The 103,747-nt window shown below is 41.6% G+C and overlaps 5 protein-coding genes across 9 annotated transcripts; 2 read left to right on the top strand and 3 right to left on the bottom strand.

Annotated features, from left to right (window-relative positions):
• The first annotated feature begins 377 nt into the window (after window positions 1–377).
• Window positions 378–40,187, top strand: ccnd2a (cyclin D2, a). 3 transcript variants are annotated; one of them, XM_029523818.1, is made up of 5 exons: window positions 378–433; window positions 19,730–19,945; window positions 22,947–23,106; window positions 30,117–30,265; window positions 35,769–40,187. In XM_029523818.1, the coding sequence occupies exons 1-5, from the start codon at window positions 410–412 to the stop codon at window positions 35,940–35,942; spliced, it is 723 nt and encodes a 240-aa protein (XP_029379678.1). In that variant the 5' UTR covers window positions 378–409; the 3' UTR covers window positions 35,943–40,187. The 3 variants fall into 3 exon arrangements, with proteins under 3 accessions (XP_029379678.1, XP_029379677.1, XP_029379676.1); XM_029523817.1 differs by lacking the exon at window positions 378–433 and adding an exon at window positions 17,494–18,292; XM_029523816.1 differs by lacking the exon at window positions 378–433 and adding an exon at window positions 17,495–18,313.
• Window positions 40,188–40,895: 708 nt separating this feature from the next.
• tigara (TP53 induced glycolysis regulatory phosphatase a) lies at window positions 40,896–47,289 on the top strand. The gene is made up of 7 exons (XM_029523351.1): window positions 40,896–41,432; window positions 43,477–43,514; window positions 43,607–43,728; window positions 43,958–44,035; window positions 44,229–44,339; window positions 45,362–45,757; window positions 45,793–47,289. The coding sequence occupies exons 1-6, from the start codon at window positions 41,218–41,220 to the stop codon at window positions 45,749–45,751; spliced, it is 954 nt and encodes a 317-aa protein (XP_029379211.1). The 5' UTR covers window positions 40,896–41,217; the 3' UTR covers window positions 45,752–45,757; window positions 45,793–47,289.
• A 6,060-nt stretch (window positions 47,290–53,349) lies between these two features.
• On the bottom strand, window positions 53,350–57,962 carry LOC115056753 (fibroblast growth factor 6). Its single transcript, XM_029523446.1, has 3 exons — window positions 57,345–57,962; window positions 56,623–56,726; window positions 53,350–54,518 (listed from the first exon to the last, which is right to left on the bottom strand). The coding sequence occupies exons 1-3, from the start codon at window positions 57,688–57,690 to the stop codon at window positions 54,342–54,344; spliced, it is 627 nt and encodes a 208-aa protein (XP_029379306.1). The 5' UTR covers window positions 57,691–57,962; the 3' UTR covers window positions 53,350–54,341.
• A 784-nt stretch (window positions 57,963–58,746) lies between these two features.
• On the bottom strand, window positions 58,747–87,163 carry LOC115056990 (solute carrier family 45 member 3). Its single transcript, XM_029523830.1, has 6 exons — window positions 87,125–87,163; window positions 69,331–69,693; window positions 66,015–66,205; window positions 65,258–65,921; window positions 61,997–62,262; window positions 58,747–61,906 (listed from the first exon to the last, which is right to left on the bottom strand). The coding sequence occupies exons 2-6, from the start codon at window positions 69,476–69,478 to the stop codon at window positions 61,466–61,468; spliced, it is 1,710 nt and encodes a 569-aa protein (XP_029379690.1). The 5' UTR covers window positions 69,479–69,693; window positions 87,125–87,163; the 3' UTR covers window positions 58,747–61,465.
• A 2,134-nt stretch (window positions 87,164–89,297) lies between these two features.
• On the bottom strand, window positions 89,298–102,572 carry ferry3 (FERRY endosomal RAB5 effector complex subunit 3). Of its 3 annotated transcripts, none has more exons than XM_029523861.1 (14): window positions 102,513–102,572; window positions 101,800–101,988; window positions 101,025–101,170; window positions 99,012–99,193; window positions 98,368–98,467; window positions 98,098–98,222; window positions 96,832–96,938; window positions 96,505–96,702; window positions 96,098–96,226; window positions 95,256–95,324; window positions 94,902–95,104; window positions 92,141–92,198; window positions 91,698–91,765; window positions 89,298–90,694 (listed from the first exon to the last, which is right to left on the bottom strand). In XM_029523861.1, the coding sequence occupies exons 2-14, from the start codon at window positions 101,978–101,980 to the stop codon at window positions 90,602–90,604; spliced, it is 1,659 nt and encodes a 552-aa protein (XP_029379721.1). In that variant the 5' UTR covers window positions 101,981–101,988; window positions 102,513–102,572; the 3' UTR covers window positions 89,298–90,601. The 3 variants fall into 3 exon arrangements, with proteins under 3 accessions (XP_029379721.1, XP_029379723.1, XP_029379722.1); XM_029523863.1 differs by having other exon boundaries at window positions 95,256–95,321; XM_029523862.1 differs by lacking the exon at window positions 102,513–102,572 and adding an exon at window positions 102,433–102,454.
• Between the last annotated feature and the right edge of the window lie 1,175 nt (window positions 102,573–103,747).

The raw sequence follows: 103,747 nt of genomic DNA, 5'->3' as shown, positions 1-103,747 counted from the left end.
TTCCTTTTGTACCTGTGCGATATTTTGCTGCAAAAACTCTGGAGACTCAGATTCCTGGTATCAGTTGTACTAGCACTGTTGACCACACAACGTGCCCTCATCGGCTGAGGAATGTCTCTCACAATCAACCTTATCAGGTGTTTTGTCTGTTTTGTCTGAGGGGCATCCGAAGAGGGCTTGGCGTTACTACTGATAGGCTTTTTGGAATACACACCTCTCTCCTCTTCCCTCACACATTTCGCCTTCGTTCTCTACCGCCCCCCTCCTTCAGTCTAGCACCCTCTCCTCCTTTTTCTCACATCCCTCATGTCCACATTTTCCTCAGCTTCACCCATTTAAAACTCTCTTCTTTTCCCTTTCTTAGAGTTAATTGGAGGAGTAATACCCACAGTGCCTCACAGGTCTTTTAATGCTGTGCCTGTCAAGAGTTCAGGTATGGCTGTAAAACTTTTTTTTTTGATACTCTGATTGGTAAAAGGCCTTCTTTTTCTTTTAAAAGCACTCCAAAGCTGAGCCCTCCTCCATGCAGGAAAGATGCTGTTACCTTGTTCCCAGGCCTACCTCCTGCAGCACCCGTACCCCTGACCCATAACATCCAATTGATTTATCCCTGATTGTTAGGAGGCCTCTGGAGCTGCTCCTCGATTGGCTCCATATGAGAACAGTGCCAAGAGGTCATCTATAACAATCATTTTCAGTGGCTCATTATTCCCAGGCCAAACAACCCAAAGACCCAATTTCCTACGGCACTGTTCATAAAAGTGACAGATGGCCAAAACCTGGAAAAGCTTTCCTATAATCGTTAGCCTGCTGAAGTGCTACATACAATGCTCTTTAGTATAGTGGAGTTTTGGACTCCCCCACCTCTCTCTCTCACTTTCTCTCTCTCTCTCTCTTTCACCCACTCCTTCCACCTTCTCTGTCCTGTTCATTTTTTCCAAGGTGAAGAATGCGAAGGAGGAGAACGCAGAGTGTTTAACAGCTTTAGGCCATATTCCGCCTAGTTCAGCTTCCCCCTTCTTCATATGGCCCACAATGTGAATCCAGAATACAAATATTTGCCAGGTAGTTTGTGTCTCTCCCAGGACTCACTCTACCTTAACTTGGGACAGCACTTAGCATCACACAGACAGACAGGGGCCAAGACAAGGTCTCCTTTCATCCTACAGACCTGCCACTCTCTGGTATTTGGGGGTCATCTAGTCACTTGAGCGAGGCTGCACCCCTCCATGGCTGCCCGTGAGGGTCTTTTCTTGCTGGGGAAGTGCCTGTGTGATAAATGTGTGGCTTGGAACAACAGCTGAGACTAAGACTTGGCTCGGCCTTCCTACTGCCTGTTTCAGACAAGTGTGGTTTCCTCATATGTTGGCTCTTTGTCATGAATGACCTCTTTCATTTTTCCCCACCTCCAATAATAACCAAACTCCTCTACTCAGCATTTAAGAAAAAAAATCCTTCCATTTTTCTCTGTGGACTTTTTTTTTTCTCATGTTTGTTTCCACTCCTGTCTTTTTGGCACAGTGAAATGCTAGGTCATTGCAGTAACTGTATCCACTGCCTGGTGGCTTGTAGGATTGTGTGGGGCGGTGGGTGGGCAGATGGCAGATTTAAAAGATGTTCAAAACATACATTCTCTTGCCAAAGAGGTTCTTCAGTCATTCAAAAAACATTGTCTTACTCCCACTCTCTCTTTTTTGGCTGGTGCATGTGGGTTTGTTTTCTGTCCTGCTTTTTTTTTTTTTTTTTCCACAGCGACAGCGTGGCTACCGTGCTCAAAAATGTCACAAAACTGTGATATGATACCTGTTACAAAATCACCTCCTACATAAGCTTGGTCTGCCAATGGCTTTTGCAATTTCCACATCTTTTATGTTAAATAAATCACCCACCCTGCTCACTTGAGCCACTTGCAGATTTTACCTTCAATCAGTTCATTCATCGTGGTGTCACTTCAACCACTGATTCATCTTATGAAAATAGGGGGCCAAACCCCCATCTCGCTCAACCATCTTTCATTCTGGTTTTGTGGCCCTCCCATATGTGCCTCTAATCTCTCCCTTGTGTCTCTGAAATGTCAGTGCAGAGGAGCAAGCATGTACTTGCTCGCTATGGATTTCCCATGGAATGCACCATTTTCTTGGTTCGCCCTGCGTACGTTGCCTGTTTTGATAGGTGGTGATTATGTGATATTTATTTTCCTATTGGGTGTGGGAGCCCAACCTGTTGGTACACTACTATTGTGAGGTGGGTTGCTGTTACCTCTGAAACTGTGAAACGCATGTTGGCGCACGCAAACAAAAACACACTTTGTCAATTAGATTGGATAAGATTAGATCTGACATGTAAATAACATTCAGGTCTGTGCTAACAGCCACCTTAAGGTGTTCTCTTAACAATGGAAGTTTTTTGTTTTTTTTTAAATTCCTATGAACCAAAGGAAACTAGAGTTACAAAACCTGTAAATGAAATGGGATGAGCATCAAAGTGGATGCATGACAAAGTACTTAGAAATGTTGTTCGTTTGCCAGGAACTTAAAAAGGACTTAGATGGAATTTTGGTCACGGTCCCTTTTGGGGAGGGAGGAAGGATTCTGGCTTTCATGGATATTAATATGTCTGATTTATCATGTTCAAGTTCAGTTTGTATGCACAACACGCAAAAGTCCCAAAGTGCTCATGTATGTACGTTAGAGTGTTGGGTGTGCATGTCTTTTTTGTTTGTTTGTGTTCAAGAAAAGACAGTCCCGGCCTGTCACAGAGGCTAAGCTCCAGCTATCTGGCTCACTGGCAAATGGTGGAGGTCTGGGATCGGGACTTAGTGGAGGAGGGGGTCGGAAAGACGAAAAGAGTGAATGATAGAGGGAGGGAGAGAGGGAGGCCCCTGCAAGACAATTCCCCTGACGTTGGGTCATTCACTGACACAGGAAATGCTTGACCTCACACCCTGAGAAATGTCCACAGCAGCCCACTTGTGTTAAAGGTGTAATTGGGCATAATTAGGAGCTGGCAGAGAGAGAAATGGAGACGGACTTGCATGCCCTACATGCCTTCCTTCCCCATGCCTGCCTCTGTCTGGCAGCCTGCGACACACCGGAGCCAAGCTTTCACTGCACAGATTTACAGCAAATACCATCTCTAAACAAGCAAGGGAAACTTCACAACAACAAGGATCCATTCAGCTCAGCTGCTTATTTTCAGGTTGTTGCAGGAAAGGTCTGAACTCGCAGACTTTATGAAATCTTTGCTCTGTGTTGTGAAATGAAGAGAATCGAGTGCACACAGCTAAATTTGTGCGCCATGCTCTAAACGGGATACGAAATTGCCCAAGAGATGACTTTCACACAGATATTTGAAGCATATTTGAGATGAAGAAGTCTAAAATCATCACAGCAGCTCTGCTTTCTGACCCTTCACCTCAACGCCAGCTTCAATTCCTTGTTTGTTCCAGGCCCACAGGTATCTGCACATCATCGCCCTGCTCCGCATTTCTTGTCGTTGATGCTTTTCTTGTTTCTGTTTTCCTTCCTCACTTTCAATTACATATGTCATTTTGGAACATGGGTGTAAAATGCCAGTCACCCATTACTTCCTCTCAGAGCTAAGACAGGAATGCACTTTCATTTGGGACCTCCATTCATAAGAAAAAGCCATCAGCCCGCATGCAGGAGCTTTAGTGAGAGTAAGTGCTGTCAGCCATTGATGTGATTGGGGGGGTTGGGTTGTGGAGGATTGGTCAGTAGGTGGGATAAAGCTTGGGAAAGGGACCACAGTGTATGGAGCATGGTGCAGATCTGTCTGCAGACACATGAGACAAATGAAACAAGTTACAACCGAGAAAATTTGGCCTTTTAGCTCCTCTGAATGTGCAAACACTGTCTTTGTTTTTTAAAAAAGTAAAATGACAGCAGGGGTGAGAAAAAAGGAAGTGAGGCAATGCTGAAATCTGAAAGGGAAAGACACTTAATGTTAGACAAGGATTGCTCATTTTTAGGCATCGTTGAAAAGGGAAAAAGGAAATCCAAGAGAAATATATGGTAATGGTGAGTGCAGGAATAGAAGGAGGGGTAGCAGCAGGAGAGCATAGATGTCGGTGGGGGGGGGGGGGAGTCAGAGCAGTGATCACTCAGGAGGTCTGGAACTCTGACCTCCGACCCCATAGCAGAGCGGATGCCACCATGGTGAAAATGTGAGAGGTGAAGTATGTGAGCCCCCGTGCCTCGGCGGAAACCACCCCCCACCCCCCCCACCCCATGATGAATGGGATGTTAGCTTTGACACAAATTGGCCCATAATAATGACACAAGGCCACTGAGCGCACAGACACAGTGACAGAGTGGGAATCACAGAGTGAAAAACCAGGCAGAAAGGGAAGACGCAGACGAAGGTGAAGGAGAGAAAGACGGAGAAGAGATGAAAAAGTTGAAAAAGAATTACCTTACCCAGTGGGAGTGGTGGCGGGGGGGTAGATTTATGGCTGAGGGTGTCTTTGGTGTTTTCTCTCCACTCTCCTGAATGGTGGGATTGCAGAAAAGCCTGGAGTTCAGAGGCCCCTGACACACACACACACACACACACACAAGCGTGCCGAGAGGCTGATGGAGACGTACACTCTGAGGGATTGTTAGATTTACATTCTTCCTCTCTCGTATCCTCTTTTCTTTTGCTAACTTTTTTCTTCCCCTCTTCTTTCCTTTTCCAATCTGACGGCGTATTTATCCCGTCCATGCCCGTCTTTCAGTATATATACTGTGCTGCTAAAAATAGCTGCTGACGTCCCGAGTCTGAATCAGAAGAAAACTGTGGAATCCCTTTTTATAGCTTTGGCATGACACTGCATGTTGATGCATGTTTCTTTTTTTTTTTTTCTGACATCCTACCAAAACAAGGCACCCCTCTGTCTTTTCGGAAACACATGTATTAGATTAGGTAGGTTGGGAGGTAAGGGTCACACTCCTGTCAGTAATTGAAATGCGATTATGTATGAGCTAACATGATTACAGGGGTGAGGGCAATTGAGGAAGGGGGAGGTGATTGAAAGGTGAATGCCAGCCTGTGATGTGCGGCTGCTCCCTTATTTCACAGTAGACATTCCAGAGGTAATGGAACATGAATTAGCCCGCCGCCCTCATGCTATTGGAGAGAGACCAAAAGCTGGGTTTTCCCACTGACCCTTTGTGTGCGTGATACCTGGATGGATTCAAGTGGACATTTTTCACATGTGGTACGGAATAAAAACACATTGCAAAGTTTGAGTTATGGCCTTCGTGCAGTTATACACAAGTGTTTGTCACTTTTACTGTCTTTGGTCTGTTGACTGTATCCACCAAATTATGAATCAGTAAACATTGTGCGTTGTGTACAACTGCTGCTCGTATACGTCATCTTTTTTTCTTATTTCAGTATCACTATGGTTAAGTATTGCTTAGGATAACATAAACACAACGTGATAAAGGGTTGTATCGCATGTTGCCATGGTTAACAGAAACCAATGATAGATATCAGGAGGAAACCGGAAGCAAACAACATGAACAGGAATTTTTTTTGATCAGGTCTCTTTACCCTGTGATGTTCCTGGATCAGATCTCACTGTCCTGAGCTCTGAGTGCATTTTCAGGTCTGCTACAGTTTGTTTAAAGAGTTCGGAAAAGAAGAACTTTTTTTTTTTTTTTTTTAAATTGGTGTAACAATCCAGGAAATGTAGTTGTTCAGACGATGATGTCCAAAGAAGCGTGGACATGGTGAGGTGAGACCGCTGAGTGAAAAACAAAAAGCAATGATGTAATCACGGTTAAGGTTAAATGAAATATCCTTCAGTGAGGCTTGTTGTTGTTGACAGGAAAGACCAGGAACCATTGGAAAACAGGATAAAAAGTATTCAATTATAATTGTTTTCTTTTCTTGAACTTACACTTAAACTGAACCACATTTTGTGGTGTGGCCCTCAGAGCAAAATATTCACTGCTATGGGTGCAATCGAGCAGATATTGTGATTTAATTAGCTCTTGAGGTAAAGAGGAGAAAAAGATGGCACAAGTTTTAAACTGTGCAGATTTCAAAACAAACAAACATTGGCTCCGCAAATGTCTTGTCATGTTGAATGTATTTCCTACATTCAACATGTTTCGTAGCCCCGAAGGAGCACACAATGTGTTTTGATGAGAAACGTTGAATGTAAACAAACCTGTGTTTGTTTACAATGAAAACAACCGCTGCATAGCATTAACTGCAGTCGCAGAGAAAGGAAAGGAAAAGGAGAAAACATGTTAAGCATGAAGGTGCCAGTGAGCCCATTTAAATCAGTGGCTGATTACTGGTAATCACTTAGCCGTGTTGCTCTGTGTGTGCAGGAAACTGGAGAAGATTTGGGGAGAGATGACAGAAAGAGGGACTTCACCTCACTGACGCATCTTCGTCAAAGGGGGAATTTAAATTTGAGAAGTGTTATGAAGTGTTCCAGCTAATTCAATAGCTCTGGAATACAAACTTTTTTTTTTTTTTTTTCTTTGTTTGTCTAGTGACATCCATGTTCAGACTGAAGACGAAGGTTGTTTCAATTTCGAAGGTGTCAGAACAGAGTTATTTTTGTCAATTTGTCTGTGTGTGTGTGTGAGAGGGGTTGAGGTGGGAGGTAGACGGGAAGTTTGTATATTGGCATGTTAATGGTTATACACTTGAAACAATGTGACTTGACGATGCCTTCCAGTTCTGCAGCATAAGAGTTGTGTGTGATGGCGCACTCCCCGTCAGCGCTCAGGTTACTTTGCTCTAGATGTGGCTCAAAGTGCATCTTTGCTTATATCCGGCGCTGTCAGAATCACCACAGTTTTAGCAGGTCTTTTTAATTGGCTATGAACAAATGTCACGCTTTCAAACCTCGGATAGAGAGAGAGGGAGAGAGAGAGAGAGAGCATATCTGCAGATGCCTCTGCAGATATTCTGATAAGAATAAACTCATCAGAAGCCGACACAAACAAACAGGTGCATTGAACAAACACAGGAACTGGCTGTTTCTGACTTCACCTGAAACAGGTTCAAGTCCTCCGGCCGTCATCGGCGTTTTGATTCGTCTGTGTCACTGCCAAGATTTGATCGTCTTCATCTTGTTTCTTGGGGATGATGTGTCATTGGCAGCAGTGGAAGCCCCTCAGGGCTAATGGCACAAGAAAAAAAATCTTATTTTAATAGATGCATCATTTTATTTAAAACACATTTTTATTTAAAGATTTAGAATATTCTAATTCCTATGAAAATATTTCCTGAAAGATATTACCAAGAACCAAAGGCAGAAGGAAGCGTTCTTTAATTTATTTTTGTATTTAGTTATATTTTCTTTAAGATTGACCTAAAAATTGTTACATTTCAGGAACCTTAATGTGAATGATATAGAAAATTCCAAATCGTGGTTCACCTTTAGAACTGGGATTTTCCTCAACAGTGACTAGACATTTGTTTTGTTTTCAAAAACCAAAAATAATTTAACAGAGAACTTTAGCCTCTTGTCCAATAGGTTATGCTGGTATTTGACTGCCGTATCAGGAAGCATGACATTGACTGCATCTAAAAACAGTGAAAGAGGAACAGTGCAAGAAAGCAGGAGTGTTTTTGTGTGTCCTCTACCAACACAAACTTTATCCCTTCATTGTTGAGTCTGAGACCGAGGCAACAGTCTTTAACCTCCATCTGCCACGATTCATATGACTATATTTAGATGTAAGATTGTCTTTATTTCATCAAAGAAACCCACTAAACAGAATAAATGTTTTTATTCTTTTGCTTTGCTGCTTGCTAATCATTGGTACTTGATTTCACACAAAAGCTAGAAAAGACCAATCGCTTTAATAAAATGTTAATCTAAAAGTTGTATGAAAAAAAAAAAATCTTAAAATGTTTAATGAAGCAATATGGAGGTGTGTTCATTTAAATGATCAAATTTGGACTACAGTTATCAGAAGCACATAAAGAGTTTCGACATTTCGACTAACCCTCAGCTCGCCCGTCCGTCTGTGGGCAAAATAATAATAATAATGACAATTTTTTTTTTTTTCTTAGTGAATGAAGTTTGTTGCTGAATTCACAGCATTACTTCAAAGTGAGCAGCTGGTCATGTCAACGCTGATTATGTAGAAACAGAAAACGCGAACGCTGAGCACCTTTAAGAAAATGGAGATTCATTCATAACATAAATACCGCCACATTTGTAAAACAGCGACAATGCATCCAATAGTCACCTCTATATATATATATATATATGTAGAGAGAGAGAGAGACATATTTGAGTTATATTTAATAACCCAAATGTAAGTAATCAAAAATACGAAAAAGCAGACATGCAGGATAAGTAGTAAAAGAAGTAGAAGAATAAGAGTCGTTCTTTGCACAACAAGGCTTTTGTTTGTGCATTGAACCCGATTCAAAGCCTCTTTTAACTTTAGATGCTTTAGCGTCACATTTTTGCCCTACATGCTTCTTACCAGGCCATCAAAGCATGGCTCTCGGGCCAAGGCAAGTAGGTCAACAAGCATCTGAATCCATCTAAATAAACTCTTTGAAATGCTTTCCCATCACAGAGCCCTCCCTTGTTTATTTTACAGTAACATTTATGTGTCTTGAATCTTTTTATTTTAGATAAGTCAGCGGAAGTCTAGCAGATTACAATTTCAATTTTCAATTTCTTCCTCGGCTGCATACAAAAAAAAAAAAAAAAAAAAGAAAAGAAAAAGCATAAATACAACTAAAGTTCTTCATGAAAGTGACACATCTGAAATCCACATTTTACAGCTCTACAGCTGCTCCTTCTAGATTTCCCCGAAAGAGCCTCTCTGTGTGAAATCTGACTAAACCGTAGTGAGTGGTGCCCCACCTACCAGTTGTCCAGCGTTATCATAGGATGTACATTAGATAGTCACACTGACCCCTACCACTGTAAGACGACTAGAGATTACTAGAGGTGGGCCTCTCTCCTGCTACCATTTATCTTTCTTTCACCTCCCTATGTGCCCCCCCCACCACCGCCACCACCCCCCACTCCTCCCCCTCCCCCCTCCCTCCCCCTCTGTAATGTCTCAGCTGTTCCCTGCAGGCAAAGCTCTCTGACTGAGTGCCTGCTCTGTTATGGGTTCATTGGGCTGGTATGCGGCAGGAATCTTTGGATCAAGGTAATTTCACACTGTTCAACTTTTTCCCAGGCTGTTAAGCTTCCCTTTACCTTTGTGCCACTCAGAGAGCGAGATAGGGAGCGACACATGTATCCATTAAACACATACAGTGGCTCAGGGGCTGACGCCACCAGCAGAGCCCGGGGAAAGACTTGAAAGATACGGCCTATAAATTACAGTCCAACACCTCAGTTTCCCAAAAGGATCAGATTATTGCAGCCTGATCCACAGTGGAGGATGGTGCACATTCATGTGGGGTGCTGTAATAAAGCTGCACGCCTGCCAGGGGAGCCGCAGGAGTGACCCCCCCCCGATTTGTCTCTATTATTGATCATAAAGAAGATCAGATACACTGTGGGTGTCTTCTTTTGTTATTGTTGCTGCATTTCTGATTAAGTGCTTCTGTTTTGTGCACCTGCATCTTCTCTTTAGCTCCGACACACACGTGATTTCTCCATTAAGCCCCTCTTCCCAAAGCAGAGCGCTGTTATTATTAGCGACAGGAAATAGGTGAGCACCTGATGCAGGAGGGAAACCCTCTGCAATTGGAAACGTAATCTTGTGCTCATCTCCGCGCTGTTCTTTTGTTTTTTGTTTTTTGTTTTTTACGTCTCACTGTCTGTACCACCTGTTACCATCTGCAGCAGAGATATGGAAATAAGAGCAACAGAAGCGTGACTAGATGCTGTGTGAGTCTGAATATGCTCAGGTGTTCACTATGTTTGGTTTTTGGTTTTGGGTTTTATTGGCTTGGGTTATTTTGGGAACTATATGGTTAACTTTTTTTACGTCTGCGTGTGGCTGGCTGTTCTACATGCTTAATTTTCTTATTCTTTGGTTTATTACAGGGAGCAGCATACAAATTATAGATTACAGTGGATTTAATTGTTGTGTTAATCAATGAAAACTTCCTTGTTCTGTCACTCTTCCCTTTGTGTACTGTGCAGCTACGTTTCTCACATCATCTACTATGCTGTACCGTTTTCATGGCTGTAATAACGACACAGTCCGTCATATCTTGCGTGTGTGTACATTAGTCATTTCTGTGATTCTCTGATTTCAATGTCAAATGAGCTGAAGTGATAAGATGTGAGCTCTATTTGGTCTTAATTCCCTCTTTTTTTTTTTTCTTTTTTTTTTAGTCTGAGCTTGTCGTGATCCCATCTGGACATGCTCAGGATGTTGACCCTCCCTCATTCACCAACAGACACAATTTTAAAACAATCTGAAGTTTCTCTCTCTTTTTTTTTTTGTTTTCGTTGGGCTTTTAGAAAAAAAAATGTAGTTACTGTCTTGACTCCCTGGTAGCCCTTGTAGACTGCACCAAGGACTCAGCTGGATTTCCATTGCCTTTGTTCTCGTTGTATGTAGTGAAAGAAGGGAGTGCAATAGGCTCGAACTGTGATGTGGTATCAGCAAGCAGCTGTTGCATGAGTGACAAAGTCAAGGGCTAGTGATATGAACATGGGAAAATCCTGGAGGAGCTGGAGGGGAAGAGTCAGCAGCAGCAGCAGCTGAGCCGCTCGGCCCTGTTCCTTGTGGAGCGAGGCAACCTTCACTGTTGCTTTTATGCAGAGACCGAAAAAAAAAAAAAAAGTGTGAGAAACAGAAAAGAAAGCGGTTGATTCACCGTTCTGCTGAGGAAATACTGATATTATTTAGCAGGACCAACATTTCTATCTGGCTCATTTGGCCCCAGATTTGATGACCGCATGAAAGGTTGTTGGAGTTCAAAAGACGGGGTCAAGCATGTGAAAGAGGGTCGGGATGGAAGGAGGGAGGAAGGCAGGGATGAAGGAATGAGGCGGGGGGTAGAAAAAAGGTAAATGAATACCAGACGGTGTGTTTCTTGAGTTAACTGAAGGTTTGGCCGGAGCTACCAGACACTATTGTTTCAGTGGCACACCTTCCCCGACCAACACACAATCTGTGTAGAACCTAATCTGTCTCTCAACGAGCCGTCGCTAACATCTGTGATGGATTGAGATCTAATCCAAAAGCTGCTTTTAGCTATTAATGATGCTTTCACTTTGCATTATCGACTCTCCTGAAGGGCTGATTATGTGTGAAAAGATGAACATTTACTTTGTCAAGAGCATGAACGGAAAAGAAAATTCTTCCACAGTTAAAGGTTTGGTCCTTTTTGTTGTGACAACAAAGTGGAAAGTGTGCAAATGACTGGAGTCCATGTTCTGAACAGTCACCTGCAGCGTGGTGAAAACCAAAGTTGAGGGACATTTAGGCAGGAGGAGGGAACGGAAAGCCGACATCCTAACTGCTGCACTTATTCATCAGCTGTAAAGGCATTTATGGTCAACGTGTAGTTTTCGACAGCAACACAGACAAAATATGACGTGAAGCAGCGAGAAGTCAAGTCAACTGAGGAATCAGTGAATTATTCACTTTCTGGATGATAACTATATAAGCCTGACTCAGAGGGTCACTCCCTCTGAAATACAGTCAATAGGTAGTGACTGTTGCAATATGAGGTTTTTGGTGTGTAGCTAGTGCTGATATGTTCAGCCCGTTCTTAGTACGGCAAAGACACGCAGGCTCCTGCATGTTGTTCGGACATTTTTCTTTTTCTATTAAAATGAAGTCAAGACAAGTTAAGTTCCCTCAGTCAATTAAACATTTACGCAATGCGTCACATTTGGGATAGTTTTTCTCTGACTCAGACGCGCTGGGTGTAACTTTATCAGCTCACCAACCTTGTCCGCAGAAAATGTAATCATTAATGTGTCATCCAAAAAAAAAAAAAAATCGATCTGTGGAGGTGTTATGAATGATTGAACAGTTAATAAAGTAAATGAAAATGTTTTGAGGGGTGGATCACACACACGCATTCTTCCGGTCTACGATCCTGATCAGTTGCATGCCTGTTAACATCATTGTACTCTCAGCGGATGCATTTTGACCCGACTCTCTGAAAGGTGTCTAACCTGAGTTGGATGGCTGTTTTTCAACAGGCGAGGGGGGGTTAACCCTAACCCTCCCCACCCCCCAGCATCTTGCAGTCAACATCTCATACCGACGATGTCAAAGGACGACAGTCAAGACTTTGTTCGTAGCCTCTTCTCTTTTTTCCCCTCCACCTTGTTTCTTGTTTCAGTTAATGAGATAAGGGCATGTCTCAAAGAATTCGGGAGGACATGTTTGCATAAAGAATTTCTGAGGGAGTCTGAGAGAAGTCTGCAAGGCAAAGTGCTCCGTGCCAAAGCCGCATTGTTGTAACATCAGTCATGGAGGGGGAGAAATCCCACAGGTGGTTAGTGGAGATGTCAGTGACAAGCTTCGCTAAACTGCTGGAAACACTCACATTAAAATCCGAAGAACGGCTCCCAAAATAAGGCAACGATCACCTCATGGTGCTCCGGAGAAAGCTGGTTTCTGGTCCGATATCGAGAATCAGGTGGGAGCTCTGCTGATGCTCAGGCAGTGGCGGACAGTGTCCATCCTGTGATGACAGAGCGTTTGACCCATCTGTTTGATGCTGAAAGCTCTTCTGCGCGTCATCTGGTTAATTCGTCTGGGATGCCTTGTGATACATGTAGAGTCAGATAAAATCATTTAAAACGATGCGTTTTGGAAAAGTGTCACACTGAAGCACTTTGTGGATCATCTGGAGTTTTGAGCCATTACACACAATACAAGACACAATATACACTTTTTTTCTTTTTTTTTAAACAAATATTTATACATTTTTACTGGTAAACTGTTTGTGACGGCTCAAACAGTTCGGTTGGAAAAGTTTTGCGTGGCGTCTGGTGTTTTTTTGATCATGGATGAGCAGGTTTTTCTCTGTATTGTTGTTTTCTGGCACACACATCTGCAGTTATTCAACCACGGCTGAAATGGGGAAATGTGAGCTTGATAAACAAATGATACAAACATTTGAATGATGTTTTTATGGAGATCAAATCGTGACTCATCAGCCGGGATCATGCGGAGCTTCTCAGGATCGAAGTGGAAGTGTGTGCAACATCTGAAAATGACTGTGAATTTTAGATTTTTCGTTAAATTTGAGTTTGTTATAGAGTTGCTCATAAGCCACGAAGAGGGTGTGTTTGTGCTGCTGGATGTTGTCGTCTTCTCCTTGTCTTCATTCACCAGGCAGGAAGTGTGTTTAGGGTTGTAGTTAGCTGCAGCAGGGAGGAGACTGCTGGATGCTCATGTTGGGGCTGGCTCACCTGCTGCTTGACTGTTGGGATAAACTGCTTCCATGTTAATGTGAATTTTTTTTTCTTCTCCCACTGTAAACACCTCTATTATGATCGTGCACACGAGGACATATTTTTTAAATTAAATTTCCAATGATTAATGCATTAAATCTGTTCTTCTCCGATGATTTTCCACCTTTGCAAGCATTAATTCAATTTTTAATTTAATAGTATTACATGTTATATGTTCATAGAATCTAAATGAAGACTATATCCCACAAATTTGTTGTCTAGAAAATTAAGAAATGAGCGCATTTGAATTTTAAGAATGAAATATTTTGTTTTATTTATGTCATTTTCTTAAAAATAATTAAATATCTGAATTAGTTTCAATAAATCAGTCAGTTCTTCAGCCATTCAACAGTAATGTTTAATAGTTGGTCTGTTAATACCTTTATCAAAAATCTTTAAAAAATTATTCTTAATATCAGTTATGATAAAAAAATAATGATAATGTACAGCAGTCTCAACAAGTGTATATAAACACATGTATAAAGCTTGGAATTTCACATTTAAAAAAAATCCACCAAGGTTTTCTTGTTGCATCAACTCTCTTTCATATTTATGTTTCTTTGAAACATTGTAATGAGTTAGGAAGCCTTTATAATAACACCAGAGCAGTCTTTTAATTAATAGTGTTAAATTTAGATTAATTTCATGGTAAAATTAGGCGTAGTTTCTCTTCAGCAGCTGCTGACCTGGTGCTGCAGGTGTGCTGTCTTTAGCATGTGTTTGAGGTATTTACTGTTCACATAGCTGAAGAGATGTTATCTATTTAAACTAGTTTAGCAACAGTAAAAAAAAAAGAAAGAAAGAAAGAAAAAGGAAACCTTTGTTTTTTGTTTTTTGTTTTTTTAAAGAGTCTGCATTGTCTATTCTGGTTCAATTCAGCCTGATTTGTAGGTCGATGAATGGGAAGCCCATTGAAAAAAATAACAATAATAATCTACATAAATGTGCTTTGCACTACTGCTGTTATCTTTTATCAAATTAAAGATTTTGTATTTCTTGAATTCTGACTTAAAAATGATCTTTCAGCTAATTTTGGGGATGAAAGGATGAATGTTTCTCCTTTCCTGGACGCTTGGATATCGACAAGATGCCCTGACAGAGTCACAGAAAGTAAACTTTGAAGGGCAGTTTATCTGCAGCAGAAAACTGAGACCTGAGCTGCTCTCATTTCTCTACTGCTTCTGCAGCTCAGCAGGACTCTTGACAATTTCCCCCTCCGACACTGCTCGTGTGTCATGTGGGACATTTTTTTCCCAGCATCGTGACTCCCGTGTCGGTGTCGGTAAGAGCAGAAAGTGCTGCTCTGCTGTCCGAGATGTGATCCGCCTCTGGGTGCTGCTTCTGACGGCGCTAGAAACTGTGAAAGGTGCGATGATGAGTCACAGGTCGGTCCGCACTGCAAAAAGTGACCAGCAGCGTTTATTAAGTCTCATTTAATATTATTACTGTTAGAAACAAAGCAGGTAAATAATCCGGCTTGTTTTCGCTGCTTTTATTTCGGAAATTTTCTTGAATAAATTTGTCAATAAAATAATGTATTTAAAGGCAATTAACTCCAATGATTTCCAAGAAATAGCACAATTTAATTAATATCAAATAAGAGGACTTCACCCATCTGTCTTTGGCTGGTTTTTCTCAAGTTTGGCTTCAAAAATAAAATAAAATAATATAAAACAAAAAGGGAAGATTTCAGAAGTTGAAATTGCATAAAAGCATCAGTCCAGGCTGATATTTCTTGCAGTGTGCGGAACGGGAATTTCGGCAAACTTCTCAAACTTGGGTATTGACCGCTCCCCTTTCGGAGGGCTACACCTTTTGACTGTGTCGGGTCAAATAGAAGTTATGAACGTTTCTAACCCGCGGGGTGTGTTCCGTTTTTATTCTGATATGGTAATTGGACGCTTCCGGGAACAAATGCGCTGCTGCTGGCTCTGATCTCACTCAGAGGAGCCGCTGGTGTCACTGTTCCGCTGCAGCAAAACAACTGTGTGTTCATGCAGCACTGATTCTTCACTAATTATTTTTTCCCAACATGATTGGCAAAAGGAGATGGAGATGCGTTTTGCTGCGTGATGATTTCTGAATTAGGTGTCCTGGCTGCAGCTGTCCTTAAAACCAGAGGATGGATTTTTATTTATTTTTTAATTCACTTTCAATTTACTAATCCTTCACCCACTTTTTTTTTTAAAAAAGACAATTTGATCTAAAGATTGTGCAATGCTTGCTACTGATGACATTGAACTGATGTATAAATAGATAACTTGTACCAAAGAGAAATGTGATCATACCTGTAAGGGCTGATGGTTACAAGTTGGGCTTTGTGATTCTGGGATGCGTAATTGCGCATCTTGGAGAGCTGGAGGCTCCTGATGCTGTTGGCTGTGTGGACTGGCTCAGCTTTGGTTGGAGCACCTGCCTCTGCTCCCGTTCAGCCTCATTATTCCTTTATTTAAGCTCCATCAGCCACAGGACAGCTCTGGGCTTTTCTTCCTCTCAGTTTGTATGTGTCAAAGTAGAAATGTGATCATTTAATTCTCCAAAGGAAGATTTTCTACCGGGTTTGCTTCCTTGGAGGATATCAGTTTAGAAACAATTTAAATCAACTGTGTAGAAATCTTTTTTTTTTTTACACACACACTCACACACACCCATACACACACACACACACACACATATATATATATATATAGATTTCGATCTTCCTTCCTCTGGCTTCATGTTTGGTTCATCTTATTGAGGAGACTTGAATGTCGATGATCAGTGGACTGATCTCATTTAAAGACACGGACATTTTTAGTTAATAATCCAAAGATTTTCAAAGTTTCTGAGCCGCTTCTTCATTTCTCGTTGTTATTCATGAAACTTTTGGTTGGTGATGCCACTGAAGACACTGATGTGGGAGTCGGATCGGCTGTTAAAGCAGCAGCGACACCCATTAAAGGCGAGAGACTGATAAATGACCAGATCAGTGGAGAGAGAGAGGGGGGGGGGGGCGTGGAGGGGGGTGGTGGTAGTAGGGGGGGTTATAGAAGAAGTCTGCCCAGTAACAATCGCAGGGGAACTATTGGCTATGCGAATAGAGACACAGGGAGGAGGAAACAACTTAGGCTGGGGGAAAAAAAAAAACTTTAAAGAGACATTTCCCCCACTTTTCTCACTAGCATAGCTATAACCAAGAAGCTTCAGATGGAAATTAACAGCTCTAAAGCTGTGAGGACTTTACAGTCCCCACTCTTCCCCTGATGCACTGCGGTCTTGTTTCTTTCAAAACTCCTTCTTTGAAGTTGACTAAGAATAGGAGAGGGATTAGCATATTTACCCATGCAGATTCTCTTTGTGACTGTATGTGAAGCTAAATCATTTGGCAGTCATTTTTTTTAATTATCCCTTCCATTGACTTAGACTCTCAGCTTCGTTTCCACCTGCGTGTTTTTCCATGTAAATTATTACAGAAGTCTAATTTGGGGTGGGAAAAAATAAAAAAAAAAAGAAAGAAAAAAAAGTGATTCTTGTAGGAGTGGGGCAATTGGTTTATTTTATTGGGCTGCACAAAGAAAGGCAATGGCGCATCTTTGTGTTATCTTGAAGAACAGATTATGCAAGAAAAAAGTTTAACACTGCTTCACATTTCCTAGAAAGCTATCTCTTTCACCACAAGAAGGCTGTGGCTGCTATAAAAAAAATAGATCGTAAGACCATGTGTGTGTCCGTGTGTGTGAGTGGGTGGTTCTGTCCCGTGCGCGTGCTCGTGAACTCGCACTTGCCTCTCTAAGTTAGTGTGTAGACTTTATGGCCACATATGTGCAGTCTACATGCGTCATCCTCTGCAGAGGTGTTCTGAGTTTGTTTGGGAAAAAAAACTGTCTGAGAAGTTGCTGTAGGGACAAATCAAGATGAATTTGTTTTTTCCCTTTTTTTTATTCTTTCTTGGTCCAAATTAATGTTGAAATGACTTTCACGAGGGGGCATTTGCTGCCTTTTACTCGGTAAAGTGTGGTTAAAGGCTCTCAGTGCTTTAGATATGTGTTAATTATAATGCAGCAATAAATAACATGGAAGATTTAGAAAAATGTTGAGTGATACTATCACTTCCTCACCATTTGAAGCAGCATCATTCAGAAATGCACAGAAACACAGGAAAGCCTTCCTTTTGTCCGACTACAGCTTGCTCTCCTGTGACATTTATCACTCGCATATTTTCCTAAATCCATAAATTCTATCCGTCTGTCCAACTGGTTTATTTCAACCCAAACTATCCGATAAATGCCTAAAACAAATAGTCAATTTCGACCTTTTCTGCCTCTTTGGTCACTGATGGAAGTGTCCTTTGGGGAAAGTGTCAGCGTATTAAATTCTGAAATGAAACAAGTTTGCAGAGAGTTGTCCAACACGTCAGAGTTGAAAGAAAGAAGAACGGGAGTGCAGCATGTTGCGTCTGGTCTGCAGCAGAGGTGGGCTAATGAAGTGAATTGCGTCAGTGGCGCACGGAGGGCAGGCTAAATGCACTGATCTGGCCAGGCGGATGAAGTAGAGGCGCACTGTGGGGAGAGAGGAAAAAGTTCTCACCAAGGAGAGGCAGGACTTACTCTTACGGAGCCCCTGCAGTCTCACTTTTTATGCCTCTAATAGACTTTCCCTGCCATCCTTTTGCCTTTTTGCCCCACAACACTGTTTTAACGCTTCCGAGAGAGAAATCCTACTTTTTGTGACTTAGGTGAAAGCACCAGCACCATGGAGCTGCTCTGCCTCGAAATGGACACCATCACACGAGCTCGTCCCGATCCGAACCTCCTGCGCGATGAAAGAGTCCTGCAGAGCTTGTTGACTATAGAGGAGAGATTTCTACCCCAATATTCCTATTTCAAAGGCGTCCAGAAAGATATCCAACCGTTTATGAGGAGGATGGTCGCTACATGGATGTTGGAGGTATATCGAAACATCGAGTGCTGACAAGTATTATTTCCGTGCTCGACTTTAAAAGCCTCCTGATTTGTTTCGTTGCTGCTTTGCCGAGCTTTGTTTGCAATTTACGGACAGCAGGTCAGACCCACGGCTCTCATTTCCGACTGTTTAGCCCTCATATTAACCAAATGCGTGATTTTCTGTCATTTCTTACCATTTAAAAAAAAAAAAAAAAAAAAAAAAAAAAAAAAAGAAAAAGTCCGCTCGTGAAGACTTGCGTTTCTGAAAACGCGAGCTGTGATATCTGTGACAGCGGATCATTTCTTTCCCGTGGTCGCTGCGGTGCCTGTACAAGCTGCCTGTTGATTCTTTAATGTTATTATTTTAGATAGCCTGAATATTTCCATGCACACGTATGCACTCCCCAAAGCAATGCTGCCCTGCGCTGTTCTATCGCCATGTTGGTTTTTTACAGGAGCGCTTGTGCTTTAAAGAGGACTTTACAGTGTCATAAACGCAATAACAGCGCTTAAAGCCCATCGGCTTTGACAGAAGAGGCTCTCTGGTGTCCATATAACGTAGAAATAATCAGAGAAAGCGTTGCGAATAGTTGCGGTATCTATTTTAAATGTCGGAAGGGGCGAGGGCCTTATCTGTCCTTTAGGGCTTCCCCCCGTCGCACCGTCTCTCTCTGGAATTATGTTCGATTTCCGCCCCTTCTTCCAATATTTCTGATCAACAACCGTCTGTAAACAAACTCGAGGCTTCCAGCTTTATTTTCATGTAAATATCGTCAGGCTCAGAGCGACCGGAGATTTTTAATTAATTTTTGAAATAAACATATCGGCTCGGCGGTGACGCAAATCATACCGACCTCTTGCTACTCTGCTTTTATTTTGACATTTTATTCATATTTACCGTGTGTGGATTTGGATCCGAATTGTCGGGTATGATGTGGAAGACGTCCCCGAACATTATGATGCGAAAAAAACGGGTCTAGATAATTTATTTGTATTTTTAATTATTTTATGAAAATATGACGAATGAAAAAAAGTGTGTTTCCGTGTGCTGCGCTGTCGGGGTGTTTTTTGGCTCGGCTGATTGTGACTTGAATTCATTTCTTAGTCAATGAACTGCAGGAATGTGACTCTATTGACAGTCTGTGTCTGAGACTTATTTCATTCTTTGTAAAATCATCTATTTCGAATTAATTTATGATGTCGCAACCGATTAGGGCTGGGCGCAAATTCTTGGCCGGGCCCCAACTATGTGTGTCATTGAATTTATATGTGCTCTTTATGTCATTAGACTTTTGTTTCGTTATAACATAAAACTTTTCTATACATTTGAAGTGCTGGAAGATCAGGCAGGTCACCGCGGGGCGGGTTACCGATTCCAAAAGCTGAACATTGCTGCATTGTCTGCTGTGTCTTTATTCAGGTTTGTGAGGAGCAGAAGTGCGAGGAAGAAGTTTTTCCCTTGGCCATGAACTACTTAGACAGATTTTTAGCCGTGGTACCCACCAAAAAGTGTAACCTGCAGCTGCTGGGAGCAGTCTGCATGTTTCTTGCATCCAAACTGAAAGAGACTCGTCCATTAACTGCAGAGAAGCTTTGCATCTACACAGATAACTCCATCAGACCACAGGAGCTGCTGGTAAGCAACGTTTGCTTCAGTGCATTTCATTAAAAGGCAAAGTCACATATCTGAGGATTCCTGCAGTCATCACCAGCAGGTTTAAGGCAAATCCAGTCTCATGACATTTCTGGCATTTTTATTTTTTTCATTTTTCTTAAAAAAAAAAAAAAATGTTTCCTTTCAAAGCTTTTATTGCAGCTGTTTCAATGCATTTAAATTGTGTCCATTTTAACCATACAAGTGAAAACATCACATTGTTCTCATTTGACCAAATCTGTTCAGTCTCCACTTTGGATTGTGCCGTCATCAAAGGTCCATGAAAAGCAAAAAGCTCCACAGTGAATTGTTCCACAAGGGCTCTCTTTACTGTACAAGCCCCTCTGGGCTTACAGTATTTATTCAGTCTGTGTAGTGGTCTCTACTGCCATCTTGTGGCAAATATTTGCACAGAGCAACGAGGTCAGCTTGAACTCCAGCCAAAGTTCTGACTGTTCCTGTCAGCTAGAGAGAGAGAGAGAGACAGAGAAATTCAAGTTTGCCTTTTACAGTTTAGGCTTCATCCAAAAATAACCATGGATGCACACATTTCTGATGTTATGTCATGCTGAACTATTTGTGACTCTCACGGGTTTTTAATGTGCAAAAATAGCTCACAGAACAAACGTTATATCTGTGTATTTTACGCATACAGAACTGATGATGGTGTAAAAGTTTTGTATGTTTTAGAGCAACAAAAATGTCAGTCGTCCGTCTCCTATTTATTTGATAAGACCTCTTTGGCCTGATAACACCAGCTGCTTTCACCAGCACAAAGCAATTAATTAACTCACTTTCACATCAGATAAGTATTTCCCCGACTGCTCTGTGGTGCTACATAAACATTCCTTAGTAAACAACAGCCTATCCCACCCATGTTGTGAAAGAGGCCACATATTATGATCCAGACGTGGTTGATGTTTGTAGGCCGGCCTCATTGCTTGACTGGCGGCTTTGCCCGGCAGGCTGATTGCTGCAGTTTATTCAGGTTCCTGACGGGCTGCCGTTGGTTTTTTGGCTTCTGATAATTTTTCTGGAATGTATTTCTGCTTGAGGACGTCGTGTCAGATTTAATTTCTTCCTCTCTCCTCGGTGAAGGCTTCAATGGTCAGTGTGGTATAGTCATAGGTTGGACAAGTAAACAGAATGTGCATTAACAAGAGTCTCAGGTGGAGTCGTGTAAAACATTATTGCTGCTGCGCTGTTAGAAGACTGAGGTCGTCCTACCTTTAGGGTCAGTTGGACGACAAAGCCCTCACTGCTTGAGCTGATTTGCTGAGGCCTCTTCTCAATGTTTCTGTATAAGGCTGTATTTTGGCTGACATGCAGATACAGGAAACAGAGATCAGCTGCTCAGGGCATGTGATCGTTTTTTTTGTCCTCATCTTTGGTAACAATTTCTTGTAAAGAGAACCGCAATGTTACACAGAAGGTGGGGCCAGAGGCAGTAGCAGAAGGAAGTGGGTGCCCTGTGTTAGCATAGGGCCTGTGTTGCAAGGTTTGTCGCAGCCCTTACTGCAGGCTTGAATCTTGCTTGTTGGCACTGATAGAAAAGGCTTTTGAGAGCAGGAGGCAGCCATGTCGATAAGAGGAGCCAGAAACCTCTGCTGGGCATTATCATTTGCATAATTGAATCTTTGTGTTATTGTTGACAGTATAACTCCAGTCCGCCTCAGAGGAGGACATCGTTCACCTTATAATGCGGAAGGGCTTTTATTTTGATGTTCACTCAAAAATGAGGGACGGTGGCCTTAAAGGACAAAATCTTTGTTTTAAAAAAAACAACCCTTTATTCGTCCCTGACTTTAAAGAGATCAGAAAACATTTCCAAGGCTTAGAAAGGTCACTTTGATTAGAAAATTGCAGACTGGTAAGCACGGTCAACGGCAGCCATGTTGAATTGTCTCATGACTGAGTCCATGCGGTCTCACTCTCACTCTCTCTTAAGGGGAAAATGAAGAGCATCCATAGTTCTAGTCACAAGGCTGCAGTCCGGAACCAAACCACGACATTTTTTCCCAAATTAGTCACCAACTCTTCCACTAATCACCTCCTCTAGGAAGTGAAAGTAACAATACCGTCTAAGAAAAGAGAACACCACACCTAGTGATCCACCCACGTTACACTCATCTAAGCTTTGCATGTATCATCACATTTTCCCAAAGCATCCACGTTGAAATTATTTGAGATGACAGCAGTCCACTCTGGCAAATTTGATACAGACCAATGTTTGAGTTAAAGGTTTTCACCTCAGAGATTGTGTTTTCCTGAGCCATAAATATGTCGCACATGATTGAAAGTCTTCATCTATATTTGTCATGTGACATTGTGTATGTAAAATTTAACATAGGAATAGCAACCCATTTTTTTTTAAATCCCAAAAAATGGGTTGCTATTCTAATCCTTTGTTAAATTTTACATACGCAGGATTGGAGGTCACATTTTTCACCTTAACTTCCACTGAAGGGGTTGGTCAGTTTAAATGAAAGATCACTTGAGATGGATGAAATATTGAACAACTTTTTAAGATAAAACACAATTATTGCTGATCCCGCTGAACAGGAACAGTTTTCCTATCCTTTTTCATGACACACACCCAGTAAAACCTGTGGTGTGCCTCTTTTGGAGAGTCCCCAGATGCCAGACAGACAGACTGGGAGGGAGACAGTGTTGTGAGGTCACCTGGGTTGGTGGCGCTGCTGATGTTTCTCTGTTCCAGGCCTGGCCAAGCATAGACTAATGTAATAACAATAATGCTTAACCTCCGCACATTCACCACTGTACAGGACCAGGGGGCCCACAGAGTCACACTTGCATGCTTTAGGCAGCAGTGCAACAGGATGAACAACTGCAGTAAAGTTGCAGTTTTGTGTTGGGTGTAAACTGTTGTTGTGGTTTTACTCTGTCACAAACACATCATCTGTCTTTCTCATTTTTGGTCATCTCTCCCTGGCCCTGCCTTTTGCCCCAACTCTCTATCCAGGAATGGGAACTGGTGGTGTTGGGGAAGTTGAAGTGGAACTTGGCAGCAGTGACACCAAACGACTTCATTGAGCACATTGTGAGGAGGCTGCCGTTGCCCGAGGATAAGCTGGCCCTTATACGCAAGCATGTCCAGACCTTCATCGCCCTTTGTGCCACAGGTAGGACCCAATGGGAGCTGATGCCGCGCACATTTCTGCCCCATATTATTATCAGATGTTTGTCCCAATAAATTGTGACGTTCAACTGGATGAATGATTCCAAAAGAGGAGCATACAGACTGCATCGTCGTGTCGATATCCACTCTCATCTTTTTCTTTTTTTCTTATTGGTGTTGCAAGTGACACTGATCATGGATAAGCAGCCAAGTCAAATCAAGTGATGATGGCTTGCATCAACATATTTTCTCATGTTGCAAAATATCTTCATCTGCTCGCTCAACAACATGCAGCAACAACTCTGTGCAGAGGTGTGCTGTGGGGCAGTCACGGCCCGCAGTAGCTCATGGGTGATGCATTACTCCAATGGGAAAATACTCCGCCATAGAAAAGCATGTGTCATGTGACAGTTCAGCCTTTAGACTCTTTGGTCTGATGTCTGTCATTTGTTATCTCCCAGGCTGATATGTGACCACGTTTTTAGAGACATAACAGCGGCTTCCAGAGCATCCAGTAACACTTCAAAGCAGATTTTGCCTGGTTGAGAGGTGCATTCCCATGTTGCACGGGGTTGAGAAGAGGAATGGACAGGAGGCTGGAGGCAGGCAGAGCATTGTCTTTCTGCTCTTGAGTTGAATTGCTCCCTCAAGATCAAACATCCATAGAGTTGTGGGAGGGACGGGGAGTCCTTAACATGATCTTAAGAGAAGGCTAGTTCGAAGACACAGGAGAGGACAGGGGAGTCAGGGAAAACCAGAGGAGTGTATTGTCTTTGCACTGCCAATTCGAAGGCATGTCATGTTTTAATATCTGCTCCCCCCCCCCTCCACCACCACCTCCTAAAATTCTCACGCCACCCCGCCCTACAGCTGGAGGACATGATAGCTTTCCCATGCTGAGATTCTCTATAGGGAGAGGGCAGGTTTCTCCTGTTTGTGTCAACTCCAACACCTCATTCTGAAGAAGGAGGAAGGTGGGGGTAGGAGGAAACTAGCACTTCAGCCGGTCCTTAGCACCTTCAAGTCTTTACGTTAACATGATAAGGAACATTACGCACCTCACCTACAATTAGGTTTGGGTTATCCTTTCTTCCTCAACTGTCGGTGTGACCCCACCACCACCATCACCACCGGCAGTAGCAGCTTCCTTTTCTGTAGGCCTGAGAGGAAACGCTACCCGCAGGCCCTCGTGGGAAGCAGCTCCTTGTGCCCATCTACAAGATTTCACAATTGATTTTGGGTGAGAAAACGGCGCAGCAAAAGTTTATCTTTGCATTATCTCTAAGAAGAGCCTCTGTTCTCCTCTTTGTCTCACTTTCCTTCAGTCGCTATCCTGCTCTCTTCCTCTCCTTGTCTCCCCCGCCATCTTTCACCCCTTATTTTGTGCCAGCAGATTAATGTGAGGAATGACAGTGTGTCGGTGATCTGATCTATTCCCAAAGCAACATTGTGAAAGACTCAGCCTGCACTTTGTCCTTAATTGCTTCAATGAGGCAGTGGAAATAAATTTACAAGCCTCCTGGAGTCGTCCTCCCGACATTGTGTTGTAGAAGAGAGACTTTCTGGAGATAGCTCTGGATTAGCAACAGGCCATTTATCAGCGTATGCTCTCCTCAGACATGTATCCAGGCAAACACAGAGCGAGGGCAAGTCAGAGAAAGAGGGAGCGTGAGTGAGTCAACAATTTGGTGCATCTGAAGATCTCTGGGAATTCGAAACCTCGTTTGTGGAACGTTCCCAGCCGTAAATCTTTGGGGTTATCTGGTGAGAATCCTCCTTGAGACATCCTCTGGGCGAAGCTGAGAAGGTAAAGACAGCAGAAGGAGGAGATCTCTCAGGAGGATTTACATTTACAAGACAGTTGACAACGGGTCACCTGTGGCCCTCCCATTTCATACAGTCCATTCAACCCAGCAGTCACCACGACTCCCACCACTGCTGCCCCATACTGAAAAAGAAAACATGCATAAAACCATGGCTCTCTGTTTTTAAAAGAACAAGAGAGAGAAGAGGAGAAGTGGAGAATAAGGCCTCTCATTCCTAATGGCTCCTCTCTTTTGATGAAACAGTTCCGTTCGAGCCACTCGGTGGGATTTTTGTCAGGTGGCGCAGGCTGGCTCTGTATTAATTAATAACATTGGCTGGTCCATTCACGACTATGCAAATGGCTCAGGGACTCAGCTAGAGGCTGAGTGAAAGGAGACAAAAGGCCTGGCCCTTACATTTCATATGCAGAGCCATGCGAGGGTCAGCGCTGCAGGGCCACTTGATAGGAAACACCAGCGCTTCCCTCAGGCAGGCCGCCGGATAATAGCCCAGAAACAAGCTCATTAAGGGAGATTATGAACCTCCATTCCAACACACAGACACCAAGCACTCTGAGCTTCCTCTTCTATTATTATTCAATTGAGGTAAAGTGGGAGAATGGACGGGGCGCATGGGGCAGACAGATGCACCCCAACCTGTCTGCAGCAGTTATTGAGCTCAGTCTTCTTGCCATATTGCCGGGGATTATGTTTTTTTTTTTTTTTTTTAAAGCAACTCCACTAGCCCTCTCTGTAATGGTATGCATGGAATGGTGACAATAGTCATAGAAGTTGATCAAAAGAAAATTCTGGGCTGGAGCCAACAGTGCTGTTTAAGAGACTCATTTGTCTTGGAAGACACAGTGACCATTTTGCTACAAGTTGGGATGTAAATAACAAGAGATTTAAGGAACTGAGTGTTTGTTCTTTTATCGATGAATAGATTCTGATTCTGTTTTGTTGCTGTTTTTTTCTGGCATGTTGTATTGTGCAAAGTTGCTTGATGCTAGTTAGTCGGTACAAACTAATGATTCACTTGCTAACAGACATGAGAGGCGTGTGGTTTTGCTGCATGGCTTCACTTTCCCACTTGTAACAGATTTGCAAGGGAAAGGCTTTCTGTGTAGTGTAGCTGAGCTTTGTTACATTTGTTATGAAGTACAAATATTTTAAGTATAAATCCTGCATTTCTGAACCTTTCCACAGATGTGCTGGATTCAGTGTACAGTATACTTCATTGTTTAGTTTGTTGCACAGCTTCTAGTTGGATCTCGTACTTTTGTTCCAAAGTAATGCGGAAACACACAGTTTCAGTCCAAAGCTGCCATCAGAGAGGGACAAATTTAGAGTTTGTCTCCCCTTTCCAAGTTGTGTTCCCCAAATACGGGAGGGAGAAAGATGCCCAGTTTTATGCAGCCGTGACCACTCAAACGTTCTGACATGACTCATGAGTCCTGTTTCATTCTGGCTGTTAAGTCTCACTGGTCCAGAGGCAGGAATGCTCCTTGTAGCTTCCTCTCCAAGTGCTTGCTGCATGGAGAATCCCCTCCAGGGCCAGCTTGACATTCTGGAGATGAATGATTCATCTCAGATGTGGTCAATGAAAAGGTCTTGACTGGTGTTTGTTTACATAAAACCCCCTTCATGTTTGATGAGTCAGAACCTCAACAAATTAGCCACTTGGCCCAACAGAGTATCATCCCTCCACACGCTCCACTGATGTGAGGAATCACATCCGGTCTGGCTGCAGTGTCAACAGATGAAGCAGGAAGAAGCTTCCTGACAGTATGCACCCAAAAATGTGACACGCAGAGTGAATCATCGACTGGCATGTCCTGAGCCCCCCCTCCTTCACCTCCTCTGGTAAAATCAACTCCACACTATATATACTGTGGCCAGCTGACTCACAGCAGAAACACAAGGAGGGAGGTTTTTCTTAGGATGCTGTAATTATCCCACAAAAAGCTCTACAAATCAAAACCTTTTGAAACTTAAAAGCTTACTTTGGAGGTAATGTGAACCGCAAAGACTAATATTTGTTATCTGAATGTTGGTGTCAGCTTGTTTTATTTAAAAACATTTGTCAAAATAGTGTCAGTTAGTTTTATTCCTTCTCTATGAATACAACCTTTCCAAGTGAGATGGTTTTAAAGACCTCTATCGGGCCATCTGCAATAGACAGACATATTGGAGATACACAAATACAGTGAGACAGTTTATGGTTCTCCACCATCCATCCTTCCTTGACCCTAATCCAAATCTGCTTCCTCCTCATCACTGATGGTACCAGCACCTCAGGGCTGTAGCTCTGACAGTGGATATGAAGGAGAGTTGTCACAGGATGCTACAATTAAGGAGGAATGTTGTTTTCTGAGAAATTAATTAAAAATCCCAGTTTGAGTAGGGTGCATGACTCAGACTCTCCCAAGTTCTGTTTTTCTGTTTGTCTCAGAGAGTGACAATCTGGAACAAGCGCTAATAGAGCATAACAGATAATATTAAGTTATTGGTGATTTGTCCCCATGTTACATCAAGCCAGACTGGGAAGTTGTTTGTGTACTACACTAGGTGGACCATCTGAGCCGCCTCACCACATAGTTGTTTTGACTACTGGGCTGTGTTGCATTAACGGCGAAGCACACTGTCATGCCAATCCCAAAATTATGTTTGTTTTTGGCCTTAAGCAGTCAACAAGCCCTGGGTCCTCGCAATGCTGCTCCTTTGATAAACAAGGTCAATAAGAGCTACATGTATAGAATACAAGACCCTGATTTATGGCTGTGGAAAGAGAGGAGAGGGTGAAAAAGAGAGCTTTTTTTTTTTCTTCTTATTTTGGCTGTTGTTCAACTTTCCAACTTTAATTAATTTACAAGTTTAATGTGCATACTGTGCATCGCAGCCACCCAGGAGGAGTGGGCCATATAGGGCAGCAGACTGTGTGACCAGAGGTCTGAGGATGAAGTTTCACGGGGTAGGAACACGGAGGAATGGAGACGAGGGGGCACAGGGAGGAGAAAGGGCCATTGAAGGGGGGGTGGGGGGGAGGCGTGCAGGCCAGGCCAGCCAGCCGCTGCTCACAGGGAGCTTTCCATCGCAGGCGTCCCCACTCAGCTACATACACTGTTTATCCTCAACATGAATATCAATGAGGGCCTCCTAAAATACAGCCATTCTTCCCCCCACATGCAGCAGCCACCAGGCCCGAGTGTCAGCCTGTATCGGCTGCACGCGCGCGTCCTTGTTCTGCTACAGACCTGTCTTGTCTTGAGTGCGAAAAATCAGCTTGCTGCCCACTGCCCGCCACTCAGCTCTCCCACAAACCTACATCTGTGCTGTGTGTGTGTGTGTGTGTGTGTGTGTTAGTGTCAGTCCCTGTCTGCATCTTAAAGCATGTAGGAATTGGCGCATTGTTGCTCGCCTGTGTCTTGGAGGTGTCTGCCTCCTTGCCTGTCAGTCTGCACTCTCTGCACACGTACAGTAAATCCACGTATGCCTTTGTCCTCTTACCCCTCTATAGAAAGTTGTGCTCTTACAGAAGTGATGTAATGCCGAGGGGCTTTGTGTGCTCTTTCCTCTTGGCTCAAGGTAGCCTTTAATAAATCGCCCCTTGGCAGAGGCCCAGCAGCTAACACAGGGGTGTATAATAAGTTCATTTATTTGTCAACACTGAGCCCACAAGATGAGAAAGCGCCTGGCTGTGCATGTTAAAAAGGCAGAGAGGGGCTGCCTTTACAGCTATCAAAGGACCTACCTCTTTGATTCCAGATAAAAAAAAAATCGAGGAAGAAAAATCTCCTTCAGAGCCATTGCACGCAGTTTGCTTTGCAATTGAATATGGCAATATGTTAATGTGCAGGCTGTTTCTATGCCCACTGCCCACTCCTCCAGCCCATAGGTGGCCCAGGAACAGAGGCATACTTGTGGGGGCGGGGGGAGGTGGTAGAGGATGGGAGGCAGGAGGTGAGGGTCACTGGAGGGCGACTCTTTTCTTCTTCCAAAACCTCACAAGAGTCTGGACACAGACTTGAGAGTGATGTGCAGCAGAGTTGTCTACACCCTCTCCTCTCTCACCACGCCCACCACCTTCCCCACTTTTCTCCTTGTTGCCTTGTCGCCATACCGTCCGTCCCTCCTTCTTCATCTTCCTCCCCCCATTGACCCCTTTGCCCTCCCTCCTCTGTTCAGCCACAGTCTTTGTCCAGCCTGTCTCGCTGAATTGGTATCAGCAGAGAGGAGATGGATGCTGTGTCTCTCAATTGGGTGAAATGAGGTGATGACTCTGGACAATGGAGTCACACTCTTCTGCCTTCCCTCTCGCAGGTCCGCGACTCTATTAATATGCTAAAAGATAGGAGGGCCGCCAATGCAAACCACTGCCTGTTGTAGCAACAAAGACTGGGGCATGTGTGCCATTCACTGCCCCCATCTAAGCAGGCCATGTGTTGTCCAAAAAGAAAGGTAGAAGTTGAGCAAGCTATAAAGAGAAAATACAGAAAAGAGTGTGTGTGTGTGTGTGTGTGTGCGCGCACGTGTGCGTGCGTGCATGTGTGTGTGAAGAGAAGAACTCTCTCTCTCTCTCTCCCTGTCTGTCTGTCTCTCTCGCTCTCACTCTCCCCCTGTATGCCAGTTGCCTTGCCTTTTCGGGCTTCTGGCCCGTTCACAAGCTGTCTCATTTGCATTATGAATGACAGTGAGGGGAGCTAACAAGGTTATTGGTCTTTGAGACGCACGCCTGTGACCACACGTGGAAAAAGGACCTACAGCAGTGAGCATTGGCAGAGGCACTGAGCCTCTTTATTCCTCCCTTTCCAAGCGCTATGGGGCTTTTTTCAGTGAGCACACGATTTACTCAGGAGATGGAAGAAAAGGGGCCGGGCTGGGGAAAGGGGGACTGGGGTGGGGAGCTGGTGAGGGTGGTTGCTTTTCAGCTCCTTTACAAGCCAAGTGAACCCTCATTATCCAGGCCTCTGGTCATTAGTGAGCGCTGCGTTCAGACCTGGTACAATAGAAGGATTATTTATTAGCTGACTGCTAGATTACCAAATAATATTGTCTCTGGGAGGGATGTATCTGTGCCCTTTTTTTTGTGGAGTGTATAAATCGAAAGAGTAATTTACAAACTGCACCAGGTGAATAACAACAATAAAAAAAAAAATAAATGTATCACTGAAAACAAATTTCACTCAACCTTGATTTCTTCCTCTGACAGATTTCCGATTCGCCATGTATCCTCCCTCCATGATTGCCACAGGAAGCGTGGGGGCAGCGATCTGCGGCCTACAGCTGGATTCAGCTGACCAGTCACAGTGGGGTGACAGTCTGACAGACCTGCTGGCCAAAATTACTAACACAGAAGTGGTGAGTTTATTTTATACTCCACAGTCATATCTAGAGTACCCGTTGCAGCTTGGTGAGGTTCGACATTTACTGAAACGCAGAATCCCAGTGTGGTCTTGTTAGTCAAGGTTTAGCTACAGCGAGAGCTTGATTCGTGTGTCTGGAACATCGGGGGGGGATGTTTCTGAGTAATACTTGGATGAGGAGGAGGAAATGTTTGTGTCTTTGCAAGCACAAGTTAGGTGTTCAGTGGTATTTATCCACTCGCAATTACATCGGTGACTCGATGATTCAAAGCTGAATCAGTTGATGTTGCCCGTTTGATGTTTTTCATTTCTTCCATCAGTTTATATCCTCTGTAAAATGCCTCAAGTAACTCATCTAATTACCCCACACACGGTTTTGAAATATGTTACAGTCAACAAGTAAATACAAAGACTCACTTGAAGGAAACTATCCCTGTTATTTATTTCAACAGTTAGGAAACCCCTTGTGCTTGTTGAGGTTGTGTGTTTGCAACAGACAGTAGCTTAGATGTTGAAATGTCACGCTCAGATTTAGTTTCCCACAAACCCATTTCTGGGATGGTGTCTGCCAATATATGTCATGAGAACAAAAGATTAAAAGAGAAGTTATATGCATGTAAGTATAACTGTGTATGTTTCTTTGTAGTCTCCTTTGTCGTACTCTTGGTAGCTCGGCGAGGTAAAGCATGACAGGTTTCTTTTCTCCTCCATCAGACAAGTCCAGCTTCTCCCTCATATAAAGAATCCTCTAAATCCAGCCAGGTTGAGCACATATACAGTATACTCTGTCACTGACAGGAATGCTGGCCAGGCCGTTGTGTGGCTGTCTGGGTACGGTGAATGTTACGGTGCTGGGTGAGTTGAGTCCAAACACAGGCAGGGCCTCTACTGGCTCTGTGATGCCTGGCTTTCATCACACGGATGGAAGAGGGCTCCATCTCGCTCTAGTTCACGACAAGGTTGAATAGGTGGGCAGCAATGCAAAGACTGAGGACAGTAGAGCTGCGAGGTGATAACTGAAGTTATTATGTCTCTGTGGAAAAATTTGTCTCCTACTTTTGGTCCATCCTAACTGTTCAGAAACAGAAGGAAGCCGCAGAGCAGCTCTGAGGGACCGGCACCAGTGTGAGGCCTCTGCCTTGGCAAGAGGACTCCTAACAGCAAACATGATAAAAAAGGCTTTTGGTTAGTAATGGCCAACTTAATATAAACATGAACATTTGAGCTCTGTGTACAAACTGCATAGGGAGCAGATCAAAGGCCGTGACACTGAGCCCCGGTGTGTTAAATTCTGCCCCAAAAGGAGGTGGAAGAAAGTTGTTAAAAGTGTGAAAAGGAGACTGAGGGGGTGTCATGCTTCCCTCACAACAACCAGCCCTCTCTCATCTTCTCCTATGGTCCATAATGCGTTACTGCTGGAGAGCATGGCTCCCTCTGGTGCGAGCTGTGTGAAGTCTCGCTCAACAGCTGAGGAAAAACAAATAGCTGGCCTCAGCAGTACAGGGACTCAGTGTTTTTAGGCTGCAAGGGTCTTAGACTTGAGGGAATTAAGTCACTCTGTGTCTGTATGATCAACTCCTCACATTCCTGGATTCAGACAAGCCGTGGCTGGCAGTAAACACAGGAGGCAGAGCAGAGGGCAGTCTTCCTAATTCAATATATATAAAACGCATTAGCACAAGCTGTTAAGAAGCCAGTGAAAACTATGCATGAGGCATCCTTTGATTCATAAAGTTACTCAAAAATGTATATCAGGCCTGTGTACCACTTCTGATATATATTTAAAAAAGTCTAGTCTCAAGATAGTTCACTATATTGACTGCGATTTGTGCCCTCATTAATAAGTGGCTTTGTTGCTGTTTTTCCAGTTTGACACTATCTGAACATTTAGACCTTCTCACACTAAAAAGAGGAAACCGTGATCGTTGACTGTGTCATTTTTAACACTTACCCTGCCTTCTTTTCCCCAAAACTGAACCACTATATACATAAGTTCAACATCCCAGGGCGGCCGCAACCTCATTTTTGACAGCCATCATCAGGTCGGTGGTACGAACCTGAGTCTAAATGTGTACACATAATATACTGTGTTTGGCTTTGACCAGCAGCGCAGAGGGTCGGCAAGATGGTAGAGTTGCGTCTCGTAGCGAGTCAGCCAAAGAGCCAGGCAAAATATGAAGGCAAAGCAAGTTTTGCCAACCTCTGCAGCTGCTGCTGCCAAAAGCATCATGGCCAACGCCACCCCCCTGGCACCCTGCTGGCATCTGTGGTATCCAGAAGCTGTGGTTTTCCAGTGGAAATGTGATAGGGCCAAGTCACCATCTTGGGCTGCTAGAAGAATGTGAGTAGCCTCACACACACCTGATGTGGCCAAGAGGGGCTCCCTGTTGGGGACAGCAAACGAGGCTGAAATATAAATCAGAATTTGCAGCGAGACAAGATGAAAGTTGTGTGAATGTGTTGCATTTGGAACGGGAGACCACTCAGCTTTGATTGCCCTTTTGTCACTCCCCTAATCAGGTCAACCTAAGTCACAGTAAAAAGCTGAAATAGATGCTGCAACACATCGCTTAGAGTGGTAAGAGTCGCTCTTTAATCTGAAATCATTTAAACTAAAGTGCACGGGTTTCACACCACCACTTCCTAGATGTGATCTTTTCACAGACTAATTTTCTGTCATTCATCTTTTTTCAGTGAGGGTCACTAAGACACCGGAAACACATTTTCCCCGTTTCTCCCTTTTCATTCCTCTTTTTGTGGTTTCATACAAATCGTGCGGCGAAGATTGCATGCAATATTTAAACGTGAATGTTAACAGTAATTGATTAGAGCCAACACGATTGCAGCAAAGATGTATTTATTATAAAGGATTATTTTATGAACACAGCCTGTGGCATCAGCGTTGTGGTATTTCAGCATTCAAGCTAAAGAAAGAGAAAGGTCACATTCTCAATTGTGACTTGTGGAAATTCAAGTCATGTGGTGATTCCTTATTTCCAGTGTCAGCCCCCAGATTTTTTTTCTTTTAAGATTCCCTGAAATCTGTTGTGTGTGTGTGGCATCAGTGTGTGTCTGTCTGTGTGTGTGTTTGTTTCAGTTGTCTGACCACCAAGTCCTCCCAGAGTAGCTAACACACTCTTGTGTGGTACAGTCAGCAGTTAAAACACATTCCATGGCTTCACACATTTCTTCCTTTTGGTTTTGTCTGTCTGCGCGACTTCCCCCTATCGTCCGTGTCGCAAAGACGGCCCAGGGATAATGTGCATGCCTCCATTTGTCAGTGTGATATACTGTATGTTTGAGACAGGATAGGAGGAGGCTCGTTGATGGTCTTGTGTTTTGTGGGTGGAGGTAGAGAAATAGGATGCCTCCGTGCAGCTCTACCTCCCATGGCCAAGTTATTCGGTACTGTTGGCCTCCTCAGTGAGCATGTACCTAGAGCTTCTCTGAAAACAGTGTCGGTGTTTCCAGTAGTCACACATTGAAGTCATTAAAGTTTCTCGAATAAAGCCCATGGGGCTTGGCATGGGAGCCGAACTGCCGCTCTAAGGAGCAGCAGAGAAGGAGGAGGACATGGGGGGGGGCATCTTTTAAGATGGGAAGATGTGCATTCTTGTGGTAAGACACAGGCAGTCCCTTTACATGTACTCACTTTACTTACTTTTCTCACAGGATTTGAGATTTTATGACCAATGGGGCACATGTTGATGGGAAGATGGTGAGTGGGAGAGAGAACGAGAGAGCTAGTGAGCACACGCCTATGTTAAGAGCCAACCTCTGGCGAAGATTAAGGGACAGACGCTTGTTCGGTTTCCTCCACGTCAGACCCGTTGCTGAGGGAAACGCTCTCCCAGAGGCGCCCGACGCAGATCAATCCAGTCTCCTCAACATCAAATCAACCCTCCTGGATTGTTGCCAAAGAAACTCTCTGGAGCCAATCATTATAAGATGATGTACATTTCCAACCAGTTACCAGCTGAGAAAGCTGGGTTTCCCACTGACAACTCAATGCATGTGTCATCCCATTTGACCTTTAACACTTTGACCTCTGATGAGTGAAGACCGAGAACTCATTTAACCAGGCCCGGCGGCAATCAGAGGCTCTAACTCAAACTGTGGCCCATCAGGTCCAAATTAGCTGCGAATGTTTCCCTGCTCCCAAAGTGTACACTTTCACCCATCCCTCCAGTGATGTGGAGCTCTCAGGTCTGTTATGTGTGTGTCTGTTGGGGTGCGTGTTGCACTCATGTCAAGCAGCTCGGCCTTAGCTGTGTTACTGTATTTCGCCACCAGAGAGCAGTGATAACTCACTACAGACCTGACAGGAACGTTCATATTAATCTGTTGTTAGTTAGTCACAGTCGACTCTATCTTTAATGCCCGTCAGTGCTGCTCTCCACCCAAGAACGGTCTGACCATTTTCTTAAGCTCTCACCAACAACCCATTCAGCGCTCCCCCCAACTCAGGCCCCCCTCTTCATTGAGTTGTTCTCTGTTCCTGCGCCGCCCGGTCCCCTCCATCAACCCTCCATCAGGGAAGGATATGAGGGTTCAGCACTGTTGAGAGGCTCCTCTCCCAGGTGGATTCTCAGATTGCTGCTGCGGCCTTTGATGGTGAAAGGCGAGCTGGCCAGGTCTCAGATGGATCCCCTGCAGGCAGGCAGGCACACAGACTGGCTCTCGTTAAAAAAGCACCACCTTTGTGTTCCCACAGGAGGTGGATGTAATTAACATAGCTTTAGTACTACCTGTGTTTTCAGCCGCTGTTGTCAAGGCTACTTCTGTTTGGCTTTTGTGTGTGTTTGGGAACGGCCAAGTTGGTGGGATAGGTGGGTGGTTGGAGGCTGTGGTGTGTATGCACATGTGTGTTTGTGTGTGTGTCTATACTTGCATATATGCACACATGCACATGAGTTCTATAGGGTTGGCGTTCAGTCAGTGCACAATCATGACGAACTGATGTAATGCTTGGGTCTGGTCCGTGTCTGTGCTCAGCCTTGGCAGTAGCTGTAGCTGCTAAAGATTCTTTGATCATTTAAAACCATGGCTTACACTGCCCAGGGGGGGCTCTGCTGCCACACCGGGGGCCCCTGTTTCTTAAGCACTCATTACAGTTTTCAGTTTTCTAATGTGATGATAGCTGTAGAAGCCATTTTCCTTCTCTGAGCAACCTTGGCTCTGCATTTTTCTGCTTGATGAAAGCCAAACTGAACAGTACTATAAGTAATACTAAGTTAATAACACTAACTGTTCACCTCACCTGCTAAGAAAGTAGGTGAGGTTGTTGTTTGCCACTCAGTGGCAAAAGACAAAAGAAGTCTCTAACACAAAACAGACATCAATAAATCCCGTTATGTCTAAAATGACACTTGCTGATTTAACGTTTGTTAACATTTGCTTCCTGATTAGACCTGCAATGAAAAGAAACTTTGTACCTCCCGATTTTCAGATTAAAATAGATTCTTATAGTTTGTCCCTCCTCTCTTGTTGCATTGCAGGATGTTCTCAAAGAGTGTCAGGAGCAGATTGAGCGTGTGCTGGAGAGCAGCCTGCGCGAGGGCCGCCAGCAGCAGCAGCAGCAGCAGCAGACACAGAGGGGCCCCAGTGGTAAAGGTCTGGATGAGCTGGATCAATCCTCCACCCCAACAGACGTCCGTGATGTCAACTTGTGAACCACCAGAGGGCATCATTGCACAGGATTACAATAAAAAAAAGCATAATGAAAAAAAAAAACTCAATTTTCTTAAAAGCAGAAAAAAAGAACAAAAGAACAAAAAATGTTAAAAACACAAGCCCTTTAAAAGAAAAAACAACAATGCTTGCTAGTTTTTTTTGTAGGTTTTCTGTTCTTCAAGTCAAAAATACCTGCCCACAAAATAGACTGTCTATGATGTTCTAGTCTAAAAGCAAGAAATTGAATTCAAAATCAACCTCTGCAGTGCCTTGGATATACAGAAGGGAAGCAAATCATATTTGCATTCTGCCTTTGATTGTATAGTATGATCTTTAAATTATATTTTAACCATAGCATGATAATGAGGCTGTTATGGTAGAGGTTGTGGAAACCATTCAGAAACTGCATTAATGGGATCACAGTGGGGCATAACATTTTTGAGTATTATCACAATTTCTTTTTTAATGTTAGGGAAGGACACGTGTGCGAGGTTCTCCTCCAAGCAGGTCAACGTGTGTGTCAAGGAGGAGACATACAGAGGAAGGCTTGAGAACATTATGCTAAAAGTCAGTGGATCCCAGTTGCAGGGATGAGATTGTTATAATTATTAGTAGTATTAGTAATTATTATTATTATTATTATTATTAATAATATTATTATTTGACATATTTTGGAACAGAGTCGTAGAAATCAATAAGCTCCTCTTTTTCAGGCTGCTTGTGTGTGTCATTTTGTAAGTGCAGTGTGCAAACGTGTGTGTGTGTGTGTGTGTGTGTGCGCGTTTTGTGCGTAAGTATGCCAGTTTGCATTCATGCCTGTGTGTGTGTATCGACGTGTCGGTGTGTGTGGTGCGAATGCTACATGTGATCCGGTATCTATATTAGCAGTGTGCATTCTATGGCGCGAGGCACTTAAGCCCAGTCAAGTTGTAGACAGTTCAATCTTATAAGACTATGGAGCAAGCGGAGGCTACATGTACCTAGTCCATCAGTATAACAGGGCATCTATGCTATATCACTGCCTTCATGCATTAACAGTGTGTCATGGTTTGTTGTTGGCCAACAATAAACTCGTGTGCATGGACTAAAAGTGGCAAAAAAAAAAAAAAGATTCAGTGAAGGAGGATATGGGCAAAGGGACTTTGACTTAAAGCCCCTTAAGTTTAGTTTTAGTTGTTTTTTTTTTTTTCTGAGGTGTCTCACCTCAGATTCAAAGGTCACGGGAGGTGTTTGTTTATTACTGCCATTCTGTCAACGACACATTACAGAGACTTCATTCTTTTCACTTTGTTACAAAATTGTGTTTCCTTAGGCTGCTTTGAGTCTGGCCCGAGAAGTAATGACCTCTTGCTTGTGCGGCATGTATGGCACATGCGAAGAAAAGAGGAGAGGACAAAGTCTTGAAGAAAGTCATGCTTTTTGAAGTCTGGCAGATGTTGGGCTCCTCTGTATTAATTAGCAGAGAGGAAACAGGGCGTGGCGTGGAAAGAAAGACAGAAAGACAGGGACAGTTTGCAACTAAGACGTCACTGTGGATGTTCTGCCGTCCCGTGCGGAACAGGGAGGACTTTAGTGGTGCAGGAGCGTGCTGCTGTGTAGGAGACGTGGATAATGTACAGCCAGTGGCTGGAAGATGATATTAAACAAAAGACACCCAATGGCCTCATGATAAAAGTTTGAAATCTGCATATTTGGGTGAAACCAACATACGGTTTTCTTCATTGATCTACAGTGAGACAGCTAAGTCGACAGATTTGCTCTAGGTTTCCAGTTACAGAGAAATGAAATGAGGAACAAAGACTTTACGCTGCCAGATCATGTTAGGATGAACTTTCTTGGGGGTGGGGGGGGGGGACGTAGGGGGGGGTATTGTAGAGGAGTACAGGATGATAATATACTGTCAGTGTATCTGACATCCCACATAGGGTTGATTTCAATGGCAAAGCACTTTGAGAACATGCTCCCCAGGAGATGAGTAAAATGAAATATGTTGAGTGGTGACTGGAGGTGAATGGATGATTTCTTTATTCTTTTTCTTTTTCTTGTTTTTTTTTTTTTTTTTTTTCCTTGTTTTCCTTTTCTTCGGTTGACTTTGTAGGGCTGGTTTCCCATTCGTCAGATATACCCTTTTGTCAAGCAAGAGTCAAATTAAAATGGCTTTCCACGTGTTACAGTGAGGACATTCCGATTGAAAAACAAAAACATTCCTAACTAAAGTCAAGTGAAAGTTGATGGAGAATCTGAATGTTGCAGAGAATTTGACACAAACATACCAGCACGAATTGGAAAACGCCTACATACGCAGAGTTCACTGACCCATGGGTTCTGTTTGACTTTCTTTTACTTTGTCAAGAAATGAAATATTTGTTTTTACTTGAATTTTTCTTTTTTTATTTATCTGCATCACAGCCACAGATAGTCACACAGGGCAGCGATGAGCTACAAAGGGTGGTTGTAACATCCAATATTTGCACATGTTCTTCAGAGGGCAACAAGGTTTGCATTTTTAAGACAGCACAGCCTTTGCTGTCTAACCCACCTTAACTAATGTGTTGCAGTGGTTGGTCAGTTTTTTTTTAATGGTGCTGGCTTTTGTAGTTCAGGCTGATTGTCTGTCATTGAACACATCAGCCCCCTTATGAGCTTTGCTGCTTCAAATCATTGGCAAGGGGGTTCATCAGCCCGACAGACATCAGCACAAAACAGGAGACAGATTTTTTTTTTTTTTTTAAGTTTTAATGGGACACATGGCTTTTCCACAGCAAGGTGTACTTGACTTAATGCTTGAGTTTTGTTTTGGTTTTTTTTGTTTTTTTCCTTATGACAGTATGTGATCTTGCTGAGTGTATGTTTGTCAGACTGAAGAAAAATGTGGGGATCTAATGTTTTAGTGATGTTTTTCAGTAAAACTGGGCAATTTAATGATATATTTGCCAAAACATCCCAGTAAGAATATTTGATATGACCCCTTCATTTTGCCTCTGTTTGCCTGATGTAAGCTCTCTCCCAAACTGATTGGTTGTGATTTTCTTACCTGCAATTTGTTGTTGCATGTTATGTATTGAAACCACCCTTACAATTTGTGTCTGAAATATGTTATGGGGTGACGAGACCCGCAAAAGGGGTTTTCTAAGACTTAGAGATACTGTATTCCAAAGTGAAGAGAGGACAGATGAGGAGGTGTGAAGACATCAAGAAAAAAGTGTCAATATTTTTATTGAATTATTGTTGTCTTTTTGCGCTGCTAAAAGCTATGAATTTGTTTCATTTATACAAAAAAAATAACATTACCTAGTTGTGATGTGTCACTTGAGTGTGCTGCTATTTTATAAACATTTGTATTATAATATAATTATTTTACCGCTTAAGAGATACCGTCAGAAAAAACGAAGTAGATGATGATAGAAGAACATGAAATGAGTACTCGACTGGAAATGTTCTTTGTACAGTTTGACAGTTTGCTTAGATAGCATGTCTCCTTTCCCCCCTTTTTTATGTATTTTGCTCTCCTTCTTCAGTCACATTCTGCATCAGTGGTATTTCCTATACCTCAGGATTACTGGACAAAATTAAATACACAAAACCATCACCTATACCTCTGCAGTTAGGGAGCCTGGAACGGTGGAGAAAGAGTACCATGGCGTTGAAAAAAAAGCAGCAACATTTTTCTGTCTGAGTCCCACTGTTTTAGTGGGTAAATAATTTGCTCAGTGTGATGGGAAACAGGAAATATGCAAGGCTTCCACTTGGACTTAACCTATATTGGAGGGGGGGGGGCATAACAATACTGCAACAATATCTTTGGGTTTTTAATGCCGTAGATAGTTCAAGCATGTTCATTTCTGTTCATGTTGGTGCTACATCTGATTTGTTGTGTTTGAGAGAGAGACAGAAAGAGAGAGGGGGAAAAAACAGCATTCCTGTGATGGCCAAAGTAAAGTTCTTGCTTTATACAACCACAATCATTCTGAATGTCCATACAAATGGGTTTTCGTACGTCAGAAAGATGTGTTTTGGTCTAAAATATCGTGTGTGCGCACCATTGTAACTGCCGCTGGAGTTGAGTTGCACCTGTCGGGTCCAACCATAAATATTCTGATATCTGGAAGTTTCAATGGTGCAGATTTCCCTTTGAGTTGCCTCCCCTCCACTATAACTCATATCATGTACCTCAAATGTCTGTTGCACAACCTCTGTTCAATAAACTTCTGCTTTAAAGGGTGTGACACCACATCAGCTCACTATTTCCCACGCCTGTGTTCCTTTTCAGCTCTGCACTTTCAATTGTTTAGTGATCAATAGATTAGTTTGTGTGTGTGTGTGTGTGGAGAGAGAGGAAGAGAAAGAGAGCGAGAGAGTTGGCTATGAACCTGAAGAACAAAGTTAAGCTGTACCACCTAATCACCGACAAAATGTAGTCATCCGGCCATAATTAAGCGGAGACTAGTTCTGAACACCTAAGAGGAAAAAAAGTACATCTCAGGTCATTCAAACATATCTGCCACCAAAAGCTAAGGAAATGCAGACATTACTCAGAGGACTCCCAGCCGCTGACCGCTCTTTAAAATCCCAGATGACAACTGCAAAAGACAAAAATAACAGTCGTTGTGGACTATTGTTTTTCTGATTCAATGGGAACAATAAACTTGTATTAATGGTCATGTACATGGTGTTTTTTTAGGTCAACATAAAAGACACAAACCCTGGATTTACCTCAGGGAAAGGTAAAAAACAACAACAACAACAACAAAAAGAGAAAAGCAAATAGTCCTGACACTGGGGAGTATCACCTGCTGCCATCTAGTGGATCCGTCCAAGAAGAACAATATCATCAATAATATTTAACTTACAACTTTCAGGTGCTTTATAATGATCATCTTTTTGCTTGGAAAAAAAAAAAAGTAAACCAGCTGCAAAATCAGCTTCATGATCATTTTGGAGGAGCGAGTTCTTTTGGCTATTTAACTGTTGTGCGGACCAGTTTAGTAAAAACACCAAAATCCAGTCAGTCCAGCCTAAAATAATCAAAACAAAAAAAAAAAATAAATAAAATAAATAATAATTATAAATTGAACTCTAATTGAATTCATTATTTAATTCAGCCAATCAGAAGAAGGGCTGAGCTCCGTGTGTGACGTCAGAGCTCTGTGTTTCTGTTGGCCGTTTTGTTTATTTATTCTTTGTTTGTTTGTTTGTTTGTCTGTCTGTCTGTCTGTCTGTCTGTCTACCTGCTCTGAATCTTAATGGCTTAATGGACATTGTGGGTGTAATTTGATGTGTTGCAGGCCTGTCGGTCCCACCGGTGATGAGTTCACGGTCCAAATGTCACGACCGTCGACGGCCGAGGCTGCTGAGTCTCTGCCGGGGACTCTCCGGAGCATGGAGGGGCCGACGGAGGGGCTGACGGAGGGGCCGACGGAGGGGCCGACCGAGGGGCTGACCGAGGGGCTGACCGAGGGGCTGACATTTGGGCTGACTCTGGTTCGACAGTGAGTTTATTTCACATTAAAAAGCTGTGTCCTATCTGATAAACTGCCTGTTTACCGCAGAACAACCGGTGGCTGCTGGTTTTTAGCCCCCCGCCGTCTGCTGCCGTCTTCGGGGCAGATATTTTGGATAAAGCCGTAAATCATCGATTTAACATGTGGGGCAAATATTTGGGAATTACCTGTTTGGGCAATTCATAAAAATCACGCTAAACTGGTTGGATTAAGCTTTTAATGCTTTAAAACGAGTTGCTTGGCTCAAGTTTGGTCTGTTTCTGTGCTATGCTAGCTGCTAGCAGGTGTCACCTCGGATCGGTTTATTTTACAGAGACGGCAGCTCCGAGAGGATTTACTTTAATCTGTACTTTAATCTGGACACAGTAAGGATTTACTTTAATCTGGACACAGTAAGGATTTACTTTAATCTGGACACAGTAAGGATTTACTTTAATCTGGACACAGTAAGGATTTATTTTAATCTGTACTTTAATCTGGACACAGTAAGGATTTACTTTAATCTGGACACAGTAAGGATTTACTTTAATCTGGACACAGTAAGGATTTATTTTAATCTGTACTTTAATCTGGGCACAGTAAGGATTTACTTTAATCTGGACACAGTAAGGATTTATTTTAATCTGGACACAGTAAGGATTTACTTTAATCTGTACTTTAATCTGGACACAGTAAGGATTTACTTTAATCTGGACACAGTAAGGATTTACTTTAATCTGGACACAGTAAGGATTTACTTTAATCTGGGCACAGTAAGGATTTATTTTAATCTGCACTTTAATCTGGACACAGTAAGGATTTACTTTAATCTGGACACAGTAAGGATTTACTTTAATCTGGACACAGTAAGGATTTACTTTAATCTGGACACAGTAAGGATTTATTTTAATCTGTACTTTAATCTGGACACAGTAAGGATTTACTTTAATCTGGACACAGTAAGGATTTATTTAATCTGTACTTTAATCTGGACACAGTAAGGATTTACTTTAATCTGGACACAGTAAGGATTTATTTTAATCTGGACACAGTAAGGATTTACTTTAATCTGGACACAGTAAGGATTTATTTTAATCTGGACACTGTAAGGATTTACTTTAATCTGGACACTGTAAGGATTTACTTTAATCTGGACACAGTAAGGATTTACTTTAATCTGGACACAGTAAGGATTTATTTTAATCTGGACACTGTAAGGATTTACTTTAATCTGGACACTGTAAGGATTTACTTTAATCTGGACACAGTAAGGATTTACTTTAATCTGTACTTTAATCTGGACACTGTAAGGATTTATTTGAATCTGGACACTGTAAGGATTTACTTTAATCTGGACACAGTAAGGATTTACTTTAATCTGGACACAGTAAGGATTTACTTTAATCTGGACACTGTAAGGATTTATTTGAATCTGGACACTGTAAGGATTTACTTTAATCTGGACACAGTAAGGATTAATTTTATTCTGAAACAGGATTGATTCATTTAATATTAAAACAGGATTGATTCATTTCATCTGAAACAGGAATGGTTCATTTAATCTAAAACAGGACTGATTCATTTAATGTAAAACAGGAATGGTTCATTTCATCTGAAACAGGATTGATTCATTTAATCTGAAACAGGATTGATTCATTTAATCTGAAACAGGATTGATTCATTTAATATAAAACAGGACTGATTCATTTAATCTGAAACAGGAATGGTTCATTTCATCTGAAACAGGAATGGTTCATTTCATCTAAAACAGGACTGATTCATTTAATCTGAAACAGGATTGATTCATTTAATCTGAAACTGGAATGGTTCATTTCATCTGAAACAGGAATGGTTCATTTCATCTAAAATAGGACTGATTCATTTAATCTGAAACAGGATTGATTCATTTAATCTGAAACTGGTTCATCTGCACCTGTAGGGGATTCATGCACTTTAGCAGGCTCCACCAGTTTACTTCACAGGGTCAAATCTTCAAATCTATGACGGTTTAATTGTTCACTCCTTCATTTATTCATTCATTTATTTCCTCCAGTGGGGAGACGCAGTACAATAAAGAAGGCCTTCTACAAGGTCAGAAATAAATGACTAAGAACATTTGATCAGTCTATTCTGTCTCGAGCTTTCTCTTTACTTCTTTGTTCCCTTCCTCTTCTTCCAACCAGGCCAAGCTATAGATTCCCCACTGTCTGAGACGGGGCTACAGCAGGCAGAGGCTGCAGGCCGCTACCTGACAGATGTCAAGTTCAGCAACGTGTTTGTCAGTGACATGCTGCGTGCCCGGCAGGTACCGTGTTTTGGTGTTTGCAGTGGCAGCAAGTGAGGAATCTTGAAGAAAAATCAATTAGAACTTTGCAGGATTTATTTACAGTATGATAACATGTAATGGAAATATACTAGGCCGCTTTTTTTTAATGGATTCTACAGAGTTTTATTCAATTCAAGTAACGATCACCTGGAGAAAATAAAAATGGATTCTTTCTTAGTTTCTTAGTTTGTTTGTGTTTTTCTTCCAGACAGCTGAAACAATGATGAAACACAACACCAGCTGTTCTGGTCTACAGATGTCATGTGACCCTCTGCTTAAAGAGATAGTGAGTGGATATTTATTCCCTATATATATATATATATATGTGTGTGTGTGTGTGTGTGTGTGTGTGTGTATATATATATATATATATATATTATTTTTTTATTATTATTTTATATATATATAAAAAATCAATTAAAAAAAAGTTTGCTGTCCCGTTAACAATAAGTTTGGGTCTCCCCCCCCCCCCCCCCCAGAGCTTTGGTGTAGCAGAGGGTGGACGGGTACAGGATGTGAAAGCGATGGCCAAGGCAGCTGGGCAGTCATTTCCAGGCTTCACACCTCCCAAGGGGGAGACTCAGGAGCAGGTGAGTCAAGACTGGGTCTTCAGAACATGTGTTTGGTTTTTTTTTTTTGTTTTGTTTTCCTCCTCACCACATCATTACTGCAGTATATTACAACACCCATGTGAAACGCAATCTTCATTTTAATCATAATACGCCTGACGCTAAAATTTATCTTCAAACATCTGCCAAGACACTCAAAACATTTTGCCATTATAGAGCAAACACAGAGACTCATATGGGAAAGACAACACCAGCTCCGCTGTCACGGCTGTTCATGATGATAATTCAAAATCAATTTTTCTGTCCTTCAGTCGTGGACAAAACTACCGCTTAATGCAATGTAGATGTTTTACCACTAGGTGGCAGCAAATGCTCATCTTTTCAGTCAACCTCCTTCCCTGGAGGGTGTAACGTGCTATGTCATGGCCTCTTTGCAGCCACATGATTGAGTTTCTAAAGTATCTGCCAGAGCACTTGGTGTAAATTAGGCGTTGGTCAAAGTACATGCTTTTCCACTGTCAAACAACTGCAGAGTGTTCGTCACTGCCCCAGATTAAGAAGTCACTGCTTAGCTCTGTGTTATTTGTGTTAGAGGCTATGTGGGAGGACGCTGGCGGGGTTCTATTTCAAAGATACTTCATCAGGCTTCAGGCGATTGGATCTTGGCTTGGAAGTTAACTCTGTTCCAACCCTGTACGTGACCAGCACATGATGATGATGATGATGATGATGATAATGCACATATACAAAGATAGATTTGACGTAAGCACAGCGTGCCCCAATCTGTATCAGCGACAAGCCTGCCTCCCTCCCACAAGTTACAGGTTGTTGTGTCAGGATGAAACTGGAGTAGACGTGTGTTTTCAGTGGCAGGGCTTCTCACTATGTTGTGCTGTTCTGAATACAAGACGCTTTAACTTTTGGGGGCCTCACAGCTGCATGCGATCACGTTTCCGTCATGTATAGTATGCTGTCGCTGTCAAGCAAAAAAAGAGCAAGAGAGATGCAACGAGCTGTTTCTGACAGGCTTTTGATCTGTTCAGGTAAAGGAGCGGGTCAAAGAGTTTATGGAGAAAATGCTCCAGCAAATTGGGCAGGAGCACTGGAGTCACAGAGGGGAGGATGAGCCGTCATTATCCGCTCCAACAGAACCGTCTCCTGTGGAGGGGAAGCCAGACGATGGGGTCAGAGGGGTCCCTGTCCATGCTTTGGTTGTCACCCATGGAGCCTACATGTGTGTCGTAGTGCGCTACTTTGTGGAGGAGTTAGGCTGCTCTTTGCCTCAGGGCTCTGACAAGGCACATATGTTCTCCTTAAGTCCGAACACAGGACTCTGTCGCTTTATACTAACCCTGAGAAAAGAAGATGACAAGTTCAAATTGTCAGGGATCCGCTGTGTGTTTGTCCACAGGGGGGACCACGTCAAACAGTAGGAGCACAGAGACAGACAGATGACAGGAAAGAACATTACAAAAGAGACACGGCTCTGAGGGATTTAATACCGAAAGGCTTTTTTACCATTTCACATTATTTAAAAATATTACTTTATTTATTTCACCTGACTTTCAGTTGCTCACATAGTTTTCAAATTTTAAAAGTGAAATTTTTACTTTTTTCTTCCAGTTGTTTATTGAAAGTTATGACAAAAGAATTATCAAGAAAAAACGTGCTAAGTATATTTAATTATTGCAATTCAGGACACAAGTATTAAAGTATTTCTGGCAATGGTAATGCACTTTAAGTTCAGTGTTTTGCAGGACGATGTCATCATCACTTTGTTACTGTCTGGTTGTTCATTACTGTAAAGTAGGCGGTTTTTGTGCGCTAAAGAGTTTCTATATTTATCCTCCCAGAGTTCATAGATGTAACGTAGGGACACAGAGCATGACTTCAACCACGTTGACTTTTTTGAAATAAGTGACTTTTTCCGTTGGTGTGAATTAACACATTTTCGTCACAAAGAGTTCATGTGTTGTACTTCAGTGTGTGCACGCTATTTCTGTGCTGCAGCTTTTCACACAAATGTATTTATCCATTGAGGAAAAGCATTATGACTCTGATACTATACTGTACGACCAGCAGAATGTACAATATTTCATCAATGTGAGCACGTAACAATGTAGGAAAGCTATCAGACCTCATCGAGCTAGAGTCGATTTCATGAATAACAAATTCTGACTGTTGTTTTTGTGGAGAATTTGCAACAAGAAGACCAAATAGTCTTTTCATGATAAAACACACTCTCAGTCAAATGGGTTTTTATTTATTCTTCCTTGCATGCATTTTGCATTTTCATAAGCCAGGAATGTTTTCAGTTCAGTAGATTGTTGTCTCCATTTATTATACACTATTCATTTGGGCATTACTTCTCAAGGCCACTTGCGTAACCAAAAGGTTGTGTGCATAAAGTTATGTGGTTTTCATGACCTTTCCTTGGAAAGCTAGTTGACAGTGCACAACTAATCGTGCAGCAATTTGTTTTCTGCAATTCATGTCATTATTCCTTCAGTATGAAATGATCTGCTAGAAAGGAAGCGACGATTATCTGCGACAAGTGACCCAGTGCCCAGAGGTGCTGCTCCTGAGAGGAGGAGTTAATGGCTGCGTTGTCAATTTGTTTGTGTCGTAGGTCTCAAGCAGAGATCTCAGGTCTGGTTAAAACAAAATTATGACCCCAGCTAAAGAAGTAGGAATAAACAAACAAGCTGTACAATCGTGACCATTTATTTTTCCACGTCAGCAATAAAACAACATGAAATATATAAATAATAATACAGTCAACTTGGAAGTAAGTCATTCAACACATTTCAATAAATAAATAGTGTTTCATTGCTGTGGCTATTGGTGTCCGGCACCCAATTTGATCCTGTTTATAAATGGCTGCAAATGGCAGATTTGTTTTCAGTAACTACAGCATGCCCTTGTTAATTTTTGTCTTGTTTTTTCAACAGATTTATGTTGTAAATATTTATGATTACTTACAGATTACACTTTTTTTTCTTTTCTTTTTTTTTTTTTACATATGCAAAACAAACATTGCCACATCTAGCCCAAGGTTTAAAATTTAACTGACAAAAGAGGGTTAAAGGACTGCAGGACGCTGGATCAAACTTGCCTCATCATTCTGTCGAATGTTGCCAAACTTATCCCTCATCTGTTATTCAAACAGAAGATCTGACAGGCGGCTGTGATGTAACAAGGTCCATGTGCATTACATAGTATAATAATTTCATATCGATTAAATCTAGAAAAAAAAATCTGATTTAGAGTTTTTAGAAAATGCTTTGTTGTTTTGTTTTTTTTTAAGTTGTGAAATATTTATTGCTTTCACTGGACATCACACCTCTAATGTCAGCCTGACCTTAGCAGCACTTTAAGTCATTGTGACTTCCTTTGATACTCTGCACCACAAAAGCACCATCTGCATGCACCTACATCAGTCACACAGTCAGACTTTAAGTGAGTTCTCCAAACAAAAGCTTGCACTCGCCTTTTTGGTTAATTCACCCAGATTCAGTATCTTAGCGTTGCTCTGCCCGGTCTGCAATATTAGTCTTCACAGGACTGACGGGCCCGTTGGACTGCAGGACCCTCAGGGGGTCGTCACAGGAGGTGATGGTCTCTTTGGACACAGCACCGGCCTGGTCCTGCTCAGGCTGCCCGAGAGACACGTCCTTGTGATCTTTGGGAGAATGAGACGGATCTGAGTGTGATCTTAATGGATCAGAGGGGTTCACCTCCTCACTCCTCCGCTGTCTCTTTACTAACGGATGCAAGAACCTCTCCAGCAGGGCCGGAGAGGGTTCAGGTGGCTCCCAGTGAGCAGCTCGCAGCTCAGCCCCCTTCAGTCTGAGCAGGCGGCCCCCAGTTTTAGAGTAAAGTGTGCTATGGTGGTTTTCCAGATCCAACCATAATCGCAAGAAGAGGCAGTTTCCTCTGTGTTTTTGCCTCTGTTTGGTGGAAAAGCAGATTAGATATTCATCTGTTTTGGCTGCAGCCATTTTTTGACTTCATATAATTAAAAAATAATAATAATGCTCACCGAGACGTACAGCGCTCCCGTAGAGTCCATGCAGAGGAAGAGTTTTCTTCTCAAATCAAATATTGACACAAAGTTGCTTTTATCTGTCCTTCCCTGCAAAACAACTGTAAGAAAATAGGTTCAAAGAAATGATTTCATGTTCACAGTTCAACAGGAATGGTCCCAGTTGCCAGAAATCTTGTTTGCTTGCACAGATGACATGCAGAATATTCTTTGGACTCCCAAATTGCAACACACACCATTCTCACTCCTCCCTTATGTAAGTTGTATTTTTTATATTTTGTATTTCATATTTTATATTCATATTGTGTTGTATGTATACATTATTTTATTATTTTATTCTATTCTTTCTCCTACATGCACAGTTTGCATCGGGTTGCTGTACGCATATACATGTCACTGTGGTTGCACCACATGTGACAAATAAAGATCTTGAATCTTGAATTTGCAACTCTGCAGAGCAATGTAACATTTAAATTTCTGTTTGTCTCCGCGAACAAATACACTTTCGACTTTTTGCACATAAAAGTAAAGCATGAAATTGAAATCAAACCAATTGGTTGTATTTAGTATAAAAAAAAAGTCGAAAAAATTGGGAGGGGGGGGGAGTGTGTGTATATATATGTATATGTGTATATATATATATATATATATATATATATATATATATATATATGCAATTGTTTGTATGGATACAGACATACCGAGAACTTTGTGAGCCCATTTATTCACTGATCCACTCAGCTCTGAGTATAAACGGCCCTTGGCGGCAGGCGGCTCTTCATGTGCTCCTGTGGCGACGCCGGTCTGCTGATGCTGTGGTCCTCGGTCCAGATCCCGGAGCCTCGGTCTGCAGTCCACCAGTACAGACACATGGACGGCAGTCAGGATGAGGGAGAGGACAGCTGGTCGCATGATCAATGGGGATGCAGTGCTGTCTTTACTCTAGCAGCGCGACTGCTCAGGATGGTGTGAGGGCAGCTAATGAAGGAGGAGAAAGTCCAACAGGTCTATTTAAACAGGGGGTCGATAAACCAGCTAACTCATTTACCAAAGTGGCTCAAAGCCTGCCTGTTTTTCCACAGTTAAGGGCTGAACAGCAGGGACTCTTATAGGCTGTATGCTCTAACTGTTCAGTCTTTTCAGTGCGTTTTTTTTATCTTAAAGTTCCTCCATCTAAAATATCTTTTTTTTTTTTTTTTTTTTTCTACGTTCATGGAAGCCTTTAGTCCACTCTGTGTCACAACCCCTGAAAAATGTGATTAAACATGTTTTGCCAGAGGCTGGAGAAAAGAAGGAGAGACAGGATGATGGAGATAGCGGCTCAACTTTGATGACGGAACGGAAGAAAAAGAAGCACGCTAAGAACACCAGGCTCAACCTTCATCCGGTTTGAATGACTCAGATCTTGCTTATTAATTAACTGCACACTTGGGCAGCCTCTCACCTCTCACTTCCTGTCACTGGTGTGGACGTCCAGTTCTGGCGTTCAAAAGTTTTGTTACTTATTCTTGCCTTTTTTTTTTTTTTTTTTTTTCTTTCTTACTCCCTCGTCACATTTCAACGGCAACCAGGTAAGGAATTTATGTTTATTTGTGTGTGTGTGTGTGCGCGCGCTGTGCTTCAGTACAGCACATATTGATGAATGAGGAGTGCAGAATGGGTCAAGGAGCTTCAAAGGCCTATAGCAATACTTATGAGGACAACAAGCACGGGGCTTCACTGAGCAACCACTTTATTCTGCAGGTCTTCTATTTTCAAATAATTTACTGAATGCCATTTAACACGAATCGGAGGCTCTGAGTAAGCTTTGATGTGTTGAGTTTAAAAAAGCAGAAAAGTATACTGCAGACTTTATTATTGTTGGAGCGACAGTTTCTTCTTCACCAAACTTCTAAATTGTGCTACTCAAGCATTAAATCAAAATGAACTAAATGCAGTTTGCTTTTAATTTAGTGTCAATTTACACAGTTATGTGTAACACTCGTATAATCCAAACAATCTGTAATATAAAGTGTTGGAATAATTTTTGCTCATGGTGTTTCAGTTTCAGTTTATTTTCAGCAACATGAACTTTCAGTCTGTCAAATGTCGCTCTTGTGTGTGTTATTGAGCTTCAGCAGAAGAGGGCGCCACATTCCAGCTCATGGTAAAGCCGAGGGTGAGTGTTTTCACAGGAACTGCTCTTTCCTCAGCTCTTCTGATACCAAATGTGTCATTCAGGGTCAAGGGGGAAGTATTTGTTCACAACAGCTTTTACAAAACGTCTTTTATTATCATTTCAGGAATACAGTTGACTGCTGTGCACAGCACATACGTACAAAAATAAAAGGAAAACCATTTGTAATATAGTATTTTACTTACTCATATTTTTCAGAAACAAATGATTGGAGAAGTCTGTTGTTCAAACTAATTTACAATCATTTCAATAATCGGAACTAAGGCAGAAGGTGAGGTATATGTTAAAAAAGAGGAGGGGGACTCAGAGGAAGCACTCTCCCCTCAGTGCAGGAATAGAAAACTGAGAGAGAAACACAAAGGCTGCCGGCACACAGGGACGCACACACAGACACACAAGTCTGATCCCGGATCCTCCCACGGACCTCCAGTTCCCTGTGAACCAACACATTTTAAAACCAGCTGAACAGGTATGAGAAGCACAATTGCAAAATCCAGACACTGGATCCTTAAATCGAAGGGGAACACATACGTAGTCCATTCAGAACTCGATATGCATAAAGTTCGGCTTAATGTTGAAAGACAATAATTTTCTTTGTCATTAACGACCTTCTCTCAGTCATCGCTTTATCATACAACCTTTTCTTTCCCAAAATGCCATCGTGCAAAAGTTGTAGAATTCATCACACCAAGTCGCTTCAGGAGTAAACTATATATCAAGTTCATTTCCCACGATAGCAACGTATCACGTCTCTCACAGCTTGAGGACCCATTGTAACTTTGCAATTCCTGTTATCCTGCCACTCAAAACATTGCTTGTGCTGACAGTGTCCTCTGAAACGTCCCATAATGAAAAAAACAAATAAAATAAACATACAGTAACTGATACAATGTTGTCATCGAAAACAAGTGATTCGGATCTTGCATTTCAGCTTGTTTTGACGAAAGCATAGAGAGGGAAAACAGCACCTTCCCCTGACTCAGTAAAATTGCACTCAAAAAAAAAAAAGAAACAAAGAAAAATTGCACCTTTTGTATATTTTGACAAATTGGCCAAAATACCTTTCCAACCAACTCCTCACTGCCATGAAGGCAGTGCAGAAAAAGCTACGAGGGACCATTTTCTGATCATAGTGATGTGATAAAGGCTGATCAGTCAAAATGAGTAACCAATGCAACAATCCCCCAAAAACAAATATCAATGATGTCAATATTCAAAAACACTAAACAGGACATCCTGATAGCATCAAGTTGCTGTCATAGATCACAGTATTCAGTCTGACAGAAAGCCCCTCTCTTTTTCTGGAAGCATTTGATTTGTTTTTTGTGGCCTGCTACATTCGTCCCCAGTTCAAAACCACAACTCTGCTTTCTCTCAGCTGCCTCTGTGTTACTTTTTCCCTCCGCTCTCGTCTCCGTTGCCTCCTGCGAGGAAGGTTCAGTACATCAGCTTGCACAGTCAGACAATGCCTGTTATTCCTGACTCAAGGTAAATCAATCTGATACCATCTCTACAGTCACTTTGGCAGAAACAGAATATGACAGGAGCATGCTCAGTCAGAAACAACCCACACACACAGTACATACAGTCATTCTGCACATTCGTCTCTGCTACTCGACAGACGCTGGAGCTTAAAGGGCAAGTAAACCATTGCTCACAGACATTTTGTCTGTGCATTACAGTAATGTTCGAGAGGGCGTGAGGTAAAACATGATAAAATATCTGTCAGAGCTTCGCTACTTTCTTTAAATCACTTCACTGAGCTTTGCTACTAACAGAATATTGCAGGTCAAGTACTGATAAAATAAAAAGACTTTGCTCTTCATTGTACATTATGAGTCAGCCATTCTAGTCCAGATACAGAAATGGCCTCACAGGTGCCGAGCTCTTTCAAATAATAAAAGTTAATGAGATGGACCAGACAGAAAGCTCAAATCGGTAACACACAGGACGGAAAGCCAACGTCTCCGACCTTGGTGCAAAAGTGGCACAGTTGAACAGGACAAGAATCCCAAGGCCGACTCTCCAGCATGACATGAGCAGACGGGGGGCCCACCCTCAGGTGTTCCGCCTCGCATTGTCCAAATCCTCACAAAGTTAAACAAACAACCAGAGATACATGCAGAATCCCAAGACTTCTATACATAACTGCTATCTTTGTCCTCTTTCCTTCCCCCTCATCTCTACAGTGGAAACAATTGTTGAATTCAAGTAAGGTATGCTGCATGTGCAAACCCTGAATGATCATCTCCATGCAACCCTTTGGTTCACTGTTTTCAGCTGCACCACTCAGAGAATCCACACTGCGAGTCAGTGACCAAACTTAACAATGCATAAATAGCTTAAAAATCTGGGATCATTAAGCACAAACCACATCATCTCAACGCCACGCAGTTCGACCTGAAGTTTGGTTCACAAATCTCAGGAGTGTGAACTCTGGTTTGTTTTAGAGAGAGCCGGAATGGCCTCAGAGTATTTACGCTATTCCAAGTGAACGCAGCAGACCAACATATTTGCAGTGAAAGACTCATCAGTAACATCCACTGTAACTTCCTTTGTTTCTGAATAAGCGCATTATTGTAAGTGCCAAAAATTAGATCATCAAACAAGTGTCAAGAAGTCAAGAAGCTTCTGTCACAACTTTTGCAACAAAGTCAACATTTTTAAAAACAAATTCAATAAATTAATTAAAGGGAGGACATTTTGCTTCATAGTGTCAGGTCTATGGCGTTCAGCTACACAGATCACCTGTGATCAAACATGACCAAAAAAAAAACAACAAAACAAAACAAAACTTGAATTTGGCTCAAATCGAGCAATTTCGCATACATGCTCAAAATGAATGCATGCCCACGCACTCCGTACACACTCACTCCAACCTGATGATCCATCTACAAAATTTTTTTAAAGTAACACCTGGGATTGTCAAAGCTCCCTTGGACAGTATTTGGGGGGAGGGGGAGTTGAGTGCTGACTCTAAATCTAGCTTTCCATATTAACAAGGCTCCACAGGGTCCTGTGCAGCACATAGAGTCTCAACTACTTAATTGATCTAATTATGGAAAGAAAATAAGGTGGAGAAACCTCTGGCCCTCTAGGAATTGGGCCGGTGGTGTCTGAGGGAGTGATGACTTGCGTATCATTCCTATTTCTGACTTCAGCACCACGTCTCTCGCATGCAAGGGTAAGGGGGCTGCAAGTGGGAATTCAAGGCACCGCCACCTCATGACAAAGCAAGAAAAAAACGCCGCCATATTTGCAAGTGCTGTTGTTGCCCTGACAGTGACAGACACAGTCGAACATAACGAACGGTGAACGTCCGAGTTCTTTGATGGATGACAAAACAAAAGCATTTTTCAAGGAAACGATAGAAAATTTCATGCATACATTTCTCTTTCTCGTCTTCCTCATCTTCTCAGGATATGGTGCTTTGAGGTAATAACATTTCCGTTTCATTTCCAAAAGGATGAACCGTCCTCCACTGACAGGGCAAAGACTCAGCCAACTCCAGCAAGCACCCATAGAAACTGAGGGGACAAACGAACACCTCTCCGTCCCCTTCATATCACAAAATGATGAAAATCATAAAAGCAGCAAAGAATGGCATTTTCATAATTTTCTAATACAAAGAAGCTACCCAAATATACATATAAAGTTTGAATAAATACTATCAGATATAGTTGTATTTCTTTCTTTTACAGTCCATTTCGTCTTTTGTGTTTGTACGTATGTATATGGTATTTATGTTACCTGGGAAATAATCCACATGTGCAAATAAGTTTGTTATTGCCAGTTTTGCTCATCATATTCGGGGAAGGAAGTGCGTTACAGTCATGGCAGTGGTGGCCTTGTTGCCCCTCTTCACGCGGCCATGCTTGCTCAGTGCGATGTAGGAGCCTCTGTAAACCAGAGACTCGTAGGCGTTGTAGTTGTTTGGGAGCAAGCTCTCCTTGAACTTGCACTCGTCATGGAAGACTGTCTGGAAAAGACAAAGACAGACAGCAAACAGTTTAATGGACGGCTCAGAAAAGAGAAGCTTTGATGACAAAACCTAAAAAGCTCATTAAAAGGCTCTGAGTCATGTACAAAAATATAAAGATAAATATAGATTAGACAGCAATGGAAACAACAAATGAACATTTTGACAACGTGGAGCTCTTTTTTCGATCTCCCAGCGGCACTGGCTGCTCTGAAACATTCAAATGCATAAACTACAAAAAAAAAAAAAAGTGATTCAATGACGAAAGTGCCTTGAATTTAAAGGCATAGTTTGTGAGATTCATACTAGAAGCCTGCAGATGAGTGAAAACAGACGGAACAGATAACCTGACTAAAACATATTCAGTCTGCAGTCCATTTAGCAGGCAGATATTAGGGTGCTATCAAACACCTGTGCATCACTCGAATAGAAAAGTTTGCCTTTGAATGAAGTGGTTATTGAGACGGAGCGTGTATCGAAGAATAAAGCCTAAATATCCAGCACTATAAAGAACAACTGTCTGCTGTGCTGAGCCGACAGCGTATGACTGGTACAGTTCATGGCAGCAAACACTGTCCATCCTAATTCGATCTCTTATCGGCTCATCGGCCTGCTCGCAGCCTAACGCTTCATCACCCATGAGCAGATAACCAACTCATACTTTGTCTGTCAGATATGTGCTGGGCCACAGCAAGCAGACCAGCAGCCGTGTGTCGGCAGGTCTCTACGTCCTGCAGCTGTTATTAACACATAAATTATCTTTGTAATCAGGACTAAAAATTCGAGTTGAATAAAACTGTTATTTCAGCCATAAAAACATTGTTTCCTTGTTGGTAAACAAACAAATAAAAACATCACAATCAAAAATGTCTATATATTGAAACATTGGATTGGAGCAAAGATTTTGAATTAATTTCATCTGAGTTGGGAAAAAATATAAAAAATATCTACAATCACCTGTACAATATCTGCAGCTAGATTTTTATTTAATCCGAATTAACTGGGGGGTGAAGTCTGAGGTGGAGAAATTGATTTTGGGTCTGTTTGCTCTTCTTGGTTTTATTTACTGCCACCTAAAAATCGAGTTTTCTCTTAAAAGCTGCCAGCAGCAGACCATTGCAACATCTGATACCTTCAGCAGCCAGATAAAAATCTGCTTAAATTCACACTACAATAAAAACCACTGCCAAAATCCACTGGGCGACTGTGGAGCACTAAATTTAAATTTTATAGGCCTTTATTGCTCCCCAGAGCAATCGCACGGCGTAAAGAGGATGACTGTATTTCAGGTGTGCTAAACTTAATAAAACGCCAAATAACTTGTGGAAAAAAGCCAGGTCTTCACCAATGGTGAGAAATGTTTGATCAATATGTTCAGTCTGTTTGGATGGTGCACTCAGGCCTTCTGGGAAATTATTTCTCTGAGCTCCACATTAGTTTTATTGAGCTCTATAAAAAGGACTGTTTTCCAGCCTGGGATCGACAGATTTAGTGCTACGCTGATGAAACTCTGTTGTTCTGCAGTATACGAAAGCTGCTCTGCCTTCAGGAACCCGAGTTGCATTTCCCCTGCAGGAGCCTGAACATCTGGCTGATGTGTGAGATGGAAATGAACCTGAAGCTGTCAGACGCTTGTGCAGGTTGTGTGGAGCAGTCTGCCTCCTCGGATGTGTGAGACTTTCCCTGCTCAGCAAAATGAGCGCTTTGCTATTTAAAATCGATTTCCAACCGTGCTGCCTGATTTCTGTGGGCCATGTGGGGGTTTCCCCTTCTCCCCACACACACATGGCCGCACTACAGGCGTGTGGACTGAGCCCTGCATCTGTTAACCTCATCATTATTTACCCATCACCCCCGCTCTCTTTAAATAGAGCTTCATGAAGTGCTGATGAAATTTAAATGTATGGGCTTTGCAACACAATATAATGACAGACAGCGATGGAGTGCAATCCCGAAATGTACTGTTACTGAAAGGTAGAGGGGGGTAAAGGTGGATGAAGCTGCAGCAGTGGCCTATTTTTATGAATATAATAATAATTTTTTTTTTTCAGGATCTCGTTAACTAATATTTCTGGACAGTAAATGAAATGCTGTGCATACCTACCGTTCCGTATAACCTCCCACGGCTGTTCATTGCGACAAACATCTCACTCTTCACCCCGTAGAGGCTCACCACTCCTCTCTCCACCGTGGAGATTTCTATTAGACCTGATAGGAACAATAACAAAGAGGCCCGTCACATTCAGACTCCCCGTTAATGACAGTAATAAGAATAAGCTCTCCGGCTGTGTGCCTGGAGCTTTGTGCTCTCTCTCTGCGGTCTATTTGGGTGTAACCTTGCAGATTGCTGCGCATCATGCCCTGCCTTTGTTCTGCATCTTTCACCCCCCCCCCCCCCCCCTCCCCCCTTCCATACACACACACATACATAAACACCCCCCTCCCCAAAACCTGTGCACGTTGCATGCCAATTAAAAGCGCATTGTGGTTATTGCAGTAATTGCATTGACGTGCACGGCCACGGGAGTCTGTGGACCGCCCTCACAGGCCTGCGTAAAAATAAGTTGTGTCTAAAAGCGTCCATACATTCATGTCATGGCCTGGGGAAGAGGGGGGAGAGGGGAGAGGTGAAGGGGGAGAGGGGGGGGGGGTGTTCAGTACTGATGGACTCTTGTTTTAATAGATTTGTCTTCGCCGTGGAGGAAATCCAATGCTCCCTACGAGCACTGATGACACATGACCATGCAGACGAACAGAGGGGCTCGGCCACGCTGTGGCTGCCCATCACAGATCCATGCGCATTACATCGGTGGAGGTTTAACTCACTGTACTGGTTCTCATTATGTGCACCGTTTATCCCGCCGTCGGGGAGGATCTGAAGGTGAAACCCGATGCCCACGTTGCAGTAGAGCCTCCGCACTCTTTTGATGCCCAGCAGGTAGTCACTCTCCCAGCTCAGCTCCGGTTTCTCCCCGGAGATCCCGAGCACGGAGCGGGAGAACAGGGTCTCCCATCGTTTCTCCAGCGAAGTGGCATTCGTCCTGCCGCCCGGTAAAGGGTAGGCTGACACGACCCCCAGCAGAAAGCCCAGCAGGACCAAGGCGGTCAGCGTCCAGTGCGGCGTGCCGGCCTCGCAGGACATACTGACGAGGAACCTTTGCGCAACGGCCATCCGGTTTACCTTCGGACCACGTGGTCGAAATTAATGACCCTAAAAATACCGCTCTTCTTGTTTTGCTTCCTTCGGCATGCTGGCTGAGGGTTATTTTGGGGAGTGCGGATCGGGGCTTTGGGCATGAAACGCAAGCCCCGGTGCGGAGGAGGAGAGGAGACGGGAGAGTGCGCGGCAGAGCTGGAGGTGATGGTGATGGTGCTGCTGGTGATTACCATGTTTCGCAGCTCCTCCGCGCCTCTCTCTCTCTCACTCCCTCTCTCTCTCTCTCTCTCTCTTCCTCTCTCTCTGCCCCCTCTCCGTCCGTCTGCCTCTCGTTAAGAGTTCAGATTAAATCCTCCACCGCTCACCAAACACCCTGATTCAACCTTGCCAGGAGATCACATCCCTGGATGACATCACGCTGACCTCACCGCGGGGAAAGAACCGGGTCTGTCAGGCTGTCGGGGGGGGGCGGGGGCCGTGGACGGACACATGGGGCTGCTCCCAAATTGGGTCGGTGGTCATATGTCTGTCAGGCCGCTTCCTTATTTAGAAGGAAGGTGTAAAAACAGGCCCACTTGTCACCGGAGACAAGTGGGCCGGCGTCCTGCTGCGCTGCTCGCTTCAAGAAGTTTCCCTCGCAAAAAAAACAAAAAAAACAACAGTTTTTCCCTTCATGAGATCTGCCATCAGCCCGGACTCAGTGCCGGCCAGCTTCCTTCCTGCCGACGTGTCCTTGAGCCAGACACAGACCCCCCCCCCCCTTCACACACACACACACACATTAAAAAAAGTCTCGTGTTTTTATGGGTTCACTGTAACTCCTGCAGGCCCGTCATGAGATGGCACACATTGTCAGCATGCCATTCCCTGCTGCAGGAAAGTCTCCGGGCTTCTCGGTGTCACAGATAATGCCACCTGCGTCACCGGCACACATCACTTCCCAGACATCTCCAAACGATGGCACCATTTCCATGTTATTTCTTCAACACTCACCCGCAGCCTTCCTTCCACAGACTCCGGAAACTAGTAAGATGCACACACAATTAATCAAGGACGACATCTCATTGACAATGCAGTTATTTTATTTTGTATAAAATCTATTTGGCAACTGCATATTTATACATAATCTAATGGATGTATACTGAAAATTAAATACAGCTTTTTGTTATGACTGAATGCATTAATGACTGACAAGCAACTGAAATCCTGTGAGAAAAAAAACGTGTTTTGTTTTTTTGTTTTTTTTGTTGTTTTTTGTTTTTTTATAATAAGAGGTTCACAACATAATGTCGTCTTCTGACCATTGGCACATTGATAGTTTTAAACTCTTGACAGAACATTTGGTTTGTAGCAACAGGGACTGAACACACCTCTACCTATCCAGTGAGAGTATCTGTAGAGTTTATCTGTTAACAGAAATAACAGGTCTCTGATAAAAGAACAAACAAGTGGTTATATAAAACCAAGATAAAGCAGTATTGACAGATGATGAGGTTTCTTGTTTGCACCGACTGCACCAGAAGGACAAATCTGAGCTGAGTGACAGGAGTAAAATGTTCTATCCTATATGAGTGATAACCACAGGTGGAAACTTTCACTATTCTCATCTGCAGCTGATTTGATACAAACTGACAGCAGACATCAGCAACAGGCTCTGGGACGAGACCACAGTGACAGGATAAAGAGGGTAAAGTTAAATTAAATTATAGCTTTGAGGATGCTTCTATAGCACATCTTTACAAATAATTTATCTTTTTCACAGAAACAGCCTTCACCCTTGCACCTATGAAAGATGCCAAAGAGGCTAATAGTTTAATACGTGCTATTTTGTAATAAAAGCATAATAAATAAATACATATGTACAAAAAATGAAAAATGTACAGGCACTTGTAAAACAACCATTTTCTGACACTTCAGGTGCTGCTTGGCAATATTTCCCTGTGCATTTCAGAGAGATTTTTTTTTCCCCCAGATTTCTACCTGGCAGTAGCATCAACATGACATGTTTTTTGGTCTTACTTCTCCCATGCTGAGTGCACCTCAGGCAAAAGCATCCGTGATGACTATTTGTAACCACTGAACATGTCCCCCCCCCCAAAAAAAAACAAACCATCAACCACCAGCTGCAACCCATGCATGGCATTTAAACCAACAGGCCAATTTGAAAAGTGAAAGTGAAGGCCACAGCACATCATAACATACAGCACTGTTGGGCTTAAGGTCAATACAGCTCATTCCAACTAATGTGAAAAACAGCACACAATCTAGTCGGGTCGCTTTTCATCAGCGTCAAACTTAGCCTCCTAAGACTCGGCATCCTCATATGAGGTTGCTACCTTTTGGGTTTTCTTCGCATGTATACTTAATTTTGACCTGTGAGCCTCATTTGGACACTTGTCTCTGTGAGCTTATGGTCACACAAGCACATCACAATGACAAGTGTGCAATCAAAAGGTCCCACCAACGTGCACACCAAATTAAAGCTCAGGTCTCAGGAGGTTAAATGTTACAATTATGTTTCTCATTGTCTGTCTTCATTGTTGTAATTACACTTACACACACACACTTTCAGGAACTAGGCTCCTATCGGATATTTACTGTTACACAGCATTACACAACAGCCCCATCTGGATGTCCTGGATTGTCATTTGAAAATACAGTAAAACAAGAGCATTAAGTCGGAAGGGAAAGCATTTTAAGTGGCATACGGACAGAATGAGAGACTAAAACAAGGTACTAACCTGAGACAACTGCCCTGATCAGTAGCATTGTTAGACAGGATAAGCAGTCTGAAGAAGACAATGCTTGATTATCTAGACAGAAGATCTTTGATGCAGTTTTCCAGTCCCAGTAAACAAATTAATTATTAAACCACCACAGTCAAGTGACATCACCTCAACAGGTTGCATGATTAAATTCCCATAGGGATGTCCAGTAACTCCGTATATAAAATGTTTGCAGTAAAACCGGTCATAAAGTAATAGATTACTCTTGATGCTGGGGGCTATTCCTCCAATGTAACTCACATCTGTTAGTTTACTTCTCAGCTAGTATAGCAGTTGCAAAATATCTTCAGACCTTTGTCAAGCCTAAGAGAGCAGTTCCAACAGTGTTGAACGGTTATCTTGACTTTGAATATTTCAAATAAAACCAAATTGGGTTTATGCACTGTGACATCTTCTTCCACTATTTTTCTTCATTGCAGATTTATGTCTTTATATCTCATTGTTTTCTTGTTGTGTGATTGATGTACGTGTGTGAGCAGCAGACTGTTGGATTTCCCTGGCCCATACTGTATTTGTTTTGAATACTAATTGGAGCGTATATTTAAAAATCATGGACAGGACCATAAAAAATAAAAACATAAAAAAGGTTAGTAGCTGTGAATCTGAAGTTGGTGAGGTCTACAGTAAATCTGTTAGATGGTACCTGAGGAAAAATATAACGGGCAGATAAGATGCCATGACAACACTTCAGACATATTTCCATAGAACTCAAAGGATTTCAGTCCTACGCAAACACTGGGTGTTAACAATTCAGGTGAGAGGTCACAATCCCTGTGATAACACAAACTGCACTGGCAGATATCGTCTTGGGATATTTTCTCATACGTGGCCACATACTGACAAGTACGCACACCTTGATGTGGAGCTTCCATAAACGCAAGCACAAGGTTGTAGAGCAAGGCATTCGAGGAACAGTAGTGCATTTCTGAGTTTAACCTATGGAACCTAAATGATTGACTGATCAATTAGGATTCCATCATTTCCACATATTTTCCATCTAAATCTCAGCTTTTGAGGTCCTTTTGGTCAAAGACAATTTGACTGGCCAGGTAGATGGCAACAGCACCAAAGATGGCAGAACAGGCAATGTAGGCAGTGACAGACTGTGCGAATTGAACGATCATGCCCATGAAGAGGGTGGGGAAAACCTGAGAGAGGAGGAAGGTGCTGTCTAAGATGGCAAAGTCCAAACCCACGCCACGTTTGTCATACCCAAAGTCTGCCTCCTCCTGTTCAGTGCCAGCGCTGTGAGATGAGCCGTTCTGACTGAGCGGGTTGGGGTAGTGCTCGTAACCGTCCTGGCCAAGGAAGGTATGCCCATAGGCAGCCCCCGTTTTGAGGTTTCGTCCACCTTCCTCTTCCACTGGAGTCAAATACACAGAGTCTCGCTTGGTAGTAATACCATTTTTAAGTTTGCTTTTGGTTGTCCTTTTTGGCATGTAAATCTGAAAGAGAAATCGAAAAGAATCAATTAATGAATTAAATGGTTAATGGTTTGTCAGCACACTGGTGTATGATATAAGGTCAGTACTTGCCTCTTTTTCCTTGTGATAATGGCAGGTAAGTGTGTAAGGCAGAGTCTGCAGCGTGGCGTACGCATAGCCAGTGAGAGCTGCCATTACAGTGACCAAGACCACACTTTTGGACAGGCAGATGACCAAAGTAGAGAGCGTGAAGCTCACAATACTGCTCAGGTAGACCCACCGTGAGCCAAAGTGGCAAACCAACCGGCTCATGACCAGGGAGAAGAAGGTAGAGGTAGCACACTGCAGGAACAGGCCCAGACTGCCCATTCGGATGCCTGAAAGAACAACGGCAGAGTAACAACCGGCTCTAAGGGTGATCGCTTCGCTTTCTTATCAACAAGAAAACTAACATTCTGCATTAACTAAAAATTTCCAACTGTGGTCACATCTAGTGAACTACAGCTGGCCATGATACAGTGTGAACTGTTTTTTTTTTTTTTTTTTTTTTTTTTTTGGCAAGCTAGAAATCCTTCTGTTTGCTGAAGCCCATAAACAACCAGGCAGATTCATTTAAGGCACCAAAAGGTTTTCACTTCACAAATGATCATATTAACAAATTGAGTGATATGTTTGAAAAATAGTGATGCAACATGTTTTCGTGTCACAAGCCAAACCCTATGAAACAGGGTGATGGATTTAGATAACTTAACAAAATATGTGAAACTGTCTCTACCACAAGAGGTAAACAACATTCTTAGAGTGACTATGCAATGTCTATTATTAAAGAAATACAAAATGTTTAGTGAAGAGTGGAATATGAAACATGATTTTCATTCATGACAAAAACCACAGGATGCAATAGCTGTCACTAATAGTTAGTTTTTGAGAAATGTGCAGTTATGTATGGAATGATGTGTGCTATGGATTTTGTTTGACCCTCCCATTTTTCCCCAAATTAAGTTTTTGAGTTAGAGCACTAATCCATGGATATTCGGACTGTTACTTATTTCAGCCTGCTATCAACTCCATCTCTCAGGGAAAAGCGTGGGTCAGAAGTTCAGCAGCCGAGCATCAGTGAAAGGAGTACATGGATCATATTTCTCTAGTAAACCAAACTGCTGTGTCCACTTAACAAATACTACAGGAGCTAATGAGGACTGAATGAGAGCCCACGGAGATATGGGACTGAGCCTGAATGCTACTGAATCTGTGCAAAGGAGCATTGCTGCAGCACGGGGGAAAAGGCTGTTTGTGGAATACAAGCTGCACAAATAAAATACTATGCCTTGTATGAAACTGGTCCCAGCAGAAATGATGATCAGAAAATACCTGGCAAGTTACTGGCAAAATAAAACAAGTGGAGTGAAAGAGTCCCTGCTGCTATGAAACTGGAGACAAAGCAGATTACCTTCTTGCAGAGGAACATCTGCAGACTGAATGATGTGGTTTAATAACATCCGCTGTGTTTCAAATTAAACAAACGCATCTCAGACAGACCTCAAAATTATGTGCTTTGGCCGTCTACCTGGCCTGAATGAACATGTCCTTTGTTTGCTGATTCCTTGACATTAATTCTTTGTGAGTGTGACATTCTTCATGGTCCAACAAGCAAAGAGTGCAGAGACAGAGGAAAAAAGTAAAAAGCAAAGTAGAGGGAAAGACAGAGGTGGAGAAAGGAGGAGGAAAGAAGAAAGTGAATGGATGGACGGAGGTCAAGAATTAGAGAATGAAAAAATAGACAATGGAAGGACTGATAAAATGAGAAGGCAGGCTGAAAAGTGCATACGCAAGTAAAGAAAGAAAGAAAGGAAAGGCCAAAGCAAGGATGGGGAAAAAGGATGTAATGTAGGAAGTCTGGCTGAACAGTAAACAAAGGGATGCTTAAAACACTTAACTCACACGTGACCTGTTATGTTAATAAATCTGCAGCTTCTCAACATGAGGGAAGATGATGTGCCTCACATCTGTCTACTTGGGTTCATTCTTTCCGTTAGATAAAATACACAAAATAAAGAAGTTTTCCTACCGGCTTTAACCCTCTTATACCACTACGGCAACATTTGTTTAGGTACATCTTCCCTGACACCAACGGCTCTTTCATCACTTTTCCGTGGTTCCCTGTGGCTTTGAGAAAATAATGGAAATAAATATTGGCTATTTAATTTTAAGAAATTTTTATTCTATTTAGCTATTTATTAAATGTATTAGTCATAATTCTGGAGATTTAGGTGATTTTTTGAAATTGAAATAAAACGTATTAATATTTTGTAAATCAGAATATGTGTATACGTATACTTTGTATGCATCACCCGTTGACTTATTTTGAGCTCTCGACCCAGAGTAAGCTAACCATGGACACAGCAATAAAATAAATAGATTGAAAAAAAAAAAGTTTGAGAAAAATAGATCCTAGTTCTTTTTTGTCATTAATGCAACACAGTTCTTATATAGTGTAATTCTTAAATAAGTGTAATGAAACTATATATAGCTGTAAAATAGGCTTTGCAGCTCCAGTGGAGTTTTATTTGAAGGGAATCGCACCCAAATGGCTCTTTTAATGCTGAAGGTAGCTGACCCCTTCCTTAGAGTCTTTATTTAGTCTAAAGATTATATTTAGGTGAAATCTGACAGCCCTCATTTGCTTTGAATAAGCCCAAATCCAGTAGCAGGATTAGTGGCAAACCTTTGATTAACAGTACAGGAAAGGATAAGACTGTGTCGATTTGTTTACAATTTCTCAAGTGCAGTAGTCGACATTAATACCTGAAGTACCTCGGAGTGGTTTGACTGGCTTAAACATAATCACCGAAGGATCCGTTTGTTGTTTAATAGGGATTACGTCACAAAATGTGCGTTACTTTAAGTCTTGCATATGTTAAAACCAGTCTTGGCTGTATACGTCTGATAACTTGACAGAGGGCCAATATGAGGGCAGCAGGAAGGCACGTAGACATGTAGGAACACAGGCTCTGTCTCTGTCGTCCACCTGTGCCCAAGGAATGTGAGTGCATCCTGCCTAGCTGTGACAAGGCAAACTGCTCAGCCAGGTTAAACTTCAAGCAAGCTATGCGGGCAGGCAGGGAAGGTAAATACATGATGAGAAAAGCTCAGGGACATCTCGATCGTTCAACAGAACATTGCTTCATGCCATCCTACTATGTGATGAAAAACTTTTCTTCACAATGAAACTAAATCAATAAGAACTTCTGTGCAGATGTCAACACATAATATCTAGTGCATATACCAACACATTCAGAAATATTTCAGTTCAAGACAAGCGAAATAAGCTTGCATTAACAAATGCAACAGGTGGCACGAAGAAAGTCTCACCTTCATCATATCTCTGCCTGGACACAGTTCCTGGTAATGCGCTGGGCACGCCTTCATACAGGCCTTCCCCCACAAAGTCTGTGTAGAAAAGCATAAAAGACATGACAGCCATCCAGCTGCAGAGCTGAGCCACACACAGCTGCCTCATCACTCGTGGGACATGGCAGTAACTCCTGTAGATAGCTGGAGTCATTGACCAACACGTTCTCAGTAAGCACAGCAGGGGCCCAGACTTCAGAAGCCTCAGCTTGCACTTCAGCAGGTAACAGCACGAGCGTGGCACGCCACACCGGCCAGCCTCCATAGCACCAGCCCCTGACTCCAGCAAAGATCCAGACCCCGCCAAGCCACCACTGGCAAATGAGGGTTCCTCAGACACCTTCATGGTGATAAGTACACTGGAGATGAAGATGAGGATGAGGAGGGAGAAGAGGCACTCCGCCTGGCTTCCTAGGTAAACAGAAAGTATCCCACGACTCCAGTCCAGTGCAGGAAGCAAATAACCCACACATCCTCCCAAGCTGACCATGAAGGAAAACATGGCGAAGGCTTGGCCACAGTCTTCCTCGTCTCGGTATAGGTCAGACAAAAGAGCCTCCAATGGTGTGAAGCACACTTGCCCGCAAAAGTCAAGGAGTCCCACACCAAAGATAAGGAAGCCCACCTGTTGCAAAAACATGACCACAACAACATCAGTTAATTTGCCTAGTCTGCTTTGTAGCTAGAACTCAACAAAACAATCAAACAGTTCTGCTACCTGAAGGGTGCGCCCACCCCAGGTAAGACGAGCAGCCAGGACGTCAGCATGGGGAATGATGAAAAGTGCAAGGAGGACTCCGAAGGACAGAAGCCAGATGAAAGGCCGCCGTCTGCCATAACTGCTGTTGCAGTGGTCACTGGCTGAGCCGATCAGAGGGATAAATAGGAGCCCAAGCACTGGACCAATACCTGTAAACAGAAGCAGCGAAAAGGACAGAGGGAATCAGTCAACATAAAAAAAAACAAACAAACAACCAAACAAACACAGAATCTGCAGAAGAGAAACATCAAAAAACAGTGACAAGGACAATGTTAAAAGCAATGCGGCATAAAGGGACATTCACAGTTGGTATTTTCTTTGCAAAACACGTCTGTGGAACTTTGAGGTATCAGAACTTAAAACACAAATTTCGCTTCCACTGTTTGCTATCAGTGAGTGCCTACACACCCACACAAAAAAAACATGCCTGTACATCTCTGACATTTTTTGGCTTAGAACAGCTACTGGTTATACTGTAAACTGGTTGACTGAGGTTTTTCCATCTTTCACTAGACTTGTCTGATTCTTCTTTGCTGCACTACCAGGGGGTGTACCGTCTGTATTTGCTAAGCTCCGTATCACCCCTGACTGCTGGTGATGATTCCTACAGATGGCCTGGTGCCCGAAGGTAACCCATCATCAGCTCACCCCCTCAGGTGCCCAGGGCTGGCTAATTGGAACACACCATGGCGCAATGGCTGTTTGCATACAGATACATGCATTATCTAAAATGACCAGATATTGGGGCAAGAGTTTGACATTTAAAGGCACCCCGTGGAGTTTTCATTACAGATAGCTACACTACTTCTCATTCAGTCTCTCTCATTGCAATGATCTGTGTAAAGCTGTCTGTCAGTAGTCAAGTACAAACATTATAAGGACCTGTTCATCAAAACACCATTCCGCAGCATCACATCACAATAAAGCAGCATAGCTAATACTTCACAAAGATCCATTTGTGCTCCTAATTCAGTCTGCCAAGACACGGAAACAGAGGGAGATAGACGGGCGCAGAGAGAGAGACAGGCAGTATATCTAAAAAAGCCAAACATGTCAGACAGGCAGTCTACAGCTCTATGGCTGCCTGTCTTAAAACCAACACTCACTCTCACTACCATACTACATCACATACACAAATCAGTGTGCTACCCAAACCCTAATCCACACATTATCATTGACCCATACAAAATCTGTCACATTCCACACTGTGTTTTGTTACTTAATACGAACCTAAATTTACAAGTAATGGATGCCGCATTGCTAAAAAAGAAGCAAATATCTTCTCTCACTAGCAGAGAGGAAACTAGAGAAAGAAAGTAACAACTGGAGGATGAAGTAGCCAACAAATGGCTGTTAGATAAAGTAGAAAGCAGCCATCTGAGAACCTGACACTGCTGCTTGGGGAAATTAGCTTTAAGCCTCCCACAACACACAATATCTATCTTCATTCTAGTAACACTAAGGGACTCCATTATAATACAGCAAGATGAGAATCAGGTTGAGTACCATTTCCAGATTAGCTTTCAGTGCAGGCTGTTTGGGAGGAACTCTACAATGAAATCATTTCTCTTCATAACAATAGCAGCTGTTAAATAAACACAGGAGCAGAAGTGTATATTGTTGAATCGTTCTACCTGAACAGTCTCTTCTGTTCACATTGAGGCTTTTGGTTTTGGAGAAATGCACAAGACAATGTCTAAAAGAAGTGCCTTGAGTGAAGGCCATGTGAGGGCCATTTTGACTGGCAGGGTGCAACTTTTGACATCACTACTAGCAAACCCAGTTACAGTGTGTAAATATATCCATGATTTCCAAATACCCTTGGAAAATTAAAATATTAGGTCTGAAAAGTCGGATTCCAATCCAATTCACAAGCTAAATTAATAATAAAAATAAACTAAATTAAACATTTTCCTTATATAATGGTGCAGTCATCAGCAGCACATATTCCAGAGTGTATTTGTATTTGTATGTAGTAGAGCAGCCAGCCAATGCTTTTACAATGATACCTTACTTTTCACCTTTATTTCCCGAAGCACACAACAGAAGACATGAATTCTGGATTAACCCATAAAATAATGAATCTCATTTAAATCACAGTTACAACTCCCTCCAGTTGACTGTAATAGTTCAGTCAGCAAAGATAATGTTTGGTATTATACAGCTGATTGTTTCCCAATGCTCCCTAATACAGATCAATAATGTGTAACCCTATTCAAAAAATAATATCAAAGTAACACAATGTTTTCAAAGAGAATTGTTTTCCTCAGGTCAATACCTGAAGTTCTGCAGATATGGAATCTGCTTTTGAATTTCTACATCCTCCTTTACCTGCTCACTTGCCTTGTTTCATAAATACATTGGCTGAATGATGTTAGACTGGCTTAAAAAAAAGGGCAAGAATAAGAAAATAAGCTAATGTGTTTCTTGTATATAGAGTGGGGAGGTCACATCCGATCACAAGTGGCCACCTGAGATGCTTGTGATGTGTTGACACATTCTAATACCAGGTGTGAACTGATGAGCTTAGAGTTGTCTTTTCCTCTCCTGCTGCCTTTCAATTAGTGCCTTATTACCACCTCAACAAAACAACAGGTGATTTGGCCACTGATTCAACCTCAATTATGTCTTTATGACCTGAAAGAAGACAGCAGCCCTAAGCCATAGTCCTGTCCCTATAAGACACCCCACCACCACCACAAAAATTACCACTGGAATACCACTGGACAAGGTCACATATTTTACATACAAATCAAATTTACAAAAAAGGTCATGTATATTATATATTTCTTGAAGGATACAGCCTATTCCGTTTTATAAAACTGATATATGTATTTGCGAATAGTGAAAGAAATTACTATTTGTGCAATTGCATCAGTGCAGCAGCAGCAGCAAACAAAGCACTTGAGTAAAATAGAATATAATTAATTAATTAGCACTAGAAAGCAAATATGTGGCACTCAAGGACTACAGAAATCCATAATCTGAAACACTCAGACGAGAAACAATCACTTGTGTGGTCAGTCAACAAGCCAGAGGAGAATCCTAAAAGTCTATCCTTGAGCATGTGTCAGTATGTGTGCATGTGAACAAGGCTGGCTCTACCTGTCAAGTTTAATAAATACCTTGTCAGAGAGGGACAAGGAGACAATGATGAGAGCATACATGTTAACAGACAATGAGACAAAATCCGTGTTTTTGCATACACAGACGGAAGGAAGCAAAGGAGTCTGGTAACCTGATCCCCCTATTTAAGGCTTCACCAAGACCTTACCTAGCACCATGGTCATGTAGCGCTCCTCCACCCCAGCCTCCAGCAGCAGTGGAGGCACATATGTGATCCCAGCTGCCACACAGATCTCCAGGCCACAGGTCAGGGAGTTCAACAGGACGAGACGCCACTGAGACCTCCATCCAGGCATATTTACAGGGGCTGGCTCGCCTTTTCTCCCTTTCGGGATGACCACTACTGGGGGCAGGGGAGGGGGGAGGGAGTCAGTCAGGGGTGTTGGGGGGAGCGTGAGGAGGCAGATGGTGCCCCAGTGGGACAAGAGGGCTGTCGAGGAGGGACAGCAGCAAAGACACGTGGATGTCTCAGATGACCTGGAAGATTCATCCTCTTCTCAGCATTCTGAATCTGAAGAAAGAAAGAGCAGCAAAGAGAAGAAATGTATGCAAGAAATGTAAACAATTTTGCAGAAGAACAAAATGAAATACAAAACTTCAAACGGCCTCTGTATGGCAGTATAAAGGATACAATTTTCCATCATTTCAAACAAGGCATACCACATTGGATGAGTTCTTGCCAGGCTACTACACTCAGGATTGCATGGGGAATGTCAGTGTGACATGATATGATGATGTATTTTCAGATCTCCTCACCAATAGCTTCAGGACAGCAAGAATAACAACAGGCAGACAGAGGAGATGAGTCAGCTGGAGCGACGTGGCAAAAACATCAAGCCATTTGCCAAGATAATTCCATCTCCCTCTGCTGCTTTGCTTGTCTTTTTTACTTTTCAAAAATATGCATGGTAGATTTTCAAAAGTCAAACTTTGCAAAAACGAGTTTAATTTCCCATCTCTATTCCCATGATTTCTCCATTTCACTCCCCCATAATAACTAGTATTACTGGGTGGATCTAAAATCCAGCCTTCCTTGAACTGACCCTGTCATTATCCACATTATTAAACTCTGATTGCAATTTTAGTCATATGTGAGAGTGCTTCTTAAAGAAATCTTCAACCTATTAGTGCTATTGTTGAGCTAAGAGCATGTGACACAGTCTTAAGCACCTGAAGACATCTCACTAGAGCGAGACGGTAAGACAGGAGATAAAGTCTAATGTGGGACGGGTGATACGATTCAGCATGTTTCACCGCACAAGGTTAAAGGAAAGAAACCTGTATTGGGACAGATACAGGAAAAATTACATTCAAGTCACTCAGTACGTTTGCATGCACAGTTAAGTCAAGCTTCAGCTGTAGCGCAATAAAGTCATCTAATTGGACTTCTGTTATTGTCCTGGTATACATCCACGGTAGTGAAATCAATTTATTTGTTGAAATCATGTGGCCTCCGCTGTGACAAGTGGCAATATGCACTCTTTTGGCTTGTGGGTAATGGGCTACTACCGATTGACCTATGACATCACAGACCACAACAGAGGTGGAAAGAACGAAAGACGAATGAAATGAGCTTTTGCTGCAGACTTTGCCATGTTCAACGCGTTAGCAGTTAGTCGGCTTCTTTTGTCTGACCTCCTACGTTTAAGACGCTGTTTGGCGCGAAACTTAAGCACATGCAGATCACCTCCTCCAGCTCCAGTCCGCCTGTTACATACATGTTACATACATGCAGCAGTAGCTCGACTTTCAATTGCATTATCTGGGTGTGTTAGTCCCACTATTAAAAATTTGATTTCAGTCAACCTAAAACGTTTACATGTACTTTGAAAGTCCAGTTTTAGTTGGAGTAATGCAATAATTGGGGTGGGGGGGTGGGGGGGGTGTTGGTTTAGGTGTCATGTAAACATAGTGACTGGCTGTGTCTCAAAGGCACTGTGTGTGTAAACAAAAGTCTAGTAAGGCCAAGAAAACCACCAGGATGAGCCTCAGTAATTGAGACTTTGCTATGTTGTGTACACACACTACACTACAATGACAAGATACTTCTTCTCGAGGGATAACTTTTCCAAAAACCTCACTTTCTCCGTTGCATTCCATTAGATTATTGTACTGTTTATTCTGTTCTATTCACTCTAAATCCCGTCTTACATTTTTGGAGTGAATAATTTTAAATTGAAACAGATTTTCATCAGGAGGAGAAAAAAATAGAAAAGCACAACATGAGTCAGTTTATCTATGGGCGTTGTCTGCAGCTTCTGCATCAGAGGTCAAGTATTTGGTGTGACAATTCAGTAGACAATAAGCATATTACACAAACTAATCAAGAGCAATTTAAACTGTGAAAAGAAACAATGGAGGAGGCAGATTGATGGAGCCACAAATCTTCATTAAATGTATCAGGCAGTCCTAAATAAGTGTGCATTCATTTACATCTTCTCAACGAGCAAGAATAAACCTAAAGATTATTAGTATCGTCATCATTCCCGAACGAAGTGTGTTCTTTTAATGCAGACGGGAAGAGCAGGAACAGTCAGAACAGCCACAGACACATAAACAACAAGGTGCTATATTTGCATTTTGTGTGACATTTCTCTGCCAATGCTGCCCATCTGTTCTCTCCCAGCAAACAAAATGGATGTCATCATCTCCAACACGACTTTGCTCATCACAGAAGTACACTTAGCTCAGTGACTGATCTGATCGGACTCATACTGTATTCCAAAGAAACGCTTGTACCATGTGAGGTTGAAAACAATATGCTCTTTCACACGTACTCAACAAGCTGATGAAAGGACAAAACAGGAAATATAGAGTATAGATTTAACAAGTAAAATAAAGAGATTTTTTTAATGGTATAAATAAAAGCCAACCTGTATTAAAATCAAAGCATCTCTATCATTCTATCTATTCTGAATGTTTAAATTAGACTCTAGAGTGCTTGAGAGTTGTAACAAGTAGTGTCTGTCATCAACGCAGAATGTCATGACCTTCACATCATTATGATTTAGGACATTAAATGAATGTCATCAATGATGCCATGAGTGCCTACAGCATTCATACATTCCCAGTCCTTTGAAATACAAGCTGTTTGAGAATCTGAAGGACAAAGCAACAGTGTTAGCAGGCTGGACCGAGCAAGGGCCTGGGTCACTGAGAGAGAGGACCATTTCACACCCGTCAGATCTCATTCCCAGCCTCCCTGGGCACACTGAAAGACACCCATCAGGGGACCAGCCTTTGCCCCTACGGCCTGTCTGGCCGCTACAACCCCCTACCCACATATTTTGTGTGTCAATGTACGTTCCCCCTCCCTCTCCCATGCATTTCGCCCATGTCCTTACTCCATCCCTGAGGTCAGTCTAATCTCTGACCTGCATTCTAAGAAGACTCTTTTGACATATCTGCCCACGACTGGTTATGCCTTTATGGGTCTACTGACTTTCAGTGTGAAGGTTTTCTATTGCTGCCACAGCTGACACTCCGTCAGACTTTCTCACCGAAAACAGAGTGACCCGGAGCGGCAAGAAAAATCTGATTTGTCTACCCAAGCAGACGTGGCTTGTCTGCATGCATGCCCAAATGAAAGTCACATTCCAGGTTTTAGCAAATTGAATGGTTGCTCAAGTTCTTACCCAAGTGGTGGTGGCAAATTATGGTTAGGACAGGGATGAGGGTAGAGGATGGAAGGAGTGGAAGATAGTTGCGGGATCAAGAAAGACAGTGAAAGTAGTGCAGAACAGTCCATTTAATCACTTCAAAATCATATATATAAAAATTTTAAATCCACTTGCTTGTTTTAAAAGTGGAATTCCTTAGCCATTCTTTTGCGGTGCTATTGAAAAACAGAAAAGCTCTCAAGCTCACAGGACAGAAAAGAGAAACACGCTCAGCCAACCCACACAGTCATTCCATCGCTTGCTTAATGACACCTCTGACTCTGATGTATTCCAGTCATGCCCTTCATCGTCTTCCCATAGCCTTGGAGACACAGACACACCTACATACTGTTAAGTAAAAAATTATCCATGCCACCTTACATATTACAAACATTACAAGCTGAGCCAAGCTGGTAAGGCAGGTGAGGGTCTGCCTCAGTTCTCCCACTGCTCCATTACCAACCTCTATTCAGATGCAGTGCCCCCCGCCCCAAAAAAAAAAAACAACTTATGACTGAGCAGTATTCTCCGAGTACAAAGCAGGGAGTGATATATAAATATATTGAAGATTGAAGTCTATTTTCACCTCGTTTATTAACGTACATTCATAGATATTCATAGATGGTAGGATACAGAAAAGGGTTGGGCGGGCTGGGGTGTGGGGTCTCCCAACAGACAGCCTGGTTTGGTTAAAAAAAAAAGGGGGGGGGGGGGGGGGGGGGGGGGGGTGAATAGCTCTGAGATGACATCAGAGCCACAAGCACAGTGGAGGATGTGGCTGCAGAAACCTCAGCAGGAGGGCCTGGCTGTGTGTCTGGTTCAAACTGAATGGCTGCTACACTGTGGCTTCTTCCTTTTGAGTTCCTTCACATTAATGGAACGGACCGTCTGCACGGAGTGACAACAGGAGCAGCCTTTATGTTGACTGCTTTGCTGGCTCACGCTCAGCAAATCCTTCTCTGTTCTCCAAGTAACAAACAAGTGGAGCTGGACCAACTCTTAATGAACAATGCATTTCTTGCATTGCTGCAACAGAGCCAGCTCTGCGTTGTCTTCACTAAGAAGTGTCACACTCAGAGCATGCCTTTCAGGTAGGTTCCTTTGAGACAGTCTTGTACATGTCCTCAGGGTAAATTCCAGGCCTCTACCTGATATTAGAAGTAAAGAACAACAAAAGCATTTAAAAAGGCAACCTTTGCGTTAATCCAAAGTGTTGTGTATAGGGCTGTGACAAGATCACATTTTCACCACAATTATCATTGCCACAAGAATATGCCACAATTTATATAGTGCACCTAGTCTTTTATGGTAAATAAATTGGTTGTAAAATATGAATTTGGCAAAGTGCACAGAGACTCTGGAACTTATCTGTATGCAACCAACAAAAAGACCAATTACACTTAAGGAGATAGTGAAACAGTAACTGAAACAAAATCTCTGAGACCTTTTATCTGGCATCGTGATACCATCATTTTGTGCGATATTGACATAACTTCGTCATTCGTTAGATACAACAGTTATACTCAATACAAAGTGTGACGGACACTTACCATTTCATTCTCTACCAGTCTTGCTCATGACATCTACGTTTCTCCCAATTGCTCCCATATTCAGTAATTACTCATCAACTGATATTTCAACTTTTACTACTCTGCTGACAACTCCCATGCATAAATTGCTCTAATGCAGAGTTCACGTAATCCTAACGTTTACATATGAACAATTGAAATTATTGAATGTGTCTATAACCAATTAATAACATATCCTATATTCATCTATACCCGATGTTTTGCATTGTTTATATGGCCTGTCATGAGACTAGCACATCATCAGATATCTGGCATCATACTGGTTACTGACAGGTTGATAACATGGAGCATCTTTAAACTACTTCAATAGTAAGTTTAGCCTTTGGTTTGTGTTGTGCCTCTGCTCACTTGAAAGGCAGCCATGACCAGGCTGACCCTTACCCCCCCCAGCCTGTAATCTTAAGCCCACATCCGTCACTGTGACTTCTGACCCTGCCTTTCACCACAAATCATGTGACCAACCTAAAATTTCAAAGACAGTGCCAGCAGTAGGAGCAGGGTCTGCTGCTAATATTCTCCGTCTGTACTCTGCTGGCTTGTTAAATGAAAGTCAGTCTTTCACCACTCGTTTTGAAGTTGTGCCTGTTTGAGTAGAAAAGATGAGGGATGTACTTCTTATATCGAAGAAGGAAAGACAACCTTGTCGTATTTCTGGAGGGTCTAACGACTATGCAGTGCCAAAATGTGAAGTACTCCTTTTATCTCTGAACCTCATTAAGACGATGACTCAATATGTCCGTTAAGTTTAGACCAAAAAGATGACAGGAAGCTAATACTTCATGGCTTTGAAAATAAGAATTTAAAAGTGTCTTCAAAAATTATTTTAGTGAGAGCATATAAGTTCTGGTTTAATTTAGAATATATTATCAAAGCATCTGAAGTCATTATTCATTTATTAAGAGGACAAGGACACCTCAACATAGCTTTCAATAGCATCTCTATGCCAGTGGACCCAAGACTAAACCTAAAGTTTTAAAAAGCATTAGTTGTTATCTGACAACTGACAACTGAGAAGGCATACAGACTAAGAGACAAAATGAAACAAATGCAAGCCATTTTTGGGTGGCCTTGGTATGGCATTAAGGTGTGTAGGGTGAATTGAGGGAAGCCTGCAGTTCTATCCACAATGAAGCCAGCTACAGCTCAAGGAGGTGACTGTTATCATTCTGAGTCATGCAAATAGCACAACAATGGAGTGCAGCAGAGTTCAGCCATGTAGCCTCTTGTGAGTCATTTTGGTTGATAATGTGCCTCCTGTGACTTTGGCTTTCCAGACACCACAACTCTATTGTGTTAAGATTAAAGAACTAATAATGGGGAGCGCAAATGCTAATGAGGTTTCATTCATCCATGATCAGGTATGTTTACATTTTGTTAATAGCGTGGTGAAAATTTTAATTAAGTTTTATCACCCACCAGTTAATTGCTGTGAGATGGTATTTCTGATCTGCACTGTGCTGTGACATACAAGCAAGAACTTGTATATATTGGATACAGAAAAACTATAATCACACTTATGAATATTTCTCTCACACACAGACACAGCTGTTTTGTATTTTTCTGCCTAAACGCTGCCAATTTCTGTTCATTATTAAAAATCCAAGTAACTTGTGACAAATCAGAAACTGCTGAAACCCCTTTTCCCCCCACCAAGAAACATTGGCATCTCTTATATACACACATAACACACTTTGATAATATAACCCCCCATCCAATTCAGAGGTTGATTAATTAATTATCTATAACGTCAGCATCTAGAAATTCAAGATGCCAAATACATGACTTACACTTTGACATAGAAAAAAATGCATTAAATCTTTTGTTTTCCTGCACACTAACCATTGACATCTCCGGCCTTTTACACAGCAGGAAAACTATCTGTGATAATAGAAAATCCATGAGATACTCACCAGCCAAAGAAGTGAAGCTCAAAATCTACAGTCTTGCATTGCTGAGTATCTAATCTATTTTAAAGGCTAGTAGTTGTTTATCCAATCACCACTCTCCACTGACTTGCGGAGCATATCTGCAGCAACACTTTTGACCACCTGCTTCGACTCTTTGCTCAAGAGTCTGACTCTTTTTTTATCCTCCTTCTTTCAGTGTCCCCCTGTTCCCTCCTCTCTTATTTAGCCAACCTTCTTTACATCCCTCCCATTATTCTTCCTCCCTCCCTTTCTTCTGTGCCTAAGCCTGTAAGGTGGGAATTGGGGAAAATCCCAAAGCACTTGAGGAATCTTGTCCCTTTCTGTCTGTGTCTGTCTCACAAAAATGACTTGTTTCCTCTTTCCTCAAGGTTCTCCTTTAGAGGCAATATTTAGACCAAAAACTTGATCTGACATATAAAGTTAACAGAGATACACACTCACCTGTGTTGTGTAGTAGGAGCACAACTGGTACTAGGGAAACAAAGCATGAATTGATATGATCTAACTACCCCACACAGAGGCCACTCCCCCAGCCCTCCTGTCTCACTATCTATAACCACTCCCTAAAAGTTCTGTATTATACCCCCTGACCCAGTATCATGTTTAGCTGCCTATCAGAGTAGGGGCAGCTCTCCCACCCTCTCTCATTACCTCCCTTCTTTTCTCCCCGTCTTAGTTAAGCTCACGCTCCTGCATGACTGCAAGCTCATGGACTGCTTTAACCCCTTTCCTGGTTCACTTGCTTAAACAGCAATAAGCCTATTTGAGTGGACATCTACATGCACACACGTGCAGAAATGCACCCACAATAGCTCTCTCACACTCTCACACACATCGTATTACTCCACCTCCAGCTCACTGCCATGTCTGTACCTTACGCCTGCAGGCCAAGACCAACCCTCTATAGAAAAGCTTTTAATTTGATAACAGTGAGAGGAAGAAAGAAAGTGGAGCACAGGGAGAACTAAAATGGGGAGGGTGATTACTGAAAGGTGGGTGGGAGTGATGGGGGTGTTGAGTAATGTCATTAGACTACGGCTGGCTTTAAGGAATCTCCATTTGTGGAGCCCAGAGGCAGATCAATATGAAGACAGAGTGCAGAGAACGGCTGCTGGCAGCACTTCCCCTCTGCAACAGGAGCGGCTTGCCTGGAATTAAGAGAATTCTGAAAATCCCATTTTGGAGAAAGGCCGGGCCTCTCTAACTCAGCTTGGATGCCTGTGTCCAGACTTCCAAAAAATGTTTCCCCAACATGAATCATTTGTTCAGATATATTTGGAACAAATAAAAAGCACACAGTCAGCAACGTCTTTCCTTTAGAATACCTGGCAAATCTATCTCACCGTTTGCAATTGCCCACCCCAAGCGCAAATATGAGCTATACTATGTCTCCAAAAAAAAAAACAAAAAAAAAAACATAGTAGCGTAATGATTAACTTGGAATGGAAAACTCCATAAAGCTTTTATTTGCGCCTCAGTCCAGGAGACCTGCACAGAGGTAAGAGAAAAGCAGCATGCAAAGGAAATAGTGAGGTCCCAGTCAAGATACTCCCCAAAACTCAACTCCTACATATAGTCACACATTTTCACAACCAACTGACAGCTCCTTCCACAAATGGCTCTGTTACTGCATAAACTGGAACAAAACTTTGCAAATCCTGTAACCCTTGACATGTAGTGATAATGTTTCTATTGTTGTATTGTACGTGTTCTTGAGTAGGGCTTTGGCTAAAGATGTATGAACACTCTGGGCATGTCAAGAAGGCTTTAATTCCATGGTAGTCTATTCCACAAACCCGGCATCTGCAGCATTGGCCAAACCCAACATGCCCATAAAAAGCTACAACACACTGCTCTCTGCTTTGATAAACTGAGGAAACCACAACAGTGCGTCAAAAATAGAGCTCATGGGCCAGTACTCTTGGCATAGCAGCAAGGACCCAATAACACTTAAATGTCACCCACATTATACATAGCACTAAAGATGGGATGTGAAGGTTCAATCACTCATTCTGTGCTTCCAAGGCAAATTAACCTTTAAATAAATACGTGACACTGATGCTTAAACACAGAGCTTCTACACATACCAAATTGCCTTTAGCATGTAGCAGCTACAGGATTAGCAATGCCGCTATGACCATTTAAGAGCACCAGTTAACATTCTCTAGGAGTGATCAATACTACGACATAACAGACTCTTCCATTTAGTCCCCTAAGGCTTAAGAATCCCATCAGTGTTTTACTTATATGGGGCCATCTGTTGCATACTGCAACAGAACTGTCACAGATGCTAGAGTATCATAAATAATTAAAATTCAATCACGAAATGTTGAATGACAGATGACGTTACATCCCCTTTTGAATCCATCATACTTTGCACAGTCTGCTTTACACGTGTTAGTTTGTGCACCACAAAGGAGAAGAGAACTTGACAAAGATACAAGTTGATTTCATGTTGTAGTGTTTTTCCTTGATAAAGAATTGCAGATTCGGCACTCTTAAATAAATATTTGAATCATGGTGTCAAATATTGTTCATAAATATAATTTGACCATCTATTGAAATGAAACCTTGTGAGAAGTTCAGAGGTCAAAGTCGCTATTTAGTGGAGTTGTTAATAACTCACAGGCATCTGAACTTTGTTCTTGACTAGTCACTGGTTTTTTGTGAAAAGCCAAAAGGCTTGAAATCCACCAGATTAATCCTCACAACGTGTTGTCCTTTAACCTTGTTAAATTACCCACTGCGTAAAACTTCACCTCAAATAGTAAAGATAATCTTAAACTGTTAAATGTAGTGGAGCAGAAAGTACAATGTTTGATAAGATATAGCAGACGGGGAGTGAAAAGTCACAGAATTTTTTAATACTGTACAAGTAGTAAGTACAAGTACCTAAGGTGTTATGCTACTTAGGTACATGGTTTCCTGGGTGTTTCAACTATGAAACTTGCATAACCATACATTTCATAGCGCTGTCTGACCTGAGCCAAACTGCCAGATAATATATTAAACAGAAGTCAGATACAATCTACACACATACATTCATATCATCCATTACCACAACCAGACTTAAGTGGTGTATCCAGCTGCTATATGTGTAAGCAAGACATTTGACAATGGAATAAATAATTTGTAGTTAACAGAATTTGTTAATTTAATGATCATGTAATGTTTCTCTTAGGATAGCAGTCAATATTACGCAACATGATTAAGTTAAGTTAAAATTAAAGAAACAGAACAAACAAAAGAAGAACAGGGAACCGCATAAACCGAAAAATATTCATGAGTTTTATATAGCTATTGTACATATTTATAACGAACATTCGCATGAAGAATCTCTGTAACACACCTACCTTCATCTTGCTACATAAAGGTAGACTAACAAATACAACATCAGGAATAGCAACTAAAAGAGGGCTGCTTTCAAGTTCCCTGAAAAAAAAAAAAGAAAAGAAAAGACAACATTATTAGCTGGTAGGGTCTCTTCCTGAAAAGGAGCCTCAGAGCAGGACATTAGTTCAGCTGCTGAGAGATGGGGTTTTCCTAACAGGAATATGTTTGGGTTATTGTAGAACAGGAAAAACACTGCATTGTCTGAACAGAGACTTTTAAATGTTGACTGACTGATGGAGAAAAAGATGTGTAATATTGAGGTAAGATAATAGAAGAGAAATTGCATTTTTAAAGAAATTCTTAAATTCTAAAACTCGTTTCGCTAGATACAGCTTTTGATTTTTGGCCTAAAGCACAAATCAAATAGTGCTGGTTTCCACTGTACATAAAGTACAATGGTGTATGTACTCTGCAATGATAAGTTTAATTTGCCTTACTACACACACTGATAGCCAAAACAATCTAGTGTTCTGTTCTGCTGGGAAAGAGACAGCAGCGGAGGTGCTTTCAACCGTAAAAGCAAACATGCATCTATACAGTAGAATGAAAGAAAAGCACATGCGCAACCAATTAACCAAAGATGGGGGCATACAGAAGAGAGGGGAAAAAGTGTCCAGTTTGTCGTTCCCACAGTCACCAACGCAGCGGCACCTTTGCCGTGTTGGTACAACTTTTTTGAGAGGGGAAAAAAAAAAAAAAAAAAAAAAAAAAAAATATATATATATATATATATATCTAAACAGTGTAGGGTCTCTGCAAAACTTCTAGAAAATTGAGAGCTGAGAGCACAAATACAATAAAGGAGGTTGTTCCAGCTTCCTTCCAAGAAACTAGAAACAACATGGTCATGAACCTTCCAGCTGTGTGGATATAGTTTGAGGACTGACAGACAGAAGGAGAGATGGACATCAACAGGTCATCTCCCTTTTACAGCTGTTGTCAGAGCTGGAGCAGCCCCAGGCACAATGATTAACACCTCAGTCAAATGCTACACAAACCAGATGCTAAAGGAAGGGAAGGCCAAAGTCCTCGCTCATAACGAGTAGCATACATAGGAAAGCATGAACCGGCACACAGAAACACAACTCCCCACAATCTCCATCTCATACGCTCATTTTAATAACAGTCAGTCAACAGTCAACCCACAGTCATAAAGTGTGCAACAGTAGAATTGTCATCATACAGAATATAGCCTTTCCCTCAACACAGCAGCATAAAAACACAGTTACACAATAGGAAGGGTTTTACAAAATAACTATCTTTGCGCGCCCAACCCATAAATGTTGACTAAACAGCGGAAGGCAACTTCGAGCCCTCTAAGAAAATAAGAAATGTCAGTCATCAGCGTGACAAGATGAAAAGCCCAGCAACAAAAGAGCCATGTAATCAAGACAAATCTTTCCTTCCTTCATTTAAATCATGTTTTCTAGTCTAGACCATGCACAGGACACACCATAGCAAACTACTGAAACAGGTTCACAAACAGGACACCACTAACTAGGATGGAAAAACCATTTTACCACTTGTCATCGAGTGTATGTGCCTCCTTGTTCATATGTGTACAAGCGGGCAACTTTTTCATACTTATGTGAGCTGCAAAGACTGTCATGGGACAGATCAATCATGGCTGATCCCCCAAGTGTGCTATATAAAACATTTGGAACAAAACATTGGTCCGACAGAAACAAGCATCAAAGCCCTCACACACACAAATTGACTCAAATCATGAGCCTGAACCCTTGACAAGGCATTGAGGATCTCACATATCAAAGGTCTCCCTGAAACACTCAATAGCATCCCTTTCAGTATACTACATAAAAGAGATTACTGTGGCGTCTTATAATATGCTGTTTTCCCATTCACAGAGCCAAACTTCAAAGAGAGCGAAATCAATTTGGAGTTCTCTCACTGTCCTTTTAGCTTGGTGTTTCTTGGTATTTTCAGGAAGAGGCAGGTCATTCATAACTTGGCACACTAAACGCCCAACCAGATCTACTACTTTACTCACTCTCTGGGGTGTCCCTGACTTGCAGAGAGAGCGAATAGGGATTGCGAACATCTGGCCAAGTCCTTATCACTATGGGAAAATGTCTGAGGACAATCCTGTGTTATCCCTGCTCCAGGGTCTGTACTTGTCTGAACTTCCAACTGTTGTTTAGCAGCTTGACCATGTGAAACTCAAAGTAGTGCCTCTCATTAATGAGGATTTACAAAAAAATGTGAGACTTCTTTGCAGTCTAACCTTTGCTTTTCATGAGACCGGGACCTGAGGCTGTTTTGCCTGCAATGCCACGCAGCAATCGCCACACTTGAACCATGTGGGCAGAACTAAGCCAGTAAATTAAATTAGATTAGCAGAGGGGATGAGAGTGTGAGAAAACACAAATAGACTGAGACTGATTGATCTTACTGTAAAGAAGTGAGCCCAGCCATGTTAGCTATGAGTAACTAAGTATTCTCAAAAGCATTCAGAGTTAATAAAGGGGGGATCTGCATCTCTATTGTGTCAAAATCTGTCAAACCGCTTGCAGTTTACTATAAAACCCAGTTGTCAACAGTGTGTTAGGTTAGCTGCAGCTACTGAAGCCTTGAGTCGTTAGCCTCAAGTTCAGAGAGCTCACCCCCAGATGATTTCAATTTCTGCATACACAACCTACACCAACTAAATGGCATCACTTGAGATCAAGATTGATTGGTGCAAAATAAGTAGCTTAAAGTAAAGTCAAACTCACATCACTGAAAGCAAGAAAAAATATACAGTTTATACAGTAATTTGTCTGAAGGCATCTACAATATCATAGAATCAAGTACAAAGTCTTGGACACTGATTCTTACATGGTATTGTAATGAGCAATGTAGTATCTGTGGAGGTAATGCAATTATCTAAGTGTAAAAAAAAAACTAAACAAAACATAGTTTCCTTGTAACATTCAATCTAGGGTTTCACAGTGACCGGGGAAAAGAAATGCATCAGCAGACAAATGGTTATTGTTGCTAGCCATACTGAAAGCCATGTATATGCACCCTTAATTAACTAAATGGTTCAGTTTTTAGAAATGGCTGTAAAGTGTCAGATTTCACCCCTTGTATTGTGGTGCATTCAAATGTGTTGAAATGACAGAAATACAGAGCAGCAAATTAGGATTAAAGAGAAAAGCAGTTGGCCACTAGAGAGCTGTACCAGTGCCAAAGCACCCACTCACGTTGGCACGAAGGTGATTTTATGCTCGGCTTAAGTGAAGATAAAGAATCCAACCAGATATTAAAAGAAACCAGATAGCCTAGATGTCTGAAGTGAGTAAGTCTTTACCCTATCATAGCAATTAAAGCTAAGCATGATCCCAGAAGTGGTCCCAAGGGCACTGCAATGTTTTGAGATGCCCAGCCATACATATCATACTGCCAGATGACTTGGATGTGGGTCTAACTTTCATGAGTGCCACAGTGAGAAAAGGGAGTGATGGTGTTTGATATTTGCATTAAGAATATTTTAAAACATGCTGAATAAACACAAGGGGAAAAAAATTACTTCAGATTCAGTCATTTCCTTCCAAAACATCACATCAAACTTTCATTACAACAAAGTGAACAGGCTGGTGAAGTTCCCAGCAGCAATTGTGTTAATGCAGTCATAATGTCAAAAACAATGAAGAAGCTGAATGATAACAATGTCAGAGAGGTGACATTCCTTGGCAGTAGGGTAGCTGTCATCTATTCTGCTAGCTTTGGCCCATTAGGGGAGCCTGCAAGTGGTCTTTCTCTTTGGACCGGCTGGCTGCAGAGCACTATTACAGGGGAAGCTGTTTGGACTTTGACCCCGCAGCCTGCAGAGAGCTGAGAAACGTTTGTGCTCCCCTGCTTCCCATCAATGAGAGATCTAGGAACCAGACTGGTTGCTTAATATTCAGTCCTTTCCCCTGCTGTTAGTGAGTTATGGTAGTCTAATAATGTGCAATCTGGATTTCTCAGGATTTTCTGTTGTGATGCTTTGGATCAGGGGCTGTTTTACACAAGAGAAAAAAAAATATGCAGACCAGAAAAAACCCACTGCAAACACTTTTCCTCAATTAACTTTTCTTTTGCCATTACCATTTCTCTCCCCCTCCTCCTGTTACAACAAATGAGCTCACTGTTTTTACAATGATTAGTACTTGAGGAGCACATTCTCTTCAGCTGTAAATGTACAGGACTCAAGGCGTTCAAATGTTTTCCTGAAGATAGCGACAAATTATACCACGCAGATCTGAGAAATTAACTCCAACTAAATTGGAATTTACACAGACACAAAAAAAGCAGAAGCAGTCAGCACAATCAGTCTGTCAATACAAAGTCAAATGCTCAAATTACATGAAACCCCGAGGCAAGGGATCCAACTTGGTTGGAGACAAGATTTAATCTCATTTCCTGCAGACCAAAAATTTTAAAAGTAAATATTAATAATACATAATTATTACTTTTTATAAAGCATAAAATTGAGCTATAGCAATAACTAATGTAAATCTCAAGTGACACATGCAACAAAAATGTAGAATAAGATATTTCACCACAAGCTGACTAATCCGGGATATGAAAGTAAAAACCTGGAAGCAATGTAAAGAAGCATGGTTGTCATGGGAGCCATAAAACAGCACTTTCCCACTGTGGTGTCTCCTGCACTTTTCTAACACAAGAGAAAACCATTGTACAGATCGCATACCTGTGATTGCTCATGGCTACACATGACACCAGAGCCGCAGCCGCACACAATGCTTTGAAGAGGATGCGACGCTTAAGAGATAAAACCTGTTAAAAACCCTTCTAGCAAGCTCTTCAAGTCCTCCCCATTAGAAAGAGGTATCTAAAAAAATCCACACCCACCACATAATCCACCACCTGTTTACAAAAACATACGCTGAAGAGCTGGGAGTGATTCATTGAGAATCCAGGTACAAATGGAAAACACACGGAGCACTCCAAGCTGGAGATAAACAGCCTACAACTGATTAAAACTGTAAAGCCTTCAGTCTCCCTAAGTAGCTTCGTGTCCTCGATGGTGGCTGATTATCCTGCGCTTGGCTTGGGGGTATATTAGACTGTGAGAAAATAGTTAGACAACAGCCAGCTGGTGTAGCCACAGCATCCTGGGTGAAGAAGCATTTCTATCAATGTGGAGCAGATGAGTTCTGCAGAAAACAGCGCATACCCCTCCTGGGGCAACACATAGAAAGTAGCGAGTGGTAGAAATGTTGATGTTCTGAGATCAGCCATGGTAGTTTAGTCACGTGGAAACTACATTTATACATACCAGCAAAGGATATAATGTAATTTTGTACATTCATAGGGTCATTTATTCAACTTCTACTGCTTATCTGTTTTCAGGACATGGTTGGTGCCAGAGCCAATCCCAGAGGCAAAGGCAGGGTAGACACTGGACAGGCCATCAGTCCACAGACAGACTGTCATGATGAAAATACTAGCGCAGCCATCAAATATGAAGTTCTTTTAGGAGTGAACTAAATACTAGGAGAAGAAAAGAGCCAATGCGGTCAATAGGGCTAAGAAGAAGAGTCTATTTGCCAGGGTAGAATGAATAACACACTTAACTGGTCTATGGAGAGGGGAGAGAGGTCTTTGTGTAACGGCAGAGTCACAGTCATGGTGACAATTAAAGTCCCTCTGTCATCGATTAGAGTTGTTTAACCTTTTGATCGTCTTCCTTCTTAAGATGGAGTTGAGACTTTATGGTTGTAGTATAAGTCAAAAGTGAGAGGAGGGAAAGATAAAATCACAAGGAAATTTTTGCTTTTAACTGCAGTTTACTGAGTAAGTTTACATTGTAGAAAAACCGTAGTTTACATTCCCTACATTGTATTCTCTAGATAAAGAAATTTAAAATTAGGATTCTCTCATTCCAACCGTACATTTTATCTTGTCTACTTATTGCATTCTCTCTCTTCCTGTTCTCATTCTCTCAAATCCTCTCCCTCCTTTTCCTTGCTTTCTCTGTCACTCCCTTTCTCTCGCTCTCTCTTTCTCTCAACCCAACAGGTCGAGGGAGATGGCCACCCAACCTGAGCCTGTTTTCATCCCGAGGCTTCTGCCTCTTGAAGGAAGTTTTTCCCTTGCGGCTGTCGCTCATGGAGACATTTGTTGGGTCTCTAAATAAATCCATAAAGAGTTTGGTCTAGACCTGCTTTATGTTAAGTGCCACAAGAGAATGTGAACAAAGTAATAAATGCAAAGGGGTGACTTCCTTTTCATATTTCAACTGGAAACTTGCCCAATCCAATGACCGTTTGCTCTCAAATATTTCCTGAAATGTTGATCCATATACAGTCACACATAAAGTGGAGGATATCTTGACAAGACTTATTGAATGTGCTGATCCACATGATCTTGGGTAATTTAAGATAGATCTAAGAATACATTTCTGGTAGATTGTTTCCAGTGATTAACACAAAAAAAGCTGTGAGTCTTAGTGATCACAACAAGGAAGTTTAAGTTCCCGTCAAGATGTACTTGATATTTTGACCAGCCAGTGCTGAATAACAAGGCAGGATTTACATTTTCACACCATTCAGTAGAGAAACGCAGCCCGCCGAACCAAGACTTAACATCTTAACATGCACAATGCGTTACGTTGCTCTTTTGCCAAGAAATGCGTTCACAGCTGCATCAGCATATCCGAGTTCTCAGGCGACGGACGCACACGACCGGCGGATGGGAAGAGAAATGAGCACCGGGACTCGGCAGACAGAGCCACCGGAGGCTGGAAGAGTTGGAGAGCAACTTTCCAAACGGAGAGTACCGAAGCGCCCGTTCCTCCTCCTCCTCCTCTCCATGTGTCAAAACAGCGGGGGGGGGGCTCTTTCTCTTCCAACGCAGAGCCAAATGTTTACAGCGAACATTGAGAAGGTTACATCGATCAGCGGGACCGTAAAGACGCTGCCACCATGGCACTTGGCACCGCATCAGCGGAGGGGGGAGCCCGGAGGAAGCGCTGCAGTCACCGACGCAGAGTGGAAAAACTTCCAGAAAACACCACGCTGCTGCCGGAGCCGCCGGGGGACGGAGCCCGGAGCCCGGAGCCCGGCAGGCTCAAACCAAACGCGTAACATTTCAAGCTCTCTTAAGTGTACTAATGATGTAGACGGGAAAAAAAAATCAGACAGTTTTGGCCACATTTAAAGCCCCGGTGTCGACTCGGACAGCCGTCTGTGAGTCCGCTAACATACAATGAATAAGTTTTAACGGACACGGCGACCGTTAAGTTAAAAAAAAAAAAGAAAAGAAAGGAAGAGTACCAAGTTAAAACTGTGTCAGACGAACAAACGAGACGTAAAAGTAACGAGACTGTCATTCAAATACACAAAAAAAACAAAAGCGGGACTTACACCTTGAGTTCATGTGCAGCTCCGGGGAAGCCACGCAGGGATTTACTCGCCTCCGACGTACCGCTGTTGCTCAACTCCCCAGCTGTGACCGCGGCCGTCAAGGCCGACGCCATGACACCAACGACATCCGGCCTCGACTTTCGCAATAAACGCACCAGAAGACGCCTCGCGATGGCCGCGTTTTATTAAAGAACCAACTGATCATCCAATTTCTAACAGAAAAGAAATATCACCGATTAAAAAGAGCATTTGATATGGAGTTTGGTAAAATTTTTGTTCTTTGCTGTTTTCTTTATGTTTCGCGTTACACGAAAGCTTTTATTCTTTTAAACCGACACATAGTAAGTTCCGGTCTCAGTACGTGTGACGTGACAGGACTATAAACAAACAGCCAAGCAAATAAATAAATAAATATGTATATAAATAAATGTTTTTATGTGGTCCTACTTTTGCATGGTTTTATTTGTAGTGTGTATGTTACTAAAATACACCGCTGTTCACTTTTATACTTGATATGGTTGACAGATAATAAATGCGTTTATGTTATTGACTGTCATGAAAACATTTCATATACCATTTATATACCATGACTGCATGAAGCACAAATAGGCAGACATCTTCTGCAATATAGTTGTTACACGTCCACAATAGTCTCTAACTGCTGGTAATTTAATGTGTAAGTTACAGCTACTACAGTATGACAAATGATGAGCCAGATTATCAGAAAACTACTGTATATTTCACACTTTACAAAATCTTGAGATATTTCTTTATGTCTCAAAGGTCTGTTCCACAGCATCAAATTCTGTTTTAAGGCTGCATCATGACTGCAAATGCGCAATTTTCTTCACCTTACAAACATCCAGACTGTTTTGTTAAGTTGTTTTTCTAATGTTTTGCCATTTTGTCATAATTTCATAAATGAAAGCTGATAAAAGGGAATTGAAGGCTATAAGACCAGCTGGGAATTGAACTGTGTATGCACCGTCTAGCCCATCAGACACCCCAGCTAATTCCCAGGGAAGTTAAATTAAGTGAGTTATTAAGCAAAAATCAATTATCACTAAATGAGTATGTGTCTGAGGTTAAATGGAGAGCAAAAGATTCTGTCCTTCTATTTTTATGCCTTAAAGATTTAAAAAAAAAAAAATACTTTGCGGTATTGCTAAATACTCTCTCTAGCGTATACTTCAGTCAGTTGGATCATATTGATCAACTGTATGAATATGAGCTAAAGTTCATTTATATATGAATTAAATTATGCTAATGGTTTTCCTCATGATTGATGATTGGCTCAAGACAATGTTGCAGAATGACTTATAGGTTATTACATGCTGAAGACAACTGTCCCCTGTTCATGTTTCTGTTTAACTGGACATCCCCATCCACCTAGTATCAAAGCTACAACTTTGACTGAGTTTTGACTTCAGTTTAACTACCAACAAAACAGGCGCCTTGCAGTTATGCCTTCAGAAAAATGTCGAGCTTAATAGACCAATATTTGGAAAACATTAATATGTTGCTTTAGACATTTGCAAATAAAGACAGTCATGAGAGATTTAGAAGTGAGCTATCATGCTGAATAAACACCCTGTCCTCTTTGCACAAGGAAACCCAAACCTGCACTGCAGACCACTGAGTCCAATCCCAAGAATGACAAACGCTCAGCCATACATATTCTTACAGTTTTGTGGGTTCTCAGCATGGCAGCAAGGTATTAACAGTTGCAAGTTTCAACGTGAAGCTATTAATTTTAGCTATTAAAAAACGTCATAACTCTCTCTGGGCCGCTGTCCAGCTTGTTTATCTTGAAAGGCGAGAAGGCAGCTTGTCTTGATTGCTACACTCTTGACTCTTAATCTTTCACTCTTCGTGGCTATGGAAAACTTTCTGACAAGTTGAATTGATTTCAGTCGGTCTGAAATGACTTATAGGCCGTCATTAGATGTGCAGGAATGCAATTCCAGAGAATGACATGGATTATTAACTTCAGAGAGATTATGTTTCCGTGGGAATCCCATCAACGGTAAATAAAATGCTGTACCAAATTCCAATGAATGCCACTGAAATGTATCACTCTTGGCAAAGGGTTGAAGAAAAAACTAATCGACCTAACTCTGAAGCTCTGTCATGATGGCATGCTGGCTGCCATGGAGAATTTTTATCAAATGAGTGTGGTGGATAACATTTTTTTAATAAACATAAGAATGTAAACATATACAATGAATATACAGAATACCGATCCTAGTAGGTTCAAGTGATTGACACACAATTAACAACCATTTACCAGTGAGATATGACTACTGAGGCTGTACTTGTTCATGATGAATGCAGACCAAAAGGTTTCAATTGGCCGCAGACCCTCATTAAAACTTAATCCCTTTGAATTAGTAAATAGGAATCTGTGTAGTCAACCTTTTCACATTTTTGTCTTTAAGAACAGTGCCATCTGCTGTTAACAGAGGTAGAGTGGCGGGAACATACACACATGCACGCACTCGCACTGAGAATTATCCTGACTACAACACACTGCAATGCAGTATAAAACACCTGCACAAAGCTCATTTCAGCAGCAATGCCATTTGTCTTGAGGATTGGTTCGAGCCAAGTGCATGTCACTTCTCTCTGAAAGATCCAGCCCCTGAATATGAGAGTGCTAACTCATATGATGGCTGGACTGTGTGATCATCCATCATTGCAAGTTCATAAACATTCAACTGATGACATTTGATGTCCACAGAGACTTCATAAACGAAAATTTTAAATAAGAGGTGATGTTTTTCATATATATATATATATATATGTTTGGCCATGCTGTATTTAAATCCATGTGTATGGTAATTTTCATAGGGATAATAGCAAAAATATCACTGCTAGTGAGAGATGTCAATCAGGTCCAAAAGTGCCAGTCCTATTCCAACTTCTCACTACTTCAGTAAACATTTTTTTTCACATTCACATTATCTTCTTTGTAGGTAACATTTTCACTGCACACTAGCTGACTGAAAGAACGTCACTAAAGAAACAGACTGAACCTTCAAAGTGAAACTGGATTAACCTGCAGCTATTGAGGCTGATGTCATGAAACTCTGTCACTAGAAGTGTACCCTTGAAGCTTGAAATAATAATTGCAGAAGCTGCTGCGCATGGCATCCACTGATTCTCGTCCTTGGTCAGTAAAAAGTATCCATAATGTGAGAAGCTTTTAAAAGTGCACAAACAACAGGACTTGTTGACTGCCTGACAATATGCCTTCTCATTTAAAATCCCTTTTTCACCTTTGCTGGTGCTATAATGTCATCAAAATATCAGACTCCTAATTTCACCCATTTGTAATAAATGCACTTGGCAATGGCAATGGCAATTAGGTGCCACTTAAAGTAAAGCAAAATATAGTCGGTCAATGCTGTTGAAACAAACGTGCCTCTGCTTGTCTGAACGTTATGTGGACGAAATGTGGTGCACCTCTGTTATCCATCAGTGTTTTGAGGTGAGCGTTAGGGTGGAGGAGACACGGAAGATCTGAGGCAGCATGTTGCTCAACTGGTAGAACATTTCCTCAGAAATACTCTGTCAATACAAAGAAACAGGAATAGACAGGCAGGATTAGTGAGCAACAAGTAACGGAGATTTAGCAGACACCTATGTACACCTATGATAACAATGAAAGTAAACCATTTAAACTTTTTTTTCACGTGCCCATGAACCCAAAAACTTATCTAGGTTGTGTGTGTACAGCCAGGTGTTAGCAGCACCTTCAGTTTTCCTGAGGGAACAGAATTCATGATGCTGAACTTATGTTAGCTTGGGCATCTGCGGCATTTTGAAAAGGAAACATGTCATTCCACCCGTTAAATAAGAATGTTAAGTATTAATCTTAAAGCGGAAAGAAAGTCACACACCATCACACACAAAGCCACAGTATATATTTAGCCCCCATGTCTAGTTGAGGTGTCGAATGCTATTTTGAATGGTGTTTGAGCATGTAGCTGACAGCCAATAGAGTCACAGTCCTTTGATTCTGCTGCTGCTTTTGCCACCTTAAACTGTCAACATGAAATCATGCCATAGGCTCTGCTTCCACCCTGACAAACTAAATACACTACAGGTATCCAACCTTCAGCTAAACCAATAATATAGGACCATAGAACGTACAATACTGAGGTCACAATTACATGCAAACATGACAACCTAAATATTTCTCTCCTTTCACTTGTAGAGCGATATCAGCTTATTTACATTATGCATTGCAGCATTGGAAAGCTACACGTTGATCCCATTGCTCATCACACATTTATATGGATGAGTCTCCGAGCACTCTTTTATTACAGCAATAAAAGCAAGTCAATAGAACCAAAAGCTGTATAATCTATGATTTATCGTATGCTTTCCCCGCAGTCTTGCTTCCCTGTTGCCATCCCACAGTATGCACTGTTTGACCAGGTGTGCCTTTTGTGATGTTTTATCCATGTGAGTCCTTGGATATACATTTCTATTGAATTGGATATTGTGTGTCACCTCAGCTACAAGACGTTAAAACCATAAAAGTATAGGCAGTGGATTCTGTTCTCACCTTTGGCACAAGAAACTGAACTGTGCGTGATATACCTCCATCCCAAGAGGCCATCTCCATCATGAACCCTACAAATGAGACAGTTTGGAAATAAAAATCTTTCTTTATCAATTTCCAAGTGTAATGGGTAGGAATGTTTTATAAAGTGCTAATGTATAATCAGCTAATTTTGTGAAACCATTTTCTTTTTACTTCTTTTGTCGACTTTTTTGGGTCATTTTCAACTGAGAGATTAGCATTGTAAAAGCACATTTCATTTTTGCTCAGCATTACACTGTGGTATATTTACAGACATGTTCATCTATTAGAAAAAGAATTTCAGCTTTTAAAAAATAGCAATCTACAGTTTCTGGCTTTGAGAAAATGAACACACAACACAACAGTCTATAAACAATCTTCTAAAGAACAAATTAACATAACCTAATTTCAAACTCTACTGTCACCTTTGACACATTTGAATACCAGCTCAGCTCGCTTAAGACACCATGGTATGGTCATCTCCTGCAGAGAGAGAAAAAGAGAGGTAAAACAATGAACACATCAGTATGTCAATGCAAAGACTGATTCGGGATAAGAGGCTAATTTGTTTTTTTTAAAACACGGTTACCCTTTATAGATAAGGTTAATCGGAAAAGAAAGAAAGGCAGTGCTATCATTATTTCTATTTTTACTTTACACCTCAGTCAGAGTTTCTGTGCTCATCAGTATAGTTTTTCTTTTTTCACATCCACATTACTCTCATAAGGCGTTTTTTGCTGAATAATGCTGACAGTTAAAATTGTGACACATTAAAGAAAATACATCACAACTTGCTGTGTCAACCTGCATAGAGTCTTGCGCAGGTATGTCAATGAGACACTGTACATATTACACATTAAGTAGGACAAAGGCAAAGTCTCCTGTCAGGAGATCGGGTCAACACTCAAAGAAGACTAAGGTTTAATAGATCAAAATTGGCATGTTTCTCCTTTTTCTTCTCATCTACCATCTGTCTCCAGGCTGTTGGTTTCAGGCTGTTTTTCATCCATGCAGTTCTGCTTTGCTCACAGTGTGTGTTTTGGTGAGGGGGGGGTTTAACTTTGGACATTAAAGACGTAGCCTTTGCCATACACTCATATACAGCTGTTGATCTGCCAGAAAATGTATTACTCCCATCCCAAGTCAGAAAACTGTATTTATGAGATGGAGGGAAGGATGTTAATGAGCCCTAATATTATCCTGCCCTGATTGTGTCATCTGTTATGGGGTCTAACCCCAGGATAAACCACATTGGTTTGAGCAATGGCTATTTGATGACTAAAGCAATTCAGGCAAGGAAAGACATTTCATACAACAAGAAACAAAGTGTTTTCAATTATCTCTGTGCAAAGGTTTAGACATATATTCTCATGTCACTGAGCAACTCCTGTGTTCATTTCCCTGAAACTCTACATTATATCAAAGGGAAAAAAAATAACTAAAAATAAAACTAGGAAGAACAACCCTGTTTTATTTTGATTGCTTTCTGTACTTCATTTCATGTGGACAAACTGTGCCAGTTGTTTTGATGCCAAAACACAAGAATAGACTTGTATAAACAGGAAAACATCTCCAGTAAAAAGAAAATGAGACAGAAAAAAGGAGGACACATGGAAAGTTTGGATGTGAAACCAGAAGCTATCAATTAAAGTTCCTCTGGTTCCCGAGGCTTCAAACCTTAGAAGACTTTGGTTATGTAAACAAAGACTCTTGATTAGACATGAGAAGAAAAATTGCACTGGGCATGTTGGAGCATGAGTGCACTCCTGACAGCAGCTTGGTGAGAATTTACTTGTCATTTCATGAGATTCTTGGTTTATAATGATTTAATTTTCATTTAGTTAAGAGCTTACGAACAAGCATCCATTTACATTGAAAGATAATACTGGTTACATTCATTTTCAAGAGGAAATAAAAAAAATTCTATATGATATTATAGGATTACAATCCATCCACACATCCACTCTGCTTACTTCATTCACTAAAAGCTTTCTCTGTGCACTCTTGCTTGGACAGCCGCTGCATACACTCTGAGGCACACAGTGAGGTACTAAGTAAACAGACACATTTATGACTCTCTGCTCAGCCCTTCTTGTTTTAAACTTGGGAAGTGTTAAGCTGTGGACTGAATCCACAGCCAGAGCCTGATGCTGTGCAACTGAGGATGAAGTGCATAAACAAGCAGAAAGAATGAAAGAGAGGACAAGAATATTAGAAAAACAATTCTTAACAGGTTACTGATGAAGGTTTCCGAGCTTTATCTGTCCTCCTGAGGTTTTCTTGAATAACACTCAACCCACATTAGATCATGTCGTAGCCAGTGCATGCAGTATTTTTAGATGGATACCCCAAAGTAAAATTTCACTCACTAATTAATTGGACAGTTGATATCATTCAACTTCATAGGGAAAATGGGAAGAGAATTATATGCGGCAAGAGCACCAATCTGTGCTCAACCACCAAGCCAGTTATTCCTCCACTTCCCTGATGTGCTCAATTACCACTATTCAATTACTTTTACAGACTTTTCACTGTTTATCCATTATGATTATTACGGCTGCACCTTTCTTTCACTACTTCAGCTGTTGTTTTTCTTTTTTTCATTTGGCTTAATCTATTTTAAATGTGTATCCATTTCTCTTTGGAAACTATTAAAGTAAGATTACACCAGATTTCTGAAATTATAAAATTATGAAATTATGCCTTACTTTTGATTAAGTTTAGTTGGTTATTTAATTTTGTTGGGCTCCTCTATCTACCAATGGTCAGGAATCACTGCTACATATCCAGAATACCCCAAAAAGTAATTTAGACCTTAGCTCTGGTAAGGGTTCACTGAAACCAATAGGATCACAAGCTGTTTGGCAGTCATGCTTATACTGTAACCCCATCTGAATCTGCTAAAGGCAAGTGTTTGGTAGCCAAGCAATTGTTCTGTCCAATTCAAATACTGCCATTTTGTTACTTCTGCATTTTCTCACTGAAAATGAACCATGTGGAAAATTCATTAGAATTTTTTGAGCATTGAGCAAAGATGGTTTGACTTGTTCGCCTAGAGTTTGGGTGGGGGCTGAAATGGGACTGTGGGGGCTAATGTCATGGTTGTTTAGCCAAGAAGTGACAGATAAGTAATGTGCAAATCACAGAACATCAATCCGTTCACAGTACTCCCAGCTATTCTCTTACCTCTGACATGTCGTGGACCAGCAGCAGGGGCACAGTGATGGTGGTAACATCATGCGTACAGCACACCTTCAAGATGTTCCGCAAGCCCATTATTGCAGGGTCCCGTGCTGTAATGTTCCCTGAACGGACATTGTCGTCCACGCACAGGTGGAAAACGACATGGACCTCTGACAGGTTGGAATGCCTTGAGATGTAAAACTCACCTTGAGTTAAAAAAAAAAAAAAAAAAAAGCAGAGAAAATAAAAGATGGGCATAAAAAAAAATATATATATACACAATTATTATGATCTGGATACTGTGGAATCAATAATTCATTTATTTGCAGAGATGAACTATATTTTGATTATGATTACCTGGTAATATGTTAGAGGGATTTCTTTCAACATTTTTGCTCTTATCATCACTTCCATTCCTTGGAACTTCTGTAAGGACATAGAATTAAAATTACAACCATGCACAAGTGAAACAAGTGAATTCAATCACTTGAAGAAAATGTCTAATACGGATGTTAAATCACAAGAGCAGCTGGCCTTTTCTCGAAATTCTTGTAGGTTAGCCAGATTATTTCTATACAAACTGTGTTATGCGGTGATAAAGATCTGGACACAGTTTTTCCCTCAGCACACTAGCAATGATGTAAAGGGTCATCTATTTCCTGGCTGTTTAATCCCCATCTCATACTGCTGGTATGTCAGGGACATTCTTCAACAATTAAAAGCCTTGCAGCGACAAAAAAAAACATGTAACTTTCATATTTATAGTGTCAAGATTAAGTTCCTCCTTATTGCGAAAAAAAGCAAATCAGGTTAATTAGAGCTCAACCTCAGAGTATAACTGGTATATTGGTATATATTGGTACAGGTAGAGTAAAAAACAATGATATGATATAAGTTGTATAATGTTTGTCTGCAGTGCAGTGAAACAAGGCCACGAATAACAAAATTACTTAAATACATTATACTGCATAGTTGGCTGAAAAGGTATCCTGGCTGCCTAGAATAATAAATTTAATTCAGTCGTGTTTACCCAAGTCGCTCACAACCCTTTTAATTTTCTGGTGAAATCAGGACATCCAGGATAAGAGCGCTGAGATCCTAAGCCTTCCAAAATTTGTCGCTCTCCTTTCACTAATCCTCCTCATTGCTATGTGCACATTACAACTGTTACAATGAGAAAGTTCAGTTCCAAGTCTAACCAGGTTGGTCTTTCTGCTTGCTGCTCCGCTGGGCTCTGGCATAAAGCACCACCTGCTGCACCTCCTCTAGCTGCTCCTCCAGACAGGGAAAGTGGAAGTCTGTACACTCCTTTGCCACAGTTGCAAAGTCTGGACGTCAGCACAAAAGAAGCCAAGAAGTAAATCACGCATGAAAAAGCCTCACGTTTGGGACTTAATGTCTATTCCAATTTGTTAAAATTTAGGGAGCTTATTTCCATGCCTTGCCTCTAAACTTACTTCAAAATAATCTATTCATACTTAAAGCTGAATGAAGGGCATAATCTTTGAGGAAAATAATTCGGTAAGTGTGTCTAAATCCCACTAAAGGTAACTACAGTAAAATAGCACCAAAATATTAGTGTTTTATTTTCATCCCATCCCCTGACCTCTCTTGATGCCACTGTAGGAGTTGACCCTGTTGTCAACCAGCAGCACCAGACCACAGAGTGATGAGGAATACAGCGAAAGCGCCGTCTGCAGCCGCCGCAGCTTGGCTCCACCGCTGCCATGTCGCCGGTGTTTACAAAAATCCAGAACGTCTGCCCGGACCAGCCGAAGGTTGTGCATCGTCTTCAGTTGTGCTCCTGGTTAAGAAAATTGTACAAACACGAAGAAATTATAGCTTTGGTAAGAATAGCAGAAATTTGGGCCATCAGAAGATCACAATATTATGTTTGAATGCTGGTGGGGAAGGGAATGGCTAAGTTCAATACCTAAGTGTATGGTGAAGCTCTCCTCCAGCTGAGGCTGCTCCTCAAACATCCTAGCCCCAGAATCTGCAAGCTCTGAAAGCTGGTTGGGCTGCATCTTAATCTCTTCACTGGAAACCAATCGGGAAAGGCCGTTATCAAATACAGAATAAACAGCAGAACAAATGTGTTAATCAGGGTCACAACATCTTTGAGAAAGAACAGAAATAGGTACATAACCGTTCATTCCAGGAAAAAACTGAAAATAAATGCATTCTACACTGTTCAGAGTGTGGATGTAGAAATATTGAGTTCCGCCTACAGGATAATTTTATTCATTATAAACAAAATAAAATAATGCAGGGTCAGCATGTCAGAGGGGCTGTTAGCATGCAGGTCCTAGTGACTTCACTGTTTTGATGGAAGAGCTGATAAAAGCAGAGGGAGAGGGCAAGACCTGTATTGAAACAAGAACTCAATAGGACTTCATCAGTCCAATTAAAATTAACCCCTATTCGATGCTGTTGCACTTCTTTTCTCAAGATGCCAGCAAAACATTGGTGCTTGACCTCTTTTAATCACTTCAATTAGCATGTAAATGTAGCCAGTCCTGAAAGCCAGCAAAGATGTTGTGTTGTGGATTAGAATTGCATCTGTGGAGATCATGTTAGTGTGGGCTTTATAGATCCAGATGGAAAATGGTCTTTCCCATTAAGAAGGATATTTCAGTATGTTTTCATTAAGTTGTTGTCATTTTTAAATCAAAACATTTTTTCTGATTCTACTACTCAGCTGTGTCTCAGCTTGTCTGTTTAGGTTTGCCTTTTGTTCAGTCTTAGTTTTGTTATCACCTTGCTTCTGCAAATAATCACTGTACAAATAATAATAAGATGAGACTTCACTCTCAAAGCACAGACAAGCCCAAGAATCTTTGCCAAAAGCTCACTGCTGGTGGATAAAGACTCACTTGCTACCTTTTGACAACACTCCTCGGAGCTGCTTCGTCTACAGATTTGTGTCAGGAATGCAGAATTTTTTTCCTAGCTAAAAAGACGTTCCACCTGACTTCAGCATTCATTATCTTAAATCAACAGCTCGGATTTAAAAGACAGAGTGTGATTGTCATTGACCTGAAAAAGCCTGTTCAGACGCGTATGGGTGTGAAATATAAAGTAAGCCTGAAGACGTGTAGATTGTGTATACATTCAAAGATTATTTGTAGAGGCAGGTTCAACATGTTAACAAGATCTTTTTATGGGAGTAAACACAAAAACATGCAGACAAACTCACCTAATTTTGCTGCTGTTGTTGGATTTCTGTAAGTCCTGGTGCAGTTTGATGACCCACTCCTGGTACTCCTGCTTTTGAATGCAGGTAACTTGCTTTAGCTCACTGGCCCACTTGTTTTCCAGCACCTATTTAAAGAGACCATGAAAAACACTTTACAATGACAGGAAAACACAATGTATTATTAAGAAATTGGCCAAGTCAAATCTGAACCTGTCCATAGTTCACCTGCTTCTAACGCAAACCACGGAGCTCTCTGACTATTTTTTGTACCTGCTGTGCGTCAAAGTGCTGAGAAGCTACTGCATTTACATCCTGGTCACTCAAAGTGTTCCCCAGCTCATGCATCACCTTGTCCATTTCAGCTGCTTGTCTGTCAGACAGAAAAATGTTAGGCAGGAAATTAAATGGAAAGTGGAAAAAGGTGTAAACTGACAGAAAGATCAAGAAACATCTCAGAACACACTAGTATCCATAAATGGCAACCTGCCATGGTATATTATAGGATATTGTTGCCCGCGACCTGTTTGTTTCTATTCAAATTCATCAGCTCACACTCTTGCCAATTTGTCTGAAAGCTTTAAAACTGTTTGAAACCTGTTGGGTCAAACTCTGGAGCGGTATATACAAATGTAAATAAAGAACAGCTCCTCCGAGCAAACTCGGTGCAGTTTGTTATCAATGTGATAGCAAAGCAGACCAACTTCAAGTTTTTCCAAGAACAGATACAAGATTTTAGAAAAGAACACTGAACTACTATTCAGTCACATGTGTCGGACTCAATCTATTTCAATTCATGCAAATAGAGAGAACAAAATAAAAACGTGAAATATAGCAACCATACCGTAGCCAATAAGTAAAAAATTGTGAATCAATTGAATATACAAAGATTTCAGTGGGTGATCCCGAATACCAACCTCTCCTGAAGCTTCTTAATTTCCATGTCTCTCTCACTGATGAGCTCAGAGATGCTAACAAAGTAGTTGTGTTCCAGGTTGAGTAGAGTATCTGAGGCAGGGGAGTGGATGAGCTCATGGTAAACATCAGCAAAGTCCTCATCCCAACTGGGTTCTTCAGGCCGAGCATGTTCCAGTGTTGTCTGTGATGGAGGGGGCACAATGACTAATATGAAAGGTGACAACAATGTTGTTATTATATATAGAAGGCAACAAAAATAAAACAAACACATTATCAAGTTTCATTGAGCTGCTGCAAACACTATGAGTTAAAGAGTGACCAACAGGAAGCTGACTATGGAAAAGAGGGAAATGACAAATGTGCAACATGTTCCAAGCAAGACAAAAAGAGGAAGGCAAAAAGCAAAAGAAATACATTTCAAGGGGTTTTTGCAATAAGCCCTTACAGTTGATGGTCCACATCTAGAAAAGCAAGCAGTATTCAGAATCCGAGGCTCCTCTATTTATACAGCCTCAGGAATCTTCGGGCCACAAACATGATGGACACTGGAAAGCTTCCATGTGTATTTCTGTGTGACTGCAGTAAAACCCTGAGAGGTGGCCAGTCTTACGTGTCATTAATGTCCAAGTGCAATGGCTCTAAGCGGCTTCGCAACATGAGCTGTGAAAGCCACTATCTTTTTACCAATATCTGTGCAAGTAGCAGCAGTGTCAGGATGGTTTGGTTTAGAAGCTAATAAACCTATTTAACATGAAAGAAGAGACATTCACATAAAAAAATGCATGAGTGAGCAGACTGCGCTTAATTTAATTAGAAAACCGCAAGGGCCACTGAACATCTCACTAGACAGTTTCTTCTGCATTGATCCCTAATATAAAAGTGATGACTCTAATCTCTAAACCCACCACAACATATTGGATCTCTGAGGTGAAATGCATCAAAATGTAACAGAAACATTAAAGGCAGAACGTGAGATTATGTAATGAAGGTTTTTCGTCAGGACTTGCAGAGGTACCAGTCTACTTCTGTTTAAGTTAATGACCCATGTCTACCCTGAAGTTAGCAAGGGAGTTCAAGGACACTTCTGAAACACTCAAAAACATGGAGTAGTAGATATACGATCGGGGTTCAACAGCCAGTGAAGCATGCTGCCCACAATACTAACATACACTCACAAAAATATCTGCCTACACAATTCTACATATTCATATATTAAATCAGTGCTTCTCAAATAGTGGGGCGCGCGGTGCGATGCCAGGGGGACGTGTGGGACCCTGCGGAACATGCTTTTTTGCCGTACTAGAATAAAGTGTGATCTATTTTCCTTTCTTTTTTTGTTTTCTTTAATGATAATAAGAATAAAATGTTATACAGAGGATGTACTTATGACAAATTTATAGACAAATTACACTATTTATAGTCACGGTGGAGAGTGGGGGGTGGGGGGAGTGTGAAATATTTTCTTCTTCCTGGGGGGGCATAACAGAAAATAATTGCGAAGCGCTGTATTAAATCAAGTAACGTTACTTTCTTTTATTAATTACAAAAGGTATCATACTGATGTACCACAGAATTATAACACAAACTGCATGCAAGCTGAAAGGTTCATGCACTTGATAAGCACAAGGGAAGTGTAAAGACTTAAATATTATATGGATTCAAATATGTTTTTATTGACAATGAACATGAATCATATTTTCTCTTTATGAAAAGTATTTCTAAAAAGAAATTCAAATTTAGCATGTCATGTTCACACATCAATCACAGGAGCACTACATACATAATTTTGAATAAAAGGCAACTTTCATCACCCAGTTGATGAAAAACACATTGTGTTGATGGCATTAGTCTCCAAATTACATCTCATTAAAGTGCTATATACTTATGTCCTCAACAGCCACAACTGAAATTGAAACAAAAGTGAATACAACTAAGGGTATAGCAAATGAATGGCCATTGCACCAACTGAGGTTAGTTTTCAGGTTCAATAACATAATAAAAAGTGCAATCACCTCCACATAAGACCTGGTCCATGCACTGGTGAGCTGGTTCACATCTAGATCTCCTGTGGTGAGTCTCTGCAGGGCAAGCTCTGCCTCTCTGTCATAATCCAGGATGGTCTCATTCTCAATGAAATTGGAAAGCGAAGATTTTAACTCTATAGATAGAGATGCATACACAGCAAAAACCAGTCATTTACAAAATGTTCTCATTGCTGTGCAAGCCAAGTAGTACCCTGCAAAATCAATAGTTTGGATATATTCCAATCGATTTCACACTAACAGCATTCATAGCTGCAATGCTGTTTCTTTCCAAAGGAGAAGAAAGGTGAAACAGTGTAGATATGGATTAGAGAAAGATGCAGCCCTGATGATATTGTTGAAAAAAGAGGGTCCTGCAGAAGTGAAAAAAATAAAATAAAATACTGATTTTGATGATATTGTTGCTCTGTGTTTTTGTACAATGCTGTGTAAAATGTGGTTTTTGGAATGTGAACCTTGTCAATGGGCGATGTTACATTTGTAGTTTAAAAAATATAGCATGCAAAAAGCCTTAGAAGATTTTTCACTTCATTAATTTTAAAGTTTCATTTCGATACATTATATGCTGTGTATTGCATTACAGGTTATAGGGAATACGTGGCAAGCTCCCCCAAACAATTGATTATCATGTATGAATCGTCACTGGCTACTGTGAGTGTTAGGGTCATGGTTAGAGCTAAGGTCTACCAATATTAGTCAACGAGAGCAAATAACAGACATTTTTAAGCATGCACAGCAATCTCACCATTTTCAATATAGCAGGGTATTTTATGCAGCAGCATTAGGCGTCCATGAAGGTCACTGATGTTCTCTTGAACAGGGAATTTCAGGGGCACTTTTAGCACACAGTTGTGTTTTCCTGCCTTGAACTCAAACACAAACTCCTTCTCAGTAGCACTGCCCACTTTGACTTTGCTCTTCTTCATGATCACACCTGGAAAATAGAGGAAAATGATTTAATATGTATTTCATCTGTGGGTTTTGCCTACAATTCCCTATTTGAACAAATATGAACGGGTTAATATTTATAAAGAAGGTTAAATATATATTGAAACAATATATAATCTAATAAAAATAACGAGGCCTTCGCTAACATCAACGTGACAACATCACCTCATCACTGTCATAACGTCAGATTTACGAAATTATCTGCAATAACCGATTGACATGACAAGAAAAAATGATGTTTAATATATTCCCACAGTCTCTGTCTGATGTGTTTTTCCTTCCGCTAAAATCAACTAATTGATTAAATGTTGCAATAGCTACTCCGTGTCAGCTTCGCTTAGCCTGTTTGCGGCTACAGAGAGTTAGCTCCTCGTTAGCCAGCAGCGTAGTAAACGTTGAGGAACCAGTAGAGAGACAAAGATATGCATACAAACAAATGTTTTTCCGTATTCGTGTTGAGATGACTATGGGGTTTTTGTTTGTTACGACTCTAATGTGAGGGCGACGTACCTGAGTATGAATGAGCGGTATTTCCGGTTGTTAGTCCAGGCTAATGTTTGGTTCGGTCAGCTGACCGAGTGTAGCAGCAAACAGCACTTTCGTCTACTTTGTGGGTTTTGTCATGTTTTCAATTGTGTACAGTAATTCAATAATTTTATCTGCGAATATTGTATCTGTTGAAGAGATTGTGTTTTTTTTATTCGGATATTTTTTTATACCGCAGATTTAAAGAGTGACGAATCTACCGATGCAGAAGTTTAATTTATGAGAGTAGTTTGCTTGAGCAATGCCTCCCCCTGCTGGTCTCATGTGGTGTGACGATGGACTGTCTGAATGGCACTTCTTATTTCGATGTTTTCACTTTTTAGTTCTGTGTATATTTCTCATCATGACAATATGTGATCTTCAAAATATCAGGTAAGGAGCCACTGACGACAAAGTATTGTCCTGTTGATAGTAAAATCCAGAAAATAGTCTATTTAGAATGGATCCCTATGAAAGCAGTCTAGATGTAATGCTATAATGCATAACTTCAGTTGCAAGTAATAAGTGTATAATGTTATAAGTAAATAAATAAATGGGTGTATGGACCATCACCATATTGTATTTTCTTTTACACCTGTATAGCCGTGATAAGTTAAGTGATCAAGCAAACGACTGTTAATGTGTAGTTCCTCATTCCATCATGTCTCAACAAGTTAATTCAAAACAAATCAGGAACAGGTTTCCAAAATAGCTTCAATGATATTTGATCAATCATTATTTGTTCATTCCTAGCTAAAGATTTAAGAAGTGATATAATGATATTGCATTCATTGCCTCTATTAATGCATCCCAACAGATGGATGTGATCATTAATATATGGTTTCAATGACATTAATTGATATCCTTGTTTGTAAACCTTATGTCTCTAATTTGTTGATGATAAACTTACCGTGGTATGATTAATTAATGAATAACCACTCTGTAACAATCGTTCTTATTTATCACTTATCTGACCAAAGCTCAACAAATAAAACTTTCCAATTAAACCACACCAGAGCAATATTGCATCACTTATTGGTTTCTGTATTTATTCATTAATATTATGAGTAAAAACACAAAGTTTAGTAAAATGTCCTGGCTACAAAATCACCTGTAATTTTTTTTTAAACTCATGCTCATCACAAGGAATTTGCTCAGTTGTTCAGAGAATAAAATATTATAATAACAATAAAACATAATGTATATAGAATTAGTAATAG

The sequence above is a fragment of the Echeneis naucrates genome, chromosome 16, assembly GCF_900963305.1.
Source record: "Echeneis naucrates chromosome 16, fEcheNa1.1, whole genome shotgun sequence".
Classification (NCBI taxonomy): Eukaryota; Metazoa; Chordata; class Actinopteri; order Carangiformes; family Echeneidae; genus Echeneis; species Echeneis naucrates.
This window is presented reverse-complemented; position numbering and strand designations above follow the sequence as displayed.

Coding starts and splice junctions, on each gene's coding strand:
- ferry3 (XM_029523861.1), bottom strand. CDS start 101,980: ATGAAGAAGAGCAAAGTCAAAGTGGGCAGTGCTACTGAGAAGGAGTTT. Junction 99,194..101,024: donor GGACCAGGTCTTATGTGGAG/GTGATTGCACTT, acceptor CCTCCATCACAG/ACAACACTGGAACATGCTCG. Junction 91,766..92,140: donor GGTATTCAAATGTGTCAAAG/GTGACAGTAGAG, acceptor TCTCATTTGTAG/GGTTCATGATGGAGATGGCC.
- ccnd2a (XM_029523816.1), top strand. CDS start 18,119: ATGGAGCTGCTCTGCCTCGAAATGGACACCATCACACGAGCTCGTCCC. Junction 18,314..19,729: donor TCGCTACATGGATGTTGGAG/GTATATCGAAAC, acceptor GTCTTTATTCAG/GTTTGTGAGGAGCAGAAGTG. Junction 30,266..35,768: donor AAATTACTAACACAGAAGTG/GTGAGTTTATTT, acceptor GTTGCATTGCAG/GATGTTCTCAAAGAGTGTCA.
- LOC115056753 (XM_029523446.1), bottom strand. CDS start 57,690: ATGGCCGTTGCGCAAAGGTTCCTCGTCAGTATGTCCTGCGAGGCCGGC. Junction 56,727..57,344: donor ACATAATGAGAACCAGTACA/GTGAGTTAAACC, acceptor TGTTCCTATCAG/GTCTAATAGAAATCTCCACG. Junction 54,519..56,622: donor GTGGGAGGTTATACGGAACG/GTAGGTATGCAC, acceptor TGTCTTTTCCAG/ACAGTCTTCCATGACGAGTG.
- tigara (XM_029523351.1), top strand. CDS start 41,218: ATGTGTTGCAGGCCTGTCGGTCCCACCGGTGATGAGTTCACGGTCCAA. Junction 41,433..43,476: donor GGGCTGACTCTGGTTCGACA/GTGAGTTTATTT, acceptor TATTTCCTCCAG/TGGGGAGACGCAGTACAATA. Junction 44,340..45,361: donor AGGGGGAGACTCAGGAGCAG/GTGAGTCAAGAC, acceptor TGATCTGTTCAG/GTAAAGGAGCGGGTCAAAGA.
- LOC115056990 (XM_029523830.1), bottom strand. CDS start 69,478: ATGCCTGGATGGAGGTCTCAGTGGCGTCTCGTCCTGTTGAACTCCCTG. Junction 66,206..69,330: donor CTACATGACCATGGTGCTAG/GTAAGGTCTTGG, acceptor TTCTGTTTACAG/GTATTGGTCCAGTGCTTGGG. Junction 62,263..65,257: donor CAGGCAGAGATATGATGAAG/GTGAGACTTTCT, acceptor TTGTTCTTTCAG/GCATCCGAATGGGCAGTCTG.